The sequence below is a fragment of the Pelodiscus sinensis genome, chromosome 3 (genome assembly GCF_052426305.1).
Source record: "Pelodiscus sinensis isolate ZL-2025 chromosome 3, ASM5242630v1, whole genome shotgun sequence".
In the NCBI taxonomy this organism is placed as follows: domain Eukaryota; kingdom Metazoa; phylum Chordata; order Testudines; family Trionychidae; genus Pelodiscus; species Pelodiscus sinensis.
The window spans coordinates 95,588,503-95,732,681 of NC_143054.1; the positions used below are offsets into that span (position 1 = coordinate 95,588,503).

The following is a 144,179-nucleotide window of genomic DNA, read 5'->3' on the forward strand; positions in this document are numbered from 1 at the left end:
AAAACCAATAAGCCTCTAAAGCTTTGAGTTCTGTTTGTAACTTTGAATCCACAATGTTTTAATAGGCTCAAAATTAACCAGAAGTTTGCAAGTCCAGCATTAGAGACAAAGTAACATATGTACTCCAAGTCTGAGAGATTTTTTCGATAACAAAAAATAAAAATAAATATCCTATACATTCACTAGTATTTCTAATATCAGATCTGAAAAACAGATACAATTCTCAAAAATAGCAGTAAGTACACAATAGTCAGCATAGGGTTTCCTCGTAACTAAACAAACATCTCAAAAAGACCATTTAGATTCTATTGAAAGTTCAAAAGCTCTCTTTTCTAGTTCTCTTCTATACAGCATTGAGACTGCAATATGAGAACTTTAACCATGTCATGAAAGAATTGGTAGGGAATGTGGGATGGACTAGAAACAAGCAAGGAGGAACTTGTTCAATGTAGACAAAAAAATTTAATATGATTTCCTTCCCAGCAAACACCAGATGCAACTTCCAGCACAGTAAAAGACACTGACACTGAAGAACAAAGGTTTAATTACTTTATATGGAAAAATAATCCATAATGGAATAACTTCCCATTGTTAGGGTCCAGAAAACAGGTGCTCAAATCCATGAATGTGCACTACAGTTGCAAGCCCAAGCCCTTTTGTCTGCATACTCTTTGGAAATACATAAGTGGATAAAAAAAACCCATGAATATACACTAGATATTCAGAAGAGCTCAACACTCAACAGCAGTGACTGTAGTATGACTCTATAAAAGTATCGACCATCACTGTTACATGACACACACATACATCCTGTTTTATTCCAAGCCAACATCTCCCTCCCCTATGAAGGGACACGTTACTCCCAAGGCCAACCATGCCCCTCCGTTCCTTCCCACAGTCACGTTTTTTTGGTATCGTCTGCTAAAGATGAAATGTGTATTTTCCTGTGGAGTACTTTGCCGGCTTGTGCCCTTAGAATGCCAGGACATCAGGGCAAGAAACCTGCAGTTGCTCTGGCAAAGTTCTCCTGTTGTGTGATACCAGTTATACCAGTAGTGCTAGATAAACAAACCATTGTGCCAAATTTTCAGTTGAACTTACATCATCTTTAAATGTTTGTTCTTTCCTTCCCTCGCAAACAAAAATTTATACAGAAAAAAAGCCATGTGACAATGGTAAGGCACTGAGGAGCCACTTTCTTTCCACACGGAATGGGCAGCTTTATGATTAAAACAAGATGATGTTATTCCTAAACTTGCTCTGTTTATCTGCAAAACTTCTGTTTAGAACCTTTCCCAGCCCCGCCCATCTGGCCCCAGCTTCAGATTTAAAGGAATAGTAAGTCCAGATATCCTCAATGAAAGTTTCGCCTTGTATTTTTGTGGGTTTTTTTCCTGCTTCTCTCTAGTTTTAGTCCCTTCATCACTCCTCCTCCTGTGACTAGAAATGGAAACCTGAGAGAAGCATGAAAATATGCCTTCACTCCTTGCTATCCCAGTCAAGGTCCCTTGAACTCATCTTATTACTAGCACTGTTTTGGCGGCAGGTAGCAAACAGGAGAATATTTAAGAAATCTGAAAAAAAAGCAACATAGATTAAAGTAATTATTTTTTACCATTGCTAACTATTGCAAAGAGTGCGTCTGATGACCCAAAACGAGGCATACTTAAGGTTGGCTCTATTGTAACAGCAAATACTCGATTCAGGTGACTAATAATCTTGGCAACCATGACAATGTCAGGTGACTAGGAAACAAAATCATCTTTCTGGTTCAAGATTCAATATTCAGTGTTTTTCAACTTTTTTTCATTTATGGGCCTTAAAAAAAATGTCAAATGGAGGTGCAGACTCCTTTGAAAATCTTAGCCACAGAGATTAAAAACCACTGTTCTGTGACAATCTTTAGTAGACACCTTAGTCATAGTCCAACAGCTCACTGAATCAGAGACTATAAACCACTGCAATCGTGCTAAAATTGGGTGACACACAGGAGGACTTGCAAGAGACTGGACTTTATTTCCTGGCTCTCCTCCCTTGACGTGGGACAGATTGCAAAAGTTCATGCCCCTGTCATCGGATAGGTTAATGACCCTCAGAAAACATAACCTCTTTTTTGGCTGGAAAAAATGGAACAAAGTATATGCTCCATGTGATTTTTGGATAGCATCCATTCCCTTATGGAGGTTCTCTGGGAGGTTTTTTTTTTTAATCCTTTGACCTTGTAGTAGTTCTGGCATTGTTTTTAAAAACAGTAAGATTCTGTCAAGAAAACTTTGTAGCCACAAATTCCTCTTATCTCAAGAAAATATAGGAATTGCTTGCCAAAACTGTCAGACATGGCTAGTGATTATGGGTACCTAATATGGTAGGTTTTGATTGGGTCTGATTTTTAGAAAGTGCGGAGCACCAATGCTCTTTAGAAAAATAAGAATCAGACTCTTTCCAGTTGTCTCTTTGGGTCCTCAAAAATGGAGGCATCAAACAATAATTAGGCCCTTAAAAGCCTGGGACAGATGCTCAGAAGCCCTCAATTTGGTTGCCCTGGCTTGCCTGTCTCAGCAGTGTTTTAACATTTGCTAGTTTTGTTGACAGTCACGTAAGGCTTTTAAGCTCCCAAAAAGATTAAATTTTATCTCCCACCACTGACATTGTATTTGGACTACACACCAAACATCCTGAACTGACTCAGACAGATATTTCCAGAGACGAGGAGAGTCCATAGTAGGCACATCCTTGCTATACTCTGTGTATGCAATGATGTGCCTCTCTAGCACTGATGCACAGAAGTATCTTCCTGGGACTGCAGAGATGTGAACTGTGAATATGTTCTGGTTTTGTCTGTCCCAACAGAGCTGGTCATGAGCCTTCCTATTGTAGGACAGATCATCTTCACTGAGTGACAAGAGGCAGGAAAAAGGGTTCAGGAAACCTAAATAGGCTATTTAAATGAGTCACTGGAGCACAGAGGTGGTGATTATAAACCATGGATAATGGAGACTTATTCATCCATCCATCCACTACAAAAGGATTTATTAATAGTAGGAGGCTGTTGCAAAAGTATCATAAAAACTGGATTTCAAGGTTTCTTTTAAACCGCTGAATTGAACATTAAGAAGTTATAACAACACCAGGAAAGATTATTCCAAAAGATAAAAGGCCTTCCACTGCACAATAGACCCAAGACATGTATTGCCCTAAAAGGCACACCACAGCAGGGTGTGCTGCTTAATACTTGCAAAAGAATTAGAACCTTGGCACTCATACAAAAGGCTGTGAATTAACAAATTTGTAATTACTTTACATTAACCCAAATGTAAAATACACAGTTAATGGGGTTATTCTCTTGCATACACTCAAGGACAGGAAAACAGCAATTGCTGATGCTGTTCTTGTGCAATTACTCTTTTCAGTGGGTGGAGAAAAAACACCCCACCTCCCACCCACAATGGTAAATACTTCCCTTCTGTTATATATGGGAAAAATCTGACCTCAGCCAGTGTGAGGCTTGAGAACCTGCCTTCCAAAGGGAGGGACCTGTTCCATTTTGGTGAGCTCCCAAAGAGGAAGATGTGTGACAAAATGAGTGTCAAGCCGAAGATATCCGTGGGAATCGTCTGGGCTCCTTTTGCAAAAGGACAGGTAGTGTGTCTCCAACTTTTCTAAAATGTGCTCATAAAAGCACTTTTGGGTAGGGGGTGTGGACCAGAAATTATGAAGCCGCTACTGTTTGTGACCTTTGTTCCTTAATTCTATTAGTCTCATTCTCTTTGCTAGAAAGGGGAGTGGGCAGGGGATAAGTAATATAGAACCAGCTACAGTTCTAGCACAGTTTTAAGAGCTCTGGATGAGAAGGCATATTCAGTCCCAAAGGCAATATTTACCTTGGTTTTGTTCTAAGTGCAAAAAAGTTGTTTGATTCTACTTGGTTTTAACAACTGAAGCACAGGATAACTTTTTCTTTCCCCACCTCCCTTTATCACCAGTGTAGACCGCAAAACTCCATTTATTAATACCACACACTTGTCATGAATGCAATCTTCATTTCTTGGTGAATACTGACTTTCTAAATATGAGAGAAAAGGATCGTTAGACATAATTGCATTATAATTTTTAGCCATTCACATTCTTTATTTGTTCAATATGGGAGTTCCTCTCATTTTAATTACATCCTGGAGTGGAGATTTCTGGATTTACATCTTTTGGAACACAATGAAATAAATGCAATGATGTTTGTTTCAATCATCAGGCACAGCATACACTGTGCCATTAGATGTGATTATACTTCCTTCCAGATGATACCTTCCACCACCATATATGTCAGTGGTTTTCAGACCAGGGGTCGTGATCCAGTACGGGGTCGTGGAATGTCAGGCACTGAGTCTCACTGCTGCAGGATGATCCGTGGGCAAGCTAAGGCAGGCTTCCTGCTTGTCTTGGCATCACAGACTGTGCCGCACCCAGAAGCAGCCAACAGCAGGCCGGGCTCCTCCGTGGAGGTGGGGCAGAATTTATAGGGCTCTGCACACTGCCCCTGCCCTGAGCACTAGCTTTGCACTCACATTGGCTGGGAACCAATGGCTGCTGGCTGCTTCTGTGGTGCAGCCTGGTCTGTGGTGCCAGGAGAGGCAGGAAGCCTGCTTTAGCACTCCTGCTGACTGGGAGCTGCTTGATGTAAGCCCCTCCTGCGCAGAGCTATAACCTCTCTTGAAAGCCAGAGCCCCCTCCTACAGCCCAAAACTGTCATCCTCAGTACGGATATTAAATAAGTTAGAAAGCTAATTGACTTGTCAATGGAATTTTCATCAACTACTCGATTAGTTGATAAGGGGGCTCTGGCTTTCGAGGCTCTGATTTTTCAATGTAGTAAGAGCCTGGTGCCACCAGGCTCTTACTACTGTATATTGAAAAAGCAGAAGCGCAGCATCTGGGACCTAGTGTGAGCTGGCACTGCTTAGTCCTGGCTCATGTCATTTCCCCCCCTGCCTCCCCTGATCCCTCAGGAGATGGTGCTGGGGGGAACCGGCTTTTAAGCCAGCTCCCCACAACACCAGCTCCTGCTTCTCCCTCTGCTTTCTGCCTCTGATACAGAGGCAGCAAGGGGGCGGGGGGAAAGCAACTAGTCAAGTAGTGACTGGACTACTCAATAAGCCTAGTCACCATATTTTCTGGGATGCCTAGCACCTGCTCCTCCAGTTAAAAATCAATGACTGTTGCAGGTGTTCACCACATCTAAAAATTAGATTCTCTATCGGAAAGAAAGCCCTACAAAAAACTTACTACATCAACCCCCACACTGCTTGAAGCTGAGCTTTTCCTTAGGAAAAACCCAGCCTCTGCTGTAAGGCTGGTTCTTCAAAGCTGGGAGGGCATCATCATCTTCAGTCCCTTGTTATTCAGCCAGCAGCAGCATTAACTTTTGTTATAGCCCAGTTCAGCTTTTTTCTCAGAAACAAAGAATGGAAAAGAAACAGACTCTCTCTCCAGCTTGGCATGTGTTTTCTCCTGTTACCAGCACAATCTCTTTGTACACTCTCCATTTCAAAACTGTAAAGTGCACCTGAGGCATGACTTGTAATTCCCTATGGAGACAGCCATTCTCCACCTACACACACTATTTAAACCAAAACCAAAACCAAAAAATATTTATTCTTCTTGAAAGTTACTCCATTTCTTCAATCCATTTCCTAGTAAATTTTATCCTAAATATCACAAAAATTAGAATGTCTAGATTGATACAAAGATGTAATACATAACATTCTGCTTTGGCTGGGTTTCTCCCTCTCTCTTCATCAGCCCACAATATTGTGATGTGTAGGCAGATGAAGCTTCTGGGATCCCATGTCCCAGAAAGAATGTGTATAATATAGGGCCAGATTTAGGAAAGAGCCCATCATTCAATGTTCCAAGTGCTTTTGAAAAATCTGGCTCCAATGGTGGAGCTGGGCACTTTTTCAGACATATCTCAAAAACAAACAACTGCCCCTTTCTGTACAAGCAAGGAAATTAAAGTTTGTAGGGGACAGAATCTGTTAAGCAACATTGAAAATGAAATTCCCACTGTTTGACATGTGAATATTTCAGTTATACTGTGCAATGGGGTCTGGGAGTGCTCCACCCCTTTGAAAATCTGTTAGGTTTCAACATTTGTCAACGATATACACCTTCTTGCATCAGAGAGTAAGTGATGCCACTAACTGATGTGGTGAACAAGAAACTTACTCTATGGACAAGTTGTTTCATACGTGCCTATTTTAGCATTTCTTCCACTTTCAAAGGGGAAAAAATTCTCTTCTAGCCCAGTTAGGTATCAGTGGTGGAGACAGGATACCAGAGTAGATGGAACACTGGTCTGATTCTGCATGACTGTTTCTCTTACAACATAATTTGCTGGTGTTGAGCTATTTCATCTTAAACGTGTTTGTTTCAAAATCTCATTTTGGTGTTAGCTAAAGGATCTCTTTCAATTGTGACACAGTTTATAGAAGAAAAATAAGAACATAAGACAGGGATAAACAATGAAGACTTGGTTTTGTATTTCTGGCACTGGACTGGACCCAACCTCAGGAGACCTGGGTTCCATTCATGCTTTGCCACAGACTTCCTACCTGACCTTGGGCAAGTTATTTAATCTGTGAGAGCCTCCATTCCTTATCTGCAAAATGACAGTACTTCTTTTCTCACAATCTTTGTTCTGTTTACACTGTAAACTCTTCAGAGCAAGACTGTGTATTACACAATATGTACCAGTGTGATCAGAGAATTAACCTGGGATTTGGGCATCCTGGATTTACGTCTCTGTTCTACCACATGCTAATGGTGTGACCTTGAGAAAATTACTTGGCTTCTCAGATTGTGATGATAAGCACATTAAAGATTGTAAGATGCTCCAATAATGCAGAAATGTGGACAATATAAGTAACTAATCTTAGCTGGGGATCTAGGTGTTACCAAATTAATATATTTTATGAAGATTACTTGGACTTGTCCCTTGAATCCATTGGTCTTCCAGTAATTCATATCCTAATTGACAAGCTCCATTCTCATTTTCCACTGCAAACAACTGAAAGTGTTGCTCAAGCAATGAGCAGTCCGGTGGCACTGTAGAGACTAACAGATATATTATATTACGAGCTTTTGTGGACAAAACCCACTTCACTGCCTTTTGTAGTGCGTTAACTAATCTTTGTGACAGAGGATAAATGGACACAAATCAGACATCAGGAATGATAACACACATAAACCTGTTGGGAAACATTTTAACCTCCCTGGACACTGAATAATGGATTCAAAAGTAGCAATTCTTCTGCACAGGAATTTTATCACCCAGCTACAGAGGGAGACAGCTGAACTAGAATTCATTTACAAATTCAACACTATCAACTTGGGCTTGAATAAAGTGAACACACTACAAAATCAATTTCCCCAGCCTTTGCTATTTGCATTGATGTATCAAAAGCTATGAAAGGGACACATCCCGTCTGATTCAAATAGCATCCGTAAGACGGGTCGTGCAATTGGCAGGTAACTACTATTGCTGTTAAATATACTCTGGATTCTGTAATTTCCATTCCAACTCATCTGATAAAGTGGGTTTAATCCACAAATGCTCACGTTAGTCTCTAAGGGTATGTCTACACTACAGCACTATTTCAAATTAGCTCACTGCCTCCCAGGCTGGCGTGGACCCCCCCGCCCCCCAGGAGTTGGTCGAGAGCGGGGAAGTAGGGGCAGGTGGCAGCCACTGCTGTGGTGCCACCCTGGTGGCTCTGGCGTATGCCTGCCGCAGCTCTTTGACTTTCAGGCGCACCTGCTCCTGGGTGCGCCTGTGACCCTTTCGGGCCATGGTAGCCGCTATGCCGCGTTCCTCCGCCTAGTGCAGAGATCATGGACGTTGGGGGCCTCCCCCCAAACCACAATGAGGTCCATGACCTCCACACTAGTCCAGGAGGGCGTGCGCTGTCTACTGGCTGGCCCCTGGGTGCTGGGGGACTGGGCGGGGGATGGCTGGCTGTGACTGGCTGTCTGCCTCACCTTGGGGCCACTGGGTCAGGGGCAGAGACTGCTGGCAGGCCTGGCTCTGGCAAGTGCCGTCTGGCCAGAGTCTACCCCTTTAAGGGCCTCGGGACTGGGGGAAAGGAGAGGAGTTTTCCTGGTTTGGCCCATAGTGGGGGAACTGGGAAGGGCTGGAAGCCCCCTAATTCGAAATAAGTGTCTACACAGAACTTATTTCGAATTAGCTATTTCGAATTACGCGTTACTCCTCGTAGAATGAGGTTTACCTAGTTCGAATTAAGCACTCCGCTAGTTCAATTTAAATTCGAACTAGCGGTTTGTATGTGTAGACACTATTAAAGTTAATTCCAACTAACGGCTGTTAGTTCGAATTAACTTTGTAGTATAGACATACCCTAAGGTGCCACAGGACTGCTTGTTGTTGTTTTTAACTAACACACACAGCCATCCTTCTTAGACTTCTTGCTCACACAATTAATTCTTATTGGCACACATAAACATGAGAGGAGCCTTGCCTGAATCTGGAGTGTTGCCCTGAATCTGGAGTGTCAAACTTCCAATTTATTCCTATAATAAAGAACTGAGAGGTGTTAGCTACAAAGTGCTGCAGAGAGGACACTGCTGCCTCCAGGCACCTAGGAACCATGAAAAACAGACTGTTTCATGCCTTTGAGACCTCCAGCAGTCTCTTCTCCCTTCTACATCTGCACTGTGCACTTCAAAGACAGCTGAGTTGATTTAAAATCTAACTTGTGCTTAAAGCACTACTTTGGGACCAGTCAGTTCTCATTGCAACTTTTAATTAAAAAGTCACTGTAAAGCAGCCCAGCCACAGCTCGGTGCTGGAGCTTGGCTAGAAGAAAAATGTAATTTTCCCCTGTGAAGCTGAGCTATTTGAAAAGAATGAGGAGAGAAACTGTGCTGTGTCCCCCCCTCCAGTCTAGCTGCCAAGTTTTCCAAGCATCGACCTCCGACAAACCTCTCCTTGTAGATAGGAAAAGTATCCAATTTACCTTTCAAACAACTCAAGTCCCATTCACGTCAGTGTGAGCGACACGTGAGCCAGACAGATGGACTAGGCCCAACACAACAGCTGCTCTCTATGGCACAATGAGGTCAATTCCAGCCTTATGTACAGAGCTGCCTAAATTACTTTAAATGATAAAGAAAATAACCACCTCCTTTTCAATGTAATAGGCAATGGAAGAAACCAAGTTACCTTTACAAAGAACAAAAAATACTATAGTGAACCTTGTGAATGTTTCTTTCTGCTAACATTGTTAACATCCCCTATATCCAGAACGGTTCTTTTCCTTGCAAGTAACTAAAGCCTTGTCTACGCTATTGCTTAAATAGATATTACATTGCTCTGAGCTGTAAAAAGCCCTGCTTCCCCATGTGAGGTAACTTACATATGCTTAAGCTGTGTCTACACCACACTATGTTGGTGAGAGATGCTCTCCCATTGACATAATTTCTGCCTTTTGTTCAGGTGGATTATGTTGACGGGATCATGCTCTCTTGTCGTTTTATCCCGGCTTCACCTGACCTCCTAAATCAATGCTACGTTGCATTGATTGTAGCAGGGCCAATTTAGTGTGGTATGAAGACACATGCTTAAATAGACACTTTCAGTAATTTCATGCAGAGCAGAACATATACAAGATGACAATGATTTTCCCTTTCAGTGGTTTGAAATGACCCGAGATCATCTTGAGAATTCCTATTCCAAGGAATGGATGTGAAAGAGAGATCATTTTTGTTAGTTGAGTGAACTGTTCTAACAAAGAGAATGACGGGTGTTCTATTATCTGAAAAAGTAGAATAAAATACCTATCCATGAAGGTGATTTTTTTCTTCTTTAAAAACAGGTTCTACTTGATGATTGTAAATTACTTTTCAAGGCTCTACATTCACTTGAGGTGCAGTTATGTGCACTCAGGGATCTATTACAGCATTTTCCTATGCTCTTCAACTGCAGCCCCGATCCTGCAACTGGGTCCATGTGGGTAGACCCATGCAGAGTCTAATTCAACATAGATCAGTTTGCAAGATACAGACCCAGATTTCTTTCCATTTTTGCCTCCTGTACTCACATCAGAACAGGTAATAGAGATGTAGCCATGTTAGTCTAGTCTAGCTGAAACAAAAAACGGGACTTTAGCACTTTAAAGACTAACAAGATGGTTTATTAAGTGATGAGCTTTCGTGGGCCAGACCCACTTCGTCAGATCAAATTGTGGAAGAAAATAGGCATGACCATATATACCAAAGGGATACAATAAAAAAAAGTGAACACATATAACAGGTATATCAGAACAGGTGATATACTTGTTATTTTAGTGCAGTGCATTTGCACACAATCTGTTGTTTAATGTAAATTCTGCTCCAAAACAGGTTTCTTTCTAACATAATTGCTCAGATACATGATCTACCTGACTTGTATTTCTTATTAACAGGCACGGGAAGGAGTGGAAAAGGGGCCAGAAGTGGTGAAAGAAGCTGGCCTGATTGATAAACTAATAGCCGAAGGTACTTTTCAAATGGAAAGAACATATTTAAATACAACTAACATTATTCACGCTAAACACACTAATAGTACCCAAGCAATGCTCCAGCATCTTCAATGAAATAAAATCCCTAAAACATTTAAATAAAACAAAAACACTATCTTTTAACATTTTTAGAAAACTTCAAAGTGCTTAAAATCAACAGAAATCTGTACAAGTTTTCTCCTTACCTTACAATTTTTTCACCAATGTATTGGATTCCTGAAGTGGCATGCACATTGACCCAGAAACCCCCAATTCAACCTGCCCTTCCCTTGGCCAGCAAGAGCATGTAGGTATTTTAGATTTCTGGTGATGTTATCTTAGCAGCCGCTTTTGCGCAAAAGCTTGCCAGCTGTCTACACTGGCCGCTTGAATTTGTACAAGAGCACTGGCATTGTAATGTACAAAATCAGTGCTTCTTGCGCAAATACTTTCACGCTCCCACTTGGGAAAAAGGCCTCTTGCGCAAGAATACTTGCACTAGAGGGCCAATGTAGACAGGGAAGAACTGTTTTGCGCAAAAAAGACCCGATGGCTAAAATGGCGATTGGGGCTTTCTTGCGCAAAATTGCGTCTAGACTGGTCACGGATGCTTTTGTGCAAAAGCAAATCTTTTGCGCAAAGGCACTTGCCAATCTAGACACGCTTTTGCGGAAATACTTTTAACAGAAAAACTTTTCCGTTAAAAGTATTTCTGCAAAATCGTGCCAGTCTAGACGCAGCCACTATGTATGTATGTCCTCCTTAATCACTTATCATGTAACTGTATATTTTATGAAGCTGTACCAAAGGAGGCCTAACTATACACGATGGCTACATCTAGACTGGCATGATTTTCCGCAAATGCTTTTAACGGAAAAGTTTTCCGTTAAAAGCATTTGCGGAAAAGAGCATCTAGATTGGCATGGACGCTTTTCCGCAAAAGCACTTTTTGCGGAAAAGTGTCCGTGCGAATCTAGACGCGCTTTTGCGCAAAAAAGCCCCGATCACCATTTTCGTGATCAGGGCTTTTTTGCGCAAAACAAATCTGAGTTGTCTACACTGGCCCTTTTGCGCAAAAGGACTTTTGCCCAAACGGGAGCAGCATAGTATTTCTGCAAGAAGCACTGATTTCTTACATGAAGTCAGTGTTCTTGCGGAAATTCAAGCAGCCAGTGTAGACAGCTCGCAAGTTTTTTCGCAAAAGCAAGTGCTTTTGCGGAAAAACTTGCCAGTCTAGACACAGCCCATGTATGGCCTTACATAGGCGTGTGAATTAGGCTGAAAATATGTTTCCTACCCCCACTCCTCCATAACCTCCAGAAAAATATTCTCCAAACGTTTCTAAGGTAGTGGACAGCTGCCTACGTTGCAGTCTTTATAGTGCTTGGGAAGCTTAGAACTCTGCGGAAGTTTTGCAGAAGTAGCAAGAACCCAATGTTCATTTAGAGTTGAATGAACTACTGTCTCCCTGTCTGTCAGAGCATTGCCTTGTACTTGTACACTGCTGCCCCCTACCAGGCACTTGTGTGCCACAGTATCTGAATGCTCTACCGTAATGTATTTATTTTCAGAGCACCTGTGAGGTAGAGCAGTGTTTCTCAAGCTTTTTTTTTTTTTTCATAAAGTACCCCTTTAAAAAAAATTATAAGTTCCCCCAGTACCTACAGTTTTCAGGCACAATTTTTTTCTACCATTGCAACACATTTGTTTAAACACCTTAATCTTAGCTGGGCGATGAAATTTTTGGGTGTAAAAAGTACAAAAATAATAAAGCGCTGTAAAACTTAAAACAAAAATTCATTTTTTTCCAAATTTCAGTTGTGTTAACATACCCCCCCAAACTTCTCTCAAGTGCCCCAAGGGTATTCGTACCACTGGTTGAGAAACACTAAGGTAGAGAAGTGTTGTTAGCCTCTTTTTCAGCAGGGGAACAAACCAACAAAGTCACTTGTAACATCAAAGATACAGGCAGCCTGCAGCAGAGTAGGGAACTGAACCAGGGACTCTCAAATCTAGGACAACATTGTAACCATTCCCCCATTATTAATTATCATTATTGGTATTATTGCAGCACCTAGGAGGATTAGGACTCCACTGATGTAGGTATAGTACAACCACAGAACAAAACACCAATCCCATGAGTTCCTTTCTCACTAAGCTAACAGCTATATCCTTCCTCACCCGCCCTTGTTGACCATCTCTTAGCTATTCAGAAGGGTGAAAGTTTGCTCTCCTCTGGAAGCCAAGCTATTAATAGCAGCAAAAGCTCCAGATTCAGAACTCTCCGAATGATAACCTAGGCAAATGGCTGAGTTGGGTTAGAAGCTCTTCAATAAGGATCTAAAGAAGAAAAGCAGAGTCATAGATTAAGCTGCAAGATCCTCCCCCGCATCTAAGCATATAATAGCTTTACAAATGACACATGACTTATTCCATATTACCTGCTGTATAATAACGTTCAATTGTTTTGAATGGGAAATTTTAAATACAAAATGTACTTCCTTTTGACCTTTACCTTTTTCCTTTCATTTGGGCTAATCACAGGGTGTGATGTTAAAGATTATGGAACCTTGCTGTTTGATGACATTCCCGATGACCCACCATGTCATAATGCAAAACATCCCAGAAGTGTTGGGACAGCAAACAAGAAGCTAGCCAGCGTTGTGGAAGAAGTGAAGAAGAGTGGAAGAAACTCTTTGGTAGTTGGCGGAGATCACAGGTCTCTTGTTATACTTGTCTGTATAAAAAGCATGAATGGCTTTAAGAGCTGCATAAACTAGGGGTGTTAAAATGCATGTAATGCTGAAAATTTCGGCAGTTACACATGGGGAGGCAGTCAGTTCCCTGGGAACCAATGCACACCAGAAACCACTTTTAAGCTGGCATCCCACATTTACCAGGAGCCTGTAACTGTGAATGTTAACTGATGAGTTGAGGCTCGTTGGTTAATCATATACACTGCTACACTTACTAGCACAAACTACCCAAATGAGGAGTCAACTCATTTTTAGCTAAGTCTTATCATTTTGGTTTTCAAAACTAACAGCTGTCTGATAAATCTGATCAAAAGTCTTTGCCCATGCCAACACCACTTAGCCAACAGTTTCCTACACTGCAGTGTTCACATTTAAAACATGTAGGAGGAACCCTCATTCCAGCAGAGGATTTATGTATATTTGGGTCCTGATCCTGAAAACACTTATGCAGATGAATAATTTTACACACTTTAGGAGTGAGTAGTTAATGTGGCTGTTCACCAAAGTGTGGCTCCAGCAAAGCATTCAAGCATTTAAAAATGTAAATAGTATTGGGATTCCCTTGAAGATCTCTCTTTATCCAGCCTCCCAAGAACTCAGTTTGACTCCAGATTTCATCTCTCAGGTATCCTAATTTGGCATACAGCAGAGGCAATGAATCTTTTTTTGGCCAGGGGCCAATACAATGACCCACAGAAAAATCAGTGGGAGCCACACACAAGTGAGAAGCAAAAAAACCCCAAACAAAAAACTTCCCCAATTCATTCACCTGGCTCCACTGAGACCCAGCCTGTGCTGGCCTTCCCCCCTTCAGTGGAGCAAGCTGGTGCTCGTGTTCCATCTCCAGGGGGTGGAGGGGAGGTGCTAACGCTTGAAGAGTTGCCGTGGGGCTGGAGTGTGAGTTTTCCCCACTGCAAGGGGAAGCCCTGCACTCCTCCATGGGATGGATCCCAAATAAGTCAGGGGTTGAATCTGGCCTGCAGGCCTTATGTTCCCAACCCTGGGCATGTAGCAATGCTACACTGAGATGATCAGGGAGCATCACAGCTCCAAAGTTATACAGAGACTCTCTCTTTGTATACATTTATACACATCTCATTGTATTTACTAGACATTGCATCACATACTTTATGATCAGATTGGTTAATCGGTAGGAACTGATCATCCCAGTATCACATGCTCTGTCCATCTGTCGTCTATGTTTGGACTTCCTCTTTACTTCAACTGTACACTCCTGATTTACTTTGTCCCTTGTTATCTAGTTCATAGTAAAGAGTTCCCTAGGCATTCTCCCTCATCTGAGCTAGCTCAGACATTGTCTTTTTAGCCTACTGACCTAGCACAAATGTCCTGTTTCAACCTGATGATTCATTCACCTCCCTAATCCTATCTTCCAAAGAATGAGGCCCCTGGTGTTAATACTTCAGGGCAGGTCTCAACCACAAATAGTCTCATTCCCTGCACTGAGACTATTCAAACTGTGAGCAACTTTAAGCACTCCTAGCAAAGTGAAGGGGACAACTCATGTTCTACATGTGCATGAGTGCTTTGCTGGATCAGGACCCAAATTACCATTCAGGATCAGGGCATCTGAACCGTTGTGAACTCACTAAGCAGTGCTCCTGCCAGTGTTACAGCCTTTTGCTCTATGCTTCTGTGAGTGTGTTGACCCCAAGCTCAACTCCATGGTACACAAGAAGCCCCAGCCTTTCCTTTTCCAGACTTCCCTTCACAGAGAGTATAGCATTTCCAGTGCACGAGAAGCCTTGCTGGGCTGCACAGAAGGCTGCAGATTTTCATCTTCCGAGAATGCTTTGCAACAAATGCTTTTACAGATACGTTTAAAGTGGTGCTTTGAGAAGGAAAATATGTTGTGTACTATACCATGAAATGCATGTTTACATACAACTCTCTGTGTATCCAGCTTGTCAATTGGAAGCATATCTGGCCATGCAAAAGTTCACCCTGATCTTGGTGTAATTTGGTTTGATGCCCACTCTGATATTAACACTCCACTGACATCAACATCTGGAAACATTCATGGGCAGCCTGTGGCTTTCCTCCTAAAGGAACTGAAGGACAAGGTAATACAGCCATCACCTATTTATATTGCAAATATCTTGGGAACTGACCCTAAACAGAGGTGGGGTCTTGCTCATCTTTTGCTCCCTGATTACTACAGTAACATTTAGAATGAGTAGGGGAACCGAACCACCTAGTTCCTCCCATTGGGATCCTGTTTCTCCCAGTGGATTTCCCAAGGCTCCTGTGAGAAAAGTGTCTGGCAGTCCCTGTACAACTAGGGGCTTCAAAGCTCTGCTCATGGTTGGAAGCCATGGCAAAGGAAGACTCCCAGGGACCCAGTGTCATATGGCTCATATTTGGGGGGCAAGGTTTGATATTCTGCCTGCTCTCAATCCATCTTATCTTTCTACACACACTTTTTGGGCATTTTAAGAAATCAAGCCTTCTCCACCCTCCCCCAACTTTCAGGATGAGACTAGTTATGGGGTTAACATAATAAAAATAAAACCTCTTTATTCCTCTTAGATGCCTGAAGTTCCAGGATTCTCATGGCTAATTCCATGCCTGTCTGCTAAAGACATTGTGTATATCGGACTAAGAGACGTGGACCCTCCTGAACAGTGAGTCCAGTTCCTCTCTCAGTAGTGCTCAAATGTTACCTTTTCCTTGCCTAAATGGATGCGTGGTGGTGGTGCAGACTGCAGAATAGGTGCCTCCTTGACCAGTGCAAGGCTTAATGGGATGTGAATTGGAAACAACTGGCTAGGCAGCAGAACTGAAGAAAAGGACCGGGGGATGGAGGGAAATAATGCATCACAAATTGAATACGAGCCAATAATGCGATGCAGTTGTGGAAAAAGTCAAATATTATGTGAACAGAATGTTGTATGTGAGACCCAGGAGGTAACTGTCCCACTCTGCCTGGCCTGGCAAGGCCTTAGCTAGAATACTGTGTCCAATTCTGAGCACCACACTTAAGGAAATAAGTGGCTAAATCAGAGTTTGCCCACAGGAGAGCAACACACATGAAAAAAAAAAAGTTGTAGAAAATCTGGCCTCCAAGGAAGTGTTAAAAATAAAATGTTTGTTAGTCTTGAGAAAAGACGACTATGGGGGGAATCTGGTAACAGTTTTAAAATATGTTAATGGGGGTGCTAAAGCAGATGGTGACCTATTGATGTGTCTGTCCACTGAAGGAAGAGAAATAACACCATCAACACTTCTTCTCTCCTTTCAGCTCTCACCACAAATCATGTCTGCTCCTCTCCTGTACTGAGCAGTCTCTCTAAAGATGCAGTCCAGCAAGAACTCTCACCTTTCTGCCCATCTCCTACTCTGAACATTCATCGTTTTCACCCTAGTCTATGTCTCATAGGTCTCTTTCCTCTTTGTCCTCTAATGCCCAACTTATCTCTTACCTTTTCCTGCTCTTCTCTGCCTCTTCTCTTAGGCTAAGAGAAGTAGTTTCTTTAGAAGATCATCTGGTTCTTTCCTCTGCAACTCATCTGCTCTTCCAACCAAAAAAGTCTTTCATCAACTGCGCCTGCCTTTCTAACTTTTGTTCCCTATCCCTTCCTCTGTTTGCCTAAACCATCACATGTTTAAATCCAAATTTGAGAACTTAAATATTGAGTTGTAGGCACCTAAATGATATAAGGCATCCAAATTCATGTTAAATAAATATATATTTCAAATATAACCAAATTTGATTAGATGCCTACATATGTGCTAAAGTTCAAAAATTAAACATTTGAATAAAAGCAGAATACTTTCTTCCCTTCTTTTGCTTGTATAACTCATTCATCTGGTTGACGTGTAAATAATTTGTAAGCAGATATAAAATGTAAAATTTACTTACTTGTACTTAGTTCTCTGATAGAAGATAAACATTTCAAAAGTCTGCAAAAGTACATTTACAGAATGCTGAAAATACAAAGCACTTTTAGTTGCAGTCATAAACCATTAATGGGTCTGCCATATCTCTTTCAGCTGTTTTCTGAAATCCTTGGGTATTAAATACTATTCAATGACTGAAATTGATCAGCTTGGGATTGGGAAGGTGATGGAAGAAACACTTGATTATTTGCTGGCCGAGTAAGTAAAGAAACTACTTCATTTTTATATAGGATAAAAATTACACTGCCACCCATTCACAGAAGTGATCAGATGAATCATCCCAGAATTTTGAGATTCCAGTCAATCACTGAAATGCTTCAGGGATGCTGCACAGATAGTTGCCAGAATAGTACAGGCAGTCCCCAGTTATGCGGATCCGACTTATGTCGGATCCGCAGTTACGAACGGGGTTTGCTCCGCGTCTCCCTGGTCTGATGGAGACCAGCAGACCAGGGAGACGGGGAGCAAAGCCTCTGAGGACGCCGGCAGCGGGACAGCCGCGGCGCGTCTGGGCTGTCCCGCTGCCCGCGTGCTCTGCGGCTCCCTGGTCTGCTGGTCTCCAGCAGACCAGGGAGATGCAGAGAAAAGCCGCAGAGGACCCGGGCGACGTCTCCCTGGTGTGTTGGGGGGGAGGGGGGGGGAAGGGGACGCAGCTAGTACGCCCCCCCCAGCAGACCAGGCTTTTCTCCGGACGCCTGTGGTAGAGCAGCTGGGCCGCTGCCGGTTGGTCCCGCAGCGCTGCGCTGGGCGCTACTGGACCAACCCGGCAGCACCCCAGCTGCTCTGCCCCAGGCATCCCCAAGTCAGCCGCTGCTGAAACTGACCAGCGCTGACTACAGGAATCCCGAGGCAGAGTTGCTCTGCCCCGGGCTTCCTGGAATCAGCCGCTGATCAGTTTCAGCAGCAGCTGACTTGGGGACGCCTGGGGTTCTTAAGTTGAATCTGTATGTAAGTTGGAACTGGCGTCCAGATTCAGCCTGTTGAAACTGATCAGCGGCTGATTCCAGAAAGCCCGGGGCAGAGCAACTCTGCCTCAGGCTTCCTGTAGTCAGCTGCTGGTCAGTTTCAGCAGCGGCTTAATCTGGACGCCAGTTCCGACTTACATACAGATTGAACTTAAGAACAAACCTACAGTCCCTATCTTGTACGTAACCCGATGACTGCCTGTACAGCAAAATTGTACAAGGACAGAGGGCGAAGAGGTGCCCTATATGCAATAGGACTACATGACTGTGTTAAGTTCAACTTACATCTAAGTATATGGCACGTTTTGCAAAAACAACTCATACATATAAACAAGCCCAATTTATCTACTGACAATATAAAGACAGAAATTCAGGGGAAAAAAATTACAGGAGATCCACTAAGTATTTTTGATCATACAGTCAAAGATCACATCAAAACTCCCCATATTATGTATATTTAACACATGGTGGGTTAATTTTAATGGTATTTAAACTGGCAGCTAATTTTGAAATAAATACTACAATTAGCCTCACTGCTGCACACAGTTATGGCAAAGTCTCTTTTTGGCAGTGAATGACTACAAAAGAGCATCAGGCAGTACTCTAGGCCCCTGGGTAACTTTGGAGGCGTTTAGTGTCTTAATGCTAGGTGCTTTATGGCAGGGACTCTTTTTGTTGTTTGTGTACAGTGCCAACCACAGTGGGACCATGACTGGGGCTCCTAGGTACTACAATAACACAAGTAGTAATAAATGTCTCCATACTGGCTCTGAGGTCTTCTTCCCACTCAGAGATCAAACAGAGCTAGGTTGTTCAGGCTTCTCCGCCTGCTGCTATTCCTAGAACTCTGCCCTCCTCAAGAAGGGATTCTCCTCTGTTCTTGGGGCTACAGTCTTATGTAGAGTAGTAAAAAAAAAAGGGTATTAGTAGCAGCAAGGAGTGATGGATTAAATTTTAAAAAACAGCACAACTTTAGACAGAATTCAGGAAGAACTTCGTTACAGGGCGATTGTAAAACTGTAACAGTCTCACATTGGGGAATGGTGACAGCATCATCAATTTAGTTCATTTTACTCTAGAGAATATATTTTAGAGAACATTCCTTTACTGGTAGCAGGATCGATTAGGCGACCCAATTGGCTTCCCCTGTCTCTAGTGTATACTAGATATTTCATATACAACTTACAAAAATCGAGGACCCTATTACTTGTGCCACTGTGTTGCCATCCAAAGCAGTTATGTCATTCATAATTCCTTTATCTGACACAAATGTTTTATAAGTAGGACACAAAAAGCCTGAATCAGGAGGATTAAGTTTTTCCATTGTTTGTGAAGAACAGTTTCACAGGGTGCACTTTACAGCTTTTCAGAACGCATGGGTTTAATTCTATTCTCTTGCTTTCCTCCAATAAAGAAAGAAGAGACCAATTCACTTAAGTTTTGATGTTGATGGATTGGATCCCTCTCTGACACCAGCTACAGGCACCCCAGTTGTTGGAGGAACGACTTTGAGAGAGGGAATCTATACAGCAGAACAACTTTTCAGAACAGGTACAACCACACCTGAAAATTCTTGATACCAGTTAAGATTTAACATTTACAATGTCTCCCTAGAGCCTTTGAAGTATTGTGGTGAGGGGGTTTTCTGACTTTGAGATACATTAAAGCAATGAAAATCCAATATGTAAGAGAAATGCACAAAATCAAGTAAGTGAATAGGAGATTCAGTACTGCTAAATTACTCTCCTTTGTAGTAATAATGTAGGATGAAGCGGATGAGCTTATAGTTTAGCTGTGGATGGACAGAGTAAAGTCTGATTTAGTTCTTAGTCTATAGCTAAAACTAGGTGAGCACTGCCTATGCCAGACTTGTCAATAAAATTACAACAGCTCATATCTCTTGACTAGGAGAAAGAAAAAAAAAAGGAACCACTGTACTTGCCATGTCTGATTTCGATTACGGAATGGGTAGTGACATAGACCTGGCAGAGCTTCCCCTGCTGAATACTCACTAGACTCCTATGTCTGAAATCCAAGTACTGGATAGTGCGTTCTATTAAGCCCACTCAGTCTGAGAAACACCTCTGGTCCCTCAGGCTCACTCCTCCCTCACTGACACTCCTTCTTTGAAGTGAGATTCCATCATCCAAATGTAACAGACTTCAAGACCAGCGCTGAACTACCAACCCCCAAGTCTCACCAATAACCTAAACACACCCTGTCTGCCTGACACTTCACTCAGTAAGCACAAGAGACTTAGGATACATGCAAAAGTAAAACAAAGCCTTCACAGATATCTCACCTGCCTTTGCCCTCACCACTCACAGACCTTTGGGTTTTGGTCAGTCCTGGGAGTGTCCCAAAACCTCCCTCTCTCCTGCTCAGTCTTGTCTTCCTGTTCTGGTTAGTGAGAGGTAGCTGATAAGTACAGGTCATATCCTTTTATAACTTCAAGCTCCCTCTGGCATTTGACACTCCTGGACTCCACATCGGGTGTTCAGTGCCCTCCCTTAGGTGATCCCTTTTTTGGTAACTACTCACCAAAGCAGAAAGCCTGGTTTCTTGCAACTTGCTACCTTCTTTAGGATAAGCACTGTACTGCCAGAGGAAAATCATTCAGGGTTTACAGCACTTGACTGGTTGTACACTATCTCCACCTCTTGGCATTCCCATCCAAAACGGAGGCCAAAAGGTAACGGAGAAGGTGCAAAGTTGTTGTAGCTGTGTCAGTCGCAGGACATTAGAGAAACAATGTGGGTGAGGTAGTATCGTGTATTAGACCAACTTCTGCTGATGAGAAAGTCAAGCTGTTGAGCTACACAGAGCTTTTCTTCAGGTTTGGGAAAGGTACTAAGAGTGTCACTGCTAAATACAAAACCAAGCAGATGGTTTAACATAAGTAATTTAACACATATTAAAAAGCCAATTCAAATTTAAACTTTCCAGAAAACTTTGCCCACAGCATTCTAAATAGTGAATCCAAATGATCTGAAGACCAGTGTGCCCACATCTAGTAATATCACCTCACCTTTTGCCTACGGATTAAAACGGCATTTGTATTGAAAATGCCATCAAAGCAGAAAAAGTGTCACTGTTTCGTGGTATAAGAAAAGAAAATGAAATATTAATGAATAGTGACACACACAAGCATTAAAACTGGAGGTGTCAGAGCAGTGAGTTAAGTAGCAGGTATCGAATACCCAGACATTCTGGAACCAAAGATTCAAATTTCATCAAATATCTCTTCATCCTCCCCTGAGAGAGAGAAACTGTACCACATAGCTTGGCCTCTGCCCAGGGCTTTTGGATAAGACCTTTAAGTGAGGTCTGGTCTACTCTCATAGTATCTTTTGCACAAATAAAGGATTGACTTATGTCCAGGGCTTGACAGTTAACGTAACAGGCGAATAGATTTTAATCCGGTGTGGCCGCGCAGTGCGGTCAGCGCATGCGCAGAGCACGGCTGGCGAGCAAGGCTTGCTGCCGCTTGTTGAGCCCTGCTAATGTCCATAGGCTAAATTTCCTGTGCTGTCCTACTATGTAGCACTCTAGTCTCTTCATAGTTGTTGCACTCCCACCACAGCTACTTGAGTTTTAGTGCAAATTAGTTACTGAAGTGCTTTTGTGAATTCGTTGGAATACAGGTGGTGTTTGATAAAATATAAGAAACAGACATGAAGAAAGTTAAATATTACCTGCGACTATCCAATGGGCATAGAGCTAGCGAAGCTGGCTCCTAAGACTTCTTCTTTATATCCCTGGGTTCAGACAACATATTTGGGAGTGGGACTGGATGGGTTTGAGGATATCCAGAGCATTCTGCGTAGCTGTGCCTCAGATAGCATATGGACTCTTGGGGACAAAGTGTATGAGCTCTTGGGGTTCAAATTAGACTAGTCCCCAAACAATGCCTGAGGCTGAGTTAGAGTCATAACTAGCTCTGTCACATCAGCTCCTTGTTGTGGTATCCAGTAGAAGATAAGCATAGTAGAAAAATTGGCTCTAAATATCTGCATCCTACAGTGGCAAAAGGCACACTACTGGTTGAGCCTTCTTATACTAGCCTTTGTTAATGTTGATACAGAACAAAGGCAAAACCCAACAGGGGAAAAAACACATCGTACCTTGGAACCTTTCTGGTAGTGAATTTGGAATTACACAATTTCATTTTCAGGTCAAGTATCAATTTAAAGTTTTCTGAGTATAACTGTCATTTGTAATTACAGGGTTGCTATCAGCAGTAGATATTATGGAGATCAATCCATGTCGTGGGAAGACACGAGAAGAAGTTGACTCAACAGTCAACACAGCTGTTTCAATTATCTTGTCCTGTTTTGGTAAAGCACGTGAAGGTTCTTGTATATAGCTCAGTCACAAAAATCCATCTGAACATATGCAATTATGTTCCAACACGTTTTTCAGTCCTAAAGTATAATATTTTGTTAATAATAGTTGCTTACTGATCCACTTTGGTGAGTTCAAGCTAATGAACAGTAATTGTCACTCGTACTAATGGAGGCTGGTGAAATAAAGTGACAGATCTGCATAATGTTTTCTACTTTATGACAAATTCTAAAAATCACTCTGTTACCCAGGGTTCTTTCAACCCAAACCTCTCAGTAACTTTTACGCTCTGCGAGGTGGTGTCAGGAGATAATTCAGGGGAGACATGGTCGTCCGACTGATAGATGGATGGTACAAACAGGACAACACAAGAGTGCTTTCACTTAAAGCTAAACTTTACTTAGTCTCAAGCACTTACACACATGTGCAACAGGTTAGTAAAACACCTCCTTCCTCGATAATAACCGAAGTTGAGCGCGGCTCTCGAGTGGCACCAGGCAGGCTTCCGATGGCCAGTCTTCCATCTGCCAGATGTAAAGAGTCCTCAAGGAGTCCTCAAGGTGTCCATCCAAGTGTTTCCAAAATTGTCCCCCACATCTCAAACTTTCCTTCCCTATTTATCCATTAATATTACAATAACATGTCACTCAAAAACTTGTTAGGCAAGCACTTTTTAAAGGTTAGGCAAGAGGCTTTCTTCTGATCATCACTTTCACCAGATGTGTTTTTTCTTTTTCAGAGACTCCAGGCTCGTGGGCCCCGATAGATATATGTCTTAGGGCATTTAGACAAACCTCCTGTTTTTCTTAATGTATAGCTCAGCAATTACACTAGAGATTCGGCCGTCAGGAAGGATGCGGGGTCAAGCTGCCCTCTCTGTGGCACCCAAAATCCCCTTCTTCCCCCTACCTGACTTGGTCATGCTGTCTAGGCCTATTTTGGGCCTGTTAGCTTGGTTGCTAAAGTTCAAGCAGTAAGCAATAGTGGTTCAGGCACATTACTGGATTTGCCAAAATCTCCCTGTACAACACCAAACCATTTATTACCAACACTGCAGCAAATCACATTATTACTTCTACTTATTGGCCTTCTTTTTTCTCTATAAAGTTCTTGGTTCGTTAAAAAGAAAGTGGACATTTTTCTTATGTACTAAGCAAAGTTTTCTCAAAGAAATTGCAAACATTTAGTACTAGATAATCCTCCCACAAATTTCTACATGCAAACTTTCCCACTACTGTATATAATAACATTACTTTAACTCAACTTATGCATTACTGGAACTTGAAATAACACATCTAGCATTTTATCTTAGACATTAAAAAGAAATTGACCATTTAAAATACTGAGTACCTGGATCTGGGAAATAGTTTTATAATGGGTATGCATGTTTCACCATAAATTAAAGATAAATTATCATTACACTGAAATTTTGCTGACAGATTTACATGTTTGGGGGAAATTCTATGGCTTGTGTTCTACAGGTCAGACTAGAGTAGGGCTGGGCAACATGCAGCCAGGAACTGGATCCAGACCGCTTAACACTTTGATTCAGCCGGCCCACAGACTGCATCTAGCTGCTTTCTAATTATATCCTGTTGCCCGTTTCACTGAATTTTCAGGCGGTAGCTATGGTAGCAGGGTCCTATTTAAATAGCTCCCATCTGTGGTGCTACTCCAGCAGAGGCCAGAGCTTCAAAACCTTTAAATAGCCGCAGCAGCCCTGGGTGGCCCACCAGGTAGTGATAGGGCTGGGAGCCACAAGTTCTTCAGTATATTTTTAATTCAAAGACTCTGGCCCCACACAACTCAGGGGAGGCTAGTCCCCAGCTTCTGCCCCGCCCCTTCTGGGGGTGGAGCCGGTCCGTGACCATGTACTAAAATTCATTAAGTGGCCCCACTCCAAAAATTACTGCCTACCCCTGGACTAAAGGATTACAAATTATCCTTTCTGGCCTTGGAATGCATGTCTCTATGAAACCATGGATTGGAAACACAGCATGGAAACGCCCTCTGGTGACTTATGACTAAACTGAAAATTTTCCAGCCTGATCACAGTTAAGTTGCATGACTGGGCCTTATACACAGTTGTTCAAGTCTGAGTTTCCTCTCATCAAATACATTATATACAAAAATACCTAGAGTGATTGTATTTCCCAAAGGGAAAACAGGATACTAGTGGAGCCCTCCGCCCATGCCAGGTTGGCATCACTGTTCACCTGAACCCAGCCTGCCCCCCATCACAACTTGCCCCCTCCCTTGCATAATTTGTTTGCAAGAGCAAATGGGACAAATGCCCACTTTTGCCAAAAACTGTTGTGACAGCAAGGACAGGGCTTAGAAAAGGGACTTTCCTGACCAACACAGGACATACAGTTACCCTGGAAATACCTGATAGTTAAACAGTCAACCCCAAGCAGGCCTCTGCATTCTCCATGTTGCCTCCGATGCAGAGAACAATCTTTCAATTGTTAGGTATCAGGCCTTCTTTCACCTCCTGCAAATATGATTCTTCATTCCTGTTGTGTTTGCCACAAAAAACTAATCCATGCTGCCATTGCCTTGGAAGCTGCGGGTCTCACCGTCAGTTTTAAAATCAGCTACTCAAATGTAGAACTGAAATTGTACACAAACTCTGCTTTGCTGGGATAGCTATTTAAAGCGTGAGCCAAAAAAAAGCACTTTCTAACCAAAGTAAGCAACATTAGACAATCGTTCTTTTTAGACCACTGATGGTCAAGATAAGAGATTAAAGGGCTCTCAAAACAGTACTGGTGTCTGTTTCTGCTGCTTAGTTACCATATTCCAACCGTGTAGGGTGACAACCTCAGAAGTATGTGCAAAGCTCATTACTAGACATCAAAAGGAGGCTATCTTCCAATACTTTTTTTGTATTTAAAAATACTTAAACCCATTGGATAGTAATTTTATTGCCTAGCTAAAGACAGAATAACTCAGGAGACAGTTAATAGAACAGCTTTATGTCCCAGTTTCAAACTCAGGCTTGTAATGGCCAAGCATTATCTTTTGATAGTCTCAATCCACTTTCACATGTTGTCATTTCTGTATTGAACAGGAACTGGAGGAGCTTAGATACTCAGCTACTGAAACATTAGGTAGACACTAGAGGAGTAATTTACATTGCTGCAGCTTGCTTAATGAATACACAAAATATTTCAGGCTCCAATTTTAAAAGGCAAGAACAACCTCAATATTTTAGGGTTACCAATAGCTCTAAACATTTGCTCCTGAAGACGGGAGGCTAAATTCTTTGTTATTCTGCACATAAGACTCATTACCTTAAATAGATGTTACACAGAACTGCGGATGTACATTCTGGTCCTAGGCCAAGCCCAAGAATTATTTCTATAGCGTCAGACTATCCTGTAGTGTGTGTGTGCATGTAGTTGCTGCTAAACCTGGTCAGAGGGCACATACAAACCAATAATGTAGAATGATACTTATATAACATTTTTCATGTATACATCATAAGCTTGTTGAGAAAGGTGAGCAAACATCATCTCAGTTTTGCAGAGGAGTAAACTGAAGGACAGGGAGAAAAAGATTTGACCAAAGTGATATAGCAGAGCTGAGAACAGATCTCAACCCTTCTGTGTCCCAACCCTACCCACTGACCCTTTGACTCTGCCCCAGAATAACCGTTGGAGTAGCCTCTGGAGAAGCAGACTAAACTTCCAAGATGTGTACCGGATTTCTAGGGGGCACTGAGGTGCAAGTGTGTTACCAAATCCAATCTGGCAGACATGAGACTCACTTAACCTAACTTCAGAATGGAGCACAACAGCTTTTCAAACAGCATGCTGAAGTACCACTCTACCTGTCCTAAACTGTTCTGAAGTTGTCTACCTTATGCAAACTGTAAGATAAATACAAGTAAGGCCGCTCATAATTACCCACACTGGACTACACATTGAACCTCTACAAATTTAACCTCTTTAGTCCAGCACCCAGCTGAAGATTTAGGACACAGTGACTTACACATTCTCAGCAACCACTATTTTTAAATTAAAGAGCATGGCACATAAATAATAAGTCATAAGATGGTAAAACAGTATCATCATAAACTTCAAAGGGTTTTTTTTAATTAAAAAATTATTTAAAGATGTCAAATATGATCAATATTTTACAAATCTTCATTGAGACTATTTCTACTGACAGTACACATACACCAATAAAACCTGAAGAACTGAGTAGTGGATTATTCAAACCTAAAATAAAGCTTAGGTGTCATAAAAATCCAATAAAAATTACACTATTTCCCAACTAGGGAAGATAAACATCAACCAGCAAATCTTAATTGAATATACATATTTTAAACATAGTTCTATTTCAGATAGCCAAAGGCTAGTAATCTAGTAGCCTGTTAATTCACCCTAGATCAAAGCCACTGCTCATCTATTTATTTTAATGAAGACATAAGTAAATTCCCTATTTTACAGTTAGTCATCCACAATCATTAAAGAGACTAAGGCCAGGTCTACATTACAAATTGTGTCACACAGATGCGTGTGAAAAATGCACACCCCTGAGTGATGTAGTTATACCAACTTAACCTCTGGTACATACAATGCTGTCAATAGGAGAGCTTTTCCTGTTGAAACAGCTACTGCCTCTCATGGAGGTGCATTAGCTACGCCAAAGGAAGATGCTCTCCTGTTGGTCTAGTAGTGTTATCACTAAACTGCTGCAGCTGTGCTGCTGCAGCACTGTATGTGTAGACAAGCCCTAACTCCCCAACCGAGGAAAGCATTTAAGCATATCCTTAGCTTAAATTAGATATGCAAGTCCTACTAACTTAAGCCACTAGAACTTAAGCATGTAGTTAAGCACTCTTCCTGTGGGACTAACCTTGTTCATATGACCAAAAATCAAGAGCAACATTAATTCCTCCTTCTCTGCATGAGCAGGAAGTCAAGTAAAGGAACTTATACATGAAGAGCCTCACTATGCCATTTCTGCTCATGCTGGATAGCATCGTATTACATGGGTAGCCCCACTGCCTTCAAAAAAGCAGTATTCAAGGTAAGTGAGGGTACTAATGTACGTAGCGATTACGGAGACAATACTGGAGAATTACAAGTGAAGCATTCAACTTTATGTTTAGTTCCTGGATTAATATCAGCTCCCAGAATTTGAAGAGAGAATCTGGCTGACATTTAGGATTGATGTTTTCATATAAAAGAAAACTAGGTGTTTATACACCACCATGCTGGGCACCTTTGAAAAAAGCTAAGCTAGACAGAAATAAGGAAAACAATGATGGCTCAAAGATGGATACGAAGCTGCTTTACAAAATAGTTAACTATTATACATTCATCTATATGTGCCACTCTTTGCAAGATACTTTTCAACAGCTCATCAGGAGAAAGGCAACGCATACCTTAGCTAATTTCTGATATAAATAGACAGGATAAGCAGTGTGCAGGTGGATGGCACAAACTGATTCATCACATAAATCAAAATGGAGAAGCAGTCTGGAGATGGTTCCTTACCACATGGCCAAGTTCAGACCACAGAAAGTTTCATCCTGATCAATATAAAAATCACACAGATGTTGTGTATACTGGCTAAGCAACATTAACAGGCACTTGGCTAGGCTGTGGTGCTGGGGACCCGCTGTTGATGGGTTGCTGAGGAATAGCAGCTGGTTCCATTTTGCTGATGTGTGTTATGAAACGTAGACGGAGTTTCAAAGACGGTCTTAAATTGCAAATAATTTTCTCTACCTATAAAAATAAAACAAAAAAGAACACTCAGGATACATCAACACTGTAGCTGAGAGCATACTGCCCAGTGCAGGCAAATGGACATGTACTAGCTCTTCTCAAGCTAGTTCACTAAACACAGCAGTATAGCTGGGGGATAGCAAGAGCTTTGGCTTGGCTAGCCACTAAATACATTCCCAAAGGGCAGGGCAGATTTGTGCTCAAGCAACTAATTTGAGCTGAAACTTGTGCTACCATCGCTATTCCAGTAGTACATCTGTCTTTCCACATTCCCCAAAGCATATTCCCAGCTGCAGTATAGATATATTCACACATGCCAACAAATGCATTATCAAAACACAAAGTAATCTTACACTTTTTAATGCAAAAGAAGAATGATACTCTAAAATAGTATAGCAAGACAGATTACCATAAATGCTCCCTAAATGAATCCCAAATCCTCATTAATTCTAATCCCCAAACCTCCTCGGTCTACAAATCAAGTAAAATGCATTAAAAAAACATAACATTTATCTGGGCTTTACAATTTGTTTCAATAAAAGATTAATGTTCATGAACCTTTTTTAGTGAACATTGGATGATTTTTTTTTTTGCTTTTGCAACAAAACCAGATAAAATGTGGTTATTTAATTTGAACCCAAAGCTCAAAGAGAAACTCAGAAGGTGCAGATTGGAACAGCACAAAAATTGAAAACACTGATGTTTATATAACAGCATTCTTACTGGCATCTCTTAAAGAAAATCAAATTCTAGTCACAATTGCCCAGTGGTTTGAAACCTGTCTCAAAATCTGACCTACAGCTTGTAACTATGAAAATCTGTACCAGTAATTGACTGGGAATGTATACAGACTGATTACCTGTGAAGGGTTTTGTGACCCCTTTACATTTAAGATCGTGCACAAAAAGAAATCATGGTACAAATTGTGACTTTGCTCTTAGTGTCAAGGTATATTGTTCACTTACTTGATCTTTCACACTATCCCCAGTAAACATGTACTTCATATGATACAAGAAATCACATATAGGATCCATATAATTCAGATGTGTGCTGCACTGGTCCACATCCAGAAGCATTTCATAAAATGCCACCCCAATCTTTTTTCATAAATAAAAATAACAAAAATAAAAAGATTAAAATGTGTGCTGTCTGGATTCATGAGCTATATTTTTTAATTTTATTATTTTGTGAAGGAAAAATACATTTATTATGTACATCTTTTATTTATTTGAACATCCTGTTAAAACATTCGTTTTCTTGTGAAAGCAAGCAATGATTCCTCTGCTAATGTACACACACTCGCATTAGATCTCTCTGACTCAGCATGAGTACAAACAGCATTGTGGCCATGGTAGCTGAGGCATGGTTATGCCAAATACATACCTACCAGTTTCACATGAATTTGCACGAGGCATGGCTCAACAATACCTATGCTGCCCTTCTGTAGTACCATATCTACACAGCTATTTGTGCTCATAATAGCTTGATGAAAGCTAGGCAAGAACCTGTAGACATGAGCAGAGGAAGTACTCTCCTACCTTTATAGCAGGGGTGGGCAAGAGGTGGCTAACAGGCCGAATCCAGCCCACAGCTGCCTCGCTAGCATCCTTACTACAGAGCAGCTGCAGCCGCTTTAAACAGCAGACTGCTAATTGCTATGCAGTCTGGGCAGGAAGGAGAAAACTGTGTGCACTGTCCCCGCCCCCTAGCAAAATCCTTTAGCTCCCATTGGCCAGTTTCTGGCCAGTAGGAGCTGAGAAATTAGGCTGAAGGCCCCCCCCTTACTCTCTGCCAGCCCTGCCCCCTCCCGGCCAGTCCTCCCTCCCCCGATATCCCGCGGCCAGCCCCATTCCGCCTGACTCCCCCCCCCCCCACGACCAGCCCAGCTTTCTGTTGGCCCCCCATCTCCCCTAGCCAGCCTATTTACCCCCCCCCCCCATTAGCTGTTTCCAGGCCTCCCCCTTCCTGGCTGATCCACTCCCTTCCTGGCTGATCCTTCTCCCCCCATCTCACCCCATGAAGCATGTCCGTTTTTTTTTTTTTTTAATGACTACCTGGTAACCCCTAGCAATGATCCAGGTTCTTGGAGTCTTTTTTTTTTTTTTTTTTGGCTCAACAACTTTGGTGTCCCCCCTCCCCCCTTCCCCAAAATTTCTTCCCGGTGTTTTTTTTTTGAGGGGTGGTATTTTTGTTTCAGCCATCTGGTAACTCTACTCAGACCCCATACTCGCTGCTGCACTGCAGTCCTCTATCCCAAGCTCCCTTACACACCCCACCTGCCATCACAGACCCCCGTGCCTCCTCCACAGAAATGCAGCCCTTGACCACTTACCAAAATCTTGGAGTGGACCCCCATTAAAAAATATTGCGCACCCCTGCTTTATAGTATAGATGTAGATTAACTACATTGTGCCTCACTTTGGAAATTAAAATAATTTAATGACCTTCTTAAAAAAATCTGAATTCTGGTAGCTTGATATCTAATGCTTTTCATCACATACTTTACTAGGTCCAGAGTCAGCAAACTATACAAATTCCCCAAAAGTGTTCCAAAAGTTTGTTTGTAGATTGATTGTTTTGAACTCGTGGAGTACATGCTCCCGTAGAAACATTATTATAAATCAGGGGCTGGCAATAATTTTTGATGGGGGGAGGCGAGCATTCCAAGAATTTAGTAAGTGCAGGAGAGGCTGCAGGGTCCAGAAGAAGGTATGGGTGTAGGAGAGGATCCTGACCTTGAGGAGGAGTATAGGAACAGTGCAGGATCTGGGAAGGGGTTGTGACCTGTGACAGGGGTTTGAGCTGCAAGGTCTGGGTGGGATTACGGGTGCAAGAACAAGGGTGCAGAGGAGGGGCACAGGGTTGGGGGAGGGAGGGGCTGGAATGGCAGATGCAGGCTCTGCCCGGGAGGTGCTTAACCGAGGTGGTTTCCAGACAGCTGCCCGGCAGGCTCCCTGCCTATCACAGAATCACAGAACTGGAAGGGACCTCGAGAGGTCATCGAGTCCAGTCCCCTTCCCTCACGGAAGGACCAAGCACGGTCTAGATCATCCCAGACAGGTGTCTGTCTAGCTTGATCTTAAATATTTCTAGAGATGGAGATTCCCCCCTCCAACCCTCCAGGCAATTTATTCCAGTGTTTAACCACCCTGACAATTAGGAAGTTTTTCCTAATGTCCAACCTAACCCCCCCCTCGCTGCAATTTAAGCCCATTGCTGCTTCTCCTTTTCTCAGAGGCCAACAAGAACAATTTTTCTCCCTCTTCCTTATAACGCCCTTTTAGATACTTGAAAACTACTATCATGTCCCCTCTCAGTCATCTTTTTTCTAAACTAAATAAGCCCAGTTCTTTCAGTCTTCCCTAACAGGTCATGTTTTCTAGACCTTTAATCATTCTTGTTGCTCTTCTCTGGACCCTCTCCAATTTCTCCATATCTTTCTTGAAATGCGGTGCCCAGAACTGGACACAACACTCCAACTGAGGCCTAACCAGTGCAGAGTAGAACGGAAGAATGACTTCTTGTGTCTTGCTCACAACACTCCTGTTAATGCATCCCAGAACCATGTTTGCTTTTTTTGCAACAGTGTCACTCTGTTGACTCATGTTTAACTTGTCCACTATGACCCTTAAATTCCTTTTTGCAATATTCCTTCCTAGACAATCACTTCTAGGTTGTATTTCCCTAATTTATAAGAAGGTAATGCAAGACCATAGCAATTGCTTTACTAAAGTCTAGGTATACCATGTCCTCCCTAAACAGTTTATTTTAGGGGAGGAGGGCTGAGGGGCGGGTAGCATTCCCTCGCTCAGGATTGGTCAGGTCCCGAGGGGTGCCAGATTAGAGAGGTCCAACCTGTAAATGAAAGCACTGGGTTTGGTTTACACAGAGCTCATTGCAGGACTGGAGACTTTAATTTAAAAAATTCTCCTGCTTTTGAATTTCTAGGACAAGACAGAATTAAACTATAAAAGCCAGGACAAGAGCTGTATTTTACCTCTATCATACATCGTGTCCTCTCTTGCTGAAACCGCTGTAGAAAAGGACCAACAAGGTGGTAAACATAAAGTAACTGGAATTCTGTCTTCACTATGGGTATCAAGACTTCAGTGAGGAATCTGCAGTATTGTAAGCAGGACACATCATTATTTAGTACATTTATGTTAAATTTATGTTATGTTATGCCACCAAAATCAACACAATTTTTCAACATTTAATATTATGGTCATTCGTTAGGCTCAAGCATTTGTGCATGTATTTGGAGTTCTGTTGCTCTAACCCAGCAAGAAGATTTTGCTATGGTGGAAATACAATAGAAGTGTTTCATCCTCTCCTAAAACTCAAACGTAAGTGCTCATGTTAAAAATGACTGAACACTTGCTGAACAACGCACGGTGCATGTCTACACTAGAAAATTATTTTGAAATAACTACATTTGAAATAATAACTCCTGAAATAAATATATGGAAATAAGCTTATTCCCCAAGGAAAGAAGCGTTATTATTTCAAAATAACCTGCCCCTTATTTCGAAATAAAAGGTTTGTTAGTGTGGACTTTCAACTTGTTATTTCGAAATAACTCTGCAGTGTAGACCAGGGCTCTTAGAACCATACTCAGTATGTCAGCAAAACTGGCACTAGGGATCATGACGGAGCAATGAATGAGTCTCACAGTCTCAAGGACAAGAAGCTGCACAGGCTCAACCAAGAACAGCCTGGAGAATGAAAGACAGAGTCAAATTCAGGTATCTTGGATAGCGACATTGGCACTAAATTACCGAATATGGTCATCTAATTGTCAATAGTGCTTCATGGCATTTCCCACCAACATATGAAATGATAAATCCAGGACAGAATATTAAAAAGTGAACTGAAAAGCTAAAATGGAAACTGAGTTAAAGCCCACACACATGCTTTATGTTCCCACTAGTAATGCAGTATGGAAATACATTTTAACTAAACTTTTAATAATCTGTAAAGTGTGAAATGCTACAGCTTCCTGGCTTGCTAAGGACATCTCCAAATCTATCAGTGCAATGTCTATTAATTCAACAAAGCACTGCCCCCACTGGCAACAAATGCTACATACAAAGATTAAAGACAAAATTACACAAAACGGATCATAATTTATATCATTAGCAAGCGTATTGCCACTGTCTATATTAACTGCAGCCAAACTGTAATGAGTAAGAAAAAAATTAACCACAAGTTCAATGAGATAGAATATACTTTTCATCACATCTTTAAAGCTACCATACACTGGTGGAGACGCCAAAGATACAGGTTAAAAAAAACCCACAGCTTTAAAAATTAAAAGACCTGACCATCATCCATATTTAGAGGATTTTTGGATTAGTTATTCTGATTTGCTTTCTCTCCGCACCATACACTTGCCTGGGTACATATTGGATGTATTGTTTTGCTATACACAGTATGAAACAAGTGTCAAAGTGTATTGTAAATTACCAGTTGCCGATTATACATACTTTGGAATGAGAGAAAGCTGACCAATGCTAGAATGGTGCCACACAGCATGTGCCAATGCCAAAGTGTAGCTGCAGCTCATCTCAGAGTAAGACTGATGGCAAGCTGTGAAGTCAAATAGCTGGAATGGGTAACCAACCCACTCTGTCTCTGATGTCAAGCTAGGACTGTTGATAACGCTGACAATACGATCATGGAGGACAATCCAGTATGGCTCCTGGTAAAACAACCCCCATCCCCCCCAAACGATTGTTACTTTTTTTCATTTTTAGAAGAAAAGGTAATACTTTCTTTCCCATCTTCCTCAGATTACTGTAAATTATTTAAAATATTTATATAACATTCTTAATTTACACAAATGCTTTACCTACCCATTTCCTGACAAAGGGAGACAAGACAGAACACACCACACAATTCAAGAGAAGGGAACATGGGGATTGTTAATGAAAATGGTGGAAGGATTATTTGAAAATATGGAATTTAAAGAGTTAGCTGAAGCAGCAGAAAAGGATGCTGGTTAGTGGAAGAGGATAGGGGAACTGTTCTAAGAATAGGAATTATACAAGGCACAAGATAAGAATGGCCATAATAGATCAGAGCAATGGTCTATCTAGCCTAGTATCCTATTTTCCAATAGTGGCAACTCCCAAAGAGAATGAAACTGAACAAGCAATCATCAAGTAATCCATCCCCTGTTATCCACTTCCAGCTTCTGGCTAATAGAGGCTTAGGACAAGGATGGGAAAAGGAGATAAAGGGAGGTGTGAAGGTAGGAGACTCTAGGGAGCAATGAAAGCAGAGTTGCAGGGCCTTAAAGATCAATGGTGGGCAACCTGCAGCCCAATGGCTAGATGCGGCCTGTGTAGCCCATGAAACATTTTGTTTACTGTTGCCGATACACAGGATTGCCAGAGTCCATTAACTTCTGAGCATGAGTTCAAATCAGCTCACCCTACAAATTCTAGGTATGCAAAACTACCCTATCCTGGGAGACCCTCTGGATTATGACACTCTTGCAGTCCACTGACATGAAGAAGGGCCACTCATGAGAGCCACTCACTAGCCTAAGGAGCCAATCACTGTTGTAGATGAAGATGAGAAGCTTACATTTTTTACGATGAGAAATAGGAAGACAAAGGAAAGGGGCTACAAAGGGATGTATGATGTAGTTGGGGGAGGAGTGTGAAAAGGGAACTGGAAGAGAAAAATTATGGAAAAAAAAGGAAAATGAAATTAAAAACATTCATCCAGTGCTAGGTCATCAAAAACTCAAACTCAGCATCTTCAGAAGATGAAAATTTATACTAGAAATTTAAACACATTTATACCTATTATTTTCTATTGTTTTCCTTTTACAAATTTTACATTTCCTTTCTATGATTTATTCCTATTCTATTATTCTCTATAAAGCTATATGGGATGTGCAATGTAGAATTAGTGTTACATCAGACTTCTTATCTTGGGGAATTTTCTGACTTCACAGAATGATTTCTCAAGCTTGAACACTGCACTAGAGATTTTTGGTAGTTAATATATAGTAACTTTATTTGCCCACGAGGTACCAAGGAAAAAAGATTGCGAAAAATCCACTTTTCCCTCCTTCTTTCCCCCCACAATATCCCAACAGTGGGTTTTTGTTCCGATACTGAAGGGAAAAGCAAAGACGTTTCATAGGCTTCCTAGTGGCTTTTGGAACTAAAAAAGCTCATCACCTAATAAACCATCTTGTTAAGTCTTTAAAGTGCTGCATAATCCTGTCTTTTGTTTCAGCTAGACCAGACTAACATGGCTACATCTCTATTACTGTGCATTAGAAAGAAACCAGTTCCACTGATCCCCCTCACACACTATCAAAGAGACTATCAGCTTTTAAGGAAAGAAAAAATTCTCTCCTTTGTTCAGAACATTTTAAAATACATACAAACTCACTGGTAAGGCTGTGATAATCAGTCCAATAGCATTCATCCAAGCTGTGATATTCTCTCTTGGCACCAGAGGCTGACTGCAAATAGAGAGGGGGAAAGTATGAAGCTATATTAGATAGTTCATGACTTTTGACGTATTTATGATGAATGAAATGTACTCCTAGAGAAATTATAGAAGTTTTGTCTTATAAACACAAACATGTGATTTTCTGGTTTAACTAACTGGTTAACTGAGTACCAGTGACACTGCATGGAAAACTTTATAAACAATTTTTGTCCTGTACAGACTGGAGGTATGTTAAGTTGCGATTAATTAGCTAATTGAGTAGTCAACAGAATTTCCACTGGCTACTCAATTAGTTGATTGGGGGAGAGGGGGAGGGTAGGCGACACTTGTTACCCCCTCTGCAGCTCTGCAGTTTAAATGTAGTAGGAGCCAGGCACGCAGGCAGCCCAGCTCTACTACATTTAAACTGCAGAGCTGCAGTGGGGTAAGCTCCCGGGAGCAGTGTGTGCCGAAACTAAGCAGTCCCCAACAGGCTCTTACTACATTTAAAATGCAGAGCTGCAGCAATCCATTCGCTGGCGCGAGTCATGACTGGTTAGTCCTGGCTGACGCTGGGCCTGGAAGCTACCCCCGCCCAGGACTCTTACTACATTTAAAATGCAGAGTCACAGTGGGGTTAGCTCCTGGGCAGGGGGGGGGGGGGGCAGCTGGCACGAGACAGGACTGAAATGTCCTAGATTGTGTTGCAGCTCTCCCTCCCCATATCTCCTCCCTGTACCGCAGAGCCGGTGCTGGGGAGAACCAGCTTTTAAGCCAGCTCCCCCGAGCACTGGCTCCTGCTTCCTTGTCCACTCCCCCTCCTTGCTGCCTCTGACACACATGCTTATAGCCTGATGGCATAGGCTTATTGGATAGTCCACTAGTCAACTATTCCCTTACATTCCTAATAGTTTGAACCTCTCTAGTCTAACATTCTCATGTCTGGTAACATCCATGGTCCAGCATTATTTTAGTCAGCTGAATGTCCACTTATCATGGGTGTGGTCAAGTTTCCTGTGATATCATACAGTTTGTTTACAGCCAGTCCTGGCTCTTAGTGTTCTGTGCTGCTGTTTAGCTCTATTTTACCCCTAAATGTCCTCTAAGTGCCCAGTAAGCAGTGGCAGTGTTGGTAATGATGCTAGACAATATTGACCTCCCTTAGTTCAGCAAATTCTCTGGTTTGGCACCAGTCAGGTCCCAAGGGTGCCGGACTAGAGAGGTTCAATCTGTAACATGTTTTCTCTTAAGATATCTTAAGAACAGGCATTTGTATATCACAGTGATATTGGCTCCTTTGTTGACTTGTTCTCCCATCTCCCAAAGCCTGCATGAGGACAACCTTCCCTGCCTGAATAAGGTGTGAAAGGAAATCTTTTCTTCAACCTATCCTTACCGCTTAGAGATGGCCATCTGCGTCACTAATTAAATGCAAAGTGCTCCCTCTCCCACTACAGCTGTTTCAGTATCTGTTGGCCCAAAAAGCAAGATGTTGAACTTAGGAATCAAGTCCAAATGTTTCATGTGGCAATGCATACTGAGATCTATAAAATGCGGTTCTAATATTACATGGCAACAATGAACATTATTATAACAGATGTTAAATGCAATACAAAAATATTAACTATTAGAAAATTTACTCAGGGTTGCTCAGGTACTTAAGTCAATTTTTGTTTTTTAGAAAATAAAATAAAAATGTATGTGCTTCATTTAAACCATTGCCCTGGGGTGGGGCTGGGGATTAGGGGTTCAGTGTGCAGGCTGCCCTGGGGCGAGGGGACTACCCCAGCCCTCTATTACCACAGCAAATTTGAGCAAGGTGAGAAATGCCTCTCTATGGCTGCTGCTGCTGCTCTAGAGGGTACATCTGAGGAGGGTGCATGTCCCCCGGCTGGGGAGGAGTGCAGCAAATTGCACTTTTCCTTGCTCCCTGATGAAGGGGAACAGCCACAATGTTTCTTTTTAAAGGGCGCCGGGGGGGGGGGGGGGCTCAACGCTGGGGCAGTCTGTCTGGTCATTCTGTCTCTTTTCTGGTTTTATGAGAAGTAATCCCATTCCAGGCACATCCCATTTTCCTAGCACAACCAAACCTTACATTCCTTTACATTATGAGAAGAGGAAGCTGTACGCTAAATGTGGTAGTCCTAGATCAGTGGTCTCCAACCTTTTTATACCCCAAATCACTTTTTAAATCTCTGAACAGGCGAAGATCTACCGCCCTGCCCCTTCCTTGAAGCCCCGCCCTCTCTATTCTCCTCCTGTCTATCACTTGCTATCCCCAGCCCTTACTTACATACTCTGATAAACACTTTATTTTTAAATGATGCGATGTATAAAACTAAAATCACGTGTTTATAGTTATGAAATAAATGGTCTGTTTTTTATCCATGCTATTTAAATCTAATATGAAGCATTTATAATTATACATTTTGTGGGGACAGAGTTCTGCGGTGGGGGGCAGGGAAGAGGGAACAGGGTGCTGGGAGGGCAAAGGACAGGGTTCTGCAGCAGGAAACAGAGTGCCAGTGGGGACAGGTTGCTGCAGCTGGGGACAGGGTGCCAGTGGGGACAGGAATAGGGACAGAGTTCTGTGGCTGGGGACAGGGGAGTGGGGACAGAGTTCGGGAATGGGGTGCCAGTGGAGGCAGAGAGTCCCCTGCATCTGCCTCCTCCCAGGATTCCCCCCTCCAGAGGGAAACCAGCGCGTGCCTGCCCTGGGGCCGACCCCTCCACGCACGCGCACCTCCCCCGGGGCTGACTCACCCCTCCTGTGCGGTGCAGGGAGCTCCCTCCCGCAGTACACCCGGCAGAGCAGCTAGCGCTACTTCCGGAATCGCCGGAAGTGCTGCTAATCTGCAGGACTTCTGTCCATCCCAGGGAAGCCTTCACTACCTCCATTTTCACTTGAGGTAGGTAGTGGGGCTTCTCGGGGGTGGGAGGGAAATGGGGGTGGGGCGGACAGGAAGCCTTGCGATCGACTGGTCAAGGCCTCGCGATCGACTGGTCGATCGTGATCGACCTGTTGGTGACCACGGTCCTAGATCTTAATGCGTAAGAGGAATTCTTGAACAGACAGACACACTCAAAGACAGACAAAGTCTCTCAAATATATAGCACATGACACACTTTTGGACCTCAAGCATCCTACCAATTTTTCTGTTTTCCTCCCCACCATCAAACATCTTCTATTACAGTAATTGATAACCCTTCCCACACTGGATGAGGGGTGGTACACATGGCTTCCTTCTCAGCCTGTTAGTGCCTATGAGCACACTAGATAAGTTGCTCATAGGCACTAATGTAGGTTGCTTCCTCTCTTTCTCCTACAAGATGCTGAGGCAATGGGCTCCCTCTGCAGCACTTTCAGTCAACAACAGCACAGGGATCCAAGGTATAGGTATCTATTATGTGCATGTTTTGTTCTTGGCTCTCACAAAGGCCTCCAACAACATACTATGGCTCACCTCCTAAAGGTATCAATATATAAAACAAAGTTGAAGAAAAGGAAGTTGTAAGAACTGTATAGCTTTTTGGAGCAAGCAGTTCTGTAAGTCCAACATACCTTTTTAACACAACATTTAGAAGTGCATTGCCCACATCCTTTCCTGGAACAGCCAAAGCCATGAGTTCAACACAGGTAACATGAAGAGCATGGGCAGCTGGGTTAGGAAACTCATTGAATCTCCAGTCGCAGTTTGGAAATGGACCAGGTGACTTGCCAGCCATAGGTAACAATGATTAAGGAAATCAAATTTCTACAAGGGGATTGGTAAGAAGCAAACAGTGTAGTTCTGCATGTACAAAATGTATGTATAACAACCTATATTTAATACCCCGCAAATAGTCTCACAAATTCCTGATAAGTGTATTTTTTATAACACATCACACACTAACTTGTCTTAAATATGTGCATTTGGATATTGCATTTGGGCCATTTCAGAGTCCATTTACTGTAACCTAAGATGTTTTGTTTATTAGAAATATGGTGAGAATTTTCTACACAGTCAAGAATCTGTTTTGAAATATATTGTAATATATTTATATTTATATATAAATGAAAACATACTACTCAGAGAATTAGAATGTTTCAGTAGTCAATATAGTGAAAAAAAATTGAACTAGAAAATAAGAAAAGAACAGCCATATTGGGTCAGACCAAAGGTCCATCTAGCCCAGTATCCTGTCTATCAACAGTGGCCAATACCAAATGCCCCAGAGGGAGGGAACACAACAAGTAATCCTCACGTGATCCCTCTCCTGTGACCCATTTCCAGACAAACAGAGGCTAGGGACACCATTCCTACCTATACTGGCTAATAGCCATTGATAGACCTAACCTCTGTAAATCTATCTAGCTCTCTTAAATGAACAAAGAGCAAATAAAAGTGACTTAGTACCACTGAAAATTAGAGGCATTCCAGATCAACACTACAAACAATACGATGTTTTCTTCTACTTCTAGGACAAAGGAATCACTGGAATCTTTAGATACTTAAAAACTTATGCAAACTAGGAAGTTATATACTTTTAGTTTCCCTTAATCAGAGAAAAATGAGACTAGCTCCCTGAGAGTTGGACATATTTGCAAAGTAGAAGAAATATTGGCGTTGAGGGAGGATAACATACTGTGCACAGAGAACTGCCAATTTCTCAGCAGGTTAGCATTAGAGAAAACGGGAAGAGAATGGCTAGGGAGTCAACTGTATGAACAAAACTAAGCTCTAGTGACATGAAACTAGAACAAGGACAATGTTTCCTTAAGCACAAATCATTATTAAAAAGATATTGTCTACAAGCCTTCCAATCAGTTTGCAGTAATAAGTGTCATCGGGGATCCACGGATTATCTTCTCGTACATTCATAGCAGACTTGATATAAGTGTCACTTAGACACCAGCCTTGTGGTCGATTATCTTTGAGAGAACCAATGATGGCATGGACAAGCTTCCGTTTGAGATTTGTGCGCTCTCTTAGATGCCTCTCATAATAATGAAGGGTATTGTACAGGTATGTCACTGGACGGTCTGCCAAAAAAAAAAAAACCCAGAAGCATAGTAGTCTTGCACATAATTTTATATTGGCAATGGTAAATGCATGCAAAGTTAAGGGTGACGTAAAAGCAGTTACACCAAGCAGAAATGCCTCATGTTTTTATTATTACTGTACCACTATGTTTAATCAAATTGGACAAAAAGTTTGTCTAAACTGTGGTGAACACCAGCATTTCTTGGTTTGTTATATTGCATAAAACATTATTTACAAATAACTGAACTCCTCCTACAAGGCTTCCGTCTATACACAGCATTGGAGAGCATCTCATGGGGAGATCCCAAGAAACAATGAATAAAAGGAACAAATTAACACTGTGGTACCATTGTTACAATATGGTTTCGGTCATAGTTTTAACATGATTTTGTAATCATGTTCAGTAAGTTAAAAAATGTGTCTGAATACTGCTGAGAAGGAAGAGGATGGATAGAATAGGCAGCATTTAACAAGGTTTTTTCTAACAACATGTATTGTATCAAAGCTCATAAAACACTGAAACAGCTAAATCAGTATTCAAAGAGAGTTGGCCATTAAAGGTTATGTTAGTATAGTGCTCTTCAAAACAGTTAGCTATAAAGGTTTTTGGTTTCCCATTGTGGACAGAACTTTACTGATATGCACCATGATGAAAAATCTATAGTAACTATATAGCAAGTATAAAGAGCTAATATAATGTGCCTGAAGAGCTTACCATGGAATTTGTATAAACCTCCTAGGTGATCTAGTAGAGTCTCCAGAGATTTGGAAACTGGAAGCAATTCCAGAAACCTGTGGATTACAATGTCAAATACTGGCAGGAAGCGGAGGCACACATTTCCAAAGTAGATTGGTAGATACTGGGGCTGGATCTGAACAGGAGGGTTGACCTGTTCTGCCAATCCTTCAAAATACAACTTCTCTGGATATTTCTGTAGAAATCACATACAGAATTTTTAAAAATAGTATACTGAAAACATTACTCGGTATTTGGATTACTTTAAAAATTGAAGCTACATTATACTCTATTCTGTAGATACATCCTAACAATTTGGAATTGTATGTATACACGAACATGCAAAGAGAAAGTATGAATTTCATAATCAATTGGTTTCATGAAATTTATGTTTGTGTGCAAATTCCTAAATGGATTATCATTTTTATCCATCAAAGTAACTATAATTGGACAAAATATAATATATACTTTTTTTTAAGTATTTTTAAAAAAGAGATATAGTTTATACTTCCCTGAACCAGTTTTAGTAAATTTGAAAGTACCAACAGGAAATTAATCCTGATGGCAGGCAGGCAGGCATACCATCACTTAGAGATTAAGAGAAAAAACAACTCTAGTTTACTTTATATTCTTCCTCTGGAGCCTAAGAACACTCCTCTGTCATGTACTGAATCAATACATCAAAAATAATTTGTATGTGATTCCACCTGGCGGTAAGGGATGGGTAAGGAGCCACACACACACAACAGGTGTTGATTACACAGTATAAAGCCCAGCTGGATGCTGCTTACATATCATATGACAGGGTACAGTTTAAGATTTATATAATATTCCAGCTGTCACAACCTGCCCCAGCCCGCAGTTCCCTCTAAACACTAAAATCCTGTATTTCTTCCTCAATGGGGCATTGCATTCTATTTTAAAAACTGTGGAAGCTTACAGAAGACAAGTTAAATCTGCTCCTTAATGATTACTAACACTTAAATACATATTAATGAAAAAAGCCAGGAATCTATATTTTCTCCAATTCACAAACACAAAGGAGACACTGAGGTCCTTGTTTTTTCTGTCTTCCAGAAAAATCAAAGATTAAAAATGAGATTCAGATGAGCAGAGACTCCTAGTTTTTCAGTCACTTCTATCTTTCAGTATTACATGCAAATTTTCTTTTTACATTATTTCATATACATAAAATGATTTTACATTAACCTAAATATTCAAAAGTTACTAACATTAAATGTATCTTTAAATGTTATTATTGTAGTATTGGTTGACATACTGAATAGCAGAAGAAAGCATATATCCAAAATGCAAATAGTACACAAAACAAAGGACTACGTCAGCATCCCAAATACACAGCACACATTACATCAGAGGATTATACAATCTATGGTACCTTATGATAACTCATGTGTTTAGTATGCCAATCATTCTGTAGCCAGTGCTCTGGAGAATTCTCCTTCACAAAATCACTCACTCGATTTCTGAAATCATTAGGCTTGAGTAAGAGTAGTTGAATTATGAAGTAGCAGACCTGGGCTTCATTTCCTTCATGACTGCGCATAGCCTTTAACAACAAGTAGTAGTAGTAGATTGTAGAACAATGTCAGATTATAACAAATGCTGTTTACTTTCGTTCATAGATTCCTAGGCCAGAATGGACCACAGCTGTCATTTAAGATTCCCTGTATAACAAAGGCTATAGAACTTCTCCAAAACAACTCCTAGATGAGATCTTTTAGAAAAACATCCAGTCTTGATTTAACAATTGCCAATGATGGAGAATCCACCTTAACTATTGGTAAACTGTTCCAATCGTTATGTATCCTCATTGTTAACAATTTTAGAGTGATAAAACATCTGAATTTTAATACAATTGGCAACCAACTCACCCATACACTTTATTCTCTGTGTGTAGGCACAGAATGGAAGCAAAGGTCTGAACTCTGGACAACATCCTTTTCTAGTGATAAGTGCTTCCCAATTCATTCTTTTCCCAGTGGAGAAATTCTCCCATGGTTTTGAGTGAAAGACATTCCCAATCTATCCCAGATGCCAAATCCATTTTATGAACATCTCCCCAACAATGGCATCATCAAGAAAGGTAACCCAGTTCCTAATTCTAGTCATTTTGAACCACTCTAGTCTGGCACTCTAGTCCAGCAACATCCATGGTCCGGCATGATTTTAGTTATCTGGATGTCCACTTTTCATGGGTGTGGCCAAGTTTTCAACAGTCCCATCAAGTCAATTTATAGCCACCAGGCCTGGCTCTCAGTGTTCTGTGCTGTTATTTAACTCAAATTTGCCCCTAAATGTCTCCTAAAAGCCCAATAAGCAGTGGAAATGTTGGTAATGCTGCTAGACAACACTGACCTCCTGTGGTTCGGCAAATTCTCTAGTTCAGCACCAGTCAGGTTCAAAGGGTGCTGGACTAGAGAGGTTCAACCTGTACTTGTGGAATTGCAGACACTGCATTCAGTTATTGACATATCTTCTTGAACATTTCTATTGATAGCCCTAGCCCCCTATCAGGAAGAGAGATTATAAAATCTAGTTTGGTTTTTTGAGAACCAAAGAAAAGAGCAGGGGAAATTAAAGACAGACATGCAATTCCTCGTATCCACTCTTTTAAGACAACTAGCTGAGCTTTAACTTCCCTGAAATAAAGATTGTATTGTCCAAAGACTATGAGGTTTTCCATTTATTTGCAGGAATGTCATGTCTCATCCCTTTCAAAATATGAACAATCACTGCAGAGCAAAGAAGGAAGAGAACCAGCCCCATATGTAGTGTTAGAAATTCCAAATAATTCAATGCATTTATATCATCAGTGAAACTAGACAGTTCTCACCAGAGAATGAGATGATTGTGACACTTCTAGTTTTCGCTCCGAGGGGAAAAAAAAAAAATCTGTAGTTCCACTCTAGTACATGATTATTGAACTAGTAATTAGTCACTATTAAATTCAATGTATTTGGACAAGAAAGGATATAGTTTGCGAGGAGGGAAGGGTTTTGCTCCCCCAAACTGCAAGCTTTGGGAGGCATGGAACTTGCTCCCTATGTGCACCCTGCTGGTCTGACTGGAGCTGCTCCCCTAAACAAAAAAGTCAAACTTCACGTATGAAAGTGACTGCTATAGAAGTGAATCAGAAGACATGGGTCAAATTTTGGATAAAGAAACATCTAGCACTTAACCTATTAAGGGAATACTTACCAAACACAAGATGAGCCTGTCCAGTGTTACAATGTTGTATTTCCACACCATGTCATTAAGAATCTCAATACATTTGTTGAGTTGCTGGCCTCCTGCTGATGTAGAGAACTCATACACCAAGAAATCTGCAAATGTTCTTACATGAGCAACCAGAGCTCTAGCTCCAATTCTCTCCAAAACTCTAGTAAGTAGAGAGAAAGGAATAATCTTGTTACTGTAACATATATACATTAGAAGCGGACTGCATAATTCATCAGGTTTCAAACTAGGGACAAGGGATGTGAAGTATAACTGTGTATATAGTTAATGAATGAGCCTGGGCTCATCACTTAACAGTTACACACAGGCTCCCAGTGCAAATGGGGAGCTTACTTTTAAACTGGCTCTCTGCGTGCCCCAGCTCTTAGGGAGCTGCCTCTTCCTCCCCTCCTGTGCTGCTGTCTCCATATGAGAGGCAGCAGCATGGGGGCAGCAGCGCAGGGCATGTGGGAACCGGCATGTGTGAGGAGCCAGCTGAAAAGCCAGCTCTCCACGTGCACTTGCTCCCATAGAGTCAATTACTTCTCCTCCCCACTTTCATGTAACAACTTAAATTTTTAGTGGTTAAATGTTTACTTAATTAAATGCATGAAATTAACATCCCTCCTTGGACTGGGACCCCAACATGGGTCACAATCCTGTTTTAATGGGGTGTCAAGAGCTGATGTTTGACTTGCTAGGGGGAGTCAGTGCTGAAATTCAAGTCCAAGACTCACTGCCCGGGACAAAACTGAAGGCCAAAGGCTTCAAGCCTGGCTCAGATTATAACCTGGGAATGAAACCCTTGATCTTTGCCCTCCCCTTGAAGCAGAAGGGCAGAATGGCTAGGCTTCAATCCCCTCTCCTGGGGTCATGTAGCAATTTTTGTTGCCAGAACGAGGTCACAGAACAATTAAGAACCTAATAATTTATAGAATTTGTAATATATTTTTGGCCTCACCTATTGGCATGACTGTGTTTCATGTTTTTATACAAAATGTGCATTCAAATAAAAACAATAAAAAAGCAGGTTAATAAGCATAACCCAACTTCCATAAGTGAGAGAACTCCAATGTCAGGATACTATAGGCTGCTAATTAGAATTAAAAATATACCATTTTCAGCTTCATGGATTGATTCTGGGCTTGGGTTGTAAGTGACGAGTCCCTTGACTAGTCGCTCCCGCTCCCACTCCCCCCTTGCAGTGGGGGGGGAGGGGGAGTGGGAGCGGGAGCAGGCACTGGAGGCTTAAAAGCCAGTTCCCCACCACCACCACCGTCTCCACAGAGGACAGGGGAGGCAGGCGGATAGCAGGGACTGGGCACGAGCCAGGCTGCACCTCTGCTTTTTAAATGTATTTAGAAGCACAGCATGGGGGAGCTGGCACGAGCCAGGACAGCTGATTCCTGGGTTGCTATGGCTCCCCACCGCTGTGCTTTAGCCTTTTAAATGTATTACGAGCCTGTCATATTAAAAGCCTTAATACACTACAGTATTAAAAGAGCCTTAATATATTTAAAAGGCTGGTGCGCAGTGGGAGGGGATCCTGCACGAGCCAGGAATCAGCTGGGTCCCTCCTGCTGTGCTTTAGCCTTTTAAATGTATTAAGAGCCCAACATTAACAGTGGGGTTAATTTCTGGGCTGGGAGTTAACCCCACTGCAGCTCCCCAGTTATCGACTAGTGGATGGAAAATCCATCAAATAGTTGATTAAGCTAAATTTAACATCCCTATTCTGGGTATAAATCTCTATAAATATGCAAGCATCAGTGTTGCAGAACTGTATTCTTCAACAGCATGTGTCATATGACATGCTGTACAAGTGTTCCCTCTAAGCTACACAGCTTCACAGGTGATTAATCAGCCCCACCTAGTCAGTGAGCTCCATGCATGGCACCCTGAGCCTCTAACTGGGCGGGACTGATGAATCACCTGTGAAGCTGTGGTTTTGGTATTTGGCCTTTAACTAAAGTTAGTAAAATAGATCAAATTAACAGTACATTATGAACACAAAAAGTATCTGTAATAGTGCCTCAATATAAGTAAAACTCTGACTTTACAGACTGCTTATCTTTCCTCCACCATCAAACCCCCCCAATTCAACAAGTGAACCCTTCAGCTGCAACTGTTACTTTTATTGAGAGGTAAGCACATCATAGAAATGTACACAAAAAACAGCACAAACCAGTAATAAGTGCTACTGTTAACAGTATGCAATCTTTAAGGCATGTTACGACTTCATAAAAATCCATCACCTATCAATGTACTGACTCTGATACACTTGTGCCCACCATATTAAAGAAAGCTTACCAGCCTTAAGCTATAACTGGTGTAGCATATAGCTGCACTTTTAGAAGCTCACCTGTAGCCAATCTGATTAATGTGATCAGTCTCTAAGAGCATCTTCCATAGGAGGCAAAGGAAAAGGGGAGGGGAGCCCTGCATGGAAAAGTGGGTGATTATATCATTCTCATTGGTCATAGATTTCCACTTTCGGTATTCCTCCTCCACATTCTTCTTTAGGTTAAAACGGCTTTCTTGGGGAACATTATTTTGTTTGAAAAATGCCTGAAATAAAGTATGTTTGTTATTAATTGGTAAGTCAGAAACATTTAAGCAGTGTTGTAGCTATGTTGGTCCCAGAATATTAAAGAGATGTGGTATATGAGGTAATGTCTTTTATTAGACCAACTTCTGTTGGAGACACACAAAAGATTGTGAGCTTGAACAAAGCTCTTCTTCAGTTCTGGAAAATGTACTCAGTGTCACAGCCACGCAAATACCAAGAGAAGCTGCTTCAATACAGAAATAAAAACCCTTCTGATCACATACCCCTTGTTGTCACTAACCACCCACACCATCTGAGGTATCAAACAACTACAACCGACTTAATGGAGATTTCATCCTTAAAGAAATCTTTCCTGAAACCACTCTTCTGGCCTTCAAACAAACACGCTCTCCAAAGACCAGGACACATTGGTCCTGCAGCACTACTATATTTTGCACTTGGGGTCCCAGTTGCTGGCCCCTTGTCTAGGTCCTGGCTATTCCTATGCTGCTGCCTGGTGTCCTAGCTGCTGACTCTAGCTCCTAACCTCCCTGTTGCCATGTGGAGTCCCAGCCTCTGGTCTCAGGCTCCATTCCAGGCTTTAACCAGGGATCTGTAAGCCTCTTCTCCCCCCACAATGGTTACAGCCCAGGGAAGTGAGGGATACAAACAGAGGTAAGGGCTGGGATTCCAGGCAGCAGCAGAGGAACCAGCACTGGGACCGGCATCTGTGACCCCAGCTGCACAGGAATCAGTGGCTGGGACCTGCCACTGGCAGCAGCAGCAGGGCTGGGGCTGGTGACTACCACTCTGGGTGGTGGGCTGGTGGTTGAGACCCTGAAAGGCAGCAGGTTCTCTGAGCATGGGACCATGCTGGCTGCAAAGACTGGGGGTGCTGTAGAACCCTCTACACCCCTGCTTCTGGGGCCTATGGAGACCTGCTGATATTCTGCATTGACTCCCCTGGTTCAGAAATGTCTCTAGTTTGGCACAGTCAGATCCCGAGGGTGCCAGACTAGGGAGGTGCAACCTGTTTTCAGCACCAGCACTGTTTCAAAATCATTCATGATTTCTCATGGGGATTGAAGGAACAAGGGAAGAAAACTAATTACAAAATAGACAACAAAGATCGCACAGATTATTTCATCAGATGTTCAAGCCCTTAGTTTGCAACAATTACCTGCAATGGAGCTGGAAAACAGCTCAGCGTGTGTGAAGCCCAGTTGTGGGGGGTGAAACTCATGATAGTCTGAAGTATGTCCTTGCACCAAGTTCCCTGAATTGAATCGGAGCCTGTGAAAAAGTCTAAAGGGATACATGTGTAACATTAATCAAAAATAATGGATTGATATAATTGGATCTTCACATAGGACTAGATTTCTTCCCCACGTTTTTACATTAATAGGACTCAAATCTTGGGGAAACTCAGACAGATTTACTTATTTGTCTGTCTAAAACATTTATTTTGTGCATCCTCCCCAGTTTTTTCACTCTCCTGAATGGTTCTATAGAGCCCACACACCTATGGGGAGAATGGGCTGGATTCAATCCTATTGAACATGCACAAATCAGAAGTAATCTCAGTTACAGAATTCCTATGCAGCAGTTGCGGAATCTTAATGGCTGTTCACAAATGAGCTAGAAATAACCCAGCTTAATTTTAAGACTCTAGCCGTAGCTGGACTGGCAATAGCAAGATGCTCCTAGCTTGTAAACTGAGCAGTGAGACATGGAAATCATGAAGACGCAGTAAACGTGGAATCCCAGGAAATTATTTTTACAGAACTGCATGTGAAGCATTATCTTATGAAGAATGCTAACTTAGTCAATGTGAAAATCTAATGTTAATGCAATATTAAGGTGGCAAAAATTGAGCAAAATTAAAGAAAATGCCAAAAATCCCTTCCCCATTCAAACTTTCATTCTCTTGAATTTTCTGAGTTTGTATTAATTCTCCAGTCAGTCTCCAGACTATAAATGAATTTCTTAAATGTGTAAAAAAAAATACAAAAACGCAGAAATAATTGTTTACCTCTTCTAGCCAAAACACTGACCCCAACCTTTCAGGCCTTTATATATCATAAAAAGAAAGACACAAAATACAAATTTTCTTTTGCTTTGCTGATCACCTTTAAGAAGATTTCTTCAATATAAACTTTAGCCCAGTTGTACATTCCATATATATTTATGGTGTGCATTGGTACACAAGAACTTAAATTTAACAAGGAAAATTAAAATGGAAAATATACGTATGTAAGGTATCTGAATAAACTAACTTGACATCTGAGTGGCATCTCTCTATTTGTAGGAAGATGATTTAATTTTGGCTATGTCTAGACTGCAGGCTTCTTTTGGAAGAAGTTTTTCTGGAAGAGATCTTCTGAAAAACCTTCTTCTGAAAGAGAACGGCCACACTGCCAAAGTGCATCAAAAAAGCAATCTGCTTTTTTGAAAGAGAGCATCCACACTGAATGGACGCTATCTCGCATGTAAGCTGTGATTACTGTGGATGGAGTAGCCACCAGGGCTACCTGTGTGTTTTCCTCTTTCCTCTTCTTTTGAAAGCACACCTTTTTCTGAAATATCTCTTTTTGTAATAAGGCTTCTTCCTCATAGAAAGAGTTTTACTAATGTCGGAAAAAACCCTTTGTTCTTTTGATTTTTTTTCAGAAGAATGAAATCGCAGTGTGGACATAAGTGAAGTTTTTTCAGAAAAATGGCCATTTTTCTGAAAAAACTCTGTAGTGTAGACATAGCCTTACTTTCATATAGGTAATTGCTTATTTAACAAATTCACTTTTACCTGTCACATGAGTTGCTCTTGCTAGAGTCAAAATCAGAGCCCTGTTGAGTTCTTCTGACTCTGCTGAAAGAACTGTTTTAGGATCACTAAGAAAACGTGTAAATTGTGGTTGGACCTCAGAACTGCCCAGTGCTGTGATTAGCCTTAGAGCAGTGCTCTCAACACTAAAGAAGAGAAGGAAAAAAACTAGGTTTATTAGAGAGAAAATAAATATACTGTTATCATAAAACTGAAAAACATTAGTTCCCCTTGTTATTTGTTACCTGTTTGCTTTGTATAATATGTACACAATTGTTTTCAAAATAGTTTTTTTTATGGAAAGCACATTCTTGGTGACTATGGCCAAGAATCTTAGGTGATTAGTTATTTTTGATGCCTGCATATTTGGGTTTAAGTGTTGAGCATGTTCCTTTTCAAAAGGAACAAGAACTCTCCAGAAGCATCAGGGGTAGCCGAGTTAATCTGTACAGGATAAACTTAAAAAACAACAAATGGTCTGGTAGCACTTTATAGACTAATAAAACATGTAGATGGTATCTGTGCCCATGATACCATCTACATGTTTTGTTAGTCTATAAAGTGCTACCAGACCATTTGTTGTTTTTTTAGAACTCTCCAATGGGGCACCCACTTTTTTGTAAACATTTCAGAATCTTAGTTCAGACATCTGAAGTCATTAAAGAGACAAACATGGTACATGAAGCTGGAAAGCCAATTCCTTATTTACAACAGATAGTAATTTTATTGTCTGAACTAAAATCTTGAGGTGGGGAAGATAAAATATTGCTTTTCGTTTGAGGTGCATTATTTAATTTCTTCAGGCAACATTTTAGATGAGCGAATTATAGATTTACCTGGTCTGTACTATTATCTATTTCTTTTTCACATTATTTTATGTTTTGTATGCTTTATCTACTTATTTCCTTGTGTCAATACATTGTGCAACAACACTGACGCTTTTCATTGCAAGCAACCATAGATGTAGGAACTAAAGCTAATGTTCTCACTTGCTAGTTAGAAGCAATTTAAGGGATATTATCATTGTATCATTTACATTTATTGAAACATCTACCGTACAGAGTTCAATTGATTTATTTCAAGTTGTGTGCTATACCTCTAGTTCCATATTGACAGGTCTCTGCCCTAAACTGATCTTTCAAGAGACTAGGGATGTTAGATAGCGTGTAACTGAATATTCGTATGAGGCATCAAATTTTAGTGGTTATATAACTATTTGATAGTCCCTGGGGTGGGACCAGCAGCCAGTGAGCTCCCAGCCTTGCACCCGGAGAGCCCCCTGCTATCTCAGACTTCTGCCCTTAAAAACCGGCTCTTTTTGCTAACTGTCTCTGCCTGCTGCCCTGCCCAGCTACTTCTGAAACAGAGGCAGAGCGTGGGGTGGCAGCAGCCCCTGTCCATGGGGGCTTTGAGCTCTCCACGGACAGCGTTACTCCCAAAGAGCAACCCTCTGTCCGCAGCGAGCCTGGGTCTGCTTCACGGCAACCTTCTCCATCCCCGCCGCACTGCTGTCTCTGATTGCTAATCACAGGGCTATAGTCTCTCAGTAAGAATGCCCTAATTACTATGCTATTTTCTACTCTGTAGTGGGATGGTCTCTTTCTGTGGCTTAACAATTTGAAAGGTCCTGGTCTGATACTGAAGTGGAACAAAGCAAAACGCTGAAACCTTGAAATTTGTTGTGAAATGCAATTCTTTTTAGCTCTACAGTTCAGTCCACACCCTAGATGGTCTCACTCTATTACATTCAGGTAAGTCACCTGCTTCTAATTCAGCAGAACTCACTTAACCTTTTTCTAGCACAATTAACTGCTGATAGCAAGATGGATGTATCAGGCAAATTGACAACCTATTCAGTGAAAATCCTGCAGGATTTTCAATATCTTACTAAGGCAGTGGATAGAAGTTTAGTAACGGTTACCCTGACACACCAGAGGTGAAGCTGGTTTTGATTGGTCTGTGGCACAGCAGCCAAAGAATGAAGATGGCTCAGCAGCTGGACTCTGTAGTGAGGCTGGATGTGATGCATACGGTAGCTGAACATCTCCAGTAGTGTGTGCAAAATTCCCCAAGCATGAGATTTAAACACTGTTGGCAACAGCTGACCTAATAAGAGAAAATGGAATTTGTCAAGTACTTTCCAGCGAGCTCATTTAGACAAGGCAATTTTACTCAGGTGTGCAAATACATACTCTTTTATGATGTATGTAATAAGTAGCTAATGTAATAAGTATGCTTTATGACAATACGCTTATGTATATGACATAACTGGAATATGCTTTATGCAAGATACTTCACATGACATATCAATGGAAAGGTTATAATCTGCTGAATATGATTATCCAATTTGTATGCATGTATCATTCATGTATTTGAAGTTAGAAATATGTGGTATAGACCTGTTATTAATGTAGTCATACTAAGTGACGGTCATTAGCAGGGCTCGACAATGGATGTAGATGGCGAGAAGATTACATCCCGGAAGAGCCGGGTCCGGCAGGCGCAGAATGCTGGACAGCATGGCTGGCGAGCGGGGCTCGCCGTGGCTTGGTAAGCCCTGGTCATTAGTAGTACTCATGGGACTTAGTGGCCTAATACACAAGAGAGTGATCTGTGGATAGACTTGTTTTTTCCTGTAAGCCTGGCAGGAGAGGCTATGGTTGGTCCTATCAAGACATGTGGCCATTTCACCTGATACTTGGACCCATCTTGGATGCTGTACTTTTCCACTGAAAATGAAAAAAAATTTAAACTGAACATAAAGGATTCTTGACTTTTGCAAAACCTGTATAAAGATGGGAAGCCAAACAACGGGGGCTACTCTCAGCTGTCAGGACACCTTTGCTTACCACCAAAGACAACTGTTGGAAACATCTAAGATTGAATGGGAGAAAGAAATTAACCTAGACTAGAGAGGGAGGTGCTTTCCAGTATGAAAAATAAATGTAATTTCTTAGTGTATTGAACTTAGCTTGTGTGTTTTGTTTTGTTTAGTATCTAACACTGTTTTGTCTGCTATTTTTTATGACCACATGAATCCCATTTTTTATACTTAATAAAATCACTTTTGCTGATTAATAAACCCAGTGTAAGTAACTGTTACTAGGGAGGAGGGGAGAGGAGTCTATGCATTAGGGAGGTAAGCAACTAGTTGACTATCCGATAAGCATAAGATTATCAGATAGCTGAGTAGTCCCTCGACTAGTCCTACCCCCTTGCTGCCCCTGTCTCGCGCCTGGTGCCAGAAGCTGCGCCTCTGCTTTTAAAATTTATTAAGAGCCTCTTAACACATTTAAAAGGCTGGTGCGCTGTGGGGGGGACCTGGCATAATAATCTGTCCCAGCTCGCACCAGGTCCCCATTGCTGTGCTTCTGCTTTTTAAATGTATTAAGATACTTCTGGGGTCGGGAGCTAACCATGTTGTGGCTCCTCAGTTTCCCCCGCTTATCAACTAGTCAATTAATTGATTAAACTAAATTTAACATCCCTACTATGCATATCTTTCTTTACTCTGAGAACGAGACTTTATACAGAATAAGATTTATCTGTGGTTCAGTCCCCACTGAGGCTGTGCATTTGGATCCTGAGGTAAGTCCCTTTGGCTGAGCGTTCCCAGAGTTGATGTCAGCGACTGTATTATACTGCTAAGGGCTATGGCCCTAGCTCTGGGTCAGTACTGCAAGAGGCCAGAGGTTCACAGAACAGAGCTGAGGGGTGCCCAGATGGGCTGGAAGGTATACTCAGTGGTATTTCAGCACATCAAGTGACAAGGGGGCCTCTCCACTGTGACAAGTTCAATCACACAGACCCCTTGTGACCTTCACTTGATGTCACATGAAATATCTCACATAAAGCATATTCCAGTTGTCATTCATATGCATATTTTCATAAAGCATATGGAATGCCCCATGACATCAGATGCCTCTCCCGTTTAAACCACAGGTTCAGGCAAACCTTTAGGTATATCTAGTTATATACATTTTACATCCATCCTAAGAAAAACCCACTGCCATATCCCCAACTCATCTTAATATCTGATAGGAAAATGAAATCTATACTAGGTGCAACAGCATTGCTATTGTATTAAATTGGAAGCCATAAACATCTTCTAAAAGAATGAATCAGCTCCAACAATACATGTTCAAATATAATCTCGGTGTTATTGCTCTTCCAGTGTGAGCATAACATGTATTTCATACTAAAATTCAATATAGTGCTGATATACAAATATATAGTATGTACAAATATGTGAAATGAAAATGCAATTGCATGTTGAGCTTGACCAATTAAGTATACTTAAGAGAGAATCTGTAAATGATAACAAGAAAATTGTGCACACCACTCAGAATCCACAGACCCTGATTCTACAATAGATGATGCACATACACAGTAATGTATCAGAGGGGTAGCCGTGTTAGTCTGAATCTGCAAAAGCAGCGAGGAGTCCTGTGGCACCTTATAGATTAACCAAAGTGTTGGAGCATAAGCTTTCGTGGGCAAAGACCCACTTTGTCAGATGCATGTAGTGGAAATTTCCAGAGGCAGGTATAAATATGCAGGCCAGAATCAGGCTGGAGATGACGAGGTGTATCCAATCAGGGAGGATGAGGCCTACTTCTAGTAGCTGATCTGGAGGTGTAAATTCCAAGAGAGGAGAAGCTGCTTTTGTAGTTAGCTAGCCATTCACAGTCTGCCCAACTGTGAATGGCTAGCTAAAACTTCGGTTAGTCTATAAGGAGCCACATACACAGTAATGTACTCCTGTAGACTCTATAGCAGGATTAGGGCTATCCAATATGAACTCTTTGGGGGCAACAATTCTTTGTTTCTTCCTAAGTATTTGTACAGCTCCTTGAACAGTGGGGCTATGACCTCGATTATAGCTTCTGGGTGTTAATGAAATATATAGCGTTATTAAATGAAACATGTTTTTCTTACTGATAAAGCCTTTGATGCCCAAGGACTCTATTTCCATATAAACCAATAAACGACTATATGTCTCCACAAGTGCTGGTGCCAAGGCCAGACTAGACTTTGCATGGGCCAGTTTAATCACCCTGGTAGCTATACTGTGAATAAGACTGAAAAAAATAAAAACAAAAAAGTATGTTATTGAAACTGTTAAGATATTAGATGTATAGCAGGTAAGAAGCTCTTTAAAAAACTTTTTGAAGCGAACAAGACAATGAATTTTCCTCTTTATACAAGTTACACTTACATTAAGATCCACAGGTAAAAGTAAGCTGATTACATTTAAACGCCACATTATACCTCATTTTGGCATGAACTGTAAGTGAATCCAAGAGGTTCATTGGTAATGGAGTGATAGAGCCAGAAGCCATGCAATTGGTTCCTGGAAGTGGGATCCTCATGTTGCCATTGCCATAAATAGTTTCTACGAGAACACCCATAGGCAAGGTGAAACATTCTGAATTGGTTGAATATGCATTACATAATAAAGCGATCTTGTAGTCATTCATCTGTAGACTTTTATTCCTTAAACTCTGTTGTAGAAATCTGGATAATTAAGACAAGTTAGGTGTTAAGTCTAAAGACAGAAAAAGAAAAACTCACATATCTGCAGATATGAGAACAAATTAATCTCTCATGTAACTTCATTGTAAAATTTTTGTTTTTTCCATTATCAGTCAACTGTCATGGTGAATAGGACTTTGTTCCCAAGCATGTATATTTTATGTTAGCTTCATAAGGGTGGGTTAAATTAAAGGAACAAATGTTAAGAGCTATCTGTCAGGCTAAAAGTTATTTAAATATCTCTATCATTGTTATTGATATTTTAAATTATTAAACCTGAAAATTAAGCCTAGTTTATTATTCACCATTAATTGACTGTTTACTTTTTTTGCATTTCATACACTTTAAACAAGCTTTCACTTACTGGCACTCAATAACTAGCACAAGTATAATGGCAGAGTTGTAAACAAACCAGAAATATGTCTAAAGTCAAATGAGAAATGATTTTTCTTAAAAGCACTCAAATAATTTAATATTCAGTTATGTGAAATCATTTTGGCTTGAGCTACCTTTTAAAACAGGATGACAATAATTCATCATTAATCTTTTTAAGAATAACTAAACGTGAACTTGAAACTTCCTTTTCTTTCTCTTTAGTCCTGATGAGGAATAAGCAGTAATATGGCATTTAACCCCTCCCCTCAATAAAACAACTTACTCATGATGAAGCTTAAGTGAATGAGGGATGGGAATCTGTAATTTGGAGTTGTCACTGTGAGCCTTTCTGTTCAGGTGTATCCAGATACAGGTCATTGCAAAGGCATGAGTTGACTGTGGTTTGTTAATATCAGGTACAGGGATACACTACAAAAGAACATACAAATTACAAATTGCATTTATAACCTTTTATTACACAACTACATTAACTGATCAAGTTTATTTTTCTGATATGCAGGACAGAGAAACAACATATTTAGATAACAAATTCTGATCTCACACATGTGCATAAAACTCTAGCTGAAGTCAAAAGGAACCAAGGGCAGATCTGTTTTTTCCCAGAAAATCTAATAAGTCATTCAAAAACTTACAGCAGATAAATGTTTATATTTACAACATATAGCAGTCAATGGCACAAAATACATATTTTTATTACAAACCAAATACTTTCACACAGTGCCAGATTTACACAAAAGCTAAGCAAGCTACAGTTTAGGACCTCAGATTAGGAGGAAATTCTAAATACAAACAAATTACTAGTTTTTGTTGCATCCTTGCTTATGTACCAGTATATATGCAAATATAAAACTTTATCTCTATTTTCACTGTCCTTTTTGTTAGAATAATACACTTTTTTAGTAATGCTATGGGGCCTCTTAAACTTGATTTACCTTATGGCCTCAGAATGTCTTAATCCAGCCCTGGTTTTAGATATAGCCTCAGTTTTGTATATGACAAATTTTAAAGATTGGTCATGGGATATAAAGCTCAAAAATTGAAATGGAGAGATAAAATACAGAAAGACAGAGGATAACAGTACAGGTTGTGCCTCTAAAACCAGCATTCTCTGTCTGGCAACATCCGTGGTCCATCAGGACCACCGATGCTCCTGGACCAGAGAGCTCAGAAGCTTAGGAGCAGGAAGAACAGCCTGGGCTGGGGAAAACAGAGTCAGCTGCAGGCAGCACAGGACCGAGGCTAGAGCCACTGTAGCCCACAGCAGCGCAGGGCTGGGGCTGAAGTCCCCTGGCAGCCCTGCTGCAGTGCAGGGCCACAGTCTCCTGACAATTCCCAGGAGTGGGGGGCCAGAGCTTTGCAGAACCCCCCTGAAAGCAGTGGATTGGGACTCCTAGCCAGTTTGGGGGGCAGAGTGAGGCAGGGTGCCTGCCGGCAGGATGGGCTTGAAGGCTGTTGGCTTGACCTCCCATGGTTCAGCATATTCTCTTCTCCTCCAACCTGTATTTCAATGGTCAATATAAATCTTCAATTAGCAGCTCATCAGGAGTGTATCTGACAGTCAAATGTCCCAAATGAAAAAGATGTAATTCCTCAATTTAAGTGAACTGCATGTAAAACTGGTTTGTAGAAAGAACCAAAGCCCAGTTGATTTTATACACTGATGCATACCAGAGAACCCAAGGACAGGAGAGAACCAAAAGGTAAGTATTCTAAATTTAGTTCTCACTCCCACAAACGTGCACAAACAACAAGCCCATAAATCCAAAGTGACAGAAGCGACTGCAAGCAGGATACAATATGTGTTGCCTCTTGCTGGGGTGAGCTCTCAATTATAATCTGTGGGCCAAATCTGAAACATTAAGGCTGTATACTACTTTTGATCAAAAACCATTTCCCCCCGATAACAGTTAGAAGATTGTACAAACATCAAGGGTAAAGTATGTTATTTAATATCCATGGCCCTGATTTCAGAAATGTTGAGCATCTAGAGCTTTTGTTGACTGTAAGTGGAGCTGTGGATATCCAGCACCTCTGTAAATCAGATCCTAAGCTTAAAGTTACTGTTACAGTCAACATTCTCTCTCAAACAGATATGCTGTCAGAAACTTAAGGGTAGCTAGTGCTGCTCTTTTAACTAACACACACACACACGCGCGCGCGCGCACGCACGCACACACACCCCTCCCCCCCTCCCCAAACCCCACAGTAACTTCACAATTTGGGTTTGCAATTTCATACCAGCATTACTTCAAATCAAGTTAACTAACTTTTTAATAGTACAAATAATACAATAAAAATGTCTTGTTCAATACAAATATCTGAAAATGTATTTTGCATTATTCTAGGTACCCAAAGATTCATTGAAACCCTTTGTATAGAAATGGCACCAAACAAAGCATTAGGGGATATTAATATGGAAGAAAAAGTCCTTGAGACTCTCACCGAATAGAAAACATTTTTAGAAGATTAGTTACAACTTATTTTGGTGACAAATATTTCCCCTTCCGCCCAAATTTAGTTAGATGGGAAATTCAGCACAAATTTTGAGCTTACAGTAAGTTTCACTTTATTTTTGTAATTGTCCTAGGAAATTACGTGGCACACAATTAAGGTATACATTAAGAGCTTCATATTAATTAATTACTATTACAAGTGAAAGGACATACTAATTAACACATTCAATTATGACACTGGCTTTTAATTTTTATGGACGACTCACTTCTTTTTCAGGATAAAGGAGATCAAAAAGCTTCATAACTGGGAGGAAATCAGCCAGTGCATTTTTTTGAATGCTGCCAGAGATGAACTGCAATAGTACCCACATCAGATGGTCTCTGCCTTTAATAAGACCTCGTCCTGCCAACTGTTTTTTAAAGACAAAAAGAAAAAAAATGCCTCAAACCTACCAGTTCTTGCACTTTGAGTCATAAGATTAATTCATATTATATACTTGTAATACCATGTACCCAGACCAAATATATAACTATTTAGCAATAAGTTAAAATACTTAAGCTTTCCACAAGTTTAAAAGTCTTAGAGGGGTAGAGCCATGTTAGTCTGTAACTAAAAAAAATTAAAAAACAACAAATAGTCTTGTAGCACCTTGTAGACTACACAAACAAATATAGATAGAATAGTGAGCTTTTGTGGGCAAATCCCACTATTTGTCATCTGAAGAAATGGGTTGTTCCCACGAAATCTCACTATTCTAATTATATTTTTTTGGCTAGTCTCTAAGGTGCTACAGGACCATTCAATATTTTTAAGGTTTTTTCCCCATGTTGTCAGGAAGCATTCAAACACTTTCTCAAAAACACAGGATTTGCATTTCCATAACTGAGGATAACATGGGCACAGTTGTTTTAAAATCTGAAAGGGTCATGAAAGGTTTGAAAATCATCTGCTTTTTATAAAAGTTAGGTCTACAATATTTGGTCTGAGTACATATAGTATAATCTGAAAGAAAACAAGGCCACCTTCAAATTCCAGCAGCAAATTTACTTTACGATGTACCCAAGTACAGCATCACATCCTGTAATGTAACGTAATGAAGACAAAGACCTAATCAGTAAGCCACATGATAGAGGGCTGGGGATTAACGAGCATTCACATCACACTCCTGGCCCAAACCCGAAAAGCTAATGGTCCAACTAGCAGACTAAATTCAGTGATGAGTCCTGGTCACGTGTCACCTTAAGCACACTGTGTATACACTAAGGACACGATTTATATTGTAGGAGTACTTTGCCTCATTTCTGCCAGTGTGATTGTAAGCTCACTCTCACAGAGACAGATTTTTTTCACATTTTATCAAAAAAGAATGCTGCAGAAAAGTTACCTTTTGATGGAGTGACAGGACCATGTGAGGAAAGCTTGCAAACTGAAAGAGCACGAAGAAAATGAGCTGACTGGAAAGGTGCTGCCACAACAACTGGCTAGTTCCACCATCATCAAACTTTTCCTCAGTCTCTGAACGCTCCATGGCATATACGACAAGATCCACCAACTGGTCCTCCAGCACAGGACAACGCTGTTTGTGCTGTAAGGCAGACACCAGATACAGTATTCCAAAAGCTTTGCAATTAGCTTCAACACAACGGTAACAATTTCAGTTCAGTATTTTGACAGAAGGCTGGGAAGCATGAAATGAAGTCTGAACTTAAAAAGTTAAAGGATAAGCCAATGTATTAAAGCTGCAGTGTGTTACAGGTCACAAATAATTTTATATTCTACCATATATCACTTCCCTGCCCCTCCATGCATAAACAGTTAACTGAGAATTATTTAATAATTTGTATTGGTTTAAAATGTTACTTTTCTGCTATAGTATTTGTTAATCTAAAAGGCACTTGTAAAGCATAAGTTCTCCAAATATGGATCTATGTGTATATGAAGAGAAAACATTAATTGTAACACTAAAAACAAAGGACATATTCCAAAGACAACAAATATTCAGATGGGCTATTTTAAGGGGATATGTGATCTCTCTCTTAAGGCTCAACTCTGTTCCAATTGAAATAAACTGCAGCATTCTCAACTATTTCAATAGAAGCAAGAAAAGGCCTTTCATAAGAACCCTAAAGGTGAATGGTACACTGACAATTTTCATTTTATAAATTATGGTCTCCTTAGGCTACATCTACACTTGGATACTATTTTTAACATTCTAGCTTGAGGGTGATAGTGCTAAAAATAGTAATGTAACTGCAGCAGCAACGGCGGAGGAAAGCAGTGGCACAGGATAGCCTCCCTGGTTATATACCTCTAGGGTGTGGAAGTTTTGTACTCAGGGAAGCTAGTTCGTATTGTGGCTCACCACCGTCTATGCTACTATTTTTAACATGCCAGCTCAATTAGAGCTAGTGGAAGTATGACTACTCAAGTTGGAAATGTAGACACAGCCTTAGACATGATTAGTATTTCACTGTTAGATGGGACATTAATGTATGCATCATGGTGAATTATTTAAGTTGCCACATCCCCACAGCATGATTCGCAATTTTCAGGCCTACACACACTTGCCTCTTAAATTATACTTTTTCCATGATGTCTTTCACCAATGAGCAAATACTGAACATATTCATTATGTGTGGGTAGATATGTTGTATATTTATATAGAAAAAATAAAATAACTGCAGTATGTGAAGTCTGCGCTTCCAACTATTCAGTACAAGTTTAGACTATTTTCTGTGTACAGTTTTTTTAATAAAGACCTGTGTATTACTTTACATTTGTGTACCTTCAAATGAAATGATAAACCCTTAATGCTACTGAGGGCTTGGAAAGAGGAGTGTAATCTGACCCATTCCATATAGCGTTAGGGCTCAAAGATCTATTATGTCATTCCACAGGTTAGGTTTACAAATATTTAGATGTTCTAGTGACTGTAACATAATGCAACCTTAATTAAAGAAAAAAGTATTACTTTAACGATGAGAGAAAAGAAGGAACTGAGCTAGTCAGAAACTAGTCATGAAAATACAGTCTCCCTTTCTAGAGGCAAAAAAGGGCTTTTTTTGTAAGAAAAGAGAAGTTTAATTTTTTTAAAACAAAATATATCAGGGCTTCACTAATAAATGAGTTCTTTGATTCACTAGCCAGGCAGCCTAAAAACCTTTTTAATAAAAAAGGAAAGAAAATTGCTGAAAGGAGATGCTCATTTTAATCTTAAGCAATATTCGTCTTTTGCCATGAAAAAGGGATTTTTGCTTCAAATTAAGAATAAAATGCAAGAATGGGAAAACTTGACAAATATAATGAACATCATCCCCTCTTTTACATGCTCTTTGCCAGCTCAAAACTGCAGAAAGCCACAAGTTAAGCTGCGCTTTCTTGAAGCATGCTTGACACAAACTTCTAATTAAAAAGGGAAGCATCAATTTCTGTTTCACCTTCTCTTCCAAATACACAATGCCATTGTCACGTATCAACCACATTACAGGTTTACAAAGAGCAAGAGTAACACCACCAATTGAGAATACTTTTTTCCAAATGCAACTAATTATGAAGCAGAGCAGGGTGCAACAGACAACACTACAGACTATTTCATAATCCAGCATGCAAAACTACTGTGTACAGGGCTTGAAATTCATTAGCTTGATAGGCAGTGGATTAATGTTCAACAGCCCACCAACGTTAGGGCTATATTAAAAAATAAAAGTTATTCAAAATATAAAATAGACAGGAAAATATAACCATGAAAAAGAAAGCCAGAATTTCGAGTAGGAATTTTCCACTACTAATGTACATTTTATTCTATAGTTTAGAATAAAATTGACAAAACAGTACTCAGATCCCCAGTACATTTAATTAAGGAAAAAATCTTAATATATATTTTAACATTTAAATAATATCAAGGCTGAGACAAACTTTGGAGCCAGGAAATTCAAATATACAGCTGATAACTTTATCCGTTATCATAATGCTTTATAAATAACTTTCAAGGGATTGGGAAGAAGCTTAGCAATGTTTTTGTTTATGTACAGTCTTTCAGCATTAACTCAATAGCTAACATTGGACATTTTTCCATATGTAAATTTTTGAAGTAACTTGTATGTAAATTTCATGCTCTGAACTCACATGAGTAAAATTAGGCACACGTGAAAGAGTTTGTAAGATTAGACCTTTAATTTATTAAGGACAAGTATATCTGAAAGACTGCTCTATAACATGACTACCTATATAGATAACCTCATGATTTAACTCCTTAAAATACCAGATCGAGAAGATACTAAGTTGCCCTTTTATGGATAAAAGGACTATTTTTGGAATTCTATAGGATTTTTAAAATTATCTGAAACCTTTAAGTCTTCTCCTCTAAGATCATTTGTTTTAAATTTGTTTAAACAAAATATTTCCCAGGCTAATAGTTGATGTTTTATCCTGAAACAAGAGTTTAAATGTTTCAAATATAATTTTTTCTTTGAGTTTAAATGTTTTCAAATATAATTTTTTAAACCAGCAATTAAACCATAAACAAAATATGAAAAAATTAGAATAGTGCTACCGTGGCCATTTCTGACTTTCTGGGGGAAAAAAATTAGTTAGATCAACCCCAAAGAGCTAGGGATGCCTCAGTGAATTGGTCAAAACTGCCCTCTAATAAAAATATTTAGAAGAACTATTTACAAAATATTTCAATAATTCAAAAAAATGTAACTGTCCTCAAAGTTCTCAAATATTTAATAAAATATAGTTGGTTGAGGAACATTTAATAAATGATTTAGACACTATGGATAAAACTAGCACAAACTGCCTCCTTTTTCTACTCGGGGGGTTACTAAGGTTCACAATTAGCTTGTTAAAATGGAACCAATAATTCGTATCAAGTCTGATCCTATTTCTACAGAGTTAAATGAATATTTTGCCATTTTCTTCAATAGGAGCTGAATCAATCACAGTAAGTAGAAGTATGTGCCATTTCTGACATGTAATCGTATGAATTGAAAGATTATCAAAGAATTACTTTACACCTTAGCACCAGTGGATCCATACTGTTTGCTATATTAATATGAAGAAATACTAGGACATCCAAATTCCTAGTACCAAACAGACAGTGTAGTAAAAAGAAGAAGGAAAGTCAACTGAATAATACTGTATTAAGCCATTCCTTTCACTTCATGTTTCAATTCCACTTCTGTGATGCATAGACAGAAGTGAAAGATCTCCTTATTCAAATAACCTGGCACAGCTGGACTGAAGCAGGATGAAACTACCACTTGGCTTGGGAGGAGGCATAGAAGAGGATATTCTACTTTAACCTTACCATCACTGCTGGCTGAATAGGTGAACAGCAAAGATTTTAAGAACATATGAATAGCCACAGTCCTCTGACAGTGACCAAAGCCAAATTCTTCAGAGCATTTAATCAACTAATCCATTCCCTGTTGTCCAGTTCCTGCTTGTAGCAGTCAGAAGCTAAGGACACCTTGAGCATGGTCCCTGACCATGTTGGCTAACAGCCCCTGATGGACCTATCTTCTGTGAACTTATGTAATTCTTTTTTGAACCAGTTATATTTTTGGTCCTCACAACTTTCCAACAATGAGTTCTTCTGGTTGACTGTGCAAAGAAAGTCTTCCTTTTGTTTTAAACCTGCTGTCTATTAATTTCATCAAGTGACCTATGATTATTTTCATCAAGCATGGTTCATGTTATGTGAAAAGTTAAATAACACTTACTCATTCATTTTCTCCTCAGTATTCATGATTGTATAGACTTCCAACAGATTACCCTTAGTTATCTCTTCCAAAGTGAGCAGTGCCAGTCTTTTCAATCTCTACTTGTAAAGAAGCTGTTTCATACTCCTAGTAATTTTTGCTGCCCTTCACTATACCTTTCCCATTTCTAATTTATCTTTTTTTTTTTAAAGGGGACAATCACATCTGCACAGAGTATTCAAGATATGGGAATACCATGGATTTATAGAAAGGAAATATAATAGTATCTTATTATCTAACCCTTTACTTATTGTTCCTAATGTTTGGTTAGCTTTTAGAACTGCCGCTACACATTGCAAACATGTTTTCAGAGAACTATCCACAATGATTCAAAAACCTCTCTCTTTCATGGTAACAGATAATTTAGACTCCATTATTTCATATGTATAGATGGGATTATGTTTTTCAGTATGTGTTACTCTGTATTTATCAACATTATATCATCTGATATACTTCTGCCCAGTTACCTGATACACTTTTGCCCAATAGCGTAGTTTTGTGAGATCTCTTTGTGACTCCTTGAAGTTTGCTTTGGATTTAGCTATCTTGAGTAATACTGTATTTCTGCAAACTTTTCCACATCACTGTTTACTGCATTTTCCACATTGTTTATGAACTTGGTGACCAGCACAATTTCCAGAGCAACTCCTTAAGGGATCCCCCAATATTTCTCCCTCCATTTTGAAAACTGACCATTATTTCCTACCCTTTGTTTCTTATCTTTTAACCAGTCATTGATCTGAGATAACCTTCCTTCTTAACCCATGACTACTTAATTTACCAAAGAATCTTTGGTGAGGCACCTGTTACAAAAGACTTTCTTAAAGTCCAAGTACACTATATTCATTGGATCACCCTTATAAACATGTGTGCTGATCACATCAAAGAATTCTAATAGATAGGTGAGGCATGATTTTCAATTTCAAAAGCCATATTGACTCTTCCCTAATATAACATGTTCACACATGTTCATTTATGTGTCTGATAATGTTATGCTTTACTATAGTTTCAAACAATTTGCTTGGTACTGAAGTTAGGCTGTAATTGCTAGGTTTTCCCCTGGCGCTTTTTATTAAAGTTTGGTATCACACTAGCCAGTCTGTCAGACAGCTGGTCCAAAGGTTGACTTAAGACATAGGTCACATATAATGCTTAGTAATTCTGCAACTTCATATTTGAGTTCTTTCAGAACTCTTGGGTAAATACCACCTGGTCCTGGTGACTTATTACTATTTAATTTATCACTTTGTTCCAAAGCCTCCTCTACAGATACTTCAGTCAGACACTGTTCCTCAGATTTGTCACTTAAAAATGGCTTACATTTGGGAATCTCCCTCATATCCTCTGCAGAGAATACTAATTAAAAGAATGTATTTATCTTCTCCACAACAGCCTTGTTTTCTCTGAGAGCTCCTTGATTGTTTCATAGCCCTACCGATTGTCTGGCAAGTTTCCTGGTTCTGATATATTTTTTTAAAAAAGTCTGCTGTTAAGTCTGTATGTCTTTTTCTAGTTGCTTTTCAAATTTTTTTTTGGTCACCCTAATTATATTTTTACACTTGACTTGCCAGAGTTCATGGTCCTTTCTATTTTAACATGAGTAAAACTGTTAAGGTTCAAAATTATTACTGGCAGGCAATAATTACAGGTATAGAAACCAAATGTTTAAAGATATTTGAGTAAGCTAAAGAGGAAGAAATTTTCAAATTTGTTTTAAATCTATGTTTGTTACAGAGAAAACAAAGTCATACGCCAATATCAAACATGCTAAAGGGGTGTTTGTTCAGAACTTTCTATGGAGACCACTTAAAGAGGTCATAATTTGGTTTCCTGAAAATCAGGGGATCCAAAATAACTAATCATTTAAAAACTATTGGCTATAACAAACATTCTACAAAACTGTACAATATAAACAAATACTGGGAATAAATTAGTAATATACTGAAGGGCATGAAATACAATTTGGATCATACTGTACACTCTAAAGGACGATTTGATTTTTTGCACTTATGCAAACAATGGTGTACCAGACTTTTGAATGGCAAATTGTTTTACTAGAAAATGGAAAACTTTTAGAACCCACACAGTAAAAGAATGCCCTGAAGTAATAATTTTTCATCGAGAGCCATAACAGAAATAGTCATAAAAGGCTAAACAAAAACTGAATCCTGGAAGCACTGGGTAAAATTATGGATCGCTCTCTGCCTTGTTTTGTCTCTACAAGGTAACTTTGAAAGACAGTTGAATTTGTACCTGAATTTGTAATTTTCGTCTACCTGAAACAACTTTTTCAAAGTCAATATTTCTAATATAAATCTACACATAGTATCGTTTCTTTAAGTATCGCAACTTTATTAATATTTGATGATCGGGTCTTGAGAGTCTTGTTTACCTGTATAATATTTATCCTGAACCCTTTTCTGCTGAAATAAGCCAATATGTACTAGGGATGTAAATGTCTGGTTAATATATTAACCGGTTAAACCTTAGGAGCCAGCAGCCCCGTCCATGGTTTCTGCTCCCAGTCTCCTGGTGCAGGAGGCAGCTGATTTCTGCTTACCCATTCACATCCCTAATAGGTACACACGAAGGCTTCAATCCTGCTACTGAATCTGTGTAGATAGATAAGTGAGGATCTGAAAGGCATAGCTAAGTAAAAGGGTTATGATCCTAGATTTAATTGGTTTTGCATTTATCTCTAAGAGCTGGCAAGACAACAATTAGTTTTTAAAATCATTTAACACTATTAGCATTTTTCTTTACATTTTCAATAGCTTCTGTTATACTGACAACCACTTGGCCTTTAAAAGGTTAACTCGGATCTATTATTATTTTTATTAGATACAGATGGATTATCATCATAAAAATAGCTACGAAGTTCACTGTAGGTAGAAACAGAAGTAGAGCACTTTCTGAAGAGCAGGCTATGACTTTTTATTGATGTTACTGTAAATATCAATGCAGTCATAATAAATTAACCCAAATGTGAGTAAACTTCCATATTCAAACTGTGAAAAATCAGGATTTTCAAGACGTAATGCTTAATATTTTTTCATCTATCCTGACACGCCCCCTATTTCATGCTTAAACTCACAAATGCGATGGTCTGAAAACTCCATATATTGGTATTATGGCAGCACAGCTACAGTTCATGTTCTGTCAGCATTTCCATTATAAGCCATGTTTTTCAAAGGTTTGTTTCTTAGCCATCAAAATTCACTCTAGATTGAAACATTGTGTAGAAATTACCCATTTAGAACTCAAAAAAAAAAAAAAAAAAAAAAAAGGTTTTCTGTTATCTTTTAATTAGAGAATAGCAATTTTAACATTGATCTTCTGGCCTGAAAGTGCAGACCACCACTACATACAATACATTAAGTACACTTTTTAGACTAGGCCTTGTGCTATTTACCAATCAAACCATAAAAAGTGGCACAATGTGACAATAGAATCTATTGTTTAAAATAGAAATGTAGACACAATGAAAATCCTATTAAATTTAAATACTAACCTATCAGCTAGCCTTCATGTTTTAACATTTTGGCTGCCTAAAATGATTTTGGTTTTAAAATATTTAGGATAATTATAAGCAATGGAGTATTATCCAAATACCTTGAAAAGATAAAGATAATATATTCAAAAGAACTGACTAAATCAGTAAATGCAACCTGTTTTTTATTTACAGTGGAAGTTATACACAAGGTTTCAGAGTCATGCAAATTTCACAGTCAAGTTACAAATCCCTGAAAGAAGTTTTATAAATGGAAACACTGACACAACCTTCACTATAGTATTGCAAACAGCAACGCTATTTTACATATCTTAGATATTACTTTTTTTTTTAAAAATAGGTGTTGATGTGGTAACTATTCTAAGGAGGATTCAAAATTTAAAGAATACAGAGGGAGTAATGACCTATATTTAAAATTTCAAGACCAACTCCATACAATAGATTTGGACAAGAAATAAACAGAAGGTTTATAAAATTTGGCTTAAAAATGATTTTTTCTGATACTTTGTATTGTCTTAGTTCACCCTGCTTGGAGGACACAGGAAAGAGAATTTGTCATAGAGGCTGCCTGATAATGTACTCTCCCCATCAAGCTCTATTTTAGCAGTTTTTGCTTCTCAAGATTTACATGCTATAAGTGAATTCAAGGAATGTTTTTCTAGTCATAGAAGGAAAGAAAGGGTGAACCAATCATTCCTCTTCATCCGAAAATTCCAGCAAACCAAAAAATCACCCTCTAGATCAGGTAGGGGAAGTGGTGGTGGTCCAACCCAACCAAATTTTAGGATCCAAGGACCACAGGGGCTGTAAATTTTCATATCAAATAAATCTCTCATATCCTAAGAGACTGTACGGAGAATTTTTCCTTGTCTTAGCATCTAATGGTCCTGCCAATTTCAAGCCCTGACCATACATGTATTCTCTAACTGGAATCAGTGGCTACAAAGCGGCCAGCGTATCGTTAGTCACAATACAACAGTAAGGTTGTGAACATACCTGAGCAATGTTCAAGGTCTAGAGCATTGGAGGATGGGCAGGACAAGACAGGACAGAACAAAAATAAAGGAAGAAAAAAAGAAAAGACAAAACAGTGACTATGAGGCCAGCCTCAAGGAATCCCAAGGCAGACCAAGCCCTCCCACTTAAAGGTATAAAAAAATGATAGAATGCTGTAACATGCCAAAGTAATATTGTGCCACAAAGTTCTGGGAACTAATTACATGAACATTAAGAAGAACTTAAAAAAAACCCTAATGGTCTTTGGTAAGTTATAGTCTGTCAAAGGTATATTTGAGGCTGGCCTTATAGGAAAAAAAAGCAATGCAAAAAAAAAAAAATCAATATTTTAAATATTTTTTCAATTTAAATATCCTTAAAGCAATATAAAAATGATAATTATAATACAGAATCCAATTTACCTAATATGATGTTACTAAAAAAAAAAATCACTGTCTGGACCTAAACTGTTTTGCTCAGTTAGCTATAGCAAAGAAAAGAGAAAAGAATAGTGCAGATTCTATGCAGAATTAAATTGTGCATCACAGTATACTACAGTACCTGCTTATTCAGACCTAGTATATTGCAGACCATATCCCTGGAATATGGTTGTTCCAGCACATATCTCAACAAAGCAGTCTGCGGCTCAAACAGATCCTTAAAAAAAAAAAAAAATAAAGAAAAAAAAAAGCAAACGTACGCGAACATTGCCTCAACATTACATTTAAGCACAACATTGAATGTAACAAAGTTAAAAATGTATTATCTTTAATATATTTATATGTATAGGTATGTACCATTTGGGGATGAACTATTTAGTTCTTATATATCCAAAAGGGAAGTAAGTATCAGCAGAGTGTCTTCCTCTTGGTTTTATGCTCCCCAGTTGTGGGAAACGTTCATCGACAATAAGAAGATGGGACTCCATTTGGAAAACATTATCTCTGATATATGGGCAGAGTGGCTTCAGAAAACCAACAAGATCCCTCTCAATAAGGAGTGAGCACATTACCTCCACAGTGCTCCTGGGGTCTGAGACCAATTTAAAAAGTAAAGTCAAATTCCTGCCCAACTGTGCAAGGCATGAACTACACAGTTCTTTTTCCACATTCTATTTCCTCAAGGTCATCCTCTCCCACACATATACAACAGGTGCATGCAACACCTACTGTTTCTCAGCCTTTAGAGCATTAAACACATCACATATCACCTGTATGATTAGACATTACTGTTGTCATGAATTTGGACAATTTTAATCTGATGATAAAGTACTAAGTTCATTAATCTTGAAGTTCCGATTGAAAATGGGATAGCCATAGTTTTCAAAATAACTGCCCTCTTCTTTTTGTTAATCTAAAAAAAATAGTATTTCATACATTAAATACATAAAACTTGCATAACTAAGAGGTTTAGACGTGCATACCTTATCATATGGCAAGAGTCCTTTCAAAGGGAAACGAAGGGTTGAGGGATCCAGCTTCCATGAGTTACACATGGCGCCAGAGTTATTTACCACTGGAAGAAGACTACAACGTCCTGCACATATTACACAGAATGAGAAAAGATAAATTCTGTGGAAGTTGAGCAACTATGGCAATCTTTAAAGGTCAAAATCCCATGTTGGAAATTACTACTAATATTCCTTCTGGCTTCATTTATTTAAATCTGCTATCGCCTACCTCAGGAATTGGTTAGCATGAAGCTCCCAACATAAGCAATCATGCCATTTTCCATTAGAAATCTCAACTTATTAGCTAAAGGTGAAACTCAACTACCATGTTTTGCTATATACTATGCAGTTTGGACAACCCAGATATACTAAATACTTGTAAATATTACACTAACATATACTATTTAATCTCAGGAGAAGCCTTACTATTCACATTATATGCCTAGACAATGCAAGCTTTTTTGTCCAGTAAATATTTATAACTAAAGCAGAAACTGTATTTCAACTATTATGGACCTTTTACTGTAAATGGGTCTAGCCTCTTCTCTGTATGATTAGAATTCTTTTATTGTCATTACCTCTCATGTGCTTTTAGATGTAATGTAATAATATTCAAAGTTTGGCTGCACTAAGCCTTCAACTTCCCCCAAACAAAATGAAATTAAAGGCCAACTATTTTCCCCTTTCCATCCTATTAAAGTAGATGGTTAGTTCACTCACTCTGATTTTCTGCCGTCAGTGGTAGTTATACTATTATAGTGTAGTACTACACACAGCAAGCACTTTTAAGAGTATCTCTACCTTAAACTATGTATAATTTGTTTGTGAGGGGTCAGAGAAAGTATAAAGTCAACAATGCACCCGGTCATTTATACAAATACTTCAGCAAATTAATAAATTTCTTCCAGGACCGAATCACATGAATAAATCCTGGCCAAGAGTTTGGTACAATATACTTAAGAGTGTTTGCATACTCTTGGAAAAACAAAGAAATAAAAAATAATCAAGACAACTCAGTGGTTTAAAGCTGATATTACATTCTTAATCCCACTGCATTGCTTCTGAGTATTAAAGGAATCACGTGGAGATTAACGGAAACTCACAGAATTGTAGGCCCTGCACAGAGGTATGAAATAACAGTAGTCTATACAGGAGTTATTTTTCTTAAAATGTACAAGAATAAGCATCTTTCTTCTAAAAGAACAAAAATAATGTTAAATAGGACCGATGTGCCCAAATCAAACTTATGAAGATTTCTTGAGAAAAGTAAAACTGAAAGGAAGAGTTTTCTGTTTCTGTTTTTATGGGGACCAGCAGCTCATATAAATTACAGAATTCAGCACTGGTGCAATTACAAAAAGTACCTGCAACAGAATGTAAATCCCTAGTCTCAATGTTGATTCAGAAAAGTCTATTAAGCGTGACATGCAGCATAGCTACACCAGTGTAAAAGTAATTAAATGTAGACATGCCCTTAAATTCATAGGCTAGGTTAAGAAACAGAAGGGACAGTATCACTTTGTACAGAGGGGGCAAGTGAAAGAAGCACCTTCCCACTATCAACCTGCGCTAAAAGCTGAACTTTTAATCTAGTTAATCAAAATTGAAGTAAGAGGGGAAAAAAAGCCATTGGTAGGAATTAAATAAATACTAGACACTCAAGCATTTGGTATAAATTAACATATAAAGCTAAATCCAAATTAGGTAGGCCTACTGGCCAACCATTAAATTCAATCTAACTTCTCTTTAGGTCATTCACTTCACTCGTGCTTTCTTACCGCAAATGGAATTTATTCTTGCAGTGGGTCTGAAGGTGTCCACAAAGTCTGATACTAAGTTACCTAGCAACTGAAAGAAGATTATTAAATCATTTACTTTAAACACAATATTTAATTTAAAACAAGACATTAATTCAAGTAATTTACTTGAAGGAGACAAAGTCTTATTTACAGAAATCAAAGCAAATTAAAACAGCTACCATTCATGTGTACAACATTGTTGCAATGTGCATTGTTTACTGCCTTTCATGTCAGATTTAAAATTCTACTTAGCAATAGAACATTATTTTCTTCAGCTGAGTAATTCCTCAAAGACAAGGCTTACCTCTTGGATGAAATCCCAGCCCCAGTGAGACCATTGACGTTTTATGCTTGTTGCCTCTAATCAAAGAAACATGCCTCTTTCTTTCTCTAATCTACATACTAAACATGCCTCTTTCTGTGCAAAGAAAACAAGAGATTTGGTTCTTCAAAAGAACCACAATGACAAGGAGAACATGTATTGGATGAGTAAGCACAATCTTTAGGAAGTGGAGGCTGTTTTTATTATATGAAAATGCCAATAATTCTGTAATGGTGAATATCAGGCCACTAAACTGGCCATAATGGAAAATTAATAGATGTTTGCTTATTTCCCAAATCACATGGAAAATGTGAATAGAGCTGTTAGGCTTTTGAAGAATTCAAACCAGTCTTAAATGCTAAAATTCAAGAACAGAACGTTCAAAGGAGCATCGTAAAGTGATCTGCCTAAAGCATGTGTGAAATTGTTTATTGTTTTTAAACAGGTGCCTAATTTAGTCCATATTTTGGCCATCAATGCCTAGATCATGCCATTGACTCCCCACAGGGGTCTACCAATGCAGAATCAACTAGCAGGATGGGGGCCCATTTTTTTAGTGCCTAAATTGAAACTAAGTGCTTATTTACAAGCATTGAAGAGACCCAGCTGCAGTTATGCCACTGTAGCATGGACAACTACTACAGTAATAGCAGGGATTTTTCTATTCCTCTAGTAAATTCACCCCTCGAGATGCAACAGCTAGGTAGATGGAAGAATTCTTCTGTTGATCTTGCTGCATCTACACTGGGGGTTTGGGTAATTACACACACAATTTCATATGGTGTGCAATATAGGTTAATGTAATTAAGTCAACCTAAGTTTTAGGTGTAGACAAGACATTAAGCATCCATTTAAAAAGATTGCACCCAGTGTTGTGTATGGATAGAATAAGGAGCATATCATTTTATAAAATATGATAAATAAACCCTTACCCAATGAGGAAGCTTTCCCTCAGGGTACAGTTTTCTTATCTCTGTAACTGCAAAGTAGGCAGGTAATAAACAAGCATTTCTTTCCAAAATATATGCTACAACCTAGAAATAAACAAATTTTAAAAACGTAAGGCAATTTTGACAATTAGCATAAACATACATTATCTTCATACTATATATGTTAGAAATGTTGTGTGTGTGTCTGTTTGTCTGTCTATCCATGAGTCTGTTTGTTCAAGAACTCCTCCTAAATAGTAAAGCACCATGACCACTTAATTTGGCATGTAGCTTCCTATTATCATAACTGAAAGCAAGGTCCGGGGTTAGGCTGTTCCAGGATAATGGGATGTGCGTGGAATGAAAATATTAATACTAGATTTCATAATGTTTGTTTAGCATCTCTTTAAGGTGAGATTCTAAATTTGCTATACTATGCCCACGTGGATGAGGAAAACCACCCTATGTCTCTAATATCCTTGAATCCATACAGCTACAGCATCACTACATTCTACTATGCCCAGGCATTTCAAGCACATCCTGATCATGGAAATTTTGTAGATCAGGGGTCTTCAATCATTTTTTATTTGCAACCCCCCCAGAAATCTTGAGTGGAAGTGCAGAAGGACCCCTTTGGAAATATCATACATAGTGCATGGATCCCTTGGTGTTGCGGGATCACTGGTAGAAAACCACTATTGTACATAATACAAGAAGGCTCACCATTAGATGACCCTGAAATACTCTAGCACAATAGCCATGAGAAGACACATCATCAGCATTGGCAATTCATTTATAGAAGATCTAAAAGGCTCCAAAGAGCCATTTTAGAATATTGCAAAAAAGATCAATGCCAAAAGATTATGACCAAACTTTTTCATTGGGATATGATGTAACATTGTAGAGAGTTACCTCTCTTGCAGCTAAGAGCTGCTGTACAACAGCTGAGCTCACTGTATTAGGAATAGTTAGGATTTTCTCCAGGATCACCTTCAATAGATCTCGCACACCCTGGAAGAAATCATATAGAAATTAACATTTATAAAGATTCTCAATTTCTAGCAGACAAGGTGCATCAGGAGGCAGTTCAGAAAATACTAAAGGTACACAGTTAGGTGCTGTGCTTCTAAGAGTGACAGCACAGAACCCACTCCCCAGGGGAAGATGGGGATGCAGGTGGCTGAAAACCACCAGGACATCTTCTGTATCTTGTGCTGCTCTAAGGGCTGAAGAGGCTTGGTGTAACTTAGCTGTAGATACATGTTTAAGTTACTGCAGCCTCCATGGGCTGCTCTGTGAACTGCAGTACAGCTTGTAAGTTCTACAACACTGAGTGCCATGGTCCTGAACCCAACATGCCTCTTTCACGCTATTCCAGTGCTCATGAGAAGGTCCCCCATGGAATGTCTACATATCAACTAGACCAGTGGTTCTTAACCTGGGGTGCACGCACCCGTAGGGGGTGCAAGATGCTCTTTCTGGGGATGCGAGACATACCAGATTTTGATGATATCTCTTAGGTTTAAAGAACTGACCTATTTCAATGATTTTTAATAAGGGGTGTGAGAACATATTTTGAGAACCAAAGAGGTGCAGGCTGCAGTAAGGTTAAGAACCACTGAACTAGACACTCGCAGCTGGCACGTTCTAGCTGACTCAGATTATGGGGCTCAAGCCATAGGGCTGTTTCATTGTTGTGCAGACTCCTAGGAATTAAGTTGGGAATATATGGTTTTAGTGATGGCAATATACTAAAAACTGACAGAGACAGGCCAACACAGTTCCTGGAACACCAGAAAGCAGCAATGTTAACTTACAAAAAACAAACAAACCACACAACAGTTTCCAAACTTTCTTAGGAAAAATACCTTGTAGTCTACTCCTCCAATTATTTTCCGGACCAGTTTAAATGTTAATGCCCACAGCTGTGTCCTTTCCCATTCAAGGGTGTCTGAGTTTATTAGAGATTCACAAACCATTCTAGGAAAAAAGAAAACAGTGAGTAATGTAGTTTCTAGAGAAAAAAAAACAGATGTTTTCCAATGCACTCCAAGGAATTTTTTTAAACTAATACATGTTGAAACTCTCTTAACTGGGACTCTCTGGTCGGACCATAGATGATCCAGACCCAGAGAGTCCCGGTGGAAAGCTAGTGCCTGGGAGCCCTGCACGCTGGCAGGGCAGTGGGAACCCCATGCACAGCAGTGGGAGCCCTATGCGCAGTATTGGGGTGCCCAGTAGTGCAGCGGGGCTGCATGGCACAGCTGCAGAATAGGGGTATAGGGGCAGCAGGGCTGATGGGAGCTGCAGTGGGAGCCCAGTATGCACACAGAGGTGGCAGGGCTGCTGGGTACTAGAGTGCGAGTCCGGTGTGTGCAGAAGCAGTAGGGCTGTCCAGCAAGAGCGGGGAGCTGGCCAAAAGACCAGCGGTGGGGCCAGGGCTGAAGGAGGCTGGTGGCAGGGAGGCCAGAAATGACTTCCCTTGGTCCGGCAAAATCCATCATCCAGTAAGGTCCCGAGGGTGCCAGACGAGGAAGGTACAACCTGTATATAATACAACTTATGCATATTGTATTTCTTGCTTCACCCACACCAGACTTACCTGGGTGGCAACAGACCAGTCTCGACTGCCATTGCTAAACAGTCATACAAGAAAGAAATTCTTTTAGGACTGTGCTGGCTATGGATGAATCTTACTATCCACTGGACACATTGTTCATGAGATTCCTGGAAAAACATGGAGGGGAAAAATAAACTTTTTAATATAGCAATGTAACTTCTTAAAACCACAAAGTGTTATGCAATGAGTAAAATAAACAAATGGGAGAGGACAGCATCTGTGTATTTAATTTGTGAAAGATTTCTCAATTAACATCCACTTTTCTATATATAGTTTTTTAACTTATTTTAAGAAATTTCCCCCCGCAGTGCTATACAAAGTTATACAGAAGAGAAACAAAGAAAAAGAAACAAAGAAAGCATAGTGCTTAACTGATTACAGAGCTGAAATGAAGACTTAATACATGTAGCATGCAATTAAATTAAAGTATTAATTTGCCAATATTAACATTTTATAATAAGAGGAAATACCAAAGTAAGGAATGATACTTGTGAACAGAAACAAATAATAAGATTGCTTTGAAATAGAGTGGAATAGGCAGCTAAACACAGGATGCATCCACAAAGATTTGAGTGAATTTTTGCAAAAATTAAATGAAGTGTAATGATTGCTTTAGAAATCATGATATATAATGCATTTCTACCTTGGAATAGTAATATTTCATTCATGCATATGCTTTTCATTAACTATGTCTCCATTTCCTTCAGAATCTCTTGTAACACAACTGCTATAAGAAACAACTCCAATAACCATTTAGTTTTGATATTTATAACAAGAGTTACTCTTTACTATTACACTATGTTGTGTACCAGCCTTTGACAAGTAACCATGCAATTTCATTGATGTCATCACTATTCTTCCCATCTAAAGTCATCATAAAGTTTTTATACTTTCCTACTACTTTTTTGTGCCACAACTGAAATCAGATTGAGAGCTATTTGGAACATGGACCATGCTTTAGTTAGGTGTTTACTACACTATTGTATGATGTAAAATATAGCTACATTAGCAACAAATGAAATGTTTACCTGGGAGAGACTGCTCCAGAACTGTCTAAATGCTCCCAGGCAGCTGATTAATTTGGTGTTCTCATCTTCAGGAGTGTCCATAAACATGCTAATGCAAATAGGAACACCAGTTATCTACAATTTTTTCTTTAAAGATACCAGCATTAAAATAGCAGATATAAGATAGTTACAATGCAAAAGTAAATCATCGTTACACTCACCCAGGGAAAGCTTCCTCTATAACTTCTGTTTTCTTTAAGAGAAAGAAATTGGAATTTTAAGTAAAAAGGATCACACATCTAGCCTGATATCCTATCTCCTGAAAGTGACCTGCACTAGATGCTTCAGCAAGTCCAATATTCCTCTTTTCCCTTCCATGCCCTTTGATAAATATACATCAACATTTCTTGAGGAATTGGTGGAAGAAGTTTCTCTTTAATCCCCAATTGTTGATTTATGTTAGCGGTGTAAGCGACTAGTCAACTACTTGATAAGCATATGCTTATTAGATAGTCGAGTAATGACTCAACTAATTGCTTTCTCCCTCCCTCCTCCCTCTGCTTGCTGCCCCTATCAAAGAGGCAGCAAGCGAGGTGGGGGCAGAGCTGGCTTAAAAGTCATTTCCCCCCCAGCACTGTAAAGCATAGGGGGGGACCAGCTGATTCCTGGCTCACGCCCGGTCCCAGATACTGTGCATCTGCTTTTTACATGTATTAAGAGTAGTGTTCCTGCTAAGATTTTCCATCCATGAGTGCAGTGAGTTTTGTCTTTTGCACCAATATTGATGTCATGTGCACAGCCACACTGCAGCTTGGCTTCAGCTGCGACACACGGAGCAGCCCCCCTCGCAGCATGGCCCGGGCCATCAGAGCATCGCCTTCTCCACGCTGATCACCACTGTTACCAGGAACTCTCCCCAGCATACCTGCTATAGCCCAGGACTCCCATGCTCTGCCTGGGCCATGCAATGGCTGCATGTAGGGAGGAGCATGGTGCTATTTTAAGCAGCTGCACCGTAGCTCCAACAGCAGTCCCGGAACGCAGGGCAGCTGCCTGCTACATGGCCCTACCTGCGGGAGCAGCTGGGGCCAGGACTGCAATACTGTTTTTAGTTCTGCAGTCCGGACCCTAGCAGCCATCACACAGTCATGGCCCCAGCTGCTCCTGAGGGTGTGGTCATGATCCAAGTGGTTGGGGCTGGGACCATGGTACTATTTTTAGTACTACGTCCCCGGGAGCAGCTGGCGCTGCGGCTGCATGGAGGCTGCTAGGGCTGGGAATGCAGCTGGGGTGATGGCCCTATTTTTAGTACTGCGGCCCAGACTCCAGCTCCCATCTGTCATGTAGTGACTACCCAGCTGTTCCTGGGGTGAGGCAGCTACCTGCCACATGGCCCCACCCCCAAGACCAGCTGGGGCCACAATATTGCTGAGGAAGTAGGTGGGACTGAATTTTTGGTGAGCACCAGCATGGGTGTGCACCTTAAAGGGAACCCTGATTAAAAGCCACCTGACTCTTAATACATTTAAAAAGCAGAAGCGCAATGAAGGGGACCAAGGGAGAGCTGGGAAACAGCTGTCCTAGTTCGCACCTGGTTCCCCTCACTACACCTCTGCCTTTTAAATGTATTAAGAGCTTCAATTACATTAAGTAGAAATATGTTCCACAGGTTAATTATGCTTTGTGTATAAAAGTATTTCCTCTTATTTCACTTAATTCTGTTGACTTTTAATTTTACTAGATGATCCCATGGTCTTGGATTATAAGAATATATAGAAACACTCAATTTACCTTCCCAACTCCATTATTTTAGATAGGAGAAAAGTAAGAAGTTTTCTAAACAGTCCTTTTTAATACATTATCTTCCGAGATTATTTCCATGCTTCTAATAATTATTGTTGCCCTTTTATGGGCCTTTCACATTTTCTGTTATATTTAGATGTGTCTAGAGCTGAACAAAATATTCAAGACAATAGCACCACATCAATGTATGTACTCTAATGACATTAAGATTGTAATTATTATTCTCTACAAATAATATAATGTGAAGGAATAGACTGTGCCTATGATGGTCCACTTAACCTATATGCCCTTGCATTGTCTGCTTACCGCAGTTTATAGCTTTTTCAAGTTCCAGTAGAAAGTTGACTCTATTCTTGACAAACTAAAGTCAGTTTCATAGCCAACCAGAGAGTTATGAAAGTTACAAATAGCAGCAGTGAAAACAACCATTTGTTAATTTCTCTGTTAGGGGCTGGCAAAGCCATGAGAATAGTGGAACCATTGGAAGCATCTGTCCTCAAATACAGACACAGTATTTAATCAGTTCACATTATCAGGGATCTTCACGACCATAAGCCCAAAACAATTTTTCGGACAAACACAAGCTTCTCAGAAAAAGTATTTCAAGTTTGTTAATTTAGTTATTGCAAGGTAGATATAAAAAGATTATTTAAAAAAAAATTAACACACACATTTTTAAAAAATAAACACTGCCAATAACTCCAGAGGTGGTCAGACATGCTGGGCTGGAGAAGCCCTGGTCACCGCGAGCCACTGGGCTGGGTGGTGGGACCCCCAGCTGCAGCTGCGATAGGGCTGGACAGGAACTAGGTTAAAATGGTTAACCAGCCAAGTGCTACCGTTTAACCATTTTAACATCCCAAATAAACATTTAAAATTAAAATTTTAAAGTATGTCTATGCTTTTTAAAATCTTACAGCTTGATGTCTATCTGGAAACCAGTATCAAGTGGAGTGCCCCAGATGTCTATCTTGGGGCCAGTTTTGTTCAACATCTTCATTAATCTGGATAAAGAGATGGATTGCACCATCAGCAAATTTGTGGATGACACTGAGCTGGGGGGGAGAGGTAGATGCGCAGGAAGCAGGGATAGGGTCCAGAGTGACCTAGACAAATTGGAGGATTGGGCCAAAAAAAATCTGATGAGGTTCAGCTAGGACAAATGCAGGGTCCTGCACTTAAGATAAAAAAATCCCATTCACTGCTACTGACTGGCTAAGCAGCAACCGGCTACCAACTGGCTAAGCAGCAGATCAAACTGCAGTGGGGGAAGTCTAGGGTGGTTATTAGGAAAAACTACTTTTCTAGGAGAGTGGTAAGCATATGGAGGTGATAGAATGTCCAACCTTAGAGGTTTTTAAGGCCTGGCTTGACAAATCCCTGGCTGGAATGATTTAGTTGAGGCCCTGCTTTGAGCAAGGGTTTGGAACAGATAGTCTCCTGAATTTCCACCCATGGGGACTGCTCCTTGTTAATGGTTAACGATTACCTGGTAAGCATCACCCTTAATTATTAAGGGTGATGCTTACTTGGTCACATCCCTACTTTTCACAGAAGATGACTTGCTAGCTAGCAAATCTAAACAAACGCCACCACCACCACCCTGAAATGAGCAAAAGGAGCAGGCAAAAAAGATAGGATGGTACAAAGCACTTTATTTGCATTTCTATTCTGTTTAGGTCCAGTGAAGAATAGAGACAACTACATTATTTGTATTACTGAATTTGTAAACCAAAAAAAAAAAAAGAAAAAAAAATCCCTTGAACTCTACACAAATAAGTTAGAAGGATTTGGACATGTATATGTTCATATTTATTTGTTCTGCCAAAATTTAATTAAATATGTTAGGAAAACAAGTCAAAGTGGCTGCCAGGAAGAGTAACTTGTGAGAACTGCTGCCTTACTACTACTACTTAAGATTCAGCCTTTTGCATCAGACTGCCAAATCTCTTGTAGAGGCCATTGTCATCCAAGACTTTGAGTGTTATAACCCCAATCTCTGACTGTGACATCTGCCACATCACATTCCTTAAATCTACTAAAAATAATGGGATCCGCTTATTTTCCTAGCTCCAACTAGGGATATGATTAATCCATTAGTTGACTAACCTATAAGCAAAAGCTTATCGGATAGTCAACATACTAGTCAACTAGCCGCTCCCCCACTCACAGAGAGGTGGGGGGGGGGGGGGGCAGAGCTGGTTTAAAAGCCAGTTCGCTCCAGCTCCATGGGAGGGGACAGGTGTGCAGCAGCAGAGTTCCAACTTTGAAATGTACAAGAATCCCCACTGGGGCTCCTGTACATTTAAAAAAAAAAGAGGAAGCGCCTGCATGGAGAGCGGTCCAATTTTTAAACGTACACGAGTCCCTGCTGGGGCTCTTGTACATTTGAAAGCGTAAGTGCCGGCATGGAGCCTGGAGTCAGCGGGGGGTTCCACACTGACCCTGGGCTCCTTGCAGGCGCTTCCACTTTAAACTGTACAAGAGCTCAAGCAAGGGTTCTTGTACATTTCAAAGCGCAAGCATCACATGGAGCCCAGCCTCAGCCTGCTGGGACTCTTGTACATTTCAAAGGCAGAACGCCTGCTAGTCCTTATTGACTTAATGGAATAATAGATAGAAATCCCACGGACTATTCAATTAGTTAATTAATCAAAATTTAACCTCTCTAGGGCCAACCACATCTCTCTACTCTTGGTAGCCTACTGGCTCCCCTCTCTTTCACTACATCAAACACAAAACTCCTGGGTTTTGCTTTTCAGGATTATCATTTAGACTTGTGGTACTCATCTTCATAACTAAATGACCGACCCACCAACCCTGTCTTCATTTGACCAGTGATGCCTCCTTGATCACCCTCTTCTGGCTCAAGCATTCTCATGATTTCTCCCACGTCACCACGCTACCCTTTATGAAAACAACCCCCCAAACCCAACCCACTTTGGCTGTCAAAGCCATCAGCTGTCCTCTTTTAAATCCCTCCTTAAAACCAGCTTCTGCCCCACCTATCACTCCCCCCACAGCAGTTAGGCAAGAAGGGAGCCGAGACCCAGGCTCTTTCGCTTTACTGTTCTCTCGCTCTGCCCGCCCGTTCTTAGCGGGACACGTGAGGCTCTTCAGTAGCTTAACGCCGGCACGGCGGGGCCCGTGCTCCCCTCCCCCCGGCCAAGGCGCGCCAGGCCCGCACCCCACTTAGCACTGAAGTCTCGAGCCAGCCCCTCCCCGCAGAGGCCCCACGACCGCCCGGCCGGGGCTCACCACCACCTCCTCGAAGATGCTCTGCAGCTGGGTCTCCATCGGCACCATCGGGATGGCCATGGCCCCGCCCCGCGGCCCCCGACTCTCTGCGGGCGGCGGCACCGAACCGGGCCCGGGTCCCGCAGCCCCGCCTGGGGGTGGCCGCGCTGAGGAGCCGAACAGCGGCGGCGGCTTCTGGCTCAGGCGGCCGCGGCCCCGGCGGAAGGTGCGTCCCGGAATCCGGCCCCGCCGGGAACCAGCTCCCCGGGCCGGGCAGTTCCGCGCGCCTCGCTCCCCGGCCTGAGGCCCGCCCCGCTGCTGCTGGACGCGCCCAGCGCACAAGCCGAGCGCTGCTCTGCCTTTGCAGGGGCGGGCACCGCCGGGCCCAGGCTGGCGAGGCCTCAGGCTTCTCTGGTGCTCAGGCGGGGGCGCATCCTCTACTCCCTCCGGCTCAGCAGGGCTTAGGCAGCAAGCCCCACGGCTGGCAGCGTTTCTATATCGTGTTGCCAACTTTTCCCAGGCCAGCGCTAACAATGTCCCAAATCTGCTGAAAAATTCCCAGATTATTTTTTACATGTTATAAAGGCTATTTTATGTATCGTTAATTCGTTGGTTTTATTTTATATACATATATATACATAATTAATAACTCGAAATATACGACAATAATTTTGATGATTTTATGATGCTCTCTATAATTAAAAATATAATTTTAGGAAAGCTGAACTTTTCATCCAAATATAATTATTTTTCATATATCCAAATATCCTTAATTTCATGGATTGTATTTCATAAAATGAAAGAATAATAAAACAGTTTAATTATTTTACTCCTGCAAGATAAAATCAGTACAGTATACACTTCAGTATACATTTCAGTTATATATAATAAATAAAGGAAGTCATCAAATATAAAATATTTTCGTTTCATGTAACATGAATAGAATATTTAATACATAATATTTAACTATCACAATGAGTTTTCAGTTGAGTCATGACTTGACTCCTCACTAGAAATGTCATCACCAGCATTAATATTTTTATCAGTCTGACCACCAGTTTTTCTGGCATATCCATATTCATACTTATTTTTATTATGTAAACTTAAATGCTTCTTTGTAATTACAAAACTAGAACATTTTTTTTGCTTTAAAAGCTGATCTGATAATTACACTAGAATTAAGTGTTTTAGTTTTCATGTTACTCCTTTTAGTTTTAATGTCTGTAACCATTGAAAAAATTCTCACATGCTGCATTTGAATGTGGCAATGCTAAAACCTTTTGAGATAATTTACAAATGTTTGAAAACATACATTTTTCAGAAAAATGTTTCGTTTTAGAAATTTCATGCCACATTTCATTAATAGGCTTATTCTTTACACATTCAGTTTGATTTGATTCTAAAGAAAATGGCAAGGCTTTGAGTTCACTCTGAGCAGAGTTCACATGTATCTTAAATACTGCACAAAGTTTGGAGATATCTTTTTTTTCTTTATCTACATCAACATCCTAAGACAAATTTTAGGATCTATAAATCCAACCTCTGAGAAAACAACTGAGTCAAGTGGCAGCCTGTGCTGCATTTCTTGACAACAAGTGATGTAATAATGCTGAATCACTTTTCTTACATTGATAGCTACACTAGGATCAATACATTTTAAGGACTCCTCACACTCTGGACCAGTATACATTTCATTAATTTTGATAAAAATAGAGGGTTGCGACACATTAACTTTCATTGTCACCTTTTAGGAAATATGGTTTTAAGTAATTTGTTGCAATTACTTTGAAAAGGTTCACTGACTGGTTTAATGCAATGAATGAGTGGAGATTTGCTTTGAAAGAGAGCATTGAATTTGTTCGTGTAATCCAAAACATATTTCAAAAATAGTAGGTAGGCTTTAAGTTCTGGATTACACATTGCATCATCTATTTCTTTTGCTTTTGGACTTTTTTGATCGACACACTCAAGTTGTATATATAATATTCTATTTACACAAGGGTGTACAGCTAACCACCTTGTTTGACTTGAGTTTAACATAGATAAATTTAAATGGAGAAAATATTCAACCATCTCCTGAATTTCTTCTTTCTTTTTAACACTATGTGCTGGATAGTTAGTGATATTTGTTATAAACTGCTCTACGAAATTAGGCAAAACTGTAGAAGCTGAACTTGATATCAGGGCTGACATATGGCAAATACATCTCAACAAAACAACATCTGGAACATCCTCTCTAAGTTTAGAGAAAAAGGAATTCTTTGCTCCTATCATCAAATTTGCACCATCACAAGCAACACCCAAAATATTATTCAATGAGATATTTTTTTGAACATTGACTCCCTGAATTTAGTATAAATGCTTTCCACTGTTCAATTTTTAGCATCAAGTTCAATGAGTTCTAAAAATTGACAGGCAACCCTATTGACCAACTGAGAGCAGTTTTTGATAAATCTGAATGGTCTGCAAATTTTTATACCAAAGGAACGACAAAATGAACAGAAATTTTAATTTTATTGAAAATTTCCCAGGATTTAACAGATTTTCAAGAAAATTCCCAATTTCCCATTTTGACACATTATACTCAAAAATTCCCAGAATTTGGGAATTTTCCCAGGATATAAAAACACTGACTGCTGGGCACCCTCTCCAGAGCTTGGGAGCCGTGGTGCCTACGGTGGCCAGGCTGCCTTCCTAAACCAAAATCTTGCTGAGCCTTGTTTGTAGGAACAAGGTGCAAGAGAAAACCGTACTGCAAAACAACTCAACAGCTGTCGTGGGTACATTCCCCCTCACCCCCCCTCCCCGGTCCATTTTATGCTAAGCCCTGTGGTGTGTAAAAAATCCACCATCTGGAGTGATGCATTTATACACTCAAACCCCATGGAGAGTGTTATGTACACACAACTTCTTTCACATAGTTACTGTTGCTTAGGTCTGTGTAATAGCATCTTCGCTAAGGTGCTACAGCAGTGTTCTTCTTCTAGTTAGGATATTTGTTCTTGTATATTTACAAGTCTGGAGAACCTCCTGGAAATACAAAAAAACCCTAATAAATTAGTCTGGTAATCGAAGTGGATGGCTCATGCATTGGACCTTAAGGATTAGTAGTAGATGTCTGAAGCAAACAGGGTTTTCTTAAATAATCTTGTTATCTTGCAATAAACCTCCTTACAACAATCAGACAAACATATAGAGCATATAGAAGTCATAAATTAATACAAACGAACCCCACATATTTCAAAAGTTTACATTAGTATAGCTACACTAGTGGGAGTAACAGTAGAAGTAACGAGAGGGTGAATTCTTCCATCTCAGTGAGTTTCACAGAGCCTGTGAAATGCATTGTGCATGGTAGGGATGTAAGCAAGTATTGACCATCCAATAAGGATATGCTTATCAGAGAGAGGCAGCAAGTCGGGGGAGCAGGAGCCGATGCTGGAGGGAGCCAGCTTAAAAGCTGGTTTACCCCAACACTATCTCCACTGGGAGTCTCTTGCTACATTTCAAAAGCAGAAGCGCTGTGGAGAGTATGGGGCCAGCGCGGGACTCAAGAAGTCCCCCTGTGGCCCAGTGCTCCCTGCTTTTGAAATGTACAAAAGCTCCAGGGGGATTCAAAAATACATCCCCAGGCTCCAGAGGGTGACGCCTTTGTCATTATCTCACTGGAGGACCTTCCCCACCACCCTACCTTATCCTCCCTACCTTCATCTGACTCCAGCTTGAGTCGGGGGAATACTTGAGTCCCCCTGTTGGCCCCAGTGAGGCTCTTGCTACATTTCAAAGGCAGAGATGCCCTTATCGACTAATTGAATAGTCGATGAAAATTCCATCAACTATTCAATTAGTCTAAATTTAACATCCCTAGTGCATGCCCAGTCTCAGCTATTCACCCCAATAGCAACGTTGTATGTTTAGTAAGGCTTGCAGCATGCGTTCTCAGTTCTCTAGCCAGAGGGAGAAGTAAAACAAACCTGACCCAGCCCTAACCAGAATCCTGGTCTTTAATTCTGCCACACACTAAATCTAATTTGGTGCTCAGCATGGTCCACATGTTAATCCTGCCTTGAACTCACAAACTGGCACTAAGGGTAATTCTAAGCCTGACCTAAATCTAACCATACTTCAGTTTATCAGTTTTAAGAGACGCCTAAAGCAGGGGTGGGGAACCGTTTGTGGGCTGCTGTCCCACAGAAAAATAAGTCTAGGGCCAAACACAAGTGAGAAGCAAAATACAAACAAACAAACCCTCACTGATGTGGCCCCCAACTCAGAAGGAGAAAGACACCTCCCATGTTCCCCTCATATACCAGAGCTAAGTGGGGTCCAGGATAGTAGATTTTGTGTGCTTCAGCCCCCTTGTACACCAGAGCCTAAGGGGAATGGTGGGAGAGGAGGCTGGAATACCAGCACATATTTCCCAATGCTGTGGGGTGAACCCTGAGCCTCAGGGGCCGTATCCAGGCAAGCCAGGGGCTGCATCCAGCTCCAGGCCTTAGCTTCCTCATCCCTGTCCTAAACTTAGCTTTGGCAAACAACATGGTCACCCCAGCTGAGTGATTTGCTCTCTGCTGGATTCAATCTGGAGTCTGAAAACTCTGATTAATCCCTCTTCTTTCCCCCCTTACCTTTTCCATTCCAGGTGCACTGATCTCACTGTTTTCTTTATTCGAGTTTGGGAGTCAAATGTTTGTGGCATTTGTGTGTTGGAGCTCCTTCAGAGGCTAGGCAGGGAGGAGAGAGGTGATTGCTTTGAAGTATGCGGGTGTGTAGAGGGGTCTGATTTGTATTTAATTTTCTTTCCTCCTTTGCTTGGGATGTACAGAAGGAGCATCTGTATTGGAGGGCAGCAATCAGAAGACAATATAGTGTGTTAGTGCTGGACTTTCGTGTTCCAACAGCAGTGTTATGACACTAGAGTGATCTCAAGGTGGGAAGGGAGGGAGTAGGGTTGCCAGGTGTCCGGTATTCTACCGGACAGTCCGGTATTTGCGCTATTTATCTGGTAAAAAAAATCAGAGAATACCGGACATGTGTAATGTCCGGTATTCTCTGATTTTTCTGGCTACACACCAGACGGAAGCCTGGCGTGAGTGGGGGGGAGTGGCTGGAAGGCGGGGCCACGATCGGTGCTAAGAGCCTGTGATTGTGCTGGACTCCCAGCCACTCCCTCCGCTCCCACCAGGCTTCTGTGAAATCACAGGCTCCCAGTGCCTGGGAGTCCCAGTTGGTAGGCGGGGGCCGGGATCGCCGCTCTGGGCACTTCAGAAGCCTAGCCGGGGGAATGGCTAGGAGTCCCAGCCACTCCCCCTCCCCCGCAAGGCTTCTGCGCAATCACAGGCTCCCAGTGCCAATTGTGGCCCCGCCTCCCCATGTTCCTTTTTTTTTTTAAATACCGCGTGTCCGGTATTTTTTGGGAAACCATCTGGTAACCCTAGGAGGGAGACATTTCTGCAACAGGGTGCAGTGGACGCCTGGCCTGTCACTGTGATTCAGAAACAAAATACAGGACTATGTAGCACTTTAAAGACTAACAAGATGGTTTATTAGATGATGAGCTTTCGTGGGCCAGACCCACGTCTTCAGATCAAATAGTGGAAGAAAATAGTCACAACCATATATACCAAAGGATACAATTTAAAAAAATGAACACATATGAAAAGGACAAATCACATTTCAGAACAGAAGGGGAATGCAGGGGACGGGGGAAGGAAGGTAAATGTCTGTGAGTTAATGATATTAGAGGTGGGGAAAGGTAGATGTCTGTGAGCTAATGGTATTAGAGGTGATAATTGGGGAAGCTATCTTTGTAATGGGTAAGTAGTTGATGTCTTTGTTGAGCCCCCCCCCCCCGCCGTGAGTGTTGAATTTTAGCATGAATGACAATTCAGAGGATTCCCTTTCCAGTGCAGATTTGAAAGAAATCTATTTGATCCGAGGAAGTGGGTCTGGCCCACAAAAGCTCATCATCTAATAAACCATCTTGTTAGTCTTTAAAGTGCTACATAGTCCTGTATTTTGTTTCAGCTACACCAGACTAACACGGCTAAATTTCTATCACTGTGATTCAGGGATCTTATTAAAGGAAAAAGAGCGTGGAAAAAAATCACAGCAAGTCAGTTTCTGAATTTACTGACAAAAGCAGTTGTGCATTATTGTAACATTTCCTCAGAATATGTTAGTCTCCAGGACCTTAGTCTAAAATTTGCTTTAAAATATTTCATGAGTGCATTGTTGAAGATTATCAAAACCACCTCTAAAATATTGCCCCTCCCTCCACCCTGCTATCGGGCTGCCGTGGAGCATAGGGGCACCAGTTTACTGCGCAGGGCCCCATAAATCCTAAGGACAGCCCTCCTCACACCTAACCAAACAAGGAAGAACAAAAGAAAAACCTCTGTGTCAGGAAGAATCAGACCTGCTCAGATGGGCGGAAGAATGTGCAAAAACAGTTGCTATAGAAAGGGACAGCAAATATAAAAACAGACTGGCTGAGCTAAACAATCACCCAGACAAGGGGAGAATCTTTTATCTTCAACATTCTTGAGGCTAACTTTTACCTTCGTTCAACTGGTGGTAGAACCATTCACTGCAAGAAAGGATAACAAACAATTAAGGTTTATTTTAGGGAAAGGAAGGGACCACAAGGTATAACTTACGTTGTGTTAAAAAGAGAGGCGATAAGAGACTTTATTTCCTGGCTCCAATGACCTGAGGTAGGTCAGCATTGCAAAAGATTAGTTATAGAGATGGTCAAAAATTCCTTGAAAAATATTTTCATTGAAAAATGGATATTTGTAGAAATTAAATTTTCACAGTAAATGTGAATTTCACTGGATACGTTTTGGTTTTGTTGAAAAAAAAAAGCCCTGGAAAATAAGCAGCTTATATTTAGGGGGCTTTCAGTTTTTCAATTAACATTTGAAAAAATGTTATATATAAGTTTTTTTTTAAAGAAAGGTTTTTCAACTATCTCTAGATAATGGTGAGTGCACCAATGACCCATTGGCTACCCCGAATATTCCTTTTACACCCAGCCTTTTATAAATGTCTGTGTGTGAAAATGTCAGGAATCACAGTGCTAATCTCCAAGCAACCTCATCAGTACAACTAATACAGGCTTCCTGATTGGCCATGCCACCTGACTGCCTGCAGGGACCAACATGATATCTCTTAAATCAGCTGTAGCTTGCTGGATGATTAGTGCTTACATCCACTCCTATGCCTTTTTTCTGTTACCTTGTTCCTAATACTTTTTCCTTGCTCCCACCCTTGCTTCGGTCCTGCTCCTGCCATGAACCACTTCTGGTCCTCTCCCCTGCTCCCTCCAATTCCTGACATCTGTCTTGACGTGTGGTGCTGGCTTCTGGTTCTGACACTTGGTTTCAGATGTGTGCTCTGAACCCTGGGCATGGCACCTGCTCTGACTACTAGGCTAGGCTGCTTTCATCCTGGTCACCTGACAGACAATGAATGCAAATAAAAGGTGACTAAAATCAGCTACCACAAAATTAATGCAACCAGTTAATAAAATGCATAAATGGAGATGCCTGTGTTGAAGAACAGAAGAGACAACCTGAATCCCCAAACAGAGGAGAAGATTATTGTGCTTTTTAAAGTCCCAGTTCAAAGTAATTGAGTTCAGTAATTAGAGTGATAACCTGGGATGGGTTATCATGATACCATCTACATGTTTTATAGTGATAGAGATGCAGCCGTGTTAGTCTGGTGTAGCTGAAACAAAAGACAGGACTATGTAGCACTTTAAAGACTAACAAGATGGTTTATTAGGTGATGAGCTTTCATGGGCCAGACCCACTTCCTCCGATCAATATGTGGAAGAAAATCGGCACAACCATATATACCAAAGTGATACAATCAAAAAAAATGAACGCATGTGAAACTGACAAATCAAATTGTAGAACAGAGTGGAGGTGAGGGGGAAAGGTAAGTTTCTGTGAGGTGATGACATAGGAGTGATAATAGGGCAAGTTTCTGTGAGGTAATGACATTAGGGGTGATAATTGGGGAAGCTATCTTTGTAATGGGTGAGATAATTACAGTCTTTGTTTAAACCCATACATAAAGTGTCAAATTTAAGCATGAATTATCTCACCCATTACAAAGATAGCTTCCACAATTATCACCCCCTAATGTCATTACCTCACAGAAACTTGCCCTATTATCACCCCTATGTCATTACCTCACAGAAACTTACCTTTCCTCCTCACTCTCCCTCTGTTCTAAACTTTGATTTGTCAATTTCACATGCGTTCATTTTTTTTTTATTGTATCACTTTGGTATATATGGTTGTGCCGATTTTCTTCCACATATTGATCTGAGGAAGTGGATCTGGCCCATGAAAGCTCATCACCTAATAAACCATCTTGTTAGTCTTTAAAGTGCTACATAGTTCTGTCTTTTGTTTCATCTATGGCTGTGTCTACTCTGCACCCCTTTTCCGGAAAAGGGATGCAGATGAGACAAGTCGGAATTGCAAATGAAGCGGGGATTTAAATATCCCCCACTTCATTTGTATAAACATGGCTGCCGCTTTTTTCCGGCTCGGGGCTTTGCCGGAAAAAAAAAGCGCCAGTCTAGACGGGGATCTTTCGGAAAATAAAGCCTTTTCTGAAAGGTCCCTTATTCCTGATTATAAGAGGAATAAGGGACCTTTCGGAAAAGGCTTTATTTTCCGAAAGATCCCCGTCTAGACTGGCGCTTTTTTCCGGCAAAGCCCCGAGCCGGAAAAAAGCGGCATCCATGTTTATACAAATGAAGCGGGGGATATTTAAATCCCCGCTTCATTTGCAATTCCGACTTGTCTCATCTGCATCCCTTTTCCGGAAAAGGGGTGCAGCGTAGACACAGCCTATATGTTTTGTTAGTCTATGAAGTGCTACCAGGCCATTTGTTGTTTTTATCCTGGGATGGGGCAACTCTAGCTGGAGGCAAACTAAGCAGCTGTCTAGGGAAGCAGATTTGTGGGAGAAGCTGTTAGTCTACTCCTTTATGGGGATGTGAATTGCAGAGTGCTGTAATATGTGGTGTAAACTTCCCTAGTGCAAACTAGAGTTTGTGTTGATGTAATCTGGACTACATTAACATGGACTAAGTACCATTTAGATCATGCCAACAGAATTTACACAGGGTAATGAGAGCATTATACATTAGGTTAGGGGTGGCCAACCAGCTAGAACATTTGCATATCACACTAGTCTGCTATTTTGTTTTTTCCCTACAACTTCCCTTCTCTTGTGATTTTGTAAACTTGATTAGCTTGGAGGCTCAGTATGCAAATAAGGCTTACATTGGGAAACATACAATAGGAAATGCAGAAGCACTCAGAGATAATTGTTCTTACCTCCTGCTGAAAGGAACCTGATTATCACCTTCTAGTGATCAGCCTTGACTCACAGATTTTAATCACTTGATTTTCAGGATATATGTGTAACTCATTAAAGAATATTGATCCATCATAAGAAATATATAGCATAATAAATATATAGCACTATTGGTTTTCAGTAGTGATCTCCTTTGGTGAATTATGATGCATGTACATGTCTCAAGAGATCCCTGTACTGCCTCTGCACCCTTTCTGTGTCTTCAGCCTGTTAGCACCCAGAGGTGTGTGGATCACAGGGTGCTAGGGTGAGGCATAATTCAAAGCATCTCTACCCCCATTATAATAGAAAGCATTTGCTTGAGGGAAGAATAGCAAAAAAAAATAAGGGGGAGGGCAAGGAGCAGGGGAACACAACAGATTGTCTTGAGTATCTTCTGAGCCTGGAGTTCAGGACACATTAAGTTCAAATTCCTGCTTTGACACAGACATCCGGTCTGATCTTTGGCAAGTCTCTTAACCTTGGTTCCCCATCAATAAAATGAAGATATAGCATCTTCCTACCTCACAAAGGAGTTTTTTTTTTTTTGGAGTATTCAGTTCCTTCTGTAGGTCTGACTCCGTGGGGATGGAGCGAGTCTTGAGTTAATAACTTTGTTGTCTTACTACTTTCTATGTGGGATTTTGATCCATACTTTCTCTTAATACAAGTACAAGGGGGTAGTTTATAAAACAGAAAGGTGACAAATTGAAAACCAATTAAAGGAAACACATTTTCTAGTCAATGAATGCTGAGCCTGTGGAATGTATTGACATAATATGGTACTGAGGCCTAAAACTTAAAAGGATATTTAGATAACAAAGATATCCAGGTATAACAGGTAACACAAGAAAAGTTTCGGTAGAGAAAAGCCTGATACTTATGACTGAGAATAATTCAGTTTATTATTAAGCACTTTGTTGACATCAGGTTAAAGAATTTAAGTTTATTTTGTGGGCAGTGTCAGCTTTATAATATCTTTGCCTAGTAATTTCCTTATTTGTAAGTGTTTAGAATGTTTATGTGGTTAAGAATTTAGATCCATCAATGGCTATTAGCCAGGATGCGTAGGAATGGTGTCCCTAGCCTCTGTTTGTCTGGAAATGAGTAACAGGGTAGTGTGAGGATTACCTGCTGTGTCTCCTCCCTCTGGGACATCTGGTATTGGCCACTGGCAGCAGACAGGATACCAGACTAGATGGACCTTTGGTCTGACCCAGTATGGCCGTTCTTATGTAATTTGGGAGACCCCTAGTAATAAGTAATAGTTAACATGGTTTTGTCAAGAACAAATTTGTCATGCCAAACAAACCTAGTTACATTCTTTGACAAGTTGATTTGCCTAACCAATGGGGAGAAGGCAATTAATGTGATATATCTTGATTTTAGTAAGGCTTTTAACACAGTCTGATCTAGATTAAATTACTATAAAGTGGCTATATAACTGGCTGAAAACCACACTTAAAATGTTGTCAGAGGGTAGCCATGTTAGTCTGTAACTGACAAAACTGAAAAAACAACAAATGATCCTGCAGCACCTTAGAGACTAACAAAAAATATAGACAATGTCATGAGCTTTTGTGGGCACAACCCACTTCTTGAGATGAATGGAGCAAAGGGTACAGAGGTACAAATAAATAGCAGAAAAAGAGGGGATGGGGTGGAAAAGAGAAGGGACAAAAAAACTCTTGTCAATTAGAGTGTCCGTGCTAAATCAGGCTAATAGAGTGGGTTGTAAGGAACCCACCCCTGCAATAAACTCTGTCGCCAACTCTGTCCACACATCTATACAAGCGACATCATCACCTAACCACATAAGCCACCACATCAAAAGCTCATACAACTGCATACCCACTATGCCATCAAGTTCCAGAAATGCCCCGCTGCTGTGTATATTGGCCAAACTGGACAGTCTCAACAAGGAAGGATTAATGGTCACAAATCAGATATTCAAAATGGTAACACATAGAAATATTTTAACATGCCTGGGTACTTATTAATGGATCTCAAAGTGACTAAACTCTTACAAAGCAATTTCAAAAACCAGCTGGAGAGAGAAGCTATGGAACTCACCTTCATTTGCAAATGTGACAACTTTAAACAAGGTCTGAGCAAAAACATTAAATGGATGCACTGCTATATTCAACACTCTAATGATACCAAACGCTAAGTATCAGGCACTTACAACCTACTGTATTGGCCTCATTTAGCACAGACATTCTAACCGTCAAGTATTTTTTCCTCTTCTCTTTTCTACCCCATCCCTTCTTTTTCTGCTGTTTATTTGGACTTCTAAACCCCTTGCTCCATTCATCTGAAGAAGTTGGTTGTGCCCACAAAAGCTCATGACATCATCTACATTTTTTGATAATCTCTAAGGTGCTGCAGGACCATTTATTATTTTTTAACTTAAATTATAATTAGTGGTTCACTGTCAAACAGGGAGGACAAATGTTGTGGACATAGGTAGTCCTGCAGAGGACTGTTCTATTTTGGTAATGTTTATCACTTTTGTTAATGATGTGGATAAAGTGGAGAGTATGTTTATAAAATTTGTGGCTGACACCAAGATAGAAGGAATTGCAAGCACATTGGAGACGAGAATTCAAATTCCAAATGGCCTTGAGAAATTGGAGAATGAGTCAGGAATCAACAAGATGAAATTCAATAATGACAAATGCAAGAGTACTATTCTTATTAAGGAAAAAAATGCACAAAACCAAAATGGGTCTTAATTTCCTATTCAGTAGTATTGCTGAAAAGGATTCAGGGGTTATAGTAGATCTTACAGGCTACGTCTAGATTGTATCCCTTTTTCGGAAAAGGGATGCAAGTTAGACGTATCGCAATTGCTAATGAAGCGGGGATTTAAATCTCCCCCGCTTCATTAGCATAAAAATGGCTGCCGCTTTTTTCCGGCACGGATCTTTGCCGGAAGAAAGCACCAGTCTAGACGTGGATCTTTTGGAAAATAAAGCCTTTTCCGAAAGATCCCTTATTTTAAGAGGGATAAGAGATCTTTCGGAAAAGGCTTTATTTTCCGAAAGATCTGCATCTAGACTGGTGCTTTCTTCCAGCAAAGCTCCGTGCCGGAAAAAAGCAGCAGCCATTTTTATGCTAATGAAGCGGAGGAGATTTAAATCCCCGCTTCATTAGCAATTGCGATACGTCTAATTTGCATCCCCTTTCCGAAAAAGGGATGCAATCTAGATGTAGCCACATAGAATATGAGTCAGCAATGTGATGCAAATATGGAAAAGCCTAATATTCAGGGGTGTAACAGGATGTCGTATGTAAACTATGGAAGGCAATTATCCTACTTTGCTCAACTTTCATGAGGCCTCAGCTGAAGTATTGTTTGCAGTTTTGGGCGCCACACATTAAGGAAGAGCTGGATAAAATGGAGAGAGTCCAGAGGGAGCTACAAAAATGATAATAGATTTAGAAAACATGACCTCTGAGGTAAGGCTAAAAAATTGAGTATGCTTAGTCTTGAGAACAGAAAACCTGAGGGGGAACCTGATAAGTGATTTTAAATATCTGAAGGGTTGTTCAAAAGAGGATGGTGGTCAATGGTTCTCTTTATAAACTGAAAATAAGACAAGAAGTAATGAATAGCAATAGACTTACAGATTAAATAACAGGAACAACTTTCAAACTATAAAAATAGTTAAGTACTGGAATAGGCTTCTAAGGGTGGTCATGGAATCCTGAAACTTGTGTCAGTAATAGTCTAGTTTTACTTGGTCCTGCCTTAGCTTGGGAGGCTGGATTAGATGACTTCTCAAGATCCCTTCCAGCCTACATTTCTATGATGCCGTGACTGTTACAGTAATTCCTCATTTAACACTACAGATGTGTTTCCGAAAATGTTTGTGCTAAGTGAAAATGTGCTATGCGGGGTCAATTTTTCCATTAAAAATAATGGAAAAGGTGGGGGTCGCGTTTCAGGGGGTGGTGGCAAAGTCAGTTTTTTGTTGGTGCTCGGTCATCAACGTTAACATTAGATATCTAGCAACACAAGTCGCCGCGGTTTGTTAAAACACAAAGATAAACACGTGAGTGAGAGAAGGAGCACTGTGACCACATGTATTCATCTGCTCATGTGTATTACTACTGTTTTCACCAACTTATACCATTGCATGAAGTAGTCCACTACTTAATTATTTTTCTGTTATTTCAGGGACAGTTGTGTTATTCAAAAAACTTTTCCTAAAACAAAACTGTGCTATTGCGAAAATGTGTTAAGCGGGCACGTGTTAAACGAGTAATTACTGTATTTCTATAACATTGCTGCTGAAGATGATACAGAAGCATGTGAAGGCTTTTGCCAATTCTAAGTTTTGTAGGATTCTTCTGCTGCAGACAAAGAGTTAACATATTTAATTTCAGTATATATTGTGGACTCAGTCTTTCAGTTCTTTCTTAGGTATATCTCCCTCAGCAGATAATGGGATTTTTCTCCTAACAATATTTCACGTACTGTAACATAATTTGTATGTATTCATATGTACATATTTTACTATTGTGGCAGGTTAAAATAAATGTGAAAAATATTTTTATTTGTTGAAAAGTGAATCTGTATTTTATAAAGAAAAATACTCTTAATAGCTGTTAGGTACTTCATACTCTGCTTTAACAAATGTGAGCACCACAGACTCAGATGCTACTATGATGCTTGTCTTACCATGCACCAGCATGTAAGAAAGTTTTAAGTTACTTTCACTGCTGGTCCATCATGATTTACTCAAGCTTTACTATTTTGTGTTGCTCCTAGAATGCTTGCCAGTAATGCATTAAGATGTTTTCTACACAATGAAAACTACTCTTTGTACAAATGGCCAGAGGGATAGCTGAAACTTTTGGCTAACCAGACTCAGGGATAAACAGAAGTGCTGTGGAATTTAGTGCTGGAAGCCAGAAGCGAGGGAGGAGGAGTCTGCACCAAACTGCTCTTTGCACTTGCATGCTGCAGTGATACCAGATGCGTGTGAGGCTGTGTGACAGGGCCCAAAGGCAGGCATAGAGGAAAGTGGAAGAGAGAAAAAAGGAAGGAAAGAGGGAAAAGAATGGAGTTTGAAGTACAGGGATTTGGGAGGGCAGGTCCCCTTCGGGACTACCTGCTCTCTTCTGCAAAGGCACCAATGGGGCTTCCCCCTGAGAGAATGCACTTTGTCATTCTTGGATCCTTACAGCTGGGCTCCCAGTCCCCAGCACAGCACTGAATTGACAGAGCTGGGGCAAGCAGGCAAGAAAAGCAATGAGGAGTTGCATTACTGCAGCCCTGCAAAACCCAAAGCTCCTGTCTCAGCCTTGTGATATTTAAGTCAATTTAATTAATTTTTGGTGGTGTCTTGCTCATGTTTGGTAATGTTTAGAGTTGGCAATACTGGTGTGGGGTTTTTTTAACTAAAATATCTATTGTATTACTAATGAATTTTAACTGGAAGGCATCATGGAAACACTGGATTTTAAGGTAGGACTGATGCAGAGGTAAGAGAAAGGACTTCAAAACACAAGGGCTAGCATGGAAAAAGACGAAGATACAGTATAGAATCTAAGACAAAAATTCCTCTTATATGATAATGGATTTGGCTTATTATGTTTATGTAACTTTGAGGATAATGACTAGCATGCTGAATTGAAGATTGGCTTTTAATCAAGTATTTGAATTTCACTTGTATTATTTTGTATTTGTTCACTTTACTGTGTGGTCACAAATTAATCCTGAACTTTGATTTTAAATTACTCTCCTTATGTTAAATAACTAACAAACACATAAAACCCTATATGTTGTACTGAGCAGGGGCAAAACTATGACTTTGATCAGGCTTTTCACACTTTGACCCTATTAAGTGTGTTTCCCCGTTATTGTGACTTATTACAGCCCTATGACTCAGGAACTCTGATCTCATTAAAATCCTGAAACCACAGAGCCAGGCGTTCAGTGCATGCCAAGATGAAACATTAGCGGTAGCTGAGCTGAAAAGGGAGATAGAGGGCTATAGAAATATCAGAAGACAACTCACAGCAAAATGATATCTGACCGAGAAACAAATGCACATCAAAGTAGCCAGGTGGAGTTAATGAGTTTACAAACAGAAGAAATTATCAAGAAAAAAACACTTCTGAAATACAAGATAATATGTGGTGTAAGTAGTGACTGTTCTGATTCTTTCAGACTTTTGAATGTTGTTCTTATGCATTATAAACTTGATATTTGTTAGAGAAAAGTTTTATTATCATATGCCAAGTGGGATTGGAATTCTGCAGAAAGGGTATATGAACTTTTCTGGAAGGATTCTGAATTCTACACTATTAGTCAGGCAGCCTCAGCAATAGCAGAGCTATTATGTTATCAGTATAAAACAGCACGTTACTGAAATACACTGACATTTCATTTTTTGTATGGCAAAAACAAAAACTTCAGGCTTCAGTGAACAGCAACACAGAACAAAGAGGTTGTTGCATTCATCTCCTCACTTTTATTGTAACATTATTGTATTTGTTGTATTACTCTTGCAAGGCTGTGTCCAGACTCGAGGGTTTTTTCAAAAAAGGTAGGCTTTTTTCAAAAAAACTTCACCTGCGTCTAGACTACAGCCACGTTCTTTCGAAATTAAATAGAAAGAACGCAGCTTTTCTTTCGACAGCGGAAAACCTCATTTCACGAGGAAGAACGCCTTTTTTCGAAAGTGCTCTTTCGAAAAAAGGCATTCTTGAATGCAAACAGGGCTTTTTCGAAAGAGAGCATCCAGACTGCCTGGGTGCTCTCTTTCAAAAAAGCGGCTTGCTTTTTCGAAAGTACTGCTTGCAGTCTAGACGCTCTTTTTCGAAAGAGGCTTGCAGTCTAGATGTAGCCTAAGAGCCTATCACAAATGTATTTAGTACTTTACATGTTATGTAGTTGTTTAAAATAAGAAAAGTTAGCTTTTTGTATTTATGGCTTAAGGCAGCTATGATTTCTATTTTATTTTAATTTATTTTTGGTCTCTGAGTGTTCAGATATTTCATTAGGAAACCAGAAAACACATACAAAGAAACTAGTGAATAATGTCCTTGTAACATGGTCCAGGAAAAAGCAAAAAAGCAGAGATTAATATAATATTGTAATCCCAAAATGGTAAGATATTAGGGGGTCAACTCCCCTCTCTTGAATGAAATTGGCTTGTAAATATACAATTGGGATTGTTTTTATTTGTTCTCTCACTGCACTTTTTCAAGCTTTTCTTTGTAACCAGAAGAGCAAGAAACATACTTCTAATAGCCAGGGAAGGTGATGTGGGGAAGGAAGCTCTGCCTATGACACTAGAATTTATAAAGACACTAGAAATAATGAAAACAGAGCCACACAGAAAAGTCTGAATGGAATTAGCTACAGCCACAGAGAGCAATTTGAAACCACTTAGAATCATTCTAACAAACAGAACCAATTTAAATAGACCAAAACAAACTCTATTTAATCATATAATCTGTGATGACTGTATAAACATGATCCAAAACTGACATTTCGCATTCACTTTATTAAAGAAGACAGTAAAAATATTAGAAACCTAAAAGACAAAGAAAACTAAGGTCCCCCAATGCCTTTTTCTTTTCTTTTTCTTTTTTGAATATAAATCTGTGTTTTCAACTGTTCGGTAAGTAAAATGAGAAGATTATGAGGGAGATCAATGGCGGTGGAAGATTATCTGAAAAAGATGAAATACACGAGGGAATTAAAATAGTAGAGTAAGATTGATAGTACTGTCAATTGCAGTTAACACAAGTGATTAACTCAAAAGAAATTAACTCAATTAAAAATAAATCATGACTAATCACAATGTTAAAAATAATAGACTACCAATTTACATTTACAAGAATATTGAGTGTTTTTCTACATTTTCAAATATATTGATTTCAGTTACAAAACTTTGTTATATTTATTACAAATATTTGTATTCTAAAAAGATTAAAATAGTATTTTTCAGTTCACCTCATACAAGTACTGCAGTGCAATCTCTTTATTATGAAAGTGCGATTTACAGATATAGATGTTTAGTGACATAATTGCACTCAAAAACAAAATAGTGTAAAACTTTAGAGCCTACATATCTGCTAGTCCTTCTTATTCTGACAATTGCTAAGACAAACAAGCTTGTTTATATTTATTGGTGATAATGCTGCTCACTTCTTATTTACAATGTCACTTGAAAGTGAGAAAAGGCATTTGTGTGGCACTATTGTAGCTGACATGGCAAGGCATTTACCTGCCAAATATGCTAAACATTCAGAGGCTCCTTTAGTCTTCTGCCACCATTCCACAGGCCATGCTTCCATGCTAAAGATGGCTGTTAAAAATAATGTGTTAATTAAATTTGTGACAGAGCTCCTTGGGGAAGAATTGTATATCTCCTGCTTCATGGTTTTACCTGCATTCTGCCATATATTTCAAGCACCTAGCTCCTTTAATGCAGCAGAGGTTCCTAGGGTCTTGAAAGAAGGAAAGGGAGAGAAAGAAGGAACCATTAGCATTAGTTCAGGCAAGCATGCAAAGGCAGGAAGGTGGAAGGGGAGAAGCAGCAGCTATCCCTCTGAGCCAGTTTATTTTGAGTTTGGCTTCAGGCTGGAATAGAGGCCCCTAGATTAAACTGGTAGTGGGGTGGTAGGTGTATGCAGCTGAGGAAAGGGCCACAGCTGGGAGGGGAAGGAATTGGTAAGAGAGTGGCTGACTCTGAATGTTGCCAGCCACTGTACGCAGGTAAGGTTCCCATGCTCGTGAGCAACCATCCAGGCAGTGTGGACCTCCATGCACCAGCCAGCCTGGAGAGCTACCAGATAGGAAGCATTACCAGACCCAGGGATCAGCTAGCCTCCTGTACCTCCTACTCTCTACCTTGTACCCCCTACACATCTGCCAACCTCCTGCCTTGATTCCTGCACCCCACACTCTACCCTGAGTCACCTACCCCCTCTGAGTCCTGCACCCCCCATTTCCCACCCTGAGCCCCTCCTCACCCCAATCCTGACTTCTGCATCTCCCCACATTTCCTGCTCCCTGCCCTGAGTCCCTTCTCAATGACCCAAGCAATGCTGGGTAAATGTACTAGTAAATAAACAATTTAGAAGTCTTTAAGAGGTTTTTGTCCCTGCTCCTGTCTACCTTTCAGACTGTTTATTTATTCTTTAGTAGCTCTGATTAATTCAAGCTATTAATCCTCTTGCATATATTAGAGGATTATTGGCAGGGCATTCTAATTTACTTCCATCTTTGGTTCTCCAGAGGCTTGGAAGCTTATCTCCCACCCTTCCACTATCTAGCTGTTTCAGGGAAGGAGGGAGGGTGAGTACGTGGGTTCTAGAGATGATGGGTCAGAGAATAATATTTTGGTATTGAGAAAAATAGTAATGTTTTTATTTGATTAGGGTTTTAAATCTTTTGACTATGCTAAGAGACATGATTAAAATGCACCTTTGGCAAATGACACAAGGATTGCATATTCCATTATCAATATATGCTGTACTTCTTAAGATTAAAGTGTAATCACTTCAAGGTAAATGTGCTTAGTATAAGTACTTTATCAAGTGCTGCCTTTCTCTGTGGCTATAAGGAAGCTTTTTTGTTTTAAGTGGAAAGCTAATTAATAGATTCACTCTTCATGCAAATACATCCCATCTTACCACATGGAATTATTCACAGGTTAGGGGGAAAATGTTTGTGACAGCTTCTTGCTAAAATATAAGCAGCATAACACACAAGTTATACTTTTATGCCTATAATTGCAGACTCTCACACGTTTCTCAGCTCAGGATCACCCCAATTTGTATGTTTGCTAACAGTCATCGATATGACTGATGTACAGAATATATGATAAAGGCTTAGAGATTCTAAGGTCAGAAGGAACCATTGTGCTCATCTAATCTGGCCTCCTGTAAAACAAAGGCCAAAGAGCTTCCCCAGAATAATTCCTAGAGCAGATCTTTTAGAAGACTGTCCACTCTTCTTTTAAAAGTGTCAGTGATGGAGAATTCAACATCACACTTGGTAATTTGTTCCCATGGTTAATTACTCTCTACCATTAAAAATGTACTCCTTATTTGTGGTCTGAATTTCTCTAACTTTCACTTCCAGCCATTGGATTCAGTTATAACTTTCTCTACTCGATTGAAGCCCATTATTACATATTTATTTCCATGTAGGTACTTATAAACTGTTATCAAATCATCCTTTAACCTTCTATTTGTTACACTCAGTTTATTTAGGTTATCAGCATAAGGCATGTTTTCTAATCCTCTAATCATTCTCGTGGCTCCTCTCTGAACTCTCTCCAATTTATCAATATTGTGTAAGGACCAGGGCGTGGATGGTCATGCCCTACAGTTAGAGTTGGAAGCCAAGAACCAGTGTCAGGAGAAGAGCTGGCTACCAAGATGTGTACCAAGACAAAGGTCAGAGCTGGAGTCAGAGTCAGGGAGAGGTTGCGGGAGCAGGGTTGTGGAGTGAGGTAGGAAAGCAGGTATTGGGAGCAGACGGGGATACAAGATAAAGAGGGCAGAGCTCAGGAATCAGGTGAGTATGTAAGGTTCACAATAGCAACCATCCAAAAATTCACACAACTACTCAGACTCCTTCCTGAGCTTCCTCTGGCTTAAATAGAGCATTTGAACCAATCAGTGGGGCTGGATGACTCCCAGTAAGGAGTGAGTGAAGCCCTTAGCGAGCTAAAGCTCCACTAGCCTCCTACTCTACAGGTTCCATAAAGCTGCCAGGTGGTAGCTGTGGTTTGAGCATTACCTAGGGATCTGAGTCCCTCATACATCCTGAAATTGTGGGCATCAGAACAGACACAATATTCCAGATATACTGTGCCACATATAGAAGTATAATAACCTATCTACTCCTACTTGAGAGTTCCCTGTTTAGGGAAACCAAGATTGCATTTGTTCCCTTGGCCACAACTTTGCATTGGGAGCTGATTAATCCACCACAAAACTCCTTAATCTTTTTCAGAGTCAATGCTTCCCAGCATAAACTCCCCCACCCTGTAAGGCCTACATTCTATGTTCTGCTTTACTAAAGCCAATGTCTTACACAGGATACAGGCAGGTAGGTAGGTTCCTTTATATTGCTGCTAAGTAAAATAAAAGGCTAAGATAACTCTCAGGTAGACAACACTTACATTTACCCATATTAAAGTGCACATTGTTTGCTTCTGCCCAGTTTGCCATGCAATCTAGATCACTTTCATTTAGTGACCTGTACTCTGTATTATTTACCATTCACCCAATTTTTGTGTAATTTGTAAATGAAATACCTCACAGTATATGATTTTTTGTGACAGGTTCTTCTAGTTGCTTTGGTGGTTGTATCACTTGGACTAGGTTTGGGATTAGGACTAAAACATGAAGATCAAGTGCAAGGTATGTTTACAATATTTTCAGTATAATATTAACTTAGACTTTTATGTAGGAAATAATTTAAATAGAGGATGACTTATAAATAATTTATCTAAAAGTAAACTGTGGATGCTCACCACCTGTGAGAATTAGGCCCTAGATTTCTTAGGCTGGGCAACATAAAAAAGAAGTTCTCAAAATTGGTGGACAATAAATATTGTCCTTAATTGCTGTGTCAGTTCCCCATCTGAAAAATAGGGATGATAAATACATGCCTCATAAGTATGGAGAGGCTTATTAAATAACATTGATAAAATAAGTTGTGATAGAAGGTAGTATACAATTGCAAATTATTACTACAAGGTGACATTCTTCATACATGATGTTCTTTGTGTCCCACTTATAATAAAAATACTTAATATTAGAACTGGCGAGGATTTTTTTTGTCAAAATGCAATTTCTGCAAAACAGGGGGCAAGTTCTGATTTTTAAAAAGTTGTTTGTCAGGAAAATCAAAACAAAATATTTGGTTTCTGATTGGGTGATCCCAAATAGAAACAATTGAGTCTGTTGAATCAAACTGAAACACTTCATTTTGAGGTCAGTTTGACCTTAATCTCTAATTCACCTGAACTGCTCCAGCGCCTCACAGAAGATGTAGTTCAGATGCCTCATGCCCCCATTGTACTTCTCATACCAGGTTCCCTGGCTAGATTAGAGATCCCACAGTGGATCACACTTTCCCCTCTAGCTAATAATGCAGTCTATTATGTAATCCAGATGATCATGGTGCATTATGAGAGAGGCTGGGTTAAGAGCTCAGAGTGATGGGGTCAACTGACATCAGTCTGAACTTTCCATCCATGAAAAAAAATTGCTATTTAGAACTTTCATGCTGATTCAACACAAAAACATATTGCAATGTCCAAATTTCCCATAGGTTGGAAATTCTGATTTTGATAGTTCTAATTAATAGTGAGAACTAGTCTTGTTATAATGTAACATAGAACTGTCTGGAACACAACAATTCCATTTCATGGCAATTCTTGAGGTTTCAAATCTTGTTTTCATTCTGCACTGGAACAAAACCAAAACCTTTGGAATGTTTTTGTGAAATAGAAATATATTGCAAGATCCTTTTTTCAGAACAAAAGCCTGAGCTTTTCATTTCGATCTCTCTCTCTTGTCAGAAGTGATCAGAGAATTCTGGATCCAAAAAACACCCTTTCATACAAAAACTTTGCTGAAACCGAGATGCCTCCATGAAACATTTTGGCTTTGACAAAATAACTTACTTAGATGAAATTTTATTTTGTAAAAAATGTTCTGACCAGCTCAATGCAGTATCAACAATTGGGTAGCTTAATTTCAAACAAAGTCTATCTGTTCAGTCACAGAACGATGATCAAAAGTTTTTTCCTCATTCCTCAAGTACCTATATTGTGTTAAACTTGTTTCCCTACTTTTCCCCATTCATTATTTTTCTTGTTTACTTCCTTCTTTTGGCATCTTGTGATATTATTTGGAACTATGATCACAAACTGTAATTGCTCTCTAGTCGCTCTTAACTAAATATTATGTGATGTCAACTTGCTTTATAATATTTATTGATGCTTAGAACCTGAGTCTCCATTGCTTTCCACCCTGTGCAATCAATTATGTCTGTACAAAATTAGTGCAACATTGTGTAAAATGTTAACAGAACAGAATACTAGCTTTTATAACCACTTTGCCTTTGTGTATTTGACTGCAAGCCCTTTTGCTCCTACTACTTTCATTATGGCTGATCTAGCTGATGACATATGAAATAGTAACATAATAGTGAGCACAAAATCAGAGCTATTAAATCTTGTGATAATCTTTAATCTTATTGGATAAACTTAAGTATTCAAAGTATATTTTAAGTTAGCTCCCATAATAATTCTGCAATGTTTCAAATTTTTGAAAAATATAATTAGATCTCTGTATCTGGATATTCTATTTTCTATTACATTATTTTTATTATTTGTTTAGAGCACATATAACGTTAGGAGTATGAAAATTTGCATTTCATATAGGAAAAAAAAGGATTAAACTGCTTTTGATTTGGGAGATACGTATAGTGCACAGTTAACCTGAGTGGCTGGAATTTGGATTAGTCTAGGCTGGATGTGAGCACTCCCACAGCAAAGCCATAGTTGCACTACTGCATCCTAACTGTTTCTGCACTGCTTTGTGTGTGTGTGTGTGTATGTGGAGGTTTATGCCATGGCTCTTTATTGTGAGCAATTCACAGAGACTTCCCAGTCAATTGTGAGAGAGCTTGTTTATCCACAAAGAAGAACTGTGGGAAGGGCAGTGGAGGATTGGTAACATTTAAATGATTTTTGCTGGCATTTCATTGCACAGTGGACTGGTGCTGGCCCAAGTTAGAGCAGAGCCTGGGCTCTAGCCCACACCCCTCAGCAGGCTAAACAAGCTGGCCTTAAAGAATTTCCAAATCCAGATCAAAGATTTTTCTGTTTGGATGGCAAGGGGTTTAGGGCTAAAACTCAGATAAACCCAGAGTCACTGTGTGGTGCAGAAAGGCATACCTTTAGACTCAGCATGTTACATGCAAAATCACTTTAATTCAGCTGGGTCCATTCCAACCTTCTTCCTGACTTAGGCTGGTTGAAAATCCCCAGGACAGGGTTAGACATTCAATGGATTATTTATCTAGCAGAACAAACTAGGATTCCCTTTTCATATTGGATGCATATAAATGAATTAATTACAATCAACAGCAGCCCAAACCCTCTTGTAACAGATAGAACAAGAAAACACTTGACAAATTGTCAACAGTGGAGAATAGAGATGGGTACATACGCAAAATATGCACCTGCATTTTTGTAAATGCAGTGAAATTGTAAATCTGGGTAGTTGCATGTATATCTAGTTAATTGCTGGTGCAAATATGGTAGTTTGAAGATCAAGTTCTCTCATTTGCAGGTGCATGCTTTTTATTGGCTATTTTTTCAGCACCAGATGAAGTTGAGTTTGACATATAAAGCCCTAGCTGACTTGGGGCTTTACAGAGTGAGAGAACTCTTTCCCTATTTGCTACTGCCATAGTTTTAGTGACTGGAGACTTTCAAACTTCCAAACTGAACTTTAGAACTTTATATGATCTGAGAAAGAGGAAAGCCAAACAAACAAACAAAGGAGTCCCCTTTTAGAAAGCGTCCAAAGTGTGATCTAGCCAATAGAGTTCCTAATTTTCTTATTGTTCAAGCTTTTTCCCTTTCCCTTAGGCTTAAAGTCAGGGGAGGAGAAGTTTAATGACATTCATAAAGCCCTTTCCTCCAAACCTAAAGTCTGAGCAACCAAACTTAGGTCTGGTCTACACTAGGAGATAAGTTTGAATTAAGATACACAGCTTCAGCTACATTAATTGCATAGCTTAAGTCAAAGTATCTTAACTTGAATTTTGGTGCCATCAACTCTGTGGGAAGTCAAAGGGAGCGCACTTTCCCTTTGACTGCCCTTACTCCTCATAGAAGCACAACTACTGGCATTGACTGGAGTGTCCCACTCAGTTTGAATTAGTGTGTCTTCACTAGATCTGCTAATTCAAACCCTGGAAGATTGACTGTGGCTGCTTCAATCTTCTCTGTAGTGTATATGTTGCCTTACAGTCAGAAAACAAAATAGCCTAGGTCACACTGGCATCTTGATGCCTTGGAGAGAGGGGGCGGAAAATGAGGCCTGCAATTTATAGCTGCCAGCATAGTTTCTTGTCCCTGTTATCAGGTCAACTTTCTTTTCCTGTTTATATAACCCAGCTCCAAGAGATGGACAGGATGTTCCTTGATTGTGCACAGGATGTCTTGACTGTAAGCTTTGGACCATATTTTAAAAGAGTAGAATACATTGCCACAGGAACGTTCTTTTATTTTGGACCAAAATACCTGAATCTGTTGCATTTAATAGCTTGTTACAAGTAGTACTTGCTTACCCAGAATTTGGGTGTTGATACTAAGCACTTTCAGAAGATTGAAGTCAAAATCTTCAGGGACTAGGGATGTAAGCGACTAGTCAACTACCAGATAAGTGTATGCTTATCAGCAGGGCTCGCCAAGCAGCGACGAGCTCTGCTCGCCAGCTGCGCTGAAGCTCACGCTGCGCATGCGCAGACTGCACTGCGCATGTGCTGACCGTGCTGTGCACTCCCGCTGGGCTAAAATCTACTCGCCATGGGGGAGTAGATTGCCTGATTTGTTGAGCCCTGCTTATCAGATAGTTGATTAGTGATTCAACTGGTCACTTTCTCTCCTGCTTGCTGCCTTTATCAGAGAAAGGCTGTGGAGGGCGGGGTAGATGGGGAGAGGGGGGAAGCAGGAGCCAGTGCTGGGCAGAGCGGGCTTAAAAGCTGGTTCCCCCCAGCACATTTCAAAAGCAGAAGCACTGCAGGAGCACAGGGTGAGCAGGGGACTCAAGCAGTCTCCCGCTGGCCCGACACTCCCTGCTTTTGAAAAAAGTCAGATGGGACTCTTGTACATTTCAAAAGCAAAGCGTGTGCGGGGAACATGGAGCCAGCGAAGGACTGCTTGAGTCTCAGCTGGCTCCATGCTCCTCATGGCACTTCCACCTTTGAAAGGTAGTGAGAGCTGGCAGGGCTCTTGCTATAATTCAAAGGCTGAGCACCCTTATCGACTAATCGAATAGTTGATGCAAATTGCATTGACTATTTGATTAGCTGATTAATCTAAATTTAACATCCTTATCAGAGACCTTTAGAAGGGAGGATTCAAGACGGGAGTTTTGGCCCAAAGTTCTTTATGAACATATATGAGTGTATAATTTAAAATATTTTTACTTTCAGTTTTGAGTTTCCAAGGCCTGTTTACCTGGCCTGAATCTTACATCTTTTACATAAGTAAAAATAATATTTTGTTTATTATCTTAATTTTGACACCAAAGCAGGTACAAATATTCAGCTACTCACATATGCAAACACACTGAGTTTTGTGTAGACATTACCCAACTTTGATGGAAACAAACTCACATGATTAATTTTACTATGTTGACAAATGATCCAGGAAATAGTTTTTGGCAATTATTCTAAACATTTTGGATCTAGGCTCCTAGCCATGTTCCATTTCATTGTTGTATTCTTGAGGATTGGAATACATTCAGTGCTAAACCAATCTTTTGTTTTCTTTACAGTCAGCTGCAGAAACAGATGTAATGAGCCATTTAGTAAAAAGGGCCAGAGCTGTGGGTGTGACAATGGCTGTAAAGAGCTTCAAAACTGCTGCTGGGATTATGAGACTACCTGCTTGGAACCAAGTATGTTTCCTCAAAAATGAGATTTGTTAGCTTAGTCTTTTTATTATTTTTTGTGGAAGGAGGGTGAGGGGAAATGATACTTGTGCTGTGTTTCTGCCACAAGTACAGAGGCAAAAAAAGCTCCCAGACATCATTTGTATCTTAGGGTATGTCTACACTGCCACCCTAGTTCGAACTAGGGTGGCTAATGTAGGCATTCGAAGTTGCAAATGAAGCCCGGGATTTAAATATCCCGGGCTTCATTTGCATCTTGCTGGGCACCGCCATTTTAAAATCCCCCTTAGTGCGGACTCCGTGCCCGCGGCTACACGTGGCACGAAGTAGGTAGTTCGAATTAGGCACTCTAATTCGAACTACTGGTACACCTCGTTCCGTGTACCAGTAGTTCGAATTAGAGAGCCTAATTCGAACTACCTACTTCGTGCCGCGTGTAGCCGCGGGCACGGAGTCTGCACTAAGGGGGATTTAAAAATGGCGGTGCCCAGCAAGATGCAAATGAAGCCCGGGATATTTAAATCCCGGGCTTCATCTGCAACTTCAAATGCCTACATTAGCCAACCTACTTCGAACTAGGGTGGCAGCGTAGACATACCCCTAGAGACTTGTTATGCCATGCCATGAATTCTGAGGCTGCTGTATATATGCTGAATGCGTGTTTCTTGTAACTGAATGTAACATATGAAATCTAAACTGGAATTAATATTTTTCCTGAAATATATACATTTTTTTAATTAAAGATGTATGTACATCAGTAAACTTTTTAATCAAGTATATGTGTTCACACACAAAAAGACTAGGCCAATATAAAACCAAAAAGAACTAGATGCTATCATGAAAGATAGGTCCATCTATGTTGATTAGCCAGGATGGGAAGGAATGGTGACCCTAGCCTCTGTTTGTCAGAGGTTGGGAATGGGTGACAGGGGAGAGATCACTTTATAATGACCTGTTTTGTTCATTGCCTCTGGGGCACCTGGTAGACAGGATACTGGGCTAGATGGACCTTTGGTCTGACCCAGTATGGTCATTCTTATGTGCTTAATTATCCAGATACTTCAGCTTGAATACACTGGGTTAGAAAAACTTTAAACCAAATTTAAATGAGTATAAATAATGAGGCATAAAAGTCATAAATGGCTACAAGAAAAATAAGGTATAACCTTTCTGATGCCTAACTTAACATAGTGATAGAAATGTAGCCGTGTTAGTCTGAAACAAAATACAGGACTATGTAGCACTTTAAAGACTAACAAGATGGTTTATTAGATGATGAACCATCTTGTTAGTCTTTAAAGTGCTACATAGTCCTGTATTTTGTTTTAACTTAACATGAGATTCAATCACAGTTTCACACTGCATACTTTCATCAGTCTTATGGACCAAAGCCTTTAGGTAAGATCACCCTCCTATACAGGCAGTCCCCGGGTTACGTACAAGATAGGGACTGTAGGTTTGTTCTTAAGTTGAATCTGTATGTAAGTCGGAACTGGCGTCCAGATTCAGACACTGCTGAAACTGACCGCCAGTTCTGACTTACATACAGAATCAACTTAAGAACCCCAGGTGTCCCCAAGTCAGCTGCTGCTGAAACTGATCAGCAGCTGATTCCAGGAAGCCCGGGGCAGAGCAACTCTGCCTCGGGCTTCCTGTAGTCAGCGCTGGTCAGTTTCAGCAGAAGCTGACTTGGGGACGCCTGGGGCAGAGCAGCTGGGGTGCTACTGGACCAACCCAGCAGCACCCCATCTGCTCTGCCCCAGACGTCCTGATTCAGCCGCTGCTGAAACTGACCAGCAGCGGCTGAATCAGGACCTGGGGCAGAGCAGCTGGGGTGCTGCCGGGTTGGTCCAGTAGTGCCCATGGGCGCTGCAGGACCAATCGGCAGCGCCCCAGCTGCTCTGCCCCAGAGTCCAAAACAAAAGCCTGGTCTGCTGGGGGGGGGGAGCACACTAGCTGCGCCCCCCCCTCCCCAGCAGACCAGGGACACGGGGAGCAGAGCCGCAGCGGCAGCGGGGTGCCGCGCCTCTGAGGCTTTGCTCTGGCAAAGCCTCAGAGGCGAGGGACCCCGCCACGGCTGCGGCTTCAGTCTGGGTGCCTGTGGTCTGCTGGGGACGGCCCCCAGCAGACCACAGGCACCCGGACTGAAGCCGCAGCCGCGGGGGGGGTCCCGCGCCTCTGAGGCTTTGCCAGAGCAAAGCCTCAGAGGCGCGGGGAACCGCCACTGCTGCCGCTCCAGTCTGGGTGCCTGTGGTCTGCTCGGGACGGTCCCCAGCAGACCACAGGCACCCTGACTGAAGCGGCAGCCGCGGGGGGGTCCCGCGCCTCTGAGGCTTTGCCAGAGCAAAGCCTCAGAGGCGCGGGGAACCGCCGCTGCTGCCGCTTCAGTCAAAGTGGCAGCAGCGGCGGTTCCCCACGCCTCTGAGGCTTTGCTCTGGCAAAGCCTCAGAGGCGCGGGACCCCCCCGCGGCTGCGGCTTCAGTCAGGGTGCCTGTGGTCTGCTGGGGATCGTCCCCAGCAGACCACAGGCACCCAGACTGGAGCGGCAGCAGTGGCGGTTCTCCGCGCCTCTGAGGCTTTGCTCTGGCAAAGCCTCAGAGGCGCGGGACCCCCTGCGGCTGCGGCTTCAGTCCGGGTGCCTGTGGTCTGCTGGGGACCGTCTCCAGCAGACCACAGGCACCGGGTCTCAAGGGGCAGCAGCAGCGGTTCCCGCGCTTCTGAGGCTTTGCTCTGGCAAAGCCTCAGAAGCGCGGGAACCCGCCCGGTGCGCCTGGTCTGCTGGAGACGGTCTCCAGCAGACCAGGGGCACCGGAGCAGCTTACGAACGGGGCTTTCTCGCCCCGACTTCCGGGGCGAGAAAGCTCCGTTCGTAAGTGCGGATCCGACGTAAGTCGGATCCGCGTAAGTCGGGGACTGCCTGTAGAGTCCAATGGCTGCTTCCTTTGTCTCAGCGAGGGGGTGGGGGGAGGGGGGGGGGGGGAGAAGACAGACAGAGAGAGAGAAGTCTTGGGGTTTTTGTTCCTGATTTTGATAGTTCTCTTGAAAAGCATTTTCATCTGAGAACCAAGGTACAAAATTTCTTTGAAGAATGTTCCCTGCTGATTTTCCCCCCCGTTTCAACTTCCTTTGTCCTCCCTTCCAGTGCATGGATGTTTGCTGCTTAAATACAAATTAAACAGAGGACACATTTCTTTGTTTACAACAGATCTCTTTGCCAACTTCTGTATGGGCAGCGGTGTGGGGTTTGGACTGTGTTAAGAACACCATTGAGGGGAATCTTATAATTTCATCTACGACGTTGACACAAATACTTTACCAGGAGAATGCTGACCAACAAATTATGTTTTCAAATAATATCTCACAAGGCACACTTTGTACAAAGATTATTACAGTAATGTGAAAGCTATAAGTGAAGGGATGAATTATATCACAAAAACAAATTAATAATTTCTCAGCTCAGATATGGACATGCACTAATTTCCGTTGTGGTGAGACACGGATAACTGGAAGCCACTGTTCTTGTTCTGGAGACTGCTTGGAGAAAAAAGATTGCTGTGTAGACTACAAAAGCGTTTGCAAAGGTAAACCAGAAATTAATATTTAAACGTGTTAATTGCTATATTATAGGGATTTTTACAAAAAACTACCCTAGTGAATATATATAAAATACATATAAAAAACAATTTGGGTTTCATAATTATTAGCCACTCTGATAAAACCATTTATGTGCCTACCTGAAGGTTCTTACAGCTTTTATTTAAACAAAATTAGGTTTCTTGTAGCTGTAATGGTGTTTGAGTGTCTGAGACACTTTGATAGAAATGTAGCCGTGTTAGTCTGGGGTAGCTGAAGCAAAATGCAGGACTTTGGCTGTGTCTAGACTACATCCCTTTTTCGGTAAAGGGATATAAATTAGGCATGTTGATATTGCAAATAAAGCTGGGATTTAAATATCCTACACTTCATTTACATAATGGCAGCTGCCGCTTTTTTTCAAAACGGGGCTTTTTTGACCCCACCCCCCGGCAGTTTAGACAGGAATCTTTTGAAAATAAAACTCTTTTTTGAAAGATCATGTAACAACAAAAATGAGTAGTACTGGATCCTTTGAAAAGGGTTTTATTTCCCAAAGATTCCCATCTAAACTACTGGGTTTTTTCAAAAAAGCCCCGTTTCGAAAAAAACTGTAGCTGCCATTATGCAAATGAAATGCGGGATATTTAAATCCCAGCTTCATTTGCAATATCGATGTGCCTAATTTACATCCCTTTACCGAAAAAGGGATGTAGTCTAGACGTACCCTTTGGGAGTGGCTGCTTTGTGGTGAAACATCTGATCTTTAGGTTTGGAAGAAGGAAGGTGATTGCTGGAGAGAAATGCAGTAGAGGTAAAATTAAATTCTTAAAAACACAAGATATCGCAGTTGTACCCAAAATATGCTTTCCCAAAATGGAAGAAGAAACAATCTCTTCTCTGAACTGTATGAATCTGTAAAACATGTCGCTTCCATCCCTAATGTATCTTTTCATAACATTTCATTATAAGGCTATTTTAAAGTTAATTTTAGCATTGCTTAAGACACTAGACTCTATATATATCAATACTGTTATCTTAGGGGGTAAATAGCAATTGCTCTAGGGCCTGGCAGTGCTGCTGGCTGCAGTAGCACAGTGATGGCCAGAGCCCCGGTTCTTTTAAATCCCCAACAGAGAGCCACACCAGATTGTTAGGCTGTGTGTTCTGGGCATCACTAAGACCTCAGATGCACCGGGGGAGGGGGGGGGGGGGGGGGGGGGAGACACATACTCTGGACAGCACTGAGGGCTGACTTCCCGCAGAACTTGGAGGCTGTTGGCTCTGCTGTGTATAATTGTTGACTTTAATTATGCCAATGAAAGTCACTGTGAAAATAGTTATTGTTTCTGCTTGCCTTTAGTATCCTTAGTGGGAGGGCTTTTCTGTGGGAGGGAGAATACTTATAAAAATATAAATCCAATGCCCTTTCTGTCCCATCAGTTCTTTGTTCTTCCTTTTCTCATTGTTTTGTCCTTGTTGTCTCTCTCATTGGTTCTTTTGTTCTTCTAAAGAGACTCTAGTGAATAATTAACATATGACAAATGTTTCTGAGCTTAAGCCAAGTTTCAGAAAATCACAAGGGGTGAAAAGAAAAACTGCTTTAGGTTGTATATTTACTTTTCTATGGTGCTACAGTGACACCTTTTGTGCTTTTCAGGAGAAATGCCTTGGGTGAAAGAAACATGCCCGTCACTTCACACCTCTCAGTGCCCAGAAGGGTAGGATGATTTGTTTGCTTATCAGTCTGCTAATAGATTTTTTTTTGCATTTTTCTTTTAAACATTGTAATAGAATTTTTTCTCGAGGAGAAAAATGTTATAACATCAAAAATAACATGTACACATTTTGGGAAGCCTATAAACCATGCTGCTCCTCAGTTTAGTTCCCAGCACAACCCAACCAACTATTTCTTGAGTTTCACACCAGAGCAACTCTGGGTAAATCTGCTAGTAAGTAATAATTCTTATTTATACAGTACCTAAAATGGCAATAGTTGTTTTATAGAAATTCGAAAAGAATATGTGGGCATCTTGATGGTTCTAATATTATGGTGTACATACATGTACATGTCAGATTCACCCGGAAAGTTTACAAATAACTAATTCTATTATGTAACCACATGTTATGTGTGTGTGTGTGTGTGTGTGTATATATAGTATTCTAAATAAAGTATTCTATTATGTGTGTGTGTATATATAGTGTGTATATATAGTATGCTATATATAATATTACAACCACACTGATGTATACACACACATATTCACAGAGAGAGAGAGAGAATGAATGCATGGCCACGACACTCACAAGTGATGAATTCAGAAGTTACACACAGTCCCAAACGCTTGTTGATAATACCTTAATCTAAAAAAACGTCAGCACATATTATGCACAGCACACTTTTCTTTCTCTTTTTTAGTATTTTCAGCTTTTAGTAGGTTTCAAAGAACCTACTTAGCAATAGTCCCTTTTTCTTTTCTCCCTACTGTCTTATTAATATTTACTTATTATTAATAATAAATTAACATTAAAAGCTCTTTGCCTAGAAAGAAATGGCAGATAGACAAGGGATGGAATATTCTCTATATAATGAGAAAAGTATATAAAGGTATGCGGACTGATGCAGACCAGTTTCTCACTGTTCCTTTGGGTTCCCTTGTCTATTATATCCAACTCCTTGTTTATAATTTTTTATGCAGAATGTCTGCTTTCCAGGACAGGGACTGTCTTTGTTATGTATTTGTAAGTGCCTAATACAGAAGAGCACTGTCCATGACTGGAGTCCCTAAATACTATTGTAATACCAATCCTCCTAAATAATATAATGTAGTACTCCCCTAAAATGGATAATCTATCTGTGCCATGTCCATGCTATATTACATTGATTCTCCTAGAAGACCTTGAATCTTGTACCCTAGAATTCAGCTGATGACACAGGCAGAGTATATAATACTTTGGACTTGGCCAGTTTTCTGCTCAAAGAGCATATGCTTTTTTAAAGAAAATTAAAAGGTCATATTTAGAAACATCATGCCAATCTGTCACAGCATGCTATATAATAGAATAAATGAAATCAAATCCACATACAAGTTAATTTGTTTATGTACATTTCCTTCTCAGAAAAAACCCTAAGTATTTTTTCTTAGCTGAATCATTCAAAGTCCATCACATATCATTGCTATCTCTCTCTGTGCTATGTTAAAGCAATCACTTGATGGTTATTTGTTTTTGTCAGCAGTTCTGCAGAAAGCATCAGTTCTTCTGATTGCCATTCCTTACCATAGACAGGAATTTTTACTTTAGGTAGCTTTGGGGAGAAAGGCAGGTTGAGAGAAGTTGACAAAGAAGTTGGCATAATTCTTCATGATTTTTAAACATGTTTATATGATTCCATAAAGGAAGGGCTGGAAATATATAGACAACTTTAAAATCATAATTTTTTGAAGCAGGTATGCAGGCATTTCTCTGTGTATGCAATATTACTGTTGCATAAGGGGGGAGAGAGCTGAGTAGAAAGCTACCTTAAACATTGTTCTTTAAAAGTATAAGACATGGGTGGGGGGTGGGGTGTTTACATACACAGACTGTATATGAACCATTGTATTATGTACTAGAAGATTTACCCAGCATTGCTCAGGTCCTAACTCAAATAAGTTTTTTCTTCATTTAAATCATTGCTCTGGGGTGGGGTTGGGGCTGAGAGGTTCACTATGCAGGTTGCCCCAGGGAAAGAGGACTACTGAAGCCCTCCCTCACCACAGCAGCTTGAGGCCAGGTGAGTAGTGCTTGTCCATGGCTGCTGCAGCTCCAGTGGGCACAGCCAGGGGAAGGGTGCATGTCTCCCAGAGGAGGGGACAGACAGACACACAGACAAACTCTCTCAAATACATAATGGATAGCTCTCTCCACCCTTGCACCTGCTGGCCCAATGGAGCTGTAGCTGTCTCCATCTCTGGCCCCTTGCTGTCCCCTCTATGGTCATTATACAATACTAGCCAATCAGCCCGTCATAAGACAGGAGATCTCTCTCTCTCTCCCTCTATCTCCCCCTCCCTCTCCCTCTCCCCCTCCCGCGGTGGCCTGGCTGAGCGGCGCAGAAATCAGCCGAGCGCCACGGCAGGAGGAGAAGGGGGGCGGGGCCTGGAGTCACTGTCAAGCCTCATGTCACTGCCCCGCTCCCCTTCGCCTCCCGCTTTGGTGCTCTGCTGATTTCTGTGCCACTCAGCCAGGCCACCGCAGGAGAGCAAGTGGCGCAAGCGACTGTTTGGGCTCCGCGCTCCCCATGAAGCATGGGGAGTGCGGAGCCCAAATGCCTGTTTGGGCTCTGCGGTCCCCCGAGTGAGAGACAGGAGGGGGAAGAGGAGAGAGAGAGAGGCAGGATGCTGCATGGGAAGCGCGGAGCCCAAATGGTTGCTTGCGTCACTTGCTCCCACATGGTGGCCCGGCTAAGCGGCGCAGAAATGAGCCGAGCACCACGGCGGGAGGCAAAGGGGGCCAGGGCGGTGATGTTCACGGCCAGGGGGCGGGGCCTGGAGCTGCTGTCATGCCTCACGTCACTGCCCTGCCCCCTTCGCCTCCCGCTGTGGCGCTCGGCTGACTTCCTCGCGGCTCAGCCGAGCCGCCTCAGGGGAGCAAGTGGCTGTTTGGGCCCAGCACTCCCCATGCAGTACGGGCTGCCCAGAGGGAACAGCCAGCATTTCAGCGTTACAGAGTCTCAGACACTGGGCTACTATATATATATGATAACTGTCCTTGCTAGCAGAGCCCTCCCTTTCCATGTTATGAGAAACAATCACATTACATGCACATCCCATTGTCCCGTCACAACTAAACCCTGACCTTGCTTTAAGTTATGCTAAGAGGAAGCTACATACCAAATTTGGTGGTCCTAGCTCTTACTGTTTAGAAGGAGTTCTTGAATTAACACACGGACAGACACAGTCACTCAGACAAATTCTCCCAAATATGTAGGAGATTTGCAGCTAACTTTAGTTGGATTTATAATTAAGTACACTTTTAGTAGTACAGTCTCTTTCCAAAGTTCAATGATTTCTTCATGCAAGGGTATGGTGCATACACTGTGAAAATATACTTCTTAGATTAACAATCTGCCCCATTTCAAACACATATTCATAGGCTAGAGCAAGGGTAGGAAAATACCAGCCCATGGGCCACATCTGTTTCACTAGGGTTAGCCCCTGCCAGGCCGCCACTGCTACATTTACCTGTGCCTCCGCAAGTATGAGTGATTTCAGGTCCTCATGGCCGCAAATCACCTGCAGGAAGCAATGTCCTAGACCACGCCACTTCCTCCAACTCCCATTGGCTGGTAACAGTGGTCCCTTACCTGTGGAGGCACAGGTAATCATAGTAATGGCGGCCTGCCAGGGGCTAACCTTAGCAAAACGCCACCATTTTATTGCCCACCTCTAAATTCCTAAAATCACAGTTCTATTTAAAACCTTGTTTGGACTCAGGCTGAGATCAGGAATATATATTAACTACAACTTTATTTGAAATGCAGCTGCTGCTATCAGGTTTCCTCATTAGCATGGTAGGACAGGGTGTTTTCACTGAGATTCATGATAGCAAATGGGCTTACAGGCGATTCCCAAAATTAGTATATTAGTCTGAAAACAGTTAATTGCAATCAGCATGAAACAGAGTAAGGCTAGGTCTGCACTATAGCATTTTTTCGGAAAAAGCTACGCAAATTGTGCTACACTATTTGCATAGCTTTTTCCTATTGCTTTTCTGGAAGAGGCTTTTCTGCCATTTGGCCCCATCTAGACGGGGCCAAATGGTGGGAAAACCTCCTCTTTCGGTGGAGTCCTTATTGCTCGTAGAATGAGGTATACAGGGCTCCCTGAAAGAGTGCGTTTGCTCTTCTGAAAAAAAAAAAGCAGAAGAGCAAACGCGTTCCCTGGATGCAGGCGAGTTTTTCATCCCGGAAAACCCCTGCAGTCTAAACTTACCCTAATTGTGCTGAAACTCTGCTAGCAATAACTAATGTGGAGAGGGCTTATATATGGAGTACTATGCTCTTTTATAAATATTTTAATTTAATTTTTCTTAGGTCCCATATGTGCAGATCCCTAATTTAGCCAAAATGGTGTTCTTTATATCATTCCTAGATATAAATATTTCTAAGGAAACTGTAAAATATAGTTTTTACCAAATATGGCTGAAATGCAGGACTGAAAGCACCAGGTACTACCTTTGTCACCCTATATTACTAAAAACAATTTTATAATTCATTTACTACTGCTTTTACTATTTTCACTAATCCTGTGAGATTTAATGTGGTAGGAAAATGGTCAATTCCTAGTTAACCACAGAGATTTTTTTGTCGTCTGGAAGTTTGAATTTATGTATCTTACCATCACACCTACTACATTGACTTAACTCACCCAGGGTGTGTCTAGACTACATGCCTCCTTCGACGGAGGCATGTAGATTAGCCAGATCGGAAGAGGGAAATGAAGCCGCGATTAAAATAATCGCGGCTTCATTTAAATTTAAATGGCTGCCCCGATCTGCCGATCAGCTGTTTGTCGGCAGATCGGGGGAGTCTGGACGCGATGCCCCGACAAAGAAGCCTTTCTTCATCGACACAGGTAAGCCTGGTTTCACGAGGCTTACCTGTGTCGATGAAGAAAGGCTTCTTTGTCGGGGCATCGCGTCCAGACTCCCCCGATCTGCCGACAAACAGCTGATCGGCAGATCGGGGCAGCCATTTAAATTTAAATGAAGCCGCGATTATTTTAATCGCGGCTTCATTTCCCTCTTCCGATCTGGCTAATCTACATGCCTCCGTCGAAGGAGGCATGTAGTCTAGACACACCCCCAGAGCTAGAGTTATAGCTTTTATTCTTTATACTAAAGGCTAAACTGCCCTGGTAATACTGATCAAGCTCAGCTAGATATTGAGAAAGTCTGTTCCAGCTCAGTGATTGTGGTGGAAGGATTTGGTGTGGGAAGAACTTGGACTGCTTATTAAAACTCTCAGAAAGAAAATCAGGAGAGCATTAGCACAAATCCTCTTGCCTTCACCAGAAAACTTCATTCCTCCCCAAGATGCAGGATGGATGACAAAAGTTTCCTAAGGGTAGGGTGACCAGATATCCTGATTTTACTAGGAACAGTCCCCAAATTTGGGACTTTTAAAAATATAGGCACCTACTATTCTCCATCCCCTGTCCTGATTTTTCACACTTTGTCTGGTCATCCTACCTTAGGAGTAATTGTGAGAATATTCAAACCATCTTTGTGGAAGAGGATTTCCGGTTATGTTGAGAGACAAAGGACCAAATTCAGACTCTGGCATAAGTAGCATTTCCTACCTAATTTGGCTCTCCATCTATTTGTTAATAGTTATAGTTTGTTTTAAAATAAAAACCAGTAAGTTGTTTTTCTTAAATTCTAAATGTACTTAGTTGTTCCTATTCGTGTACTCCTGGAGCTGTTTGATAGCCCACTTTTGAAAGCTAATGTAAATAATCTTTCTTTTATTCCCTTGCTTTTTAAAATAATTATTGATTGTTATAAAGGATGATAAACTTGTAAAAAAAGATATTTGGGAACGTCTCTTTTTGGCTTCCAGGGTGACACTATTGACATTCCGTAGAATGTATCTAAAACTCCTTTCTGATGACAAACTCCCACTTGTTTGCAGGTTTGATTTGCCACCACTTATCCTTTTTTCGATGGATGGTTTTAGAGCAGAATATTTGCAAACATGGAGTTCTTTGCTGCCAAATATCGAAAAACTCAGTAAGTTACCGAGAAAGCAGTAATAATATAAAAAAACCAGAACCTGTTGCCAATTTCTTCAGTTCCTTCTTCCACCAATTTATACATGTGGCTCCCTCGTCAACTAGAGGAATATTCCATAGTAGTTCTCTCTTCTGTCATTTTCTCAGGATTAATCTGGGCATTAGAGTTAATTGTAATCATCCATTGATTAGTAGCCATCACTATTGGCCTCTAGCCTCAAATTTTATTTAAATAAATATTGTGAAACACTCATTCAAATATAACATGAGGCTGAAAAAAAGTTCCAGTGAAAGTTTGAATACATTTTCTTTCCTCCATTATAGTAAATTTCTGTAAGTTGTAATTAAATATTGAAAGAATCATCACTTATTGTCTTTTTAAATTATAATACTAAAGAGCAATGAATTGTGTAACAGTGAAATGTCACTGAAAGAGGATCTTTTTTTGTCATGAATTTTGTTCTGTTCTTAGATGCATATTTAAATATACATAAAATATCATGAATTACTGCACTCAAACTTATTACATGTTAACTTTAATACATTGATTCGCTTAGTTATTATAGCCATAATCCTGAAAAATTCACAGTTCCCTGAAGTTCATCTGCATGTTGCTGTAGTGGGTTTTCAAAAATTGCACGTAAATAGAGTATGATTTTCATGGAAATACTTTAGAATCAAATCCTCATTGCTCCTAATGTCCCTAGGATTCAATTCATTCATCTTCTCACCCACAATATCCAAACTCTGAAACTGATAGGGTGATACTGTATTTATGTTATATATTTAAAAACTTGCTATTGTTGCTGGAAGCCACTAAAGCTATGTCTACATTACAGGGTTTTTGCGTAAAAACCCAAGGAGTGTCCACATCTCAAGTGCGTTTTTACGCAAGAAAATTTACAGTAGAATGGCACAACAGAGGGCTTTTTGCGGTATAGGTATACCTCTTTCTACGAGGAATAACTCCTTTTTGCACAAGAGCAAAAAGGTGTGTGTGGACGCTCAACAAGCGTTTCTTGCAGAAAAAGCACAGGTACTCTGATGGACACTCTGTTAATGGCAATCAGAGCTTTCTTGCGCAAGAGCATCCATGCAGTGTAGACAATCTCTTGCGCAAAAGCGCATCGCTTTTGCGATGTGCTTTTGTAGTGTGGACGCGCTTTTGTGCAAGAAGTTTTTGCGGAAGATCTCTTCTGCAAAAAGCTTCTTGTGCAAAAAGCCTGCAGTGTAGACATAGCCTCAGTGTAATTAGATAAACAAAAGTATCTGTTTTGTGCCTAATCTATTAAATATGACAAGGGCTGTTAGAGAGTAATAAAACTTTGACTAATGAGCAAACTGACCTGTCTCCTTGCATAAGTGTTTTATGATTTGCTGTTGCTGAATCAGCAGAAGAAAAGCATTCAGCTCATATCTCATTTCTTGAAAAGTGCAAGTTTATTTCAATCTCTGTTTGGCACAGAATTAAGGAAAATGTGTCTTTCCTAGTGGAATGAAAGAAATGTTAATATCTAGATTCCAGGAGAGTATTTCAAACAGGGACTATTGCAAGATTTGGTTAACTGTTAAATGCTCACCAGTTACACTCCTCTGCTTTTAACATTAATAGTGGCTTGTGCGTTCACACACTTTGTTTCTCACATTAGCAGCTGGAAGGGGAAGGAGGAAACCCTTTATTTACATATGAGAGAAGATATAATAGTGAACATAACGTAAGAACAGAAGAACCTAAGAATGGCCATAGGACTAAGAACAGCCCAAAGGTCCATCTAGCCCAGTATCTTGTCTGCTGATAGTGGTTAATACCAGATGCCCCAGAGGGAGGGAATACAACAGGTAATCATCACGTGATCCCTCTCCTATCAGCTATTTCCAGACAAACATAGGCTAGGGCCACCATTCCTACCCATCCTGGCTAATAGATTCATTCAAGTTAGGTCCACCAATGGCTATCTAGTTCTTTTTTGAACCCTGTTAAAGTCCTAGTCTTCACCACATCCTCTGGCAAGGAGTTCCACAGGTTGACAGTGCTGAGTGAAGAAAAACTTCCTTTTGTTTGTTTTAAACTTGTTGCCTATCAATTTCATTTAGAGACCCCTTGTTTTTATATTTTGGGAATAAGTAAATAACTTTTCCTTATTCACTTTTTCCACAGCAGTCATGATTGTATAGACCTCTATCATATCACCCCTTAGTTTCCTCTTTTCTAAGCTGAAAAGTCCAAGTCTTTTTAATCTATCTTCATATGGGACCCATTTCAAACCCCTAATAATTTTTGTTGCCCCTTTCTGAACCTTTTCCAATGCCAATATATCTTTTCTGAGATGAGGTGACCACATCTGTACGCAGTACCGTGGATTTATATAGAGGCAATAAGATATTCTCTATCCTCTTTTTAATGATTCCTAACATTTTGTTTGCTTTTTTGACTGCTGCTGCACAGTGTGTGCGCCAACTTTTCTATCATGAATCAGTTCCCCTCAAGGACTATTTCTTTTCCCCAGCAGGTTCCATACATCTTGTGCAGCAACTATAGTGCTTAATTACATAAGAAAGTACATTTAGGAAAGAATTAAGAAGAAAACATGAAAAATAAACTCATTTTGTACTAGAAGGCTTATCAGTGACACTAGCACCTCTGTAGATCAAAAGGCCTTTGTTGACTACTGTTGATCAATAGATAATAATATAAGAACTTAAAAAAAATTGCTGCCACTTCTCATGCTGTTATCACGAACCTGAGAGCTTGTGGTGATCAATCCTTGCATCCCCACCAATTCCATAGATTATTTTTAATAATTTAGGCCAGGAAACCTAGATATTATATTCAATAGAGCTAGTCAAACAATTAATTACAGGTAATGTTCATTATGAATTTAGCCCTTTTCACTGTCTGTGAATTATTTGCAAACTGAGCCTGATTAATCCACTATATATTTTTTGCCTTTTATTAGCATTTGCCATATTGGATGAACAGATTTCAGCCTATGGGTTGTTTACTTGCATTTTATGTAGTGTGGTGGATCACTGAACCTCAAACTCTTTGTGATCTCTGACTGAGTGATAGAAACATTTTAAACTGCAGAATGAAGTTGGATTTCAGTAAGCAGTCACACAGCATGGGAAGTGACTATTGTGAAAGGATAGTCCAGTGGTTAGGTCACTAAATCTTGGCTTTGGAAGATCATGCTTAATTCCCTGCTCTGCCAGGCTGCCTGTGACCTTGGTCAAGTCACTTAGCCATTGTGCATTTGTCTCCATTTCAGATTTTTAAGATGGGGCTATTGCCTGACAGGAGTATTGTGACATAAATTGTGAGGTTCTACAGTAACAGGCCTGTAAAAGTACCTTAGTTTATCTGAACATTTGCAAATGAGGAATATGAGACCTTGAACTAAACAAACTGGATCTGGTGAAAAATGTCATTTTGAAATGTTTTGTGACCAGCTCTAATTTTCAACATTACAGTTGTTTGGGAAGTAATCTTATAATCATTCAGCATGATTTGTTGCAGAAACATGTGGCACACATTCAAAGTACATGAGAGCTGCTTACCCTACCAAAACCTTCCCGAACCACTATACTATTGTCACGGTAAGTGGGAATTTTTTATTTTTTGTTCCTCATTATTTATATAGGCTGCAAAATGTTAGGTAACTTGGCAGACAAATACAAAAAAGGAAGTTCCTATTCCAAAGAGCTAACAGTTTCATTTTAGATGTGACCCTACAGTGAGAGTAACAATAAGGGAGAAGTAGGATAAAGAACCATAGAGGGGCATGTCAGAGAGCAGCCAATGAGGAAGGGGCCGTAATTCAAATGCTCACATAAATATGCTGCCTTTCTTAGCAGAAGTGGTTATGCCCAGCCCTCTGGACAGATTATTCCTGATCTTCATTAGAATAGATTGCATAACAGGGTCCTGCTTTCAGCCAGAATATGGCTACATATTGATACTGGTATTGCTACTTATATGTAACCAGTGGAGTTCCATCATGCCTATTTACAGACACATCAGATTTCATGTGTCATATTAGTTTTACTAATTAAGTGAAATTGGGATGAAAATATGGAAGGTGAATTCTTTGTTGGCAGATAGAAAGATGACATGTAATCTAATAAATCTTTTCGTCCCTGACCTCTGTGTTCATCTATAATGGAACATAGTATACATTTCATTTTATTTTAAGAAAGACAGAAATATTTCACCTTAATTTATTTTCATTCTTAGGGTTTGTATCCAGAATCTCATGGTATCATTGACAACAGTATGTACGATGTCAACTTGAATCAGAGTTTCTCGCTTTCTGGGAAGGTAAAATTCAACCCTGTTTGGTGGAAAGGACAGCCAGTAAGTATTATTCTTTCTATGGTGCTTGTCTTAGCCCATAGATTTGCTCATGTCAAATCATGAAATATCAAACGGTGCAATATCAAAGTTAATCAAATGGCTCCAGAGTCCATATCCGACTGTGTATATTGCTGATTTCTTCATGGATGGTTTGCCATTAGCACTGGAGAAAAAGCTGTTTGAACTTTAACAGATGAATTATTTTCTGTATCTGAAAACTTTATCTTGCACTGATACTTTGTGAACAAATTTAAAATATATTGGCCCATATTCAGACTGAAAGTAAAATGCTGGCACCACTGAGATGATTGGGAGTTTTATTAGAGTTTGTTCCTTGGACTTAGCTGTACAAATTGCAATAGTAACTCCTTACATCAGGTCTGAAAGTCTATTGTGACAACTTAAGTTTTATTTAAAACAAACAAACAGTTCAAGGCTATTGAGGGACAAGAGTCCTTACCTTTCACATAATTTACAAAGCAAGGAAATGTGCAATTGAGACATCACAAATCTCTCACTGCCTGTGTTATAAACAAAGAATTTTCTTAAGTATAAATATTGCATATTTCATTGCAAATCAATAACTTTAGCACTGATCTAAAATAGATATTATTCTTTTACTGGTAATCTCAAAATATAAATCCAGCACAAAACATTGGCTGTGCACATTGCAATTACAGCAAATTGCAAAAATATATAATTGTTGTTATTTCATGAGGAATCCACTCAGCCTTCAGACAAGACTTGTTGAAATCCTAAATATGGAATATGTATCCCCTTTCTATAATAAAACAAATATGTACCTGCTGCTGAATTTAGACTGGGCCTTCGTTCTTCACAACCAAATCCACAGGCCTTTATCATTGGAACAAAAAGATCACCACCATTAGGCATCAATTATAGAAATACCCCAACTTTCTTTAAGCTGTGAATAACCAATAGAGGGCAACATCCCAACTTCAATCCTGTACATTTCTCCTTCAAAGCCTGTAAGCAAGAATAATATATAAGATCACAAAACATTATAATAGGGAACAGTAGGGCAGGTGAAAGAAACAACTAAAAAATGCTCTCCATTTGCATTTTTCTGTATCTGTATTTTGGCTTGTCTCTACTGTCTTGTATCTGCTTATGCAGTAGTGAGAATGGCTTAAAATAAAATATTTGTGTCCTCTACCTAGATCTGGCTCACAGCAATGTATCAGAATTTGAAGGCTGGCACCTTCTTTTGGCCTGGATCAGATGTACCTATTAATGGAACATATCCCAATTTATACAGAATGTACAACAAGTAAGTTTCAGAACAGTTAAAAATCTTCAGCTGCAATGTGGCAATTGGTTTTTTTTTTTAATAAACAGGAAGTGTTAGAACTAGTTACGAAGTTCTGAGAAACAGACACTAATTATTAAAAGCATCAGCAGGTAGCCGAGTTAGTCTGTACAGGATAAAACTTAAAAAACAACAAATAATCTGGTAGCACTTTATAGACTAACAAAACATGTAGATGGTATCATGAGCTTTCGTGGGCACAGTCCACTTCTTCACATGACCGGAGTTTTGAGTTTAGGATGTGCAGATCCAAAATAAATAGGGGAGAAGAGAGAAGGAGGAAGGGGCTGGGAAACAAGGAGCAGAAGGTATGAAAATATCAAAGGGAAAACCAAACAGGTAGAACTGGTAATCTATAAGCACCTAAAGAATGGATAGTTAAAAGAAGCAGATAAGGATGATAGGATAGCAGTTAAAGAGGAAGGGTACTGACGCAAGAATCTACACAGAAAAAGAGCTGTTGGCATCTTCATTAAATGCTAGATTGATAATGTCCCAGCCATCTGTTATCTTGATTGAGGAGGCCATCAGAGTGAGAACTGAATTTGTGGATGAATTGTAATTCCAACGTCTCTCTGTGTATTTGACTAGTAGAATTGGTTAGTGACAAGACAGCCACCTGAAGATCTTTTAAAGCGTGATTAGGTAGATTGAAGTGTTCCCCAACAGATTTCTGTATGTTCCCTTTATGAATACCTGATTTGTGTCCATTGATTCTTTCCCATAGGGACTGTCCAGTTTGTCCAATATATATAGCAGTGGGGTATTGCTGGCATATGATGGCATAGATCAAATTACTGCATGTGCAGTTAAGTGATCTTCTGATTTGGTAGTTTATGTTGTTGGCTCCAGTGATGAATTCGTTTGTATAGATAGGTTGGCAGAGTTGGCACCGCAGCTGATTTCAAGAGTAGGTTCCTGGATGCTTATGATATGGTTGTGTAGCATGGTTACCGGAAAAAATTCGCTTCAGGTTGGGGGGTTGTCTGTAAGTGAGAAGAGGCTTTTTCCCCAAGGCTTCTGAGAGTGAGGGGTCATTTTCCAAGATGGGTTGTAGATTGTGTATAATGCGTTGGAGGCGTTTGCGTTGTGGACTGTAGGTAATAACAAGTGGAATTCTGTTATTTTCTCTTTTGGGTTTGTCTTGAAGAAGTTCTTGTCTGGGTATCAAATTATCCTGCTTTTACAATGAATCTAACATTTTAAGCTGAGGTTTTCAAATGACTAAAATTAATGGGCATCACTATCACTTTGAAAATTTTAATCTATAGTAAAATGGCAGTTTACCATTGGACAACAAGCCAGCAAAAACACACAAAAATATTCCAGGCAAATCTACAAAATATATTGTATTGTCTCTGATTTTTTTTTTTTCACAATGAGAATCCTCACATAATATCTTCACAACAGGCCAATGTTTTCCACACTTATTGTTTTATAGGAAATGGATATATTGTAGAGATGCCCAAGTCGACATGAATAATTGAACATGGGGGATGTCTCATTTATTGGAAGATGAGATTAGGGAGGTTAATATATAAGCAGGCTGAAAACAGAATGTTTGTGCTAACTAATTAAATGGATTATGAAGATAAGCAAGAGGATGTCTGAGCTAGAATAGATATGAAAGGCCAGATGAAGGGAATCACTTACAATCAATCTAATAATGAATATGATAAGCTGGTAATGTAATATAAAGATGAGATAAGGGGTAGGCAGAGCACAGTCAGTGCATGAACAGAGCATGTTGCACCTAGCTGATGAGTTATATGGGCCCATGGTGCCCCAGCACTAGGAATATTCCTGGCCCACTGCAGATTTCCATCAAAACTTATACCTGCCTGCCTGTACTCCCTGCCCCTATCATTCCCCTGCCTCCCCCTGCATATGCCCTTCACGTGCTCTGGCTCCGCCGGTAGAACTGCATGGTTAAAGTGGCTTCCAGCCACTTGCTTAACCTGGCTGCCAGCATGTGAGTTCCTGCATAGGTGGAAGGGGGAGGGGGAGGTCTCAGTGAGCAGCTCCAGCTGCTGGAGTGAGTGAGTGTCCAGAAGTCACTCTAACCCTGCCGCACGGGGCCGCACAGGTGTTTTAAATCACCCTGGGGTGGCAAGTGGGGTCAGGGGCCAGGCGGAGGGGGGAGTGCATCCAAAGACCCATTACCAGAAGTGGGGTGACCCACATAAGTGTTGCAACTCCCAACACCTTTGTACACTCCACTTCCTCCAGAGCCTTCACCCAAGACCCCCCACCCTGTGTCTCAGGCCAGAGCCAGTATCCATATCCTTTCCCTGAGCCTGCTCCCCAGACCTACACCTGCAGCCAAGCTACTTCCCCAAGCCTGCACCCCTCCTGCACCCCAAACCCCCTCCCAGAGCCTACACCCAGAACTGTCCCTGTGATTTGTGTGTGTGTGTGGGTGAGGGGGGGTCCTGCAGGGGGTCCCAGGGAAGTACCTGGGGGAGGAGTCTAGCACAGGGCAGCAGCAAGAGCCAGCCTCCTGCATTCAGTGTGGTGGTGGGATCTGGGGCGACCCGGCAACCTGCTCTGCTCCACCACACCCAGAGCTGGTCTTAGGGTCAGGTGAACTACACGGTTGATTGAGGCCACTGACAGAGCCGGTCTTAGGGGCGGGATGTGACCACATTTCGGCCCGACCTCCCGAATCCTCCTCCTAGGTTTCCCTGGTTACTCTTTTTTTTTTTTTTTGGCTTGACAAATTTTTGTCTGGTATTTTTTTTGGAAACCATCTGGCAACCCTATGGGCGAGCCAGGCTCTCACCCGGGGCTGCCAATTGGTTAGGACCAGTCCTGATCTCTCTCAGCCCACTCTGCTCTGCTTCACTGCAGGAAGCAAAATGCCCTGGCTCCAAGGTGCTCCACTTTCAGCCACCGCAGAGAAGCGGAGGGCAGCATGGCAGAGCAGGTTGCTGGGCTGCTCTGATTCCTGCCACCATGGTGACTGCAGGGGAGGTAATCACCCAGATGATGTTGTTTGGAGGAAACAAAAGACAGGACTATGCAGCACTTTAAAGACTAACAAGATGGTTTATTAGGTGATGAGCTTTCGTGGGCCAGACCCACTTCCTCAGATCAAATTGTGGGTCTGGCCCACGAAAGCTCATCACCTAATAAACCATCTTGTTAGTCTTTAAAGTGCTGCATAGTCCTGTCTTTTGTTTCAGCAAGACCAGACTAACAGGGCTACATCTCTATTGTTTAGAGGAGGAAGCTTTGGTGAGGGAATGGGGCAGAGCTTGGGGGTGGGATGGAGATGGGGATGAAGAGCAGAGATGTGGCTTATGGGGGGATTGCTTTTGAATCCGTGCCTGGGCACTGGAAGGGGGATTGCCTTAAGCCCTGCTTCACTCGAGGGATGGTCCTGTCTGCTCCTCTCCCATCCAACTGTTTCTCAGAGCCTTAGGAAGGTGGGATGGGGTGGGATGGGGAGGGGAAGAGTTTGAATCGGGGAGGGGTGCAGGCTCTGGGCATTCTGGGCACCACCAACATTTTTGCAAGCTGCCACCACGATGCTGTACAAAGAGGTTTCTTCAGAGTAACTAAGCCAGTCCAAAAAATGTTTGATGAAGTATGTAGTAAATGCAATGAGATGCGTCAGTGTATATAAAAGAGAGGATTTCTGTGTAAATATTAATCTATGATTTATCCCGATCCATCTCCTGCATTGCTATATGCTAAATAAAGACATCTGTGTAATGAAGTCTGGAGTCAAACTGAGTTCTTGGAAAGTCAAGTGGAAAGAGGACTTGGAGTGGTACCAAGACTTTCATGTCAGGCTTGTTACACTGTATATTTCTCTGGACCACAATAGTTGAAAATGAAATTTTTAATATTGGGGAAGAAAATTTGGAATTTACAAAGCTACATGGTCCTGGATCTTGACTACTATGTGAAAGTAATAATTCAGATGTGCTGATCAGCATTCCCCCTATGATTTTCCACCCATGAGCGGACTGAGTTGTGTCTTGTGCACCAGTACTGAGTTAATGTGCACTTGTTTGGATGTGTACCACAGTGGCAACCAATTTATTAATAAATATATTATAAACCTTTCCTTTTTCTCTCTGCTGCTATGTCTGCCACCCTCCCCTCAGCCCATCTGCTCCCCTGGTGCCTGCTGACCCCCATTCCTCACCCTTCTCTGCTGTCCTGGCTCCTGCCCTTCTCACTCCCCTCAGCCCTTTGGGGACCTGCCCTCTATCCCCTCCTCTTTGACCCCTGCACCTGCCCTTCTCTTCCCCCTGTGCCCACTCCTTCTCTAGCACAACTCTGATATCTGTACCTACCCTTGGAAGATATGTGATATGTAAAAGGAAATGTTTTTCTTACCTATTGAGATAGATGTGTCTGTTTTATAAACTTAATCATTGAACCTATAAACTCTTACATACCTGTTTAACTTTGTACATGTGTAAAGTTAAGCATGTTTGCAAACCTTATAAACTGTCATTAGAATAGTTACATTTAATTAAAATATTATGGAAATAAAACAGTGTAAGGTATCTCATTCATTCATTTACATTCAAAAACATATCCCTAATATCTTTTTAAATCCAACTCTTAGGTCCTAAATGAATTATCAGGACCATTTGCATTCCTGGATGTCAGAAAATGCATATTTAAGTATTGGGAAATGGTTGCTGACAATATATAATTATTTTATTAATTTATCATTTTTAGATCAATTATATATCAACAGAGAATTTCAGAAATACTCACCTGGCTTGATAGTCCCAAATCTGAGAGGTAAAAGCTTGCTAATATTCAATTCAGTGTTAAAAAATGCTAGAAGAATTTTCACTCATATTTTTCACATAATGTTCATAATCTTATGAAACAAGTGAGGCTGTATTTAGCTATCTCAGTTATTATTTATTGGTATATAAAGGGTTGCTGTAATTATGACTGTGCCTATTGTCTTCCTCAATTGAGCAATAGAAATGAAAGAGGTAAGCCAAGTCCCTGACACTATGAGGGAGGGCTGTACATATCTGAATGGGAATGTATACACTGGGGTTTGTTTTGTCTCTTGATAGCTTACCATTTCTTTTTTCTTTGGTATTAATGAATTCTGAGACATCCAAGTAACACTTGGAAGAAAGTCAGGGAGAAAAAAGCCTGTTCTTTTGGGGACATATGTGTTTCAAAGAAGTAAGAGTTTTCTGTGGGAAGAATAAATATTTTACATTATACAGAGTAATCCAGACTTCAGCTCATTTGTCAAAAAGTTACCTTATTGTGCTCATATGGGATTTCCTTGTAATGTCAGTGCCCTGCAATAGATGGATGCTCAGAACTTTATTAACTAGGAAGATGTCGTGAACCCAGATTCTAGACCGGTAGTGTTCTGGGAACTGTAGGTTAGCAGTTGGTGGCCATTTTGTTCCTGTTATGCTTGTGATTGGGTAAATTACATGATATTATTTTAAGAATTATTTTTGTGCAGTGAATGGGGACATGAATTACCAGGTGAATTTGTGATAAAAGAATGAAAAGCTTTATTTTAATTTATTATGTGAGGGATTGTAAGGTGAATAACTCATTCCAGTTGGGGATGAGATGAAATTTTCTGGAATCTCACTGAGTAAATCAGGAAGAATTCTGGCAGTAGGCTCAGGTTTTACAGGATGGCTATTAAATTTGGGTGTCTGCTCAACTTTGAAGACCACTTCTGTAAATATGGGCCTATGTGTTTGTGCTCAGGTACAAAGTAGTTTTAAAGAAAACTGCTTAAACTGTGATAAGATTTTCTTTTTGTTTGTTTGAAATTTTATTCAGTGTTTCCCTTTTTAAATAAATAAAGTTTTTACAGAAACTTTCCCAAAATCACAGTGATCTTTTCTTTGATTTAACTCTAGGCCAGATTTCTATACTTTGTATATTGAAGAACCTGATAGTTCTGGACACTCATATGGACCAGTTAGTGGTGGAGTAAGTTTTTTTTTTTACCTTAATATGGTATACAATAATGTATATAGTTATAAAGGGATTGCAGAGTCTTGATTAGCATGACTCTGCTTTACATGCTATTTGATTACGCACAGTAACTATTTTTCAAGAGTGGAATTTAGCACACAATGTTAACCATCAACACCCTTATTTTCATCCTGTCTAGCCTCTTGGGGGTACTCAGTCACACCCTGTCATGGTTTCAACACTGCTGCATGTACAAATACAAGAGCTGTAGTCTCAGAGCTTCAGAAAATTGGTTCAGATTCAGACCCACACGTTTCTAAGAAGGATATTAAGATTCAAATATGGACATTTTAGGACAAACTTCCATTTCAAGTTCAAAAGCTTCAGAGGGGTAGCCAAGTTAGTCTGTAATTGGAAAAACTTAAAAAACAACCAATAGTCTTACAGTACCTTAAAGACTAACAAAACATGTAGATGGTATCATGAACTTTCATGGGTACAATGAAACCCAGAAGTGAGTTTGTCACCCCATGTGACAAATTCTTAGTGCTAGCTAAATCCTTTTATGAATATGAATCTAAGTGGCAAAAGGAGCCAAATATGGGGCTGTCACTTCTGGAAGCCAACACCTTGCACCAGCAGCTCCTCCTTCATAACTGTACCACCTCCGACCACACCCGCAACCCTTCCCTCACCCTTTCTATACAATTGTCTGTAGCTCCTATCCAGGGACAAGCCAGTAAGCCTGATGTCAGCTCAGTGGCTGGGCCTGGGGGGTGTTACAGATGTGCCAGAGAAGCAGCAGGCGTGGGGCTCTGACCCCTGGAAGCAGTGACTCCATGTTCTGCTCTTTTCACTGATGTGGTTCCTGGGAGAGCCCTGCAATTCTGCAGGATACTGATTTATATTTGCGGATATAACTGTGTAACCAATGTAAGCTCCCAAAGTAGACCAGGCATAAATAAAGGTACAGAATAATATAAGATTTATGGTGGAATCATGAGATCAGAAATCATAAGAATCTAAAAATTACTGTATTTTTCTTCATAACTAGAGCTGAATGAATAAGTGGGGTTTTTTTTTAAGTGGCTGAGCCAAAAATTTATTTTCCTGTTTCATTCCATTTCCATTGTTTTTTGTTTCTTAAATAAATCTAGTGACATTTCACAATGAAACACAGTTTAATAATAAAAAGACAATATGTTTAATTTAGAAAATAACACAATAAAACAGTCTGACATGTTTTTAATTTATTTTTCATTTTTGGGGGCCAAAACAAGTTTCAGCTGAATTTGACCCAAATTCACAAATAGTTGTGGTTGACCAGAAAGTGTGTGTTTCAGGGAATAAACTGTTTGTCTAAAAAAAATTCCCTAGGTTTATTCATAACTTCCTGTGTGAACAGAATCAAAGCTATTGTTGTTCTCTCAGTTTATGCTGTGATAAATATTTCATTCTGTCTTTTGTTCTTCCAACTATTCAAGAAAAATGGCCTTTCTTTTTTAAAAAGAGAGAGAAAAATAAAATCTATGGTTTAACTTAGTTATCCCATATGTTGTAACTTAATTACACAAGCTATGCTGTAAACAGGAAGCAGAATCAGACCAAATACATATGCTCATGTATTTTAAAGGATGTAGCCATTTTACTGTACTGCTACTTTCTTGCTCAGAGCTGTAAAAAAACCACACACACTCCAGCATAGCAAATTACAGTTCTGTAAAGCACACAGTGTATGGACTTCCAATGGTGGGAGTTACACCCCTTGTTTTAGTCATTTACGTAGTGCTGTGGCCATACTTTCACTTTAAAGTGCTGCCAAGGCAGCACTAAAGTGTAGACTGAGGCTAAAGGGCTTGTTTACACTGCCACTTCACTGCGCTGTAGCTGTACTGTGGAAAAAACACCCTTCCCCAAGTGCAGCAAGTTACAGTGCTGTACAGTGCCAGTGGGGACAGGGCTATTCCCCTCATGGAAGTGATTTACCGATACATTTATCAATAAGCATCATTACAAGATATTATAGGGAGACTCTCAGAATTAAAATAATACATTCAAGAAAAATAATTTCCTTATCGGTATTTCAAGATCTTTGCTTTTATAAAAGAATATTTTATTTTTAAATGCTACATCTGGGGCCAAATTTGACCTGACTCTGGCACTTTGTGAAACACAAGTTTTGGCATCTATTATACAAAATCTATTTCTAATGTAGTGTAGCAAAACAGCATGTTTGGTTTGGGGGTTTTCCTTTATTTGGAGAAACCATGCTTTGTTTTGTGGAGTCGGAAGGTACTTGCACTAATGAAATTCAGTGACATTGACAGAATTATTTCTGAGTTCAAAAACTAAGAAAAAATTAAGTGTAGAAAGATGATAGAGAAACTTACTTATTTTCCCCACTCCATTTATACAGTCTAATACTTTAACTATAGGCATTGAAATCAATAACAAAGAGAAAGTCTAATGAAACTATTTATTATTTAGGTCATTAAAGCTTTGCAGTTAGCAGACCAGGCATTGGGAATGTTAATGGAAGGACTGAAACAGAGAAACCTGCACAAATGTGTAAATCTCATTGTTTTGGCTGATCATGGTACTGTATAAAGTTTTGTACTTAACTTTTCAGTATTTGCTCTACTATAGCCTTGTTTATTCTTTCTCTTATGTCTGGTGTTCATGCTCACTATTTTAATAAACTATCATAGTCTTGTCAATATTGCCATTTCTAGTACAACAAAATACATATTATATGTTCTTGTTTTAGGAATGGATAAGACCTACTGCAACCAGTTAGAATACATGACAGATTATTTTAATAACATTAATTTCTACATTTACGATGGGCCTGCAGCTCGCATTCGGGCTTACAATGTTCCAGAAGACTACTTTACATGTAAGTCTGAAACCATGCTATTTGTGCATATGTAATGCTGACACTTATGTGACTATGTAAATATTGCCTTGTTTATTGAGGTCATCTTGTTATCCCTAAAAAAAATATTTGCCTTCCCTAAAGAAGCAGTGTTCAGGAAAAATAAAAACAAACTCAAAAACACATGTTAATAAGATATAGTCTCTGGCTATATCTACACTACGCAGTTTTTAGCACAGGGCTGGGTCAACACAGTTCTGTCATTAAAAATTGGGCAGTGCAGCCGCTGTTTGTTGGCTCCACAAAACATTTCTATTTTTCATGAGTAGCCTTCCCATGAGTAGCCCTGAGAGCGCTCCTCGAGTGCTGTTCAAACTGACACTTTTTGTGGTGAAACTTTGTCTGGGGAAGAAGAGGGCGAGCATCTCTGAAAGACAAAAGTTTTGTCACTCAGTTGCAGGTGTCATCATAACCTTTGTCTCTCAAAGTTTTGGTCTACATTACGTGAAAAGGTTAAAGTAAGATATGCAACTCCAGAATTGACATATCTTATTGACGCATCCTACACATAGTGGGAGGCTGACGGGAGCAAATTCTCCCATTGACTTCCCTTATTCCTCATAAGTAGCAGGTGTACCAGTGCCAACTTGGGTACCCTTTGGGTTCGATATAGCAGGTCTATACTATACCTGCTAAATTGAACCACAGAAGATCAACCGCGGCAATGTTGATCTTCCATATAGTGTAGACGTGCCAAAAGTGTGAAAGATGAATTAGAGTCTCTCCAGTGATTTGTCAGCTTTGTCTTTTGATTAGATACTACCATGGCAGCTTTTTTGCAATCCATCTTTTTTGGGTTCCTACCTAGTTGTCCTGATAGCAAGTAAGTCCATGGTTGGGTAATCAACAAAGGCTGACCAAGTACTTGGTGCTCACTTTTACAAACAGAATACAAGTGGATGTAAAAGTAGTGCAAATACACAATGCTTTGAATTTTAAGAAGCATGAATGTAACTTACTGTATTGTCTGTTTTCCTAAACAGTTGATTCTGAAGGAATTGTTAAAAACCTTACAGTGAGTAAACTTTTCTTGTACATTTATTTCCTTGTTATGGTATTTTGATTAATAGGCATTAAGCCCCTCACGTTTCTTGATACCATCAGTTATTAGCTCTCCTTCCCTTTTAAGGAGATGACCTACACTTTCCTTCATCTTTCTCTTGATCTTATTGTATTTTAAAAACCTTGTCTAATTGGCTTTTATTTCCCCTGCCAGACACAACTAATTTTGTGCCTTAGCCTTTTTGATTTTTTCCCTGCATATTCTACTTCTGTACTTGTTCATTCATAATGATTTATTAATACTTGTGCATTTGTAATTCATTTAATACCTGTTATTTCTCCAGTCAGCATGTATTCATTGGTAAAACAGTTGACAGCGTGTTCTAATATTTTTATTATTAATTGCTATAACATGGAAAAAAAATCTAATGGCTGATGTTAAATGTGTTACTTGTATTATAAGGTCATAATGTATATTTCAAAGATGTTGCCACCTGAGGTCTTCTTGAATCCCACTGAATAATTCAACAGTACAGTATGGCAAGTAGCTTTGGCATTAGGGATGTAAACAACTAGTTGGGTACTGGCGATAAGCCTGGGCTTATTGAGTAGTTAAGTCGACTATTCACTTCCCCCCTCTCCCCTTACTGTCTCTATATCAGAGGCTGCAAGGCAAGGAGGAAGCAGGAGCTGGTGCTGGGGGGAGCTGGCTTAAAAGCCAGTTCCTCCCAGTACTGTCTCTGTGGGGTGTGTGTGTGGGAAGGGGGGGCAGGAGAGAGTCCTAGCGGTCCTGGAACTGGCACAAGCTGGAACTCCTGAATGTTACTGTTTAAATGCAGAAATACAGCAGGGGTTAAATGCCTGTGTGCCCCGCTCCTACTACATTTTAACTGCAGAGCTGCAGCAGGGGTACCTCCTGGACCCAACACGAGCTGGGACAGAGCACCTTCCCTTATCAACTAATCATGTAGTTGATACAAATTGTATTTACTACACAAATAGCCAGTTACCTGTTTCTTAACATCCTTATTTTGCATGTTAATGAATATTCAGACAACAGCTTGAATCTCTGTTTACCTTTAAGTTGAATTTGGATATCCAGGATTATTTCATTGTTTTCCAGTAGTAAATAATCCAAATAGCCATTCAGAGTGTGTGAAAAGAGATGTGAAATCTCTGCCCTATAGCTATTGCCCAGAATTTTCGGAATTTCCTCTTTTCTTTCTGTACTTGATTATGAATAAGTAGTCCAGCCCAGGGTTCCTAGCCTCTTTCATTCCATTTTTCTTGCACCAACTACCAGTGTTTTCTATTATATCATTTGATGGCTTCCTCTATTTTTCCCCCTTGCTGAGGATCCCAGGTGGAGTTTAAAAAATGACCTTATGTCATAGCATGTATAAAAGGTGTCATGTGGCCATATTAGTGAACCATTTTCTAATATATATATATATATTATCAATCTCAGTAGCTTATTTCATTGTCCAAGCTTACTTCTTCTCATTTCACAGGTTAATACTACAGGTTGAACCTCTCTAGTCTGGCAGCCTCCGTGATCTGGCATGATTTTACTTAGTTGGAAGTCCACTTCTCATGTGCGTGGCCAAGTTTCCTGTGATTCCATAAAGTATATTTATGGCCACTGGTTCCAGCTCTCAGCGTTCTGTGCTACTGTTTGGTTCTAATTTACTTCTAAATATCTTCTAAGAGCTCAGTAAGCAGTTGAAGTGCTGGTAATGCTGCTAGAGCATATTGACCACCTGTGGTTCACTAAATTCTCTGATTCAGCTCCAGTCAGGTCCCAGGGGTGCTGGTCTGGTTCAACCTGTACCAGAGTGCATAGCTCTAGCTGCTGAAGATCTTGGACCAGATTCTTAGGCAATGTCACCACGTACTGTGCTGGAGATCAATGTTCTAGTACTCATTTAAGCAGGTCTAGTAAAGACCCTGTAAATCAAGTGGTGAGGATGCCCCTGGTTGGCACCAGTAATCCTCGCAGTTGCGAGGAGTGAGGTAAGCTGACAGGAATGTTTGCTCCCATTGATCTCCCACTGTGAAGACGTTGCCAAGCTCGCTTTAAGGTTATGCTGAGTCCAGCTATGTTATTTACATAGCTGGATTTGCACACCTTAAGCTGACCTTCTGGGTCTAGTATTGACATTAAAATATAAAAACAGCCATACTGGGTCAGACCAAAGGTAAATCTAGCCCAGTATCCTGTCTTATGACAGTGGCCAATGCCAGGTTCCCCAGAGGGAATGAACAGAACAGGTAACCATCAAGCAATTCCTCCTTAAACACAGCATCTCCCAATCAGAATTATTAGGAGCTCCTGGATTTTTACAGTTGCATCACTATTTAAAAAACATTCCTATTACACATTTCAAATAAGAAATATATGCTGGTTTTAAGGAATTTCAGAAAGCTTAAGCTTTCCAGTCAGTTGTGGTCAATTATAAAGTGAAGTTATCAGTTTAGTGAATGGGTTGGTTTTGTTTGTTCATACCTAGGCAGTGTGATGTTTTCTGATTAAAATATGACCGTGTAGATCATTGTTGCTACCACTGTTATATAACTGCAACAAAATTTATACAAAGTATGTCAAGTAAAGTTCAATAGAAAATAATGATTTGCTGAATATGATTATACTATTTGTATGCATGTATCATTTTTGTATGTCAAGTTATGAGTATTGATTTTATACCTAGATTTCAAATGTTTGCCCTGTGGTATATAGCCTGCACATCTTGAAGAAACTATTCAAATTAAATAGCTCATCAAAGAACACTTCACTCACAATGGAAGAAGTCTATCTACACTTAACGGACTTTCCTATGAATGTACTAGTGGGAAAATGGGTTATGGCTTCTGCTTTGAATAAGGCTTTGTCTAGACTGCAGGCTTCTTTCGGAAGAAGCTTTTCTGGAAGAGATCTTTTGAAAAACTTTTTCTGAAAGAGTGTTCACACTGCAAAAGCGCATTGAAAAAGCATCTTGCATTTAAGCTGTGATTACTATGGATGGAGTGGCCACCAGGGTGCCTGTGCTTTTTCCTCTTTCTTCAAAAGAGCTCTTTCAGAAAGGCTTTGTCCTCATAGAAAGAGGTAAACTAATGTTGAAAAAACCCTTCTGTTCTTTTGATTTTTTTTTTCCGAAAGAACATGATTGCAGTGTGGACGTAAGTGAAGTTTTTTTTCAGAAAAACAGCCATTTTTCCGAAAAAACTCTGTAGTGTAGACATAGCCTAAGTGAATCATACATAGACCTGTGACTGACCCATGTGACTCCAAACACCATCTTGTTACCTGTAATTTTCTACAGTGAGAACAATGGGGTTTCCTTCACTTGGCAGAAACTCCTGGACTATGGACTAATGGGAGCATTCTAAGCAGGGGACTAAGGAAGCAACCTGAGACTTAACAAGCTGACAGTTTATTCCATCATTTCTACAAGCCTTTCTTTCTTTTTTTCTTTCTTTCCTTCATTCTTATAATAGCATGATTATTGGGCAAGATCTGAGTTGTATATTGAGAGCCTTGACAGAAAAACCCTGGAAGATTTAAAAATAACAAATGGTCTGGTAGCACTTTAAAAACTAACAAAACATGTAGATGGTATCATGAGCTTTCATGAGCACTGCTCACTTCTTCAGATTCGACTGTGTCCATGAAAGCTCATCATACCATCTGCATATTTTGTTAGTTTTTTTAAATGCTACCAGACTATTTGTTGTTTTGTAAGTTTTTCCTGTTACAGACTAATTTGGCTGCCCTCTGAAACCCTGGAAGATTTGTATTCACAAAAGGGGCTTTAAGAAAAAAGCCACTGAGCTGAAAAATCTGTTGGTGGCCAGCAATCAGAAGTCAGGAACACTGCTCTCATAGAATGGAAATATAATGCAGCTGGCAGCAAATACACAGCAACTTGAATATGAACAAAGACTGAAAATGACCAATTGCATACCAATGGCTGATATGAAGAGAGCAGCTGTTGAAATAAAGAGAATCCCATATTTTCAAGGAATATGGAACGGCTGGTTGCTGAGGAGCTGGTCCACCAGATGCAATAAGAAAAAACCAGACTTTAGCTGCAAATCTTGGAAGAGTAGAGAAAGCTGTTGCGGCCTGGAACTGCTCTTCCCCTCCACAATAGCAAAAACTGAGAAAGGATTTGCTCTGTTTACAAATTTACTGAAAACAAAGAAAAATTTCTATCTACCTTTGAATGCTTATGCTTTCTGCATGAGGTCCCAGATGAGCAGTGAATGCCTGCCCTGCTAATCAGGTTGACTGGAAAAGCCAGGGAAGTATTTAATGAACTAAGGGAACAAGAAGTCTTAGATTATGTGTTGTTTAAGGACTCTGTGGTAAGGCAATTTGAGATCACTCCTAAATCTTACAAGAAGCTCCCCATTGGGGTTGGATGGAAGCTGCGAGGGCAGCTGCCCTCAAGTCCAGCAATATAAAAGGGCCTGGGACTCCTGACTGCTGCCCCTGCCAACAACAGCAACCGCAGCATCTGGAACCCTGGGCCCTGTAAAATGCCACCAGCATTTTATGTTTATAAAACCAGGAAACACTGGAGGTTTCCCTCAGTCCCCTTCTCTTCTGCCTGAAGCCCTGCCTCTTCTGGGGGCCCAGAGCCAGCCCCTCTCATCTTGCCCAGGGCCCAACAAAATCTGTCAGAAAATGTAAAATGTCTAATGGTTGTACCATTGTGGAATGTGCTCATGAGCTAATGGGTTTTGTTGAAAAAATGGGCTAGGGAAGCAAAAGCACATGGGAGTTTTGAAAAACCACTGGATTTAATCACTTTGGAACAGTTTTTGGACCTTTTTTTAAGGATTTCAAAATGATACCTTATAGACATGTGGAAGGTTATGTTCCCCTTCCCTATTTATTACATGGTAAGCTGGTAAAAGATCACAGAAAAGCATTAACTTTTAGAGAACTTTAGCATCTAATTTGTAGACTGTGACATGGTATACTAACTACAAGTATGAATGTCAATAATATTAGCCATAACATATACAAATATCTTTAATATTACTTCTTCATTGATAACTTTACAGCAGCCTCCTATGAAGGACTGATACACTTACAATAGATATTATGGTACATCTTGTCAAAGGCATATTGTAACAGGTGGAATAAGATAATGAAGATGTTATTATTCTATCTATCAATCGATATGCAAAGTATATTTAGTATGCCAGTCTCCACAATATCTATCGCCATTGTTGAATTATATTTTTGTGTTCAGTGTCATGTCATGTCATGTCACGATTGGACCATTTCCTATTTTTCAGTGCCGAAAATCCAACCAGCATTTCAAACCCTACATGACACCCAACTTGCCAAAGCGATTTCATTATGCTAACAACATTCGCATTGACAAAGTTCATCTTTTGGTGGACCGGCAGTGGCTGGCTGTTAGGTAAATTATGTCTGTAAAATTATTCTTACCCTTATGATTCAAGATGTCTTATTTCCTTCACAGACGTGTCATTTGCTTTTCATTTAAGACTTGCATTATGTGCAGTGAAGACAATAGCTAATCCTTAGAACACTGGACTTTCCAAACTGTTAGATGAATATTTAGGAGGACATATACAGGACATGATGTTGTGTATCTGTGTAAGCCAAGTATCCACTGTTTTATGTGGTGTTCATAGAGTTTTCTTTTCAAAGCAACATGGCAGGTGAGGGAAATCAACACCTTGTTCATTGTGCATCTTAACAAAATGTCTCATTGTATCAGTTAAGCATATAGGGCTGCCAGAATTGGCTTCTGATATGCTCAATGAATCAGAAATTGTCATGCAAAAAGTGCTGCAATTTTTAAAAGACTCATAACTCAGTCACATCAAAACCAGTTTTCACTGATACATTCAAAATGCTTTTTGATGAGGACTCTTACCTTGTCAAATGTTAGCTTTCTATCTCCTGATATGCTAGTGCCAGAGCTATCAAAAAATTGGGGAGGGGGGAGGAAGTAATACTGAAAGTCTAATTTCCTCCAAATTTTCCTCATTTTTACTCAGACTTGAAAAGATAAGGCATCTTTGGGAAGAGACTAAGCCTGAAAAGAATATAAAAAAAGTGAATGATTTGGAAAGATAAGATTAACTGAAAAAGGCATGGTTAGAATGGTAATAGTTATATGATCTTAGCTGTTGTAGTTATTTATGCTACCATTATAGTGAATGTACAGAAACTGTGTATATTGTAGACATACACACACCATAAATTCCGTGGGGGTAGATTTTCAAAACAGTATATTGTATGTGTACTCATAAGGGCATCGGAAATAAATCACGAACATGATGTAGGTGTACACATTTTCAGGTGGAAAAATGAAGGTGCTAAATCACAGAAAGTCAGAAATTATGAGACTTTTTAAAATCCCATTTGTATTTTCAGTTGAAAATGTACTACAGATGCAAATTCTGCTTGAACTTTTTGGCCCAACTGGCACAAATCTTTAGGGATATATTTTATATAGAGATAAAAACTCTTTTTTTGAACATGTGAATATAAGGAAGGCTATTGCAAAGCTAGTCCCAAAACTAGCAGTTGGTGGGTGTTTTGAACTTCCCAGGTCAGAGGTCATCCTTGTACTCTGATTATTTCAGAAGCATAAATGCACTGTATGAAGGCTAGCATCCTGAGGGTGAATTTCTGGTTAATATAATCTCAGAGGGTATGTCTACACTTGCACCCTCTTTCAAGAGGATGCAAATCAAGACATTCGAAATTGCAAATGAAGCCGGGATTTAAATATCTCGCGCTTCATTTGCGTAATTGCATTATGGCGCTATTTTGAAATAGCGCTATTTCGAAATAACAGATGCTGTTAAGATGCAGTTATTTCGAGAGAAAACCCTTCTCTCATTATTATTCCTCATACTCTTATTCCTCATAACTGTTAAATCTCATTTTATGAGTAATAAGTGTTATTTTGGAAGAAGGGTGTTCTCCCGAAATAACCGAATCTACACCGCATTTTCTATTTTGAAATAGCGCTATTTCAAAGTAGTGCCATAACATGATTATGCAAATGAAGCACGGGATAGTTAAATCCCAGCTTCATTTGCAATTTTGAATGTCTTAATTTGCATCCCTCTATCGAAAGAGGGTGCAAGTGTAGACATACCCTCCGTGATTTAAGAAAAGCAGAGGCCTCTGCAAAAGTCAGCCTTGTGTTATAGAAAATCAGTACCAAAATATTATGCAAAATTCTATCAGGGGTGATAGAACTCCACTTTTCTGGGGTAACCGATATTATTATTGTATTTGTATTACTGCTGCTTACAATATAAACTGGTTTCTTCTTAGGAATAAAGATTATACATTTTGTGGTGGAGGTAATCATGGCTATGACAATGAACTTAAAAGTATGGAGGTAAGGTGATTTCTTCTCAGATCTCATGTTCCACTGTATAGCCAATTACATATTGCAAATAAACCATACAGTGCAGTATATGACAGTTTTTGCAATCTGACTTTTATTACATTGACATCCAGACATTTAACCCTGGAAATCTACTCTCTACAGAGACCATATATACCTAGGATCAAATGGTCAGACTAGCCTCAATTATGCTTGCCAAGTCCTATGATTGTGTATCACCTAGAGGCTATGTGTAAACTACATTCCTCTTTAGAAAAAGGAATGTAAATAAAGCCAAACGAAAATTCAAATGAAGCACGGATATACAAATCTCGTGCTTCATTTGCATAATCACATGAGAGCACTTTTTCGAAAAAGAAACCTCAGTCTAGATGGGGTTCTTTTGGAAAAAAAAACCTTTTTTGAAAGAACCCATACACCTACGCAAGATTTGTAAATCCACGCTTCATCTGAATTTTTGATCGGCCTCATTAACATTCATCTTTTGAAAGAGGAATGTAGTTTAGACGTGCCTTAAGAGTCTAATGTTTAATCATCACTCAGTGCATCTAAAAATATGAGTCCTATAAACTACAGTATCTACACTAAACACATCATGGTGAGAAACATAAGTTTGCAGAAATCACATAGCCATATTAAAAGCACCTGAGAATATAATCATCCGAAATTGCCTAATTTTTTCCAGCTTATTTACATTTCAGATGGAATGTATTCATCAAGAACATTAATCATTCTGCTGATACAATATGTGTAAGAACAAATGAGCATTTTGCATAACATTTTCCTTTGTCGGCATCCTGTTTGTGTACTTTAGAAGTGCTTATCAGAAAACATTAAGAATTCTTTCTATATTAGTCAGTACAAAATCCCTTTCCTCAGAAAAGAACAAAAATACCATGCTAAAACAGATCATTGGTCCATCTGGACATGTCTCCTGTCTCTTGCAGTGATCAAGTTCAGGATGCTTGAGAGAAGCGTAGACATTTCCATAATGCACTTAATTGTTCAGTACTACTTTGACACTATTTCCTGACTATATTGACTTGTCAGCCCCTAAAGTTTTTAATCGTAATTAAAATTATATTATATAATTATTCATGTAAAATGTAAATAATTCACTTTTATTTGCCTCAGTGATATCCTGCTACACTAAGTTCCACAACTTAATGGTCCTTTATGCTAAGTATAAAAAGTATGTACATATATCCCTTTTAAATGTGGTTCCTTTTAATTTCATTTGACATCCTCCTGTTATTGTTTTATGGGAAAAGATAAACAGATTTACATGTTTGGCTTTCTCTGTTCTTCGTTGGCAATAAGCCATTCTGTGTAACAGATTTGTTTCAGAATTCAGTCCTTGTTCATCTGTTTATCCACCCTGTGCTCTGTTTCTGAGAGTGCTATAATAGTATGTCCAAAACCTCCATTTGGATGCTCACATTAACTCTTAGGCACATAAGTGCTTAAGTGATGACTTGAAAATCCTGGAAGGATATTTGGATTAAAACTCTGAGAATATTTGAGTGTATCTACACCACAGAGACTATACCAGCATAGACTTACCCTGCATCATCAAAAAGCATTGTTCTGTTGGTGTAGGAACATCACCTCCCTGCACCAAGCTGACTATTTTAATAGAAGCCCTCTTCCACGGGTATCACTGTGTTTACATGGTCGGGGGTGGGAGTGGAGGTGGGGCGTTACATTCCCTTGATTAATGTAGCTCCGCTGATTTAACTTCTTAGAGTAGTCACACAGGCCTCTATTGGAATCCTAAATTCCACTGAAATTACCTGTCCAGTGGTTTGGGATTTTAATAAACTAATAAATAGCAGCCCAGATCATGGAGCTAAGCTACAGAGGCCATGCAGAGAA

At 40.2% G+C, this 144,179-nt stretch overlaps 3 protein-coding genes across 9 annotated transcripts in view; 2 read left to right on the top strand and 1 right to left on the bottom strand.

Moving 5' to 3' along the window:
* The first annotated feature begins 3,479 nt into the window (after window positions 1-3,479).
* On the top strand, window positions 3,480-22,738 carry ARG1 (arginase 1). The gene is made up of 8 exons (XM_006118623.5): window positions 3,480-3,639; window positions 10,473-10,545; window positions 13,092-13,266; window positions 15,228-15,387; window positions 15,854-15,948; window positions 17,318-17,422; window positions 19,604-19,740; window positions 22,416-22,738. Exons 1-8 carry the CDS (start codon window positions 3,568-3,570, stop codon window positions 22,553-22,555), a joined length of 957 nt encoding a protein of 318 aa, XP_006118685.1. The 5' UTR covers window positions 3,480-3,567; the 3' UTR covers window positions 22,556-22,738.
* Window positions 22,739-26,605: 3,867 nt separating this feature from the next.
* MED23 (mediator complex subunit 23) lies at window positions 26,606-82,196 on the bottom strand. Of its 2 annotated transcripts, none has more exons than XM_075924183.2 (30): window positions 81,950-82,196; window positions 77,104-77,135; window positions 76,904-76,991; window positions 75,858-75,982; window positions 75,124-75,235; window positions 74,168-74,266; window positions 73,259-73,360; window positions 71,984-72,053; window positions 70,179-70,291; window positions 69,317-69,412; window positions 68,756-68,773; window positions 59,868-60,068; window positions 58,749-58,892; window positions 56,292-56,437; window positions 55,370-55,615; window positions 55,037-55,179; window positions 52,030-52,204; window positions 50,081-50,244; window positions 48,458-48,582; window positions 47,092-47,297; window positions 44,712-44,892; window positions 42,889-43,059; window positions 41,472-41,688; window positions 40,519-40,755; window positions 39,295-39,460; window positions 35,691-35,763; window positions 33,764-33,978; window positions 32,275-32,395; window positions 29,243-29,374; window positions 26,606-28,277 (listed from the first exon to the last, which is right to left on the bottom strand). In XM_075924183.2, exons 1-30 carry the CDS (start codon window positions 82,001-82,003, stop codon window positions 28,119-28,121), a joined length of 4,131 nt encoding a protein of 1,376 aa, XP_075780298.1. In that variant the 5' UTR covers window positions 82,004-82,196; the 3' UTR covers window positions 26,606-28,118. The 2 variants fall into 2 exon arrangements, with proteins under 2 accessions (XP_075780298.1, XP_075780297.1); XM_075924182.2 differs by having other exon boundaries at window positions 81,944-82,196.
* Window positions 82,197-96,274: 14,078 nt separating this feature from the next.
* Window positions 96,275-144,179, top strand: part of ENPP3 (ectonucleotide pyrophosphatase/phosphodiesterase 3) — a 75,149-nt gene continuing 27,244 nt past the window's right edge. For 3 of the 6 annotated variants that reach the window (XM_089777262.1, XM_075924188.2, XM_075924186.2), the window contains exons 1-16: window positions 96,793-97,458; window positions 102,628-102,706; window positions 107,870-107,992; window positions 111,442-111,567; window positions 113,220-113,280; window positions 119,235-119,332; window positions 122,852-122,931; window positions 123,569-123,688; window positions 124,870-124,979; window positions 129,720-129,785; window positions 130,898-130,970; window positions 133,443-133,551; window positions 133,723-133,851; window positions 134,874-134,905; window positions 140,200-140,327; window positions 142,229-142,295. In XM_089777262.1, coding sequence (XP_089633388.1) covers window positions 97,342-97,458; window positions 102,628-102,706; window positions 107,870-107,992; window positions 111,442-111,567; window positions 113,220-113,280; window positions 119,235-119,332; window positions 122,852-122,931; window positions 123,569-123,688; window positions 124,870-124,979; window positions 129,720-129,785; window positions 130,898-130,970; window positions 133,443-133,551; window positions 133,723-133,851; window positions 134,874-134,905; window positions 140,200-140,327; window positions 142,229-142,295 — 1,518 coding nt within the window. In that variant the 5' untranslated portion in view covers window positions 96,793-97,341. Of the gene's footprint in view, window positions 97,459-102,627; window positions 102,707-107,869; window positions 107,993-111,441; window positions 111,568-113,219; window positions 113,281-119,234; window positions 119,333-122,851; window positions 122,932-123,568; window positions 123,689-124,869; window positions 124,980-129,719; window positions 129,786-130,897; window positions 130,971-133,442; window positions 133,552-133,722; window positions 133,852-134,873; window positions 134,906-140,199; window positions 140,328-142,228; window positions 142,296-144,179 lie in introns of all 6 variants that reach the window. The other 3 variants (XM_075924185.2, XM_075924184.2, XM_075924190.2) reach the window with 3 other exon arrangements.

Bases quoted from the DNA above. Each gene is read 5' to 3' on its own strand.
- ARG1 (XM_006118623.5), top strand. From the start codon at position 3,568: ATGTGTGACAAAATGAGTGTCAAGCCGAAGATATCCGTGGGAATCGTC. The intron at 3,640-10,472 runs GTAGTGTGTCTC...TCTTATTAACAG, and splicing joins CTCCTTTTGCAAAAGGACAG to GCACGGGAAGGAGTGGAAAA. The intron at 15,949-17,317 runs GTGAGTCCAGTT...TATCTCTTTCAG, and splicing joins GACGTGGACCCTCCTGAACA to CTGTTTTCTGAAATCCTTGG.
- MED23 (XM_075924182.2), bottom strand. From the start codon at position 82,003: ATGGCCATCCCGATGGTGCCGATGGAGACCCAGCTGCAGAGCATCTTC. The intron at 77,136-81,943 runs GTGAGCCCCGGC...TTTCTCTTAAAG, and splicing joins GCATCTTCGAGGAGGTGGTG to AAAACAGAAGTTATAGAGGA. The intron at 76,992-77,103 runs GTGAGTGTAACG...TATTTGCATTAG, and splicing joins ATAGAGGAAGCTTTCCCTGG to CATGTTTATGGACACTCCTG.